This window comes from Zootoca vivipara, chromosome 2 (assembly GCF_963506605.1).
Source record: "Zootoca vivipara chromosome 2, rZooViv1.1, whole genome shotgun sequence".
Classification (NCBI taxonomy): domain Eukaryota; kingdom Metazoa; phylum Chordata; class Lepidosauria; order Squamata; family Lacertidae; genus Zootoca; species Zootoca vivipara.
This window is the reverse complement of record NC_083277.1, coordinates 26,567,401-26,711,579: the sequence shown is the minus strand read 5'-3', so window position 1 is coordinate 26,711,579 and position 144,179 is coordinate 26,567,401. Positions and strand designations below refer to the sequence as shown.

Genomic DNA, 144,179 nt, shown 5'->3' with positions numbered 1-144,179 from the left:
CCCATAGGAATGCATTGGAAACGGGAAAATTGCTAAGTCGAAGCAACCCCATCTAAAAATTAGTAAGTTGAAAAAACCCTATCTAAAACCGCCGCGGTTTCCGTTCAGATGTCGAGAAATTCGTAAGCGTGCGGCCATTTGCCCCATTCGTAAGTGGGGCAAAAATTCGGTTGTGGAGTCGTTCGTAAGTCGAGGTACCACTGTATCCTGCTTTGGAGACAATTGTGATTGATCCTATATAATAAAGTCCCTGTGTCTCTGCATCCAGTCCCTGTGTCCCTGGGTTTGCGCTACTGCGCATGTGCCCCACGGACACAGGGATTGGACGCAGAGACTGGACGCACACACCGCCGCGCACTCTCCCCACCGATGAAGAGAACCAGAAACCAGTAAACGAGCCACTGGCAGCTTCTCCTCACGCCTCCCGTTCGAGAGCGGCTGCTGCTGCTGCAGGACAGCGAGATGCCATCTTCCCGCACCCCATTCTCCCGCCAGCTCAGCGCGCTCGGCCTCTTCAGCTGCTCGGTTGTCCATCGGGGGAGCCTGGGGCCCTCGGCGCACATCCCCGCCGGTGGAGGCAGCGACGGAGGCGACGCCTGCGCGGTCCCAGGGCTTCCCCTCCGTTCTTGCCCGGCTGCCGGTTGTGCCTGCCTCTCCGGGCGGTGTGTTGTGAGGCAGCGGCAGCCGCCGCTCCTCCCCTCAGCCGCCTCCCGACCCCATCCCCCAGCCCTGCGAACATCGTCCTTCCTTCCCGCCAGTCACACGAAGCTGCCTCCGGCAGGGATGTGCACCGAGGGTCCCAGGGCTTCCCTTCCGTTCCCGCCCGGCCACCCGTTGTGCCCGCCTCTCCGGGCAGCGCGGCATGAAGCAGTGGCCGTGGCCCCGGCTTCTCCTATAGCCAAGCGCCAGGGTTGCGATCCGGCCTTGCCGCTGCCGAGACACGCGCTCTAGCACCCATTATTTTAACGGGCTTCAAGATACTAGTTGGTATATAAATTGTCTAAAAATGAATGATAGGTAATGCTTATTGTAACCTGGCCCCAGACCATTTGGGGGAAGGGCAGGCTGTAAGTACAAATAAATAAATATATGGAGCTACATCCACAGTGATGGTTAAAAATGCCACAGGAGGCCTCCGCAGCCCCCAGAACCGAATCATCTGCTTGCTGAAGATGCCGCAGCTCTGCTGTGGTATTTGCTACACAGGGAAAGAAAACATCCCCTGCCTGTCCCATACTGATCATCTTTGATGAAGACACATTCTGAATAACAAATGGTGCTATGTTATATTCATTTGTCTCCCTGCTAGAATTTGATGTGCTCCCCGGATATTAGTTAGGGGATAGGATTGAGACATATCTCAAAGAGAAAGCCAAGGTAATAGAAAACCATATACAAGGCAGTTACTGGAGTGAGAAATTTGCACATATTCCCACTCCTGGCATTTTTAAATTTTATTTATTTTTGACACCTGAAACTACCCTCTGGCAACTCTGGACTTGATCTGCTACTTCTTACTCAGTGGACCACCTGAAATTTCACTCTGGTTTGGGCTGTGCTAGAACAGGCGTGTTTTTACATGGCTGGGCAGTTCTTGAACTCTATCTCCAAAGTTTTGAGTATTGGGAGAGATTTACTGGGGGAGAATGTTTTCTTCCATATAAATCACAGCCCCTGCTTTTTCACTGCCTTTTGCTATAACGTATTTCATTTTTGTGTCCTTTTCTAAGAAATAGGATGTGTGGCATTGGGGTAGAGCAGTGATAGGTAATAATTCTGGCAAACTCAATCACACAATCACACAATGATTAGGTAGACTGGCGTCTGACAGGGAATCCTCCTTTCATTGCTGGCATAAATTAGCTCGGTGGCTGCTTCTCCTAGCACAATGTCATCTTGAAGGTCTAAAGTGGTGTAGGAAGTTGCCAGTGTCTTGTTACATAACAGTGGTTCACAGAAGTATGTTCCGGATCCAACCTAGCTGGAAACAGGAACAGGGATTAAATACCAGCCTAGGGATGAATGAATCTGTTGGTTTTGGTTTCTCTCTGTTTCTGTTCTTCTAGTCCAGGCATCCCCAAACTTCGGCCCTCCAGAAGTTTTGGACTACAATTCCCATCTTTCCCGACCACTGGTCCTGTTAGCTAGGGATCATGGAAGTTGTAGGCAAAAACATCTGGAGGGCCACAGTTTGGGGATGCCTGTTCTAATCTTCAATTCATAATAATAATAATAATAATAATAATAATAATAATAATAATAATAATAATTTATTTATTTATACCCCACCCATCTGGCTGGGCTTCCCCTGCCACTCTGGGCAGCTTCCAACAGAAAAATAAAACACAGTAATCTATTAAACATTAAAAGCCTCCCTAAACAGGGCTGCCTTCAGATGTCTTCTAAAAGTCTGGTAGTTGTTTTTCTCTTTGACATCTGATGGGAGGGCGTTCCACAGGGCGGGCGCCACTACCGAGAAGTCCCTCTGCCTAGTTCCCTGCAACTTGGCTTCTCGCAACGAGGGAACCAACAGAAGGCCCTCGGTGCTGGACCACAGTGTCTGTGCAGAATGATGGACATGGAGACGCTCCTTCAGGTATACTGGACCGAGGCCATTTAGGGCTTTAAAGGTCAGCACCGACACTTTGAATTGTGCTCGGAAGCGTACTGGGAGCCAATGTAGATCTTTCAAGACCGGTGTTATGTGGTCTTGGCGGCCGCTCCCAGTCACCAGTCTAGCTGCCGCATTCTGGATTAATTGTAGTTTCCGGGTCACCTTCAAAGGTAGCCCCACGTAGAGCGCATTGCAGTAGTCCAAGTGAGAGATAACTAGAGCATGTACCACTCTGGTGAGACAGTCTGCAGGCAGGTAGGGTCTCAGCCTGCGTACCAGGTGGAGCTGATAGACAGCTGCCCTGGACACAGAATTAACCTGTGCCCCCATGGACAGCTGTGAGTCCAAAATTACTCCCAGGCTGCGCACCTGGTCCTTCAGGGGCACAGTTACCCCATTCAGGACCAGGGAGTCCTCCACACCTGCCCGCCTCCTGTCCCCCACAGTAGTGTGATTTTTTCTTAATAAACACATTTTGTATGCAGCGATTTCCCTGAATATGTGCCCACACATATGCACATTTTTTGTTGATATTTTCATCTTCGTGCACTGCAAAATCTGGGTGGGTTTCAAAGCATACCTTTGCTTCAGTTTGCATATTGGTTCAGGTAGTGTGAATTTCCCCTTCATGGATTACTGCCTTATCATGGCGAAGGCAGTGGCGGAGCGTCATGCTCTGGCACCAGGGGGCGGACAGCAGATGGGGGTGGGGCTGGCATGAGTCCAGGGGCATGGTGAGACACCCACAGGGACGTGGCACGCGTCCTGGGGGCATGGCGCGCCGCCTGAGGGGGCTTGGTGCCCAGCGTGGGTGGGGGGGCAGCCGTGATGGCACCCCACTGGGATCGTGCTGCCGGGGGCGGTGCACTATTCAGTCATCCGCAGCATCATGCATCCCTCCTTAAGCCAGGCAGAAGCTTACTCTATGGTTTTAACCCCTTCATGCATTAATTAGAGTTAAGCATGTTGGTTATATGAGGCTGGATATCCTACAAATTTTACATCTTGAGTTCACTTATACCTACCTATCAATGAAATTGTATGCATGCCTATCCTGAAGTATGTCTGAACTGTGTTCAGGGGATCTTGCTCCCTACTTTTATCCTCACGGTTTTTAGTTGGTCTTACCTCTAGTACGTGTGTTTAGATTGCAGCCTTAGTCTTGATCCGACCCTCTCTTTTGAATTCATGGATAGACTCCATGAGTGCTAAATAGGATTGCTCAAGGAGTGCTTAAGAAAGATGTCAGAGCAATAAGCTTATTTCTTAGACTTTGTTTTGCTTGCAAGCTCTCGCCTACGGAATAATAGCATTGAGAAAATAGAGAGAAGGTAAGGCCATAGCATGTAAAGGCATTCTACCTTTTGTTTCTATGAGAAATATGTTACTGTAATGTTATTTAATTACATTCAGTGAAGCATGTTTAATATTGACTCAGACCAGAATCACTCATGTTTTAATTTATGATGAGAGCCTTCGCCCAATGTAAGCGCTGCCTCTTTGAAGTATTGCTAGATTCTATAATTTTATTGTACGCTGAGTTGCCTTGTAAAAATTATTATCTTTCTGTCCGTCTAATTAAAATAAAGATGTAATAAAGAATTTACAGTTTTAATTAGAGCATAGATCTTAAAGCTATTACAGTGTGATTAATAATTCTTTAACAAGAGATGAGGAATAAAAGGTTCTACTCTCATGAAAAATCAATAGGCATTACTCAATTATGCTAACAGAGTTATACAAAGCAATCTAGGTCCCAATTAAATGGCTTTTCTTGTTAAGCTGGTTGGTGGAGTTAGCAGTTATTAATGAGTCCTGATTTGTTTGTTTGCTTGTATTTTAACTCAATTTAAAAAGAAAGAAAGACAAAGAAAGAAAGAAGTCCTAGAGGACATGCTAGGATAAACAATGGCAGCCAAGGAACCCCCCCCCCCCTCTCTCTCTCTCTCTCTCTCTCTCTCTGTGTGTGTGTGTGTGTGTGTGTTGTCTGATTCACGCAAGACAAGGCACTGTACACATTTAATGGCATCACTTCCAGACAGGTTCATAAGTCACAAGCTTAAGGCTGGGGATGAAAATTGATTTGGTTCATATTAAAAGTTGAACTTACCTAGTTTGATCTTTCCAAAACAATACGAAAACTGAAACACAGTTCATCCTTCAAAACTGGCACATCTCCAAATGTCAGAGTATAGTACCCCATCCAGGTAAATGTGCGTACCATAGTAAAGTGTGCATGAAAATGCACATCTTAGCAAAAACAACAACAACATAACAATGTGCGTTATTTTGGGGGGAATGCTTTGCAAAAATGAGTATGTATCAGGCAAGATTGTGTGCAAATGTATTTCCTGAGAGAAATTTGCACTGATATGCTGGTGAATTTCCACTGGGATTTTTTTTTTACTTTAAAAAAATAAATAAATTACAAACTGATGTGAAAAACTGAAGACTTGAACTTGAGGTAGGAACATGAGAAACTGAGAGAAACCAAAACTGACAGATCTGCCCATTCTTACCCAAGATAAATATGCACAAATTAACCAAGCTTTGCAACAATCTCCACCCCTTCAGCCAATGCAGCAGCATTATACCCAGTGGTCACAATTCAGGAAAAAAAAGCATTTACCGTGTTTCTCATATTATAAGTCATGTCTTATATTAATTTTTTCTTCAAAAAAACACGACATGGCTTATTTTTGAGGGATGTCTTATTTTTTAATAAAGTGCACGCGGGCGCTGTTTGCCGGGCTTGTCAAGCCCAGCAAGGAGCGCCCGCCGATCTTCGGTGACAGGCGGGGATGGGGGGAGAGCGGAGAACGATCTCCGCTTCTCCCCCACCCCCGCCTGTCACACAGCACAGGGCCGAAGATCGGCGGGCGCTGTTTGCCGGGCTTGTCAAGCCCAGCAAACAGCGCCCGCCGATCTTTGGTGACAGGCGGGGGTGGGGGGAGAGCGGAGCACGATCTCCGCTTCCCCCCCACCCCCCCTGTCACACAGGACAGGTCCGAAGATCGGCGGGCGCTGTTTGCCGGGCTTGTCAAGCCCAGCAAGGAGCGCCCGCCGATCTTTGGTGACAGGCGGGGGTGGGGGGAGAGCGGAGAACGATCTCCGCTTCCCCCCCACCCCCGCCTGTCACACAGGACAGGTCCGAAGATCGGCGGGCGCTGTTTGCCGGGCTTGTCAAGCCCAGCAAACAGCGCCCGCCGATCTTCGGTGACAGGCGGGGGTGGGCGGAGAGCGGAGAACGATCTCCGCTTCCCCCCCACCCCGCCTGCCACACAGCACAGGTCGGCGGGCGCTGTTTGCCGGGCTTGTCAAGCCCAGCTAGGAGCGCCCGCCGATCTTCGGTGACAGGCGGGGGTGGGCGGAGAGCGGAGAACGATCTCCGCTTCTCCCCCACCCCCGCCTGTCACACAGCACAGGGCCGAAGATCGGCGGGCGCTGTTTGCCGGGCTTGTCAAGCCCAGCAAGGAGCGCCCGCCGATCTTTGGTGACAGGTGGGGGTGGGGGGAGAGCGGAGAACGATCTCCGCTTCCCCCCCCACCCCCGCCTGTCACACAGGACAGGTCCGAAGGTCGGCGGGCGCTGTTTGCCGGGCTTGTCAAGCCCAGCAAGGAGCGCCCGCCGATCTTTGGTGACAGGCGGGGGTGGGGGGAGAGCGGAGAACGATCTCCGCTTCCCCCCCACCCCCGCCTGTCACACAGGACAGGTCCGAAGATCGGCAGGCGCTGTTTGCCGGGCTTGTCAAGCCCAGCAAACAGCGCCCGCCGATCTTCGGTGACAGGCGGGGGTGGGCGGAGAGCGGAGAACGATCTCCGCTTCCCCCCCACCCCCGCCTGTCACACAGCACAGGTCGGCGGGCGCTGTTTGCCGGGCTTGTCAAGCCCAGCTAGGAGCGCCCGCCGATCTTTGGTGACAGGCGGGGGTGGGGGGAGAGCGGAGAACGATCTCCGCTTCCCCCCCACCCCCGCCTGTCACACAGGACAGGTCCGAAGATCGGCGGGCGCTGTTTGCCGGGCTTCTCAAGCCCAGCAAGGAGCGCCCGCCGATCTTTGGTGACAGGCGGGGGTGGGGGGAGAGCGGAGAACGATCTCCGCTTCCCCCCCCACCCCCGCCTGTCACACAGGACAGGTCCGAAGATCGGCGGGCGCTGTTTGCCGGGCTTGTCAAGCCCAGCAAGGAGCGCCCGCCGATCTTTGGTGACAGGCGGGGGTGGGGGGAGAGCGGAGAACGATCTCCGCTTCCCCCCCACCCCCGCCTGTCACACAGGACAGGTCCGAAGATCGGCGGGCGCTGTTTGCCGGGCTTGTCAAGCCCAGCAAGGAGCGCCCGCCGATCTTTGGTGACAGGCGGGGGTGGGGGGAGAGCGGAGAACGATCTCCGCTTCCCCCCCACCCCCGCCTGTCACACAGGACAGGTCCGAAGATCGGCGGGCGCTGTTTGCCGGGCTTGTCAAGCCCAGCAAGGAGCGCCCGCCGATCTTTGGTGACAGGCGGGGGTGGGGGGAGAGCGGAGAACGATCTCCGCTTCTCGCCCACCCCCGCCTGTCACACAGCACAGGGCCGAAGATCGGCGGGCGCTGTTTGCCGGGCTTGTCAAGCCCAGCTAGGAGCGCCCGCCGATCTTCGGTGACAGGCGGGGGTGGGCGGAGAGCAGAGAACGATCTCCGCTTCCCCCCCCACCCCCGCCTGTCACACAGCACAGGTCGGCGGGTGCTGTTTGCCGGGCTTGTCAAGCCCAGCAAGGAGCGCCCGCCGATCTTTGGTGACAGGCGGGGGTGGGCGGAGAGCGGAGAACGATCTCCGCTTCTCCCCCACCCCCGCCTGTCACACAGCACAGGTCGGCGGGCGCTGTTTGCCGGGCTTGTCAAGCCCAGCAAGGAGCGCCCGCCGATCTTTGGTGACAGGCGGGGGTGGGGGGAGAGCGGAGAACGATCTCCGCTTCTCGCCCACCCCCGCCTGTCACACAGCACAGGGCCGAAGATCGGCGGGCGCTGTTTGCCGGGCTTGTCAAGCCCAGCTAGGAGCGCCCGCCGATCTTCGGTGACAGGCGGGGGTGGGCGGAGAGCAGAGAACGATCTCCGCTTCCCCCCCCACCCCCACCTGTCACACAGGACAGGTCCGAAGATCGGCGGGCGCTGTTTGCCGGGCTTGTCAAGCCCGGCAAACAGTGCCCGCCGATCTTTGGTGACAGGCGGGGGTGGGGGGAGAGCGGAGAACGATCTCCGCTTCCCCCCCACCCCCGCCTGTCACACAGGACAGGTCCGAAGATCGGCGGGCGCTGTTTGCCGGGCTTGTCAAGCCCAGCAAACAGCGCCCGCCGATCTTTGGTGACAGGCGGGGGTGGGGGGAGAGCGGAGAACGATCTCCGCTTCCCCCCCCACCCCCGCCTGTCACACAGGACAGGTCCGAAGATCGGCGGGCGCTGTTTGCCGGGCTTGTCAAGCCCAGCAAGGAGCGCCCGCCGATCTTTGGTGACAGGCGGGGGTGGGGGGAGAGCGGAGAACGATCTCCGCTTCCCCCCACCCCTGCCTGTCACACAGCACAGGTCCGAAGATCGGCGGGCGCTGTTTTCCGGGCTTGTCAAGCCCAGCAAGGAGCGCCCTCCGATCTTCGGCTCTGTCCCCCGATGCGCGACGGCTCGGGGAAGCAGGCAGGGAGCTCCTGCTGGGTCCCGCGCCTTCGCCTCTCGCTCGGTCGGGGCTACACGACATGGCTTATTTTCGGGGTATGTCTTATTTTTCACCAACCCTTAGAAATCCTGTCATGGCTTATTTTTTGGGGATGCCTTAAAATATGAGAAACACGGTAAACCCACTTGCCTGTGTTGGGTTTTGTCGCAGAATTTATCAGGGTTACACCATCCTAAAGGTAAAGGGACCCCTGACCATTAGGTCCAGTCGTGACCGACTATGGGGTTGTGGCACTCATCTCGTGTTATTGGCCCAGGGAGCCGGTATACAGCTTCCAGGTCATGTGGCCAGCATGACAAAGCCGCTTCTGGCGAACCAGAGCAGCATATGGATATGCCGTTTACCTTCCCGCTGTAGCGGCACCTATTTATCTACTTGCACTTCGACGTGCTTTCGAACTGCTAGGTTGGCAGGAGCTGGGCCTGAGCAATGGGAGCTCACCCCATTGTGGGGATTCGAACCGCTGACCTTCTGACCGGCAAGCCCTAGGCTCTGTGGTTTAACCCACAGCACCACCCGCGTACAGCATCCTACCAGCGCCTTTATGTGCCATCAAATGTGCCCTTCACCACATCTAAGGCCTGATAGCTCAGAGCACCTGCTTTTCATGCAGAAGGTCCCAGCTAGGGCTGGGGGACCTTCCCATCTAAAACCCTGGAGCTAGGTAGACCAGTGGTAAGACTTGTTGTAAGTTAGGTTCTGCCCCACTCCTGTAAAGCAAATTTGGTTGCATTTGGGGCAGCTTTAAACTAGGATTGCCTTGGCTAAATCAGTGAGTGCAAATCTCTGCACCAGCTCCCTGCCGCTTGAAAGTTCAGCTCATGGTGGTTCGAAGCAAACATTTCCATTTTTGACTCTTTGCTTCACCTTGTCGTTTCCTTATATTTTGGCAAGTCACTTGTTGGCAGATGTCTTTGCATTGTAAGTTCCTACTTTCCCTCTGAGCAGTCAGATCTAAGCCAAATGTTAGTGACCTGCAGGGCATATTTCAAGACACACTTATGCTCTTGAAGCCTATGATAGATTGCTTGCAAAATGCCATGGCTAATGCACATGCTAATCTTTTGCAATTCAGCACCCTAGCTGCCAGGTGATTAAGTGCCCTGGAAACTAGCGAAGCCAAGAAACAAACTACGGCCTGGATATACGGCTAATTTTGCAAGCCAAGTAGAGATTTTGCTTGGAATAAACAGCCAGTGTGGCTCTCACTGCTGATATTGTACAGCTTCAGTTTGTGGGCTGTCATCACAAATTCATCCTAAGTTCCTCCTTGATTATGAGTTCTCCTAACTTGTGAAATTACCTTTCACTGTTAACAGTAATGTCAGCTGAAGCTAGGGCTGCACTTACTCCTAGGAGATTGTTCTAGTTAGCCACAGTATAGGACTTTCCCCTGTAGGCTAAGCAAAGAGGGACAGTGCACTGGAAAGCAAGAGATAACAATTGCTTGACACAATGTCATATATAACCTCCCACAAACTTTCTGCAAATAAATCAGGTGTTATAAGTTCCCTGAACAATGTCCTAAGTGTCCCAGTATATACATTCCTTCTTAGGTTCACCTGGTGAAACTCACGACCCTTAAAGAACTAATGGTCTGTCTCTTCATAGGACCCGCCCCCCCAATTCAATATTTTTAATAGCCAGGAGACTGATGGCTCTTTCCTTGAGGGTCCTGAATGAGTTAGATGGCACATTCTGTCCCCTGTGCCAGTTAAGGATGTTATAATGTAGATAGCTGTGTAGTAGAAAGTAGTAGAAAGTAAAATCTATAGAGGCAGAAGGAGAGATGGGGAAAGATGAAGGGAGGGAGGAGAGAGCACAGAGAGAAGTAGCACCAGTGAAACCAGACACCAAAGGCATCTTTCCCATAGAGCTTAGTGGCCCATTGCGCCACAGCGCCACACTCTCAGGGGTGCCCCAGAGAGGGGGAAGCTGCGCAGCTTTGCCAGCAGCCTCCTCTTTCCCTGCATGCCCGGGCATGCAGCTTGCCTCCCCGGGCATGCAGCTTGCCTCCCCAGCCTCCTGTGCATGGCAGGAGCTTGAGAGGGGAGCCCCGAAGAGGCAGGTGGGAACGGTTTCGACGGGGAAGCTGGAGCCTCGCCCAGCAGCTCCCTGTCAAAGCTCTCCACCAGCAAGCGAGGACCCTGCCTCTCCCTTTTCGGTGCAGCAACTTCCCAGCGGGCAGAAGGGAACTCGAAAGCGTTTGCAAAGACTCTCCTCCTCCTCCTCCTCACCCAGGAGCAGAAAGAGCTGCTTTGGCTGCTGCCCCTGTGACTCAATCCATGCCCTTTTCTGGAGACCAAGCTGAACTCTGACTGAAAGAATTATTACATGGGGTCTACCCAAGGTGTTTGGCTCCCCCCTCCCAAGACCTGTCCTTAGCTGTGCCCAAGTGCACTTTTATTTCTCCCTTTAAGTAGTGTTGCATAATGCAGCGGGCTGCACACGCACACCCCATACGCTGTGTGTGTTGTCGTGGGCGAGGACAATCTGCTGATGTCCCACCGCACCCACCCACTCACTCACTTCGAGGGGATCAGGGAAGCCTGCGTGGGCAGCAGGAGGAGTGACACTATTTCTGCCCTGACTCAGCTTCCCAACCACCATTTAACCTTCCGTCGGTAGGTTAAATGCCCTCTCCTTCCTGCTTTCCTCTGTCCCACTTTCTCTCTCTCTCTTTATCCAGTAAAGGAAGGGGTAGGTTCCCCACCCCACCCCCAGCTCTTGCCTCTCCTTCCCTGTAGTGAAATCTTGTGGAATTCCCGAGTTCAGGTCCACAACTCTGGGGAACCTTTCCTTTAAAAAGTCAACAACTTTGGGGTCCCCCCTTTAAAAGGCTAACAATTCTGGGAAACCAGGGAGGAGGGATATTTGCACCACAGCGCCAGATATGCTTAAGACGGCTCTGTGCCAGACACCTTCACCTGCCCTATCTGCAATAAAATATGTCTCTCCCGTATTGAACTCTATAGCGCTGTAACTCTCCAGTGGTTTGAATCCCCCCCCCCCATGGCACACTCGTCCATTTCCTCAAGACAGATGGAATGTTGTTGTTGTTTAGTCATTTAGTTGTGTCCAACTCTTCATGACCCCATGGACCAGAGCACGCCAACAATAATAGTACTTCCAATAATGATTTCTCCTCTTACATTCCCTTTTTGCTCATTCTGCTATCTAGATGAAATTTGCAAAATGACCACACGGCAGCCTTCACTTGACATGACACAACACAAAAAGCCAAGGTATGGTGGGCCAAATAAACTTACCTGCTAGTTATTCACCATTTTGTTTGCATTGACTGAAGTGGCACATCCCAGAATTGAAGTGGACATACCCAGAGGGAACAAATGCTATGCAAAATAATCTAGGTATCTGGCAGATTCCTCAACATAATAGCATCAGACATCACATTTTCAAATCCTGGTATTTTGTGGCTCTGAAACAATGCAGCACTATTTTTTATTATCATTTTAAAGCTCACCTTCCTATACACATAACATCTTCACACACATGATCAGCACATGAACAACCAATTTCTACATGACCACACCCAGCTGAGCATGCCCAAAATAAAAAGAGATCACTGTGAAATGCTTAATAACAATGGCTGATTGCCAAAGATTTGATGCTTTTGAATTATGATGTTGGAGCAGACTCTTGAGAGTCCCATGGACTGCAAGAAGATCAAACCTCTCCATTCTGAAGGAAATCAGCCCTGAGTGCTCACTGGAAGGACAGATCATGAAGCTGAGGCTCCAATACTTTGGCCACTTCATGAGAAGAGAAGACTCCCTGGGAAAGACCCTGATGTTGGGAAAGATTGAGGGCAGAAGGAGAAGGGGACGACAGAGGACGAGATGGTTGGACAGTGTTCTCAAAGCTACCAACATGAGTGTGACCAAACTGTGGGAGGCAGTGGAAGACGGGAGTGCCTGGCATGCTCTGGTCCATGAGGTCACAAAGAATCAGACACGACTAAACAACAACAAGCCAGGGCAGTTCCAAAGCAGGATTCCCCCCCCCCATCCATCACTTTCCCTTTCCCCCTCCCTTTCCTCCCCCATAGGTTTCTCTGTCCCAGAAAGACTAAAGGCTGTTTGTTTGGAGTCCTATGTAATGTCATGCTCCATTTGTAATCTTAATAGCTCTCTGGGGATCATAAGAAATATCTAAATGTGACCATGCCACCTTTCACAAAAACTGCCTACCAGACCTAATTAATAGTGCATCCTAGTTAACACATGCAGACTTGGCATTATTAGTCTAATTAAATGGATTTGAGCAATCCCAGTCGCCCTCCTTCCCTCCCCCGCAAGCAGTCCGACATATGCAACTCAAGGAAATTAATCCCATTAATCACCATTGGTGCAAATGATATACATTCTCAGAGCACAGTCCTGTCCCTGAAACAGAGACACTAACAGCCCTCATTATGTTTAATTTTGTTCCCCAGCCAGGGCTAATAAATACAAATTGTAACATCACAATAAAACATTTAATTATTGAAGAGTAGGTACGGAACGTTATAATTAGCATTCTAGCACACGTCTTCATTTACGCGGTAATGGAAACAAGTTGGGAGTTTCGATGTCCCCTGGTCAGGTAAGAGTTTGCTGGAACTTTGGCCAAGCAGAACAAATTTAAAGGGATGTGACTCTTTTGGGGGTTAGTGTGCTGGAGGGAAAAAGAAATGGGATGCTCTTAAGCTGAATTGCATGTGGTTTTAGTTTTATTTACTTGCATTGCTAAGCTGTCTTTGAATAAGAACCCATGGCAAATGACTATAAAATCAAAACATCAGAACATAAGAGGATTCTGCTGACTGAGGCCAATGGCCCATCTAGCCCAGCATCCTGTTCCCACAGTGACCAACCTGATGCTTGTTTAGATAAGGAAAACAGCAATGATGATGCTGATCAAGATCTTGGTCTTTTCTAAGCAATGAACTGTCCTAAGACCAAAGGCATCATGAGGCACGTGACTCAAGAGATTTTGGTAGAAGGGGAAAGGCTTGGGTTTTTATTTATTTATTTCTAGCTTAATGCTAAAACAGAATTCGTAGAATTGTAGAGTTGGAAGGGACCCAAGGGCCGTCTAGTCCAACCCCCTGCAATGAAGGAATCTCAGCTAAAGCATCCATGACAGGTGGCCATCCAACCTCTGCTTAAATACCTACAAGGAAGGAGAGTCCACAACTGTTCCACTGTCAAACAGCTCTAACTGCCAGAAAGTTTTCCCATTTGTTTAGTTGGAATCTCCTTTCTTGCAGCTTGAAGCCATTGATTTGAGTCCTACCCTCTGGAGCAGGAGAAAACAAGCTTGTTTCCTCTTCCATGCGACAGCCTTTAAGATATTTGAAAATGGCTATCCTATCTCCTCTCAGTCTCCTCTTTTCCAGGCTAAACATACCCAGCTCCTTCAACCATTCCTCATAAGGCTTGGTTTCCAGACCCTCGATCATCTTTGTTGCCCTTCTCTATGCATGTTCCAGCTTGTCAACATCCTTCTTAAATTGTGGTGCCCAGAACTGGACACAATAGTCTAGGTGTGGCCTGGCCAAGGCAGAACAGAGTATGTCAGGACCCCTGACCAGAGCAACAGCCTAGACTCTGACTTGGATGAGAAGGGGCTGGCCAGCTCCCCCAAGCCCAGCAGCACTGGAGGCAGATCTCAGGACTTCCACCCAGAGCAGCAGCCTGGGCTCTCACATGGACAGGGCAGTCTCGAGCAGGTCGGGCGCCCTGGCGCTGAGGGGCAGAAATCGCTCCGGCGCCCCCGCCCTTGCAGGGCGCAGCATGGTTTCCGCGCGGCTTCGCACAGCATGCAGGGGACTTCCCGAGCAGGCAGAAGGTTGCCAACCTCTGGTTTAAAATATGACAGTGCTTTCAACATATGGTGTGAATGTGGCCTTATATTATCCTCACCTGATCACAATCTTAATGCTTCTTTGAGGAAGTGGGGACCCAACTACCAGATACACTATGCTACAAAACATTTGTAGTATAGATTTATATTATTTTATGTTTGTCTACATTTATGGGCATTTATATTCCACTTGCCCACCACAAACAAAATTCTATAGGAGCTTTTATCTGCTCATAGAGACTGGGATTCCAAACTTCTATCCCTGAGACCTGTGGTGAATTTGCTCATAGGCCCATAAGCATAAATGGGATATAAGTATGTTCAGGAGAATAAACCCTGCCTTACACAATTGTTCAAAGCTTCGGAATACTGAAGCCATTTGATAGTTTAAAACAGGGGTCCCCAAACTAAGGCCCGGGGGTCGGATGCGGCCCAATCGTCTTCTAAATCCGGCCTGTGGACAGTCCGGGAATCAACATGTTTTTACATGAATAGAATGTGTCCTTTTATTTAAAATGCATCTCTGGGTTTTTTGTGGGGCCTGCCTGGTGTTTTTACATGAGTAGAATGTGTCCTTTTATTTAAAATGCATCTCTGGGTTATTTTGGGGGCATAGGAATTCGTTCATATTTTTTTGTCAAAATATAGTCCGGCCCCCCACAAGGTTTGAGGGACAGTGGACCGGCCCCCTGCTGAAAAAGTTTGCTGACCCCTGGTTTAAAACAAGGAGCCTTGCCTGTAAGTGTATGGAAAACCAAGAGTAAATTGCATGTAGGCCATTCAACCTTTAGGATATAGTTAAAGGAATTCATTAAGACCAATGGCCTTTGTAAAGGGTTCATTGATGAAATCTATATGTGGGTGGAAGGGAACAAGTCACGATCCTGGCTTTTGGTTATTATGTGTCTTATGGGAACAAAGTCAGCTTAAGAGTGGATTAATGTTCAGAGAGCATCTGGATTTGAAAATTTGTTTCCAATGCACACTCCAGACATCCCACTATTGCGACCTTTGGTAAAAGAGAAACCCTTGGTTGGCTCATGCCAGAGATAAGCAGTGGAATGAAAAAATGTAAATTGTGCAGGTCAAGCAAATTCTGTAAAATAATCAGTACTGAGATGACTGAATAGATTCAGGAGGAGGAGGAGGAGAGGAGGAGGAAGGAGAAGAAGATGACAATTGCAAGGTTAAAGAGGACTCCAATTTGGAATAAAATGGCAATGCCAACAAAGGGGTATGCACAACTCTTGAAAGCACATTTTTCAGTACAGGGCAGATACTTACAGTTTATGGACATGAATGATGATGTCCTTCCTAAACACACAGCTGAATTAGTCGAAGAAAGTATGAATGTGAAAAGGCAATCAACTTAATAAATGTGGTATGGGTGTTATTTCCTCTTCTGCTAAGTCTTCCCGGCAAGATTGACCATCTCTGGGAGTCTTGCAAATAAATTAAATATAACGTGAACTAGATACTTGCTCACAGGGAGCGCCTGGTTTAAGGGCTCATTAATCACTAGTTTAAATCCTGAAGTCCCCAGCCATACTAATTAATGGGACATTGCAGAACTTTGGAATACAGGAAAGGGAAAAACGAGCTTTTGCTGATCTTGGCTTGAGAGGAACCTGATATTTGTTTCTCTGCTTTTTCTTTTAAGGTTACTAAGCTGCTATTTTAATTTAGATTCAAGCAGGAAGGAGAACAACCTGCCTGAACCTGTCAGTCCCTTATAGGGTCATTGACGCCTGCTATCTAAACCACATAGGGAAACGCTTTACCTTCTGTTTGTTTCTGATTATATCTCCTTTGGTTTCTCATTGTGAAGCATGTCTTGCACCACAGCTGTCTGGGCAAAGGTCAGGCAACTATCCAGACCATTTGAGATCAACTGCAGATCCTGAGAAACGATTGGGGAGCAGTGAGGCAACATTTAATTTTCCGAAATTACTGCGTCTCCATTTAGTCACCTGTCCCCAGGGCGGCCAGTTACACCCTTTCGAAGTCTTCTGAGGCAGTAATAGACTGTTTAAAGCAGTACCTACCTACACAAATGATCAAGCTCCAGGTTTATTGAACAGAGTCTGCCCCCTCCACAAACAATGCTCGCAGTCTGGATCACTGAGTGAGTGAGACCTTATCAGCATATAACATCTGTGCTCAGAGATCTGCGCTGGGCCAGGTTCACAGCGTTACCATTAGAACTGTATATAAAACCCTTAACAACCGAGGACCACTTTACCTGCATGACCCTACCTATTGATATCAGGTAGGCACTTTACCTGTATTCTTTTTGGCCCCTGCTGAAAACATTTTTGTTTAGACAAACCTACCCAGGACACAAGGAGAAGGGGACGCTTTTGAATTATGGTGCTGGAGGAGACTCTTGAGAGTCCCATGGACTGCAAGAAGATCAAACCTATCCATTCTTAAGGAAATCAGCCCTGAGTGCTCACTGGAAGGACAGATCCTGAAGCTGAGGCTCCAATACTTTGGCCACCTCACGAGAAGAGAAGACTCCCTGGAAAAGACCCTGATGTTGGGTAAGATTGAGGGCACTAGGAGAAGGGGACGACAGAGGACGAGATGGTTGGACAGTGTTCTCGAAGCTACGAACATGAGTTTGACCAAACTGCGGGAGGCAGTGGAAGACAGGAGAGCCTGGCATGCTCTGGTCCATGGGGTCACGAAGAGTCGGACACGACTAAACGACTAAACAACAACACCCAGATATCAAGAATATTGATGCGTGTTTTGGTGTGTTTTTGTTTATCAATTTTTTTAAGGGTTTTAAATGGTTTTTAACTGTTCTTGCCACCAATAATGGTTATCGTTTCATTATTCTGTAAGCCGCTTTGAGGTTTTTCAAGCGGTGTATACGAATAAATACTAAAGGAGCAAATACTCAGAGATTGCAAACCGGGGTTTCAACTTTCTATTTGTCAACCTGCTAAATTCATACCAGTGTATGTTTCCCTGGCTACGCCTCTGTTTATTCTGAAAGGCCAAATGTTTGAGGTTTATCCCCAACCAATTTCATAAATGAAAGAGGTCTCTATTCATCACTCAGGCACTGTTATGACAGTTTTTAAGATATTGGAAATTTATAACCACAAATGAAATTCCAGGACATTGTGTTCATTTTTTTTTTTTTTTTTTTTTGCAAATGAGCTGCTATTGCCCATGCGAAACAGTTCATATCTGCAGCAGCAAAGGCAGCAAGCTGGTTTCCATTAGAGCACTATTTTTCTTTCTGTTTGTTTGTTAAATATTGGCAGCAGATTCCACTGCCATAATCCAGACTTGGTTGTTGTTTTTGCTTCCCTAAGCACTCATTCATGGCCCAAAAATAAGCAGGAAAGTCAATTGCCAGAGCCTTTGCCCTGGTTTGTCTCCACCATCTGGAAGTTAATTAATTAGCAGGTCTTGAAGGGTTGAACCAAGCTGTCAGGAGGGAGGAACGTCTTCCTGGAAAAAGGTAAGTTGTTACTGCCATGAGAAACCTCTCTAGGGTATCACCTCATTGCGTGGAGATTCTTAAAAGGGCAGCGCAGTGGTGCAAATTCTCCCATTAATTTCAGATTGGGAATTGGTTTCCTATTCATTACAATGGACTTCACTGGAGCTCAGGTTTACTTATACAAGAGCAGGGACGAATGTCGGCACACCCACCCACAAAAAAAACATTATTTGTTTCTTATTAATTTTGTTTATTTTATTTACTGATTTATAAACTGTTGTTTGATGGACTAGCAAAAATGATGTTAAAAATCACTAACTGCTTCTAATGAAGAAGAAGCACGAAGTGTGCATGCTTCTATCTGAAGAAGTGTGCATGCACACGAAAGCTCATACCAAAATAAAAACTTAGTTGGTCTTCACGCCATCTTGCTCAGACGGGGGTCCGCACAGCGGAGCGGACCTCGGCGCTTCAGAGGTGGAGGGAATCGTTCCAGCGAAGCGAAACCTCCTTAAAAGCCCCAAATCGAGCTTTTTGGGGACAGATTTTGCCTGGCGGCGCCAAAAGCGGGCTATCTCCTCCCCGGATCGGCTTTGTTTAAGCCCCCGAGAGCGAGGAGGTGAACCGCGGCGGACAGGCTGACATTGCTGCTCTGAGAGTGCGAAGCTGCGAGTCTGGGAAGTGGAGGTGGCCAATTCTTCAAAGAACATTCAGCAAATGAATAGACTGTGAGTAATTTGGATTCTTTGGAATGTAAATTAAGGCAACAATTTGGACCTGGGAGAGAGGGGAAAAGAGGAAGCCACCCCCCCCCCCCTACGGTAACATAAGAGACAGTAAACAGAAACCCGAAGCCGTAAACAGAAGATTTCAACTTAAAAGGATTCCTCAAAGGCATCAAAGAGAATCTCCCCTAAATGCAGGGTAAAAGGGGAGAGAGACTGTGGCTGTGATTGCCCTGCAGAAAGAAGTTAAGACTAAGAAAGACCTTTCTGTTCCTCGGGAGCCGGCAGCCCAGACAATCCAGTGAGTTGATCAGGATTTATAGTTAAATTCTATTTCTATCTTTATCTCTGGACTTTTTGGAAATTCGCTTTTGGTTTATATACTTTTGAAATGTGAGTTCGAACTTTATTTTTAAGAATGCAGCCAGCTTGTTAAAATGGAGTCGAGAAAATAGACTGCGATTATATTCCACCCCATGTGACAAGTTTTGACCTTGACAGGACTGAACTATGTCAACAAAAAGGTACCCGCCTGAGTTTCAGCGGACTGTTTTGACCTTAATGTGGGAAGCAAGAATAGAACTATGTCAAGAGGAGACACAACGGCAAGTGTTACAGCAACAATTCCAGATGATTATGGCAGAATATGATTTCTTAGAAGATGAAGCTTTTGAAACTGAAGAAGACGAATGTGAGAATGACAATGATGAGGACTGTGATGACTTAACACAAAATGAAGCCCATCACGAAAAAAATGATGATTTTACTCTACAAAAAGTTGGATGGAGTGCCTCCCCTTCGAGGGGGGCACGATTGGACTTACTGGAACTCCAGAATGACCACAGGGAAGAAGGAAAAATTAAGCAGAGAAGAGAAGAAGCTCAGGGGTCTGATATGGAGGCCTGGATGGCAAAAGACTGTAAACAGGGGGTGGGGTGAAGGGAAAGTGAAGTTGTGATTGTAAGGATGGGTTAATAGGACTATAACTGGACTGCTGACTATGGAACTTGCTGGATTGGTGGGGTGGAGCCAGTACTCGGGGGGGTGTAAGGTTAGTTTGGGAATAATTATAGGTTTAAAAAGTGAATTGATTCTGGAAAAAGGTGAAAATATGGAGGCCTATAGAGGGGTAAAAATTAGGCACGGGAAGAAAAAAATGGGAGTTTGATTTCTCAGTGATTGGACAATAGGCGAAAATGATAATAGTTAGTTTAAAAGTGGTACAAGATATAAAGGTGTATGTTATAAAATATGAATTATGAAACTGTTGAAGATGATAAATAAGGGAGGAAAACCGGGGAAGGGGGGAGGGTGGGGAAGCCCACAAAATATGGTTTAACAATTATGAATTTAACAATTATGATGAATTTTTTTTTTGTCTTTTTTCCTTTTTGTCTTTTTTTTTCTTCTCTTTTTTCTCTTTTTCTCTTTTTGTACTTTCTTTTTTTTTGGTATGACAATAGATGGTTGGATGGATGAACTCCTGCGTACTGCCCTGGTTCACTGGAGCTCCCTGGTGGCAGGGGGGGGCTTCGGGGGCAGGGGAGGGGGAGGAGGACAGAAACCCAATCATAAAATGGACCACTTCTGACTGTTCACCTGCGTGGGATACTTCTGTGGCAGGGGAGGACCCATGGAGGGGGGTGGGAAGAAGATGGAAAAGGTGTATATGTATGTACCATCTTTTGTAATTTGTAAAATCAATAAAAATTATGTTTAAAAAAAAAATAAAAACTTAGTTGGTCTTTAAGGTGCTACTGAAGGAATTTTTTTATTTTGCTTTGACTCAGACCAACACGGCTACCTACCTGTAACTGCTTCTAATGAGAGAGCTGATTCTGTGCTGTTTTTATTGCAGGTTTTGTATGAGTTTTGATTTTGTGTGTGTGTATATTTGTGTGTGTTGTGCTTATGGCATCCTTCTGTCTTGAGATACAATGGAGTGTGCCTCCAGGGGTGGCATCAAACCGCTGGAGAATCACAACACCTGCTGTGGCTGCAGAGACCAGTAACTCATGACTGCTACTTCCCGTGTTGTTTTTGCTGCATTAGCAGCACCAAAGTGACCTCTCTGGGGTGCAAATCTGGGCAGTGTGTAACTGTGTATGGAGGTCCAGGGCTGCCCAGATGACAAGACCCTCCTCCCAGTCTTCCTGATGTGGTCCAAAGGAAAGCAGAGCAATATGTTTGTCCCCATCTTGGCTTCAGTAGTTGCTGGAAGGAGGCGTACAAGGCACCATCCAAACATCTTAGGGCAGGCATCCCCAAACTGCGGCCCTCCAGATGTTTTGGCCTACAACTCCCATGATCCCTAGCTAACAGGACCAGTGGTCAGGGATCATGGTAATTGTAGTCCAAAACATCTGGAGGGCCGAAGTTTGGGGATGCCTGTCTTAGGGCATCCACTCCATATTTGTGTAGGGTTTACTCCTTAGCCCTTTCTTCTAGTGAAGATATCCCACAAGGCAGTGGAATAGATAGATGAGAGAGGGGGGGGGAGGGAGAGGGAGAGAGAGAGAGAGAGAGAGATGATAGAGAATGTTTTCCCTGATAGGGAAAGGGCATGGTAATAATAATAATAATAATAATAATAATAATAATAATAATAATAATAGTACAGTGGTACCTCTGGTTACGAACTTAATTCATTCCGGAGGTCCGTTCTTAACCTGAAACCGTTCTTAACCTGAGGTACCACTTCAGCTAATGGGACCTCCCACTGCCGCCGCACAATCTGTTCTCATCCTGAGGTAAAGTTCTTAACCCGAAGTACTACTTCCAGGTTAGCGGAGTCTGTAACCCGAAGTGTTTGTAACCCGAGGTGTTTGTAACCTGAGGTACCACTGTAGTAGTAATAATAATAATAATAATAATAATAATAATAACAAGTGGATCAACATCAACACTCTTGCTGCATCCTTCCTGCCCTCTTTTAGATACAGAATTCCCTTACTCTCCCACATCAGGTGTGGTGCCAGGTAAATACCTGCGGAACTTGGGCAACAGACTAGACCGAGCTCTAGGTATCAAAACCAGCAACCCCTAAAAGCAACAGCAGTATGTCAAAACAGCAATTTGCAAAGCAGCAGTTCTGCTACCACCAGAGATTCAGCTAATCTCTGAAACTCTATGAGAAAAGAACAACCATGAGGCTGCTTTAGAAAGTCATTCCAGGACACCCTGGAATGTGGCCATGTGGCCAGCATGACTAAACGGCTTCTGGTGCAACGGGACACCATGACGAGTGCCAGAGCACACAGAAACGCCACTGACCTTCTGGCCGCAGCAGTATTTATCTACTTGCGCAGGCACACTTTCGAACTGCAAGGTTGGCAGGAGCAGGGACAAAGCAATGGGAGAGCACACCCCACCGTGCGGATTTGAACCGCCAACCTTCCGATCAGCAAGCCCAAGATGCTTGGTGGTTTAGACCAGTGGTCCTCAACCTTGGGCCTCCAGATGTTTTTGGCCTACAACTCCCATGATCCCTAGCTAGCAGGACCAGTGGTCAGGGATGATGGGAATTGTAGTCTCAAAACATCTGGAGGCCCAAGGTTGAGGACCACTGGTTTCGACCACAGAGCCACCTGCTCCCTCCAGGACACCCCAATCTTAAGAGACTACCTTCCCCAATGTGTGCTGCCCAATATGTGCTCAGCTCAACAACAGAGGCTTTGCTCCAGAAGCTTCTACTGAATTGGCAGGGGGGCAGATGTTGGCACAGCAGAACCAGGGCATTTCCATCCGAACATAAGATTAGTCCAGTGGCCCATCACTCTAGCCTCTTGATCATGTTGGTTGCCATTTTCTGAACTTTCCCCAACTCTAGAATATCCTCTTTGAGTGTAGGCAACCAGGACTGTACATAGTATCTGAAACGTGGTTGCACTATAAATTTGTATCATGGTATTATATCAGCAGTTTTATTTTCAATTCCTTTCCCAATGATCCCAAGCCTGGAATCTACCATTTTCACAGCTCATGCACAATGGCTCAGCATCGCCATCCAGCTTTGACCTTAGGGACTTGTTCCTGGGCAGTCACCACCAATTCAGACCCCTTGAGTCGATACGTTATATATGTATAGTGCCTTTTAGGTGATGGCTAAACGTTCTGATTTGTTTTTTTTGTTTTTATGAATCATTTTTATTAAATTTTCCACTTTAAATGTTCTGTTTTGAATTTAATAACTACAAATTAAAGCTTTTCCCAAAGAATTAATTCTAAATTATGATCATTTTATTTATTTAGCATTTCTCATTTGTAGTTCCCCCACCCCATCCAGGATCAAGTGATTTCTACTATATTATGTCTTCATTGTTTTCATTGACTTGAATGTTGGGTGGGGGTCGGGCAGAGAAAGGCTGAACCCCGCCAATGTCTGCTAAGGACATATGGAGCAGGAGGATGCTTGAAGAGTCTTCCCCCTCCCCACCCACCACCCACCGAAATCCTTTTACAGAACCAAAATCCTTAAAATCAGTGAACAGGGCAGTCTCGAGCAGGTCGGGCGCCCTGGCGCTGAGGGGCAGAGATTGCTCCGGCGCTCCTGCCCTTGCAGCGCGCAGCATGGCTTCTGCGCAGCTTTGCCGCGCAGCACCCCACCTATCGGCCCGGCATCCTGGCGCCCCACGCCACCGGGACTCTACCTAGAGCCGGCCCTGTCAGTGAACTACATCCGCATTAACAGAAAAGGAATGCAGGTTTCATGAAAGAAAGAAGTTACAAACACTATCTTAAATCTCAAAACGAAAAGGCAGGAAAACCCACAAGATTGTTTCCAGCACACATTTCTAGTAAAGAGTGTCAGACACCAAGCTTGGTGTTTTTGAAAGTGGAGATTTGTGAACTCCTTGGATCTAGATCAGATAAATCAGCAATTGTCCAGTATCTCACATGTCACAATGCTTGGTTATCATAATACTGATCCGTCCCCATGTATAATACCCAAGGTCTTTGTATCCCAGGCAACAGCTGAGCTATTGATGCAGTAGAATACTCATCACAGAGTTCACAACAACAAAATGTAAAAAAGCTCCTACAGAACCAACATCAAAACGGAAATACACTCAAATAGACAAGCCAAAAAAAGCAGTGCCCAATCATTTAGAAACTCCACACCAAACAGAAAACTGAACCCCATATAAATGGCTAATTGTATGTATGACGAAAGAAAGAAAGAAAGAAAGAAAGAAAGAAAGAAAGAAAGAAAGAAAGAAAGAAAGAAAGAAAGAAAGAAAGACTCAAGTGGGGCAGAAATTCCTAGAAACAGACAAAATACACATCCATTAAGTCAGATCCAAAATGTATGGAAGAAATGAGGTGACTGGTTTTTTTGGGGGGGGGACTTCAGTGGGAAAACTTTGCCTTCCCTCCCCAAGGCTACAAAATAAGTAGCTTATGTTACATTCTGTGGGAGAGAATTCCATAACTGAACTATGCACTGGTTAAATAGGTACTTCCTTTTCTCGGTCCTGCATCATGATAGATTGTGGGGGGGGGGGAGGGTGGTAACCAAAATAATTAGAGGTGGAGCAACTCTCCTATGTGGAAATGATACACAGTTCAGAGCTTTCTCTTCTCTTCTCTTCTCTTCTTCTCTTCTTAAAGATGTGGAAGGTGGAGAAGTAAATGGAATTGTATAAAATTACGCAAGGAGTGGGAAAAGTGGAGAGCTAAACTATGGAACTTGCTACCACAATACAGTGGTGCCTCGCAAGACGAATTTAATTCGTTCTGTGAGTCAATTCGTTTTGCGAAAAATTCGTCTTGCAAATCCCATAGGAATGCATTGATTATTATTATTATTATTATTATTATTATTATTATTATTATTATTATTATTATTTGCCCATAGGGAGGCATTGAATTTCAGTGCATTCCTATGGGAAACCGCGATTCGCTAGACGAATTTTTCACAAAATCTGATCGCAAAACCCATTCGTCTAGCGAAAAGTTCGTCTAGCAGGGCATTCGTCTAGCGAGGTACCACTCTATTTCATTGAGGACAAGACCATCTGTGACTACTACCAGTTGCAACTGGTAGGGTGTGTGTGAGGTTCTGCATTGTACTCCTCTTTCCCCAGCAGTTTCCCCAGTTGCTGTTGGGTAGCCAGAGAGGGAGGGGACAGGAAGTCAGGAGCTGGCCCTTGTGTGGGCCCAGTATCAGGAGTATCCGATTGGCTCCACTGTTGTGCCTGCACCATGCTGAGCTCCGAGCTGCCTTGCCCCTTCCCCTCCCAACCTTGGTAACCAGCAGTGAATTGCAATGTTGGGAAAAGAGGAGAGCAGTGTAGCTCCTCCAGCCACTGTTTACTGCTACTCATGGTGGCTTTATTGCCTCCAGCATCTGCAGCAATTTGCCTCTGAATACAAGCTGACTAGGAGAATGGCGTTGCACTCTGTGCCTGCTTGTGGGCTTCCCACAGGCATCTTGCTTAGCCATTGTGAGAACAGAACACCGCACTGTGAGGGCTTTCGGGCTGATCAGCAGCGTTCCTTTTTATGTCCTTATGCCTCGTTCTGTAAACGAGCAGTCTCCTTAAACTTTATGATATTTATAATATTTATCACGCCCTGGGCTCGCTTCCTTTTGCCTCCTCTTGTCTCCGAATTCTGAGCCTCCCCGAAGAGAAGAAACCTCCTCCTCAAAGAGGACACAGAGAATTTCCAAATGCAGAAAGCTTGGTGGTGGAGAGTGCTTTGACAGTCATTTATAGTTATTATCCAGTTGCCAGACTTGTTAGTCAGAGAGCTGGATTTAACATGCTTGTGCCTTGGCACCACTTGTCCTCTTATTAGCAAGAAGCAACATCAGCACTGCTTTTCAGAGCTCTAGTACCCAGAAATGCAGTGCTAGTATCTTTGAATCTGAAATATTTATTCAGCTGTGTGGAAGACAGGTGCCTAAAAATTTGCTGCCTCTGGCAGTGGGGGGGGGGTAGAGCATAGCCCTTGTGGCTAGAAGCTGTTGATCAGGCCCCTGCTACCACTCCAGGAATGAGCAGGGCGGCAGGGGCAAGTATAATGATGCTTAACTGGTATCTAAGAATTTCTGATGCAACACTTTATCCTGCTGAGCTTCCACTGCCTCCCTTTCTGGACAGCTCCCAAGCTACTTTCATCCCTGATTTACTGGACAGCTCCCTGACGAGATGTGCACACATTACATTTACTCTGGCTCCAGGGCGCTCCCACTAGTGGTGTTGGAAGCCGCACACATGATGTTAACAACAATCCATATGTATCCTTGAGAAATACTGCTGTTTGGTGCGTTTTCACTCCAGCCAGCTTCCATCAGCTTGGAAAAAGCTGAGGTGTGTACATTTGAGACAGTCGTTGCACATGCTCAGACGAGAGAGAGCATGCACAATAGGAGTTCGGCACGGGGAAACAAGTCAGATCATGCAGATCAGATGAACACATCCCCACCTACTCTTTGGTTTGTAAAGCAACATGAAGACTCACTTGAAATGCTGCAGGGGGGAATGACTTTGCTGTGTTTAAAGCTGCAAATGTATACTTAGCCTGAGTAGTGTTAGTAATGGGACTGCTACAAGGCAGTATGTTTGACCCCAAAATTACATGGATGTGATCTTATCTTTCATGTCTTTTGTTCCTGCTCCCTTCGCATCTCTCATGTGCATCCTAAGGCTCATCTAAGGTTCGGTCAGGCCGTAGAGATTAGGAAACACAGCCCCACGCTTAAAGAGATTTAGCACACCAGAGAGGTAGGTGGGTTGTTGTTTTTTGTTTTTGCAATGACAGGAAAAGGAAACACCAATAGGCAGAAACTGAAATCTTAGGCCTGTAATAAATGTGTAACTACTTAGATGAAGCTTGAAAGTTTTGCACACGGGGGACGGGGTGTCCGTCACGCGCATGCGTCACGCGTCATGACGCATGCGCACACAGGAGGGATACAACACTGCGACACAGCAGGCAGCGGCGGGCGGCATCCAGCAGGCCTCCCCCTCTCCCTCTGGCCCTCCCTCTGCCCGTCTTTACCACTCTCGAGACAGTTCTCCTCACAGCCAGTTTGCGCTGGCTCTGCAGGGGCTGGTCCTGCTCTCCCGCTGCCTGGCTTTCTTCAGGGCCATCGTGGAGGCGGGCGAGGGCTGTGCTGCTGGTGGAGGGCAGCTCCTCCAGCAGGGAGGAGACACCGTGGAGGAGCTGGGCTTGGAAGCCGCCAGAGCTCTTTCCGCAGCACACCCCGGCCTCGCCTCCACGTGGGCAGCAAGGGGCACTCGCGGTGGCGGCCGTCGGAGGTGGTCACCCCCGTCCAGCCTGCTGCCCCCCGCCCTGCCCCCTTGCCCCCCCATTACTATGCCACTGTGTGTACCACTGAAATATATCACCAGGCTTCCAAATTGTGTTTCTTTCTCTCTAGGACCAATAGAGCAATAACTGCCTGCCTGCCATCATTTACAGGTCAGAGGAGGTTGGATCATATTGAATAAACTACACCGGTGTAAGTGGTTTGCTTCATCACCTTTTAAATATTCATTATAGGCAAATGTATTGATTTAAACATTGTTCATTCTTCCCCAAGACACAAAAAATAGGAGAGGGGGAGTGCTCTCTCTCTCTCTCATATTTTGAAATGAAAACTGTAACAAAGTGTGTCATTTTTTGAAATGTTTAATCACTGGTTCAGAGCAAAAAAAATGTAGATGTTTCCATTTTGACATGCCTGGTTCAAAGCTCCATTGATGTTTTGGACATTTCACAATTCATTCTGATTTAGAATAGAAAGTAATTAAGAAACATCAATGTTTCCTTTCAAATGAAAACCAATTTCTTGTCAGGATGTGGAATGCCACGTTAAGCTTCATCATGCTCAGAGGTGGGGGCGGGGGAAATGGTCTGGAATAGCGGGCATGGCAGATGCAGGGAGAACTTTCGCATACTTTTGGGAATACAATACACTTTTTTTTTTGCAAGTGACTATAACCCCGGCATAGGCAAACTCCGGCCCTCCAGATGTTTGGGACTACAATTCCCATCATCCCTGACCACTGGTCCTGTTAGCTAGGGGTGATGGGAATTGTAGTCCCAAACATCTGGAGGGCCGGAGTTTGCCTATGCCTGCTATAACCCGTGAGTATCACTTATCTCTGGGGAGCATTATCTGAAAATATGTCGGGTAATCCAAATATTCAGGGCAGGGAGAGGGAACTGTTTCCTCGCAAAGGGCCCCGTTTCCACTTGGGCAACGTTCTGCAGGTCACATGCCCAGTGGTCAAGGCAAAATAGATGAAGCAATGTAATCAGTGTCACCTTTGTGAAGAAGTCTAGTTTCTTTGTTGTTGTTTAGTCATTTAGTCGTGTCCGACTCTTCGTGACCCCATGGACCAGCGCACACCGGGCACTCCTGTCTTGCACTGCCTCCCGCAGTTTGGTCAGACTCATGTTGGTAGCTTCGAGAACACTGTTCAACCATCTCGTCCTCTGTCACCCCCTTCTCCTTGTGCCCTCCATCTTTCCCAACATCAGGGTCTTTTCTAGGGAGTCTTCTCATGAGGTGGCCAAAGTATTGGAGCCTCAGCTTCAGGATCTGTCCTTCCAGCGAGCACTCAGGGCTGATTTCCTTCAGAATAGAGAGCTTTGATCTTCTTGCAATCCATGGGACTCTCAAGAGTCTTCTCCAGCATCATAATTTATAATTCTAGTTTCTAGTTCTAGTTTCTACACACACTCAAATACCTTTCTCTGTCTTCCATCCCAGCAACCAATAGACAATGTCAGAGTTAAAGGACATGTTCAAGCCAGGCAAGCCAGGCAAAAACACTGAAGGAGGGTAGGAACTAGGGCTGATGTGGAGTGTGGCCTGCAGAGAGTGGGTGTGACTGAGGAGTGGGCGTGGCCTGGGGAGAGTTCCAGGGGCCAGCTAGAGAGGCCCAAGGCCTAAGGTATCCCATCTCTGAGTTAGGGATGAGGTATGAGTAGTATTAGGTGTATACCTCCCATCAAACTCTGTTTGACATCTGATGTCATCTGATCTCATAGGAAGTCCCACCCCATGATGTTTGTATTCAGTTACTGATATGATGGGTGGCCAGACAGGCACAGACTTTGCATGTCCTCAAAGAATGCATAAGATTTCAGTACCAAAGGAGTGACATGTAGAAGCATGAATCCAATAACGAGGGAACCTGTAATGGGTGTGTGTGGATCTGAACTTATTTCCATGGTTTATCACTGTAGATCATGGCATTAATAATAAGGTTGGCATAATTCTAATATGGCAGAAGACCCTCCATTATGAACTTTGGTGACCCTGGTACAAGCCTCACGTCCTGAAAGGCATTCAGGCATATCCTGAGTTCAGCTTGTTGTTGTTGTTGCTGTTTAGTTATTTAGCCGTATCCGACTCTTCATGACCCCATGGAGCAGAGCACGCCAGGCACTCCTGTCTTCCACTGCCTCCTGCAGTTTGGTCAGACTACACCTGACCTAAAGATTAACACATGCAAATTTAGTTGCCAAGGAAAGGATACTCGAGCCATCCACACAACTGTAATGTGATTTGAAGGAAGATAGCAGACAAGAGCTGGCCAGGTTCAGTTAATCTCCATAGCTCAGCGGTAGAGCATTTGCTTTACATGCTAAGAGCCCCAAGTTCGATCCCTGGCATCTCCAGGTAGGTCTGGGAATTCCCCTGTCTAAAACCTTGGAGAGCCACTGCCAGTCAGTGCAGGGTCAGTACCGAGCTGGATGGACCTAGGTTTTGACTCAATAGATGGCAAAATCCTATTTCAAGTACAATGTCAAGGGGGCCACATTTGGAGAATAAACGTATTGTGTTTTAATCATATTTTGAGGAAACATAACTTTTTTGGGGGGGGGAAGGGTTTGCAATGCAGCATCTGAGTTGAAGACTGAAAGATAACAGTAATATATATATACCTTCAGGACAAAATCCTCCATTTGAATTGCAAACACCCGCTCAACCCACATATGTTTTCAAAGGGGAGAAAGGGAGGAAATACAAAATAGACTTTAATTTCCAATATGTGTTGGCTATTGAAAAAGTTGAATAAAAGCATACCACGGACCATGGTCAGAGATTATGGGAGTTGTAGTCCAACAATATCTGGAGGGCCACAGGTTCTCTGTCTCTGGTTTAGAGAGTTCTGGTAAATGTTTGGTGAGATCTGCAAGATCTCCCCCCCCCCCGCTTTTCTGTTTCCTCTGTAACTGTTAAAGTTCCCTCTTCTCTTAAATGTAAAAGAGACCAGTTTTCTTTTGCATCTAGTCATCCCATCTATACCATGAACATCAGAAACTGTGTTTATCAGAGCAGTGCTAGCTATGGAAAACCAGTGCAATTTAGCCCAGCATAATTTGGGCCAGATTAAGTTGCCCCTATTCCAAACTCCATTCAGTAGGAATTTGTCTTAAGCCACCCTTTGAGCTGGCTAAGGTCTGCTGAGTTGCTACTGAGCTAAAAGGGAACTGGAATCAGTGTCTATCCTTGCCTTGTTCTCACCCCAAACACTTTTTTTGGATACAGGTAGGTAGCTGTGTTGGTCTGACGTACTCGAAACAAAAAAATAAAAAAATTCCACCCAGTAGCACCTTAGAGACCAACTAAGTTTGTCATAGGTATGAGCTTTCGTGTGCATGCACACTTCTTCTTTGCTCTTTTTGGAGCAAAGCTATGCCTGCAAAAGTTCTGCTGCTGTATATTCTGCTATCTGAGCCAGATGAGTTCCAGCCATAGGAGCCTACTCGTAGGGGCTGATGTCCCTTCATAAAATATTTGAGGGGGCTGCTCCTCCCCCAAGTTGATGGGCATTGCCATTCAAGTGGTGTGTGCACGCCACATTTTATTCAAGATGGCACCCCTGGCTCAAGCTGACTTGAGGGATTTACAACAGCCTAAATCCAGCTCATGGGACACGGGTGGCACTGTGGTCTAATCCACTGAGCCTTGGGCTTGCCAATCAAAAGGTCGGCAGTTCGAATCCCCACGACAGAGTGAGCTCCCGTTGCTCTGTCCCAGCTCCTACCAACCTAGCAGTTCGAAAGCACACCAGTGCCAGTAGATAAATAGGTACCACTGTGGCAGGAAGGTAAATGGCGTTTTTGTGAGCTGCTCTGGTGTCAGTGTTCCATTGCACCAGAAGCGGCTTAGTCATGCTGGCCACATGACCCGGGAAAACTGTCTGCGGAGCGGACAAACGCCGGCTCCCTCGGCCTGTAAAGTGAGATGAGCGCCGCAACCTCAGAGTCGTTCGCAACTGGACTTAACTGTTAGGGGTCCCTTTACCTCTACCTTTAAATCCAGTTCAGCTTGTTCCAGTGTAGTCACGGTGTAGCCCTGGCTCAGCCAAGAAAGTCAAAGATTATCTGAATCTAAATTATCTTAACCTGGCAAATCTTGGGTTTAGATCATACCGTAAGTGTCTGAAACGATCGCCTCTCTTAAGCTCTCCCTTTCATAACATCCCATTTCTAACTACAGTACATGTGTTCAAAACCACAGAGAGGGAAGAGAGAGTTATGAAAGGGATTCTGGAAATAAAAGAGGAATCGAGAGAAGAAAGCTTAGGAGTGAGGGAGGGTGCATTATCTCCTGGCTGTGGATACTACAAAGTGTAAAGTTCTCGTCTCACATGATTAAAAGTGGGTCAGCACAAGATTTAACTCATTTCTTACTTAGCATGCAAGTCTATTTGGGCAGCAATAATTAGTCTGAGCCAGCGGAGGAGCAGAAAGCCGTGTGAGAACTGATTTGGCCCGCAGATGCTTCTCTGTGCATGGCGAACGTGAGCCTGCAGGCATCGGAACTCCTGCACTTTCATCACCCTAGGACTAGAAGGTGAGAAACTGCTTAACAATTTGAATGAGAGGCAAAAGAGTCTAATAAAAAAAGCAGTTTACAAGGTATTTGGGCAGCAATCAATAAAGTCACCTACTGCTTAAAGGGAAATTACATTCAATCACTAATCTAAGCCTTTGAAGTCTCTTAACAAAGGAAATTGCGGGGGAAGAATGCAAAGTAAAGGCCACACTTCTGTAAGCATGAAGGGAAGACTCAGGAGGGGAGGACTCACCGAGGCAGGTGTTCCCTTCTAAGCATCCACACAGGTCTCTCTTGTGTGATAAGAGCCTAGAGAGGCGGGAAGTTCAACTGCAGCGAACCCCCTCTTAACTACTGGCTAATTTTTCTGTGTTTTTTTCTAAAGAGAATTCTGGTACTTGGAGGCTTTGGGAAGATAAACAGGGGGGGAAATAATGTATTTTGAGAACAAAATGGGTAAAACAAAGAATGTGTCAAGAATTATTTCAGGAAACAGTAAACTATGTATCTGCCAAATTCAGTGAATGGTGGGATTGCAATATTTCAAAAAGTGAAAATCCGGACAGAAAAGTTGTCGAGCCCTTTTTTTGCCCAAAGCTGTTGAGCTTTTTTAAGGATTTAAGGAAAATCACCAAAACCGACACTGCCAACATGGGTTGCCATACGTCCGGATTTTCCCGAACATTTTAAGTGATTTCCACCTGAACATTGCTTCCAACTGTAGTATTCTGGCTATGTCCAAGAAATTCCAAACGTATGGCAACCCATGTGTGGTGTTTCACCTCTAGAGGGTCTAGCAAGAGTTAAGTTGCAAGGGAGGTAAACAGCCAATAGGAGCTCTCCAGACAGAAGCAGGGGTATATAAGGAGAAGCAGGCAGACAGGAGGGGGAGATAAAGGAGTTGATGAGAGAGGTGGAGAGGATTTTTAGATAGAGAGAGGGTTAGAGAAGTTAGTGAGGTGAGCTGTGGTGCAGAATCTGTAAGAGTAATAAGAAGGGAACTTCAGTCAGGGAGGAACAGGGGGAGAACTAATACTAAAGGTTAAGTTAAGTAAAGATATTTGAGAAACCGTGAATAATTTTTTATGCTTGTAAGATCTTCACCTAAATAAACTTAATTGTTTTGTTCACTGTTCATCTGACTGGATTCCAATCAATTGTGTACCAGTACACAGATTTACTGGTTGGTGGCAGCAAGGGGAAGAAATAGGTGAGGGAGGTATTGGGTCAATAGACCGTCAAACGTCCGGGGACCCTTTACCGGTGTATCTCGCCACACCATGTTACAGGCTTCTAAACAAGGTGGTGAATGCACAGCTTCTTTGCACATCTGTTTCTGAAACTAATTGTATGAGTGTTACAGATGAGATCTTAATACCCAAGTTCTTAAACAAGGTGGTACTTTCTGTCAATTTCCCAACCTATAAATCACACTCCTCTAGGGGATGTCCAGCTTCCAAGAGACTGCAATCTACTCCCACTATAAAAACACTGGCAGTTTTTATAAGAATTGACCTATAAAAACTGGATTGACCAGAGTTGTTGAGCTTGGATTGACCAGAGTTGTTGAGCTTTTTGGGGGGAGACGGACCCAAAGTTGTTGAGCTTTTTTGGGGGGGAGGAACACGCGATCAACCGGGATCAACCAGGAACGCCCCGTGATCGACCGGTATATCATGATCCACCGATTGGACATCCCTGGTAGGGGATTATCACACACCTACAACTGGTTTGGGATCCTCCTCTTTCTCTTTGGCAGACTCCAAAATGGTGCCCCCCTCCCTGCCAGGGAAGAAGAGGTGAGGGAGGATCTGCTTCAGGAACTAGGGGGGTGGGAGAATCGGGATCTACTGCCCTTGTGGATTCTGCCACTGGAGGCGGTTGGTCAAGATGGACCATTGGCCTGATCCAGCAAGTTCTTCTGGTGTTCTAATAAGTGATAAAATAAATAAACAAGATTTATGGTCATGGAGACCATACTGTTCTCTTGCACTCTCCCAGTTCATCCAACCACATGAAGTTAAATGATCCAGCTTTCTTCAGTGAAGGGTAAGTAAATAAGAAACGTTGGGTTGCATCCCATGCAGTGCAAGCATGAAGGGGTGGGGCTAATCCCCTGTTCTTCCCCAAAAATCTCTCCTGAGGATCAGCGTCAGGCAGCAGAGGAACCAACCCACACTGCAGGTTGCCAGGAACGGATAAGACAAGGAAAAGTCCTTACCATCTGCTTTTTATTCAATATTTACAGAGAGAGGCCCGAGAATGCAGCCCCTTGGAATAATGGCGTTGTCCCAAGTAGATCTCCATCTCCCTTTTCTTCCACTTCCTCATTCGTAAACAACAACAACACCCTTACGATTGCTGCTTAGGGCCACCTGTCTCCAGCAATTTGCTCTCCTAGTTTTAAGGTTCACTATGTTCTTGGAGATGGTGGGTCTGAAATGCTTTCTCGTGATAATGTGTCTGCCAGCTGCTCTGTCTCTGCCTCCTCCTCCTCTCCCATTATTTCCCAACTTCCCCCACCCATCTTCCTCTGAGTTGTGACCTCCTTCAAACCCCTGTTGTACTTCTGAACTGTTTCCTTCTCCTGAGTCAACAGTGTGATGCAGCAGCTAAAAAAGCCAATGCAATTCTGGGCTGCATCAATAGGAGTATAGCATCTAGATCAAGGGAAGTAATAGTACCACTGTATTCTGCTCTGGTCAGATCTCACCTGGAGTACTGTGTCCAGTTCTGGGCACCACAGTTCAAGAAGGATACTGACAAGCTGGAACGTGTCCAGAGGAGGGCAACCAAAATGGTCAAAGGCCTGGAAACGATGCCTTATGAGGAACGGCTTAGGGAGCTGGGTATGTTTAGCCTGGAGAAGAGAAGGTTAAGGGGTGATATGATAGCCATGTTCAAATATATTAAAGGATGCCATATAGAGAAGGGAGAAAGGAGAAGTGAACACAGAGAAATGGATTCAAGCTACAAGAAAGAAGCTTCCACCTAAACATTAGGAAGAACTTCCTGACAGTAAGAGCTGTTCGGCAGTGGAATTTGCTACCAAGGAGTGTGGTGGAGTCTCCTTCTTTGGAGGTCTTTAAGCAGAGGCTTGACAGGCATATGTCAAGAATGCTTTGATGGTGTTTCCTGCTTGGCAGGGGGTTGGACTGGATGGCCCTTGTGGTCTCTTCCAACTCTATGATTCTATGATTCCTCCTCTGGAAGGGTCAGGCTGGAGAGGCAGTCTCCACCATTCCTCCTCTGCCTAGTCCCTGACAATCATCAGCATACTGTCTCTGCTTGATTCTCCCTAATTCCTTCTCCCTCTGCAGCCCCTGACCCCACATATCAGACGTATCCTGGGGCTTGAGGGGGTGCAGTCGGGAGGCAGTGACAGGGGATTTCTGTTGTGTGAGCACTCCATTGGTGCAACCCTGTAAGTTTCATTATATAGCATATCAAAAACGAATGGCAAACATGCCAGCGTCCATTTTTAAAATGTGCTGAGTGCTAAACTAAGGCTTGTTTAGTGAAACTCCAATCTGGACAGGCACCAATGTATCTGAATAAATGTCTAACAACTTTAAGAGTTTGGAGTTGTGCTCAGAGTTAATGTGACCTTTACAATATTCCATGTTTGATTGATCATTTCTTTGCCTATTCACCACCACCCCTCCTGAGGTTGTAAACAGGGGACAAGCAAAATAGCCAAAATAAATGCACCAGCTTGCATAAGCCTAAAGCAGAATATAGAGGAATTTATGGGACATAAGATTCCACCGTCTCATTCTTCTCATAAAACAATTATAAAGAGAACACAGAATATGGCATAAAAATCAATTTGCTCTCATGGAAAAGACCATTCATTAGGACGAGAGAAAAATATATCCTTCACTCCCACTCATTAAAACTTGAAGGTGATCAGTCAATCAATCAATCACCTTTATTACAGTTTACAAAAGCTTCAAGTCAAAGGTGATCCCTGCAGCAAATATATGGAAATGCATGAATGCCAAAACAGAGATAGATTTAACTCATTTTCAGTTAAATGTTTTTGGCTTCTGCCTTCCTTTGTAACACAGATGGGGCTCCATATGAATGCTCTGAGACAAGGCAACGGTTTAAAGAGCAGTAAGGGTGGGGGAAAGTTACAAAGAGTTGCCCTGAACTCACCAGAAAGGAGACAAACCTGGATTTAAACCAAAATGGTGCTCAGAAACTAATACAAGAATTGGTGTTGAAAATGTGGCCATGCTGCTATCGAATTCAGTTTATACGAAAGTTGACAATTGCCAGTCCAACACAGTCAAAGGAGGAAACTCCTCCCTCCAAAAATAAAAAATCAAGAAATGGAATTGGTAAATAAATAAGCAAAAGCTGAAAGAGAAAGTCAAGAGGGTCAAATTTCTCCAGAACACTTGGGGGGGGGTCACTCAAAACCACTAGAATGTATAGCACAGGTGAAGAAAGGTACCACCCCATCAAAGATGTCACCAATTTATAAGAATTAGGGAAGCATTTGGTCTTCAGAAAATGGAAGGATTGCAGCGTCTGCTCAGAAGTAAGCCCTACTGGATTCAACGAGGCATTCTCCAAGATAAACATGTACAGTAGGGATGGGAAACCTCAGGCTCAGGGGCCAAATGTGGCCTCTCTATTTGGCCCTTGAAACTTTCCCCAAGTGATACCTCTCAACGATCTTCCTCTGCACCCTAAGAGTTCTTGCCTGGCTGGAATGTGTCTGTGAACTCTAGATAATGCCTCTTGCTTATTGGAATGAAGGGTAAACAGGGATGTTGGTGTGTGTATGTGTCTGTGTAGAAACTAGCCTACTGTACAAAAGGTAAATTTAACATTTCTTGTTCCATCCGCTTTTGTCTCTGGGCCCCACCCATCATTATCATGTGACCCTCAGAAAGTTGCCCACATGGGAAGGTGGCTGATAAAAGTTCCCCACCACAGGGGTGTAGAATTGCAGCCTTACTTTCTCACCTGCTGTTTGGTTGACACCGTGACTTCAACCTCTACAACTCAAATGCGTAAAGTCCGGCCTCCGTCCCTGATGGCAGCCCACAACAGATTGCTCAGGAAGGGCTTTCAAAATATCCTTTTTTTCAGAGCACACACATATATTGTTCATCAAGTCGAGCTGAACAGATGCAGTTCATTTCGGAGATGACATCTGGTGCTGTCAGAACGTGTAACTGGTGCTGATTTGTAATGTGAGCTGAATATGCGGATCTTATTTATGAGAGATGATAGCCCTTACTTATAGCCTACTTGCCTTGATCATTGTACAGCATATGTAATCCAGGAACTTTACAGCTCTGTGTGTGCTCGGAATAGAAAAGGGATGGAAAGGAAACAAAAAGAGAGATCTGAGTTTTAGATGACGTAAACTGTGAGCACAGACAAGCAGATATGAGCAATCCTATATGGCTTATTCAGGGAACTTTGCTTCGCTTCTGTATTGTTTACATACGGTCTCCATGACTCACTCTTTAGGGACATAGGGATGAATGCATCCTCTTTCATAGAGCAGAATGTATACTCCTGTTCCCTCCCCGCTTTGACTCCTTTCTCAGGGCTGATCCACAGGAGCAAACTAGACATGGCAATAAAGGGGAAATTAAATATATTTAACATGTCTAGTTTTTTTAAAAAAAAGAACTAGCAGCTGCAGAAGGCTCCACTAGGAGCCATGGAGGGGGTTAATCCTTCCTCCCACTACTGTCCCAATGAAAATCATATCCAAAGCCTGTGAGACCTAGGAGGAAATACCCATTGGCACCAATGGAAGCATCCCAACATGCAAAGGTGATAGGACCAGTGCATGGGCGTGATTTCCATTGTGAATACAGCAGATAGGTAAGGTAAAGGGACCCCTGACAATTAAGTCCAGTCGCAAACGACTCTGAGGTTGCGGCATTCATCTCGCTTTAAAGGCCGAGGGAGCCGGAGTTTGTCCGCTTCCACAGACAGTTTTTTCCGGGTCATGTGGCCAGCATAACTAAGCTGCTTCTGGCGAAACCAGAGCAGCACACGGAAATGCCATTTACCTTCCCACCAGAGTGGTACCTATTTATCCGCTTGCACTGTGTGCTTTCAAACTGCTAGGTTGGCAGGAGCTGGGACCGAGCAATGGCAGCTCACCTCATCGCGGGGATTCAAACCACTGACTTTCCGATCGGCAAGCCCAAGCGGCACAGTGGTTTAACGCACAGTGCCACCCACGTCCCCTTTTTAATATAGGGTAATAATATTAAATAATAATAATTTATTATTTATTCCCCTGCCCATCTGGCCGGGTTTCCCCAGCCACTCTGGGCAGCTTCCAACTGAATATTAAAACAGTACAGCATCAAACATTAAAAACTTCCCTAAACAGTTGTCTTCTAAAAGTAAAATAGTTACTTATTGCCTTGACATCTGCTGGGAGGGCGTTCCACAGGGCAGGTGCCACTACCGAGAAGGCCCTCTGTCTGGATCCCTGCAACTTGGCTTCTCGCAATGAGGGAACCACCAGAAGGCCTTCGGTGCTGGATCTCAGTGTCCGGGCTGAATGGTGGGGGTGGAGACACTCCTTCAGGTATACAGGACCGAGGCCGTATGAAGATCAAGCTGGTTCTGGAATTTTAAAATGTAGAATTGTGTGCCAAATATGACAAGCTAGGATGGGGTGGGCACTGAGTCAGGCCAGGGTTTCAGCACCTAGGAGAGTTCCAATGGAACAACGCATTCCAACAAAAGCTGGAGGCTGACAGAGCTTACAACTCCCTCAGTCCAGACTGCTCCTCATGTCCGAGGAGTATGGCTTCTTAAAGAAACAGCCACCCCTGCTTGGCCTCTCATCTGGCTCCCTCTCTAAACCACTGTGCAGCTGCTGTGGAGCAGAATCCCAGGACAAACTGATCTGATCCACACTCCTGGCTTTTGTGCTTGCCAAATATTCTGACACAGTTCTTGGCTTTAAAAAGAAAAAGGAAAAGCAATGTACATTTAAAATGTGCATTTTGAGATAAAATACATTTAAGAGTGCATAATTGGAAAGTAAAAACATTTTAAAATGCATATCAAATATGTATTTAAATGAATAAAAGTGTGTATATTTTTTTAAAAAAAAAATTAAAAAAATCACAGATTGAGGAAGAAATCAAACAGCCTTCACGGTGAATACATGCAAAAGTAACACGGACTAGATATATAGACTGATTCAACCATTGCTAAAACCTGTCACAAAGGGAAGTGGATTCAGAACAGCCTGGGGAGAGTAATTTATGTGTGATGAGCCAATCCCAAGCATGGTTCCTCACGACAGCTGAAGTGTTAGAAAGCACCCTAAAATCAACACGTGACTGAGGCTTTGAGCAACCACACTATCCTGTGGTAAATGCACACTCATGGTTGCGCAAATCCATCTGGGGCAAGCTGCAATTGGATGGTCACTGCTTCTGCTGGCTGTATGAAAGGGACACAAAGCAGAAAATATTAGCGCTACCAATCCTTTGCATATGTGTGTATTGGTATGAGACATGGCTGGATGTCCAGGGTTAACGCTGACTGTGTGAATGCATAAGTCTTTATCAGGATCACCACCTGTAGCACCACCTTGATCATGTCCAATGCTGCGCTGGTAATATTGGAAACAGGAAGCAAAGTGGTAGGTGATGATGATGTTTTCCTGGAAGCCAGAGACACTGGCATTGGGGCAAAGTGCATCATGCACCCGTCCCATGCATACTAATAATTAGTCGCTACATTTACAGCAAGCGATTACTAGTTGATTCCGGCGGAAGCAGTTGCAATAAGTGCATCTAATAGGACAGCGCAGCGCAGCATCTGTTTAAAAGTTATATACTTCTTCCCGTGCCTATAAATCACCTGTAACTAGGCTGATGGCAGTCACACCATTCAGATGCAATAATTGATATGATTATCATTCTAGCAGACTTAACTACATTGGAAAGAACTGGTAAATTAAGTAAATTAGACGTTGAAAGACAAAGGTCATGCTGTGAATTTGAGATAAGAGTTCCTACAGCAAGAAGAAGCACCTTGTGCAGCTCAAGATTGAACTCTAGTGGTTATATTTAAACACTGCACACAGCTTTGGGCACGTTTGCAAAACAAAAGATGTTATTTAGAATCTATTCCAGTTGCTCGGGAAGAAATAAAGCTATCGTCAGTCTTCAGGTAAAATGCACTGAAGTGGTTAGCAGTAGCACATCAAAGAGATACATTAAAAATGTGGCAGAGGGTGTCTGCAAAATAAGAGCTCCAGCATAAAAGGACAATACGTAATAAAGGACAAAAGTGGAAAGGACCTAACAGAAGCAGAAGACATCAAGAAGAGGTGGCAAGAATAGACAAAGGAATTATACCAGAAAGATATGGAGGTCTCGTACACCCCAGGTAGTGTGGTTGCTGACCTTGAGCCAGACATCCTGGAGAGTGAAGTCAAATGGGCCTTAGAGAGCACTGCTAATAACAAGGCCAGTGGAAGTGATGATATTCCAGCTGAACTAATTAAAATTTGAAAAGGTGATGCTGTTAAGATGCTACACTCAATATGCCAGCAAGTTTGGAAAACTCAGCAGTGGCCAGAGGATTGGAGAAGATCAGTCTACATCCCATTCCCAAAGAAGGGCAGTGCCAAAGAATGCTCCAACAACTGCACAATTGCACTCATTTCATACGCTAGCAAGGTTATGCTTAAAATTCTTAAGGCAGGCTTAAGCAGTATGTGGACCAATAACTCCCAGAAGTGCAAGCTGGATTTTGAAGGGACAGAGGAACCAGAGACCAAATTGCAAACATGCACTGGATTATGGAGAAAGCTAAAGAGTTCCAGAGAAACATCTACTTCTGCTTCATTGACGACGCAAAAGCCTTTGACTGTGTCGACCACAGCAAACTATGGCAAGTTCTTAAAGAAATGGGAGTGCCTGATCAGCTCATCTGTCTTCTGAGAAATCTCTATGTGGGACAAGAAGCTACAGTTAGAACTGGATATGGAATAACTGATTGGTTCAAAATTGGGAAAGGAGTACGACAAGGCTGTATATTGTCTCCCTGGTTATTTAACTTATATGCAGAAGTCATCATGCGAAAGGCTGGACTGGATGAATCCCAAGCCAGAATTAAGATATGCTGATGACACAACCTTGATGGCAGAAAGTGAGGCGGAATTAAAGAACCTTTTAATGAGGGTGAAAGAGGAGAGCGCAAAATATGGTCTGAAGCTCAACCTCTAAAAAAAAAGATCATGGCCACTGGTCCTCCTGGCAAATAGAAGGGGAAGAAATGGAGGCAGCAGTCACGAAATTAAAAGACGCCTGCTTCTTGGGAGAAAAGCAATGACAAACCTAGACAGCATCTTAAAAAGCAGAGACATCACCTTGCCGACAAAGGTCCGTATAGTTAAAGCTATGGTTTTCCCAGTAGTGATGTATGGAAGTGAGAGCAGGACCATAAAGAAGGCTGATTGCCGAAGAATTGATGCTTTTGAATTATGGTGCTGGAGGAGACTCTTGAGAGTTCCATGGACTGCAAGAAGATCAAACCTATCCATTCTGAATGAAATCAGCCCTGAGTGCTCACTGGAAGGACAGATCCTGAAGCTGAGGCTCCAATACTTTGGCCACCTCATGAGAAGAAAAGACTCCCTAGAAAAGACCCTGATGCTGGGAAATTGATGGCACAAGGAGAAGGGGACGACAGAGGACAAGATGGTTGGACAGTGTTCTCGAAGCTACGAACATGAGTTTGACCAAACTGCGGGAGGCAGTGCAAGACAGGAGTGCCTGGCGTGCTATGGTCCATGGGGTCACGAAGAGTCGGACACGACTAAACAACTAAACAACAACAACAACAATTCCATTGCTTGTTGGCACCATCCCTCTAAGAGAGCTGAGAAAAGCAACACAGAAGGCTGTGTGTGTGAATCTGTAGTTACAGAAAGCTGCAACTCAAGGGAAAGCAATTTCAGTGTATCAAACATTTCAGTTGTAAAGATTCCCTGGGCTGGTCACCTCTCCTAGTTTTTGGATAATAAGATAAATTTTGAAAAGTGTACCTTCCGCTGAGGGCAATCCCTTCACCCCAATGCAGCTGGAGAGGGGAAGTGGGGGCTCATGCTGGAATTAATTTATCAGGCCCAAGTCATTAAGGGAAAATGTATCATTTTTATTAGCTTCTTGGGTGAGTTGCAAAGGCTCATTCATCTTAAGTGTATCAACTTGCTGGCTCCTTTGTCAGATAGAATAATGACAGACATTATAAAGAACACAACCTGTCAAGAAGGAATATATTTGCTCGTAAGTCAGACTGCATAAATATACACATCCTCACTTTTACTGGGATGGAGAAAGTGCTACGGGAGGGACACAAAGTCTATCCCTGTCGGGAGAGAGAGAAAAAAATCTGTGCCCGTGATCCATGTATAACTAACATTTGGCAATGAGGCATGGAGCCATTGTATTAAAAATAAAAGACCAGCTGACTAATGAAGGAATTGCATCTGTTTGGGGGGATGGGACCCACAAATGTAAATGGCTTAGGTAGAGATGGGTGAGTCTATCAATTTCAGTTTCTCTCAGTTTCTCTCTTTTTTAAAATGAATTTTAAGTTCAGCTCTCTACATTTTCATATCAGTTTGTGACTTTAAAAAAGAAATCCCTCTGAAAATTTATCAGCATTTTTTTCCAAATGATTTTTATTGAATTTTCCAAATAAACAAGAAAACAAAAACATTTTTTTATTAAAAAAAATACATTCCATCTCAGTTCATTTCGCTCTGCTGGGCTGTGACTCCTCCCCCCCCCCCGGTCATTATCTTATCTCGCAGTTCCTTTTTACTAACATGTTTAAATCAAGTTCGTAGGATTTATTTCAGTCCTGCAAGTGTCTTTAAACTTCTACAGTTCCTTTCCATATAGCCAATGAATTTACTCCATTCCCTTTGGAACTTTGTCTCTCCCTGGTTTCGGATCCCACAAGTCAACTTTGCTAACTCTACATAGTCAATCATTTTTGTCTGCCACTCCTCAATCGTCGGTATCTCCTGTAATTTCCATTTTTGGGCTAATAAAGTCCTCGCCGCGGTTATAGCATACATAAATAATCTCTGATCTCCTTTTGCTATTTCCTCTCCCATTAATCCCAATAGAAAAGCTTCAGGTTTTTTTGGGAAAGGTATACTTATCTTTTTCAATTCATTATATATCATTTCCCAAAATCTCTTTACTTTTCCGCATGTCTACCACATATGATAAAGTTCACCAATTTTATCTTTACATTTCCAGAAAATTTGTCAGCATTTTAGTACAAATTTCTCCTAAGAGATACATGTCCGTATGGAATCATCCTGGGTGTAAACCCACAATCTTATACGTTGAAAAGGTGTTTGCAAATAAAATAAATGAATGGGGACAGTTCTGGGGGAAACCTGGAAATGCATGTGTGGGTCACATACATAGACTATAAGACAAAAGAAAAAGAAACTTCTATGAAAAGACCATTGTACACTACAGTGGAACCTCGGTTTATGAACACCTCGGTTTACGAATTTTCGGTTTACGAACGCCGCGGACCCATCTGGAACGGATTAATTCACTTTCCATTACTTTCAATGGGAAAGTTCGCTTCAGTTTATGAACGCTTCAGTTTAAGTACTCCGCGGACCGTCTGGAACAGATTAATCCACTTTCCATTACTTTCAATGGGAAAGTTCACTTCAGTTTATGAACGCTTCAGTTTATGAACAGACTTCTGGAACCAATTGTGTTCATAAACCGAGGTACCACTGTACTTGTATTTGCATGACAGTAGGAGGCACTGAACATGCATCAGATCACGCCTTGGGCTGCATTTTGTTTGTGCTTATTTGCCACTTGTTGTTGTTGTTTAGTCGTTTAGTCGTGTCCGACTCTTCGTGACCCCATGGACCATAGCACGCCAGGCACTCCTGTCTTGCACTGCCTCCCGTAGTTTGGTCAAACTCATGTTCGTAGCTTCGAGAACACTGTCCAACCATCTTGTCCTCTGTCGTCCCCTTCTCCTAGTGCCCTCAATCTTTCCCAACATCAGGGTCTTTTCCAAGGATTCTTCTCTTCTCATGAGGTGGCCAAAGTATTGGAGCCTCAGCTTCACGATCTGTCCTTCCAGGGAGCACTCAGGGCTGATTTCCTTAAGAATTGATAGGTTTGATCTTCTAGCAGTCCATGGGACTCTCAAGAGTCTCCTCCAGCACCATAATTCAAAAGCATCAATTCTTCGGCGATCAGCCTTCTTTATGGTCCAGCTCTCACTTCCATACATCACTACTGGGAAAACCATAGCTTGAACTATACGGACCTTTGTCGGCAAGGTGATGTCTCTGCTTTTTAAGATGCTGTCTAGGTTTGTCATTGCTTTTCTCCCAAGAAGCAGGCGTCTTTTAATTTCGTGACTGCTGTCACCATCTGCAGTGATCAAGGAGCCCAAGAAAGTAAAATCTCTCACTGCCTCCATTTCTTCCCCTTCCATTTGCCAGGAGGTGATGGGACCAGTGGCCATGATCTTGGTTTTTTTGATGTTGAGCTTCAGACCATATTTTGCACTCTCCTCTTTCACCCTCATTAAAAGGTTCTTTAATTCCTCCTCACTTTCTGCCATCAAGGTTGTGTCATCTGCATATCTGAGGTTGTTGATATTTCTTCCGGCAATCTTAATTCCTGCTTGGGATTCATCTAGTCCAGCCTTTCGCATGATCAAATCAAATATGTTTATTCGGCTGTACGCCCATCATAAAACACAACACAACAAAACAAATCAAATAAAAACCACAGACTCATACAAACCACAGATAATATAACACAATTCACAGCTCACGAGGACAAATATTAACAATTCAAAGAACATATCTTGAAGGTTTAAGATTAAGATTAAAAATTTAGCCGCCTAACTAAAATCAATATCTGATGTCATTAAAAAAAAAAATTCTTATAACTATCAATAATCAGCTAACATTCCATTCCGTCTCTTGTACGAGAGGACGGCTGTTAGGAATTTAGCAACCTGTAGAGTGATATAAGGGTCCACATCTTGAAGAACCCAGGCTAGCTGAAGGTCAACTGGATTATCAGCCATAGGCTGGATTATGGAGTTTAATATACTAGCACGAGCCGAACTGTACATAGGGCAGATAAACATAACATGGTGTAAAGATTCAGTTGATTTCATTTCGCAAGCACACATTGAAGAGACTTGGCCCTTAGTAAATCTATGTCTCAGCACATTAGTTGGAAAAACATTGAACCTAGCTTTAAGGAAGGCATATCGATGAGACGCGGCCGTAAGCGTTGTTAAGTAGGATGGAGTACGGTAAATAGGGGTTATGCCGATATTTAACGGTGAGCAGACTCCCCCGCCAGCTAGACAATTTTGGTATAGCTCCGCATCATCCAACCTTTGGTTTATACACCTTTTTGCTGCATTTAAATCCAGTTTGAGCAATTCAGAGGGAGAGATCTCATAGGACAACAATTTGGCATGGATTTTTCCGGTCCACAAATTTGTGAAGTCATCCCGCCACATGCATTGAATAAGATAGTGGTTCGGGAGTTTATGCCATAGGGATATCCAGTAAATCAAAACTCGCCTCCATAAGACTAACTCAACTGAAGGGATCTTCATTTCTAAACGAATAGCAGCATTACTTACGCATGTTGGTAATTTTAAGAGTCGACGTAAGAATTGGCTTTGAAGCGACTCTAAAGGTGAGAGATTTGCAAAAGCAGCCCATAAAGGGGCAGCATAGGCCATTGTAGCCAACACTTTAATGCTATACACTTTCAAGGCCGCAGGGATGAATAGGGCCCCCTCAGAAAAGAAAAAACGGAGGAGGGAGTGCGATAGGGCTTTTGTCTTGTTTTGAAGGTATTCAACATGCGCTTTCCACCCTAAATTATACTGAAAATAAATTCCTAAATATTTAAATTTATGTACTTGTTCGATTTTCGTACCCTCCAGTTTCCATGAATAAAGTTTACGACTCCTTGAAAATATCAGTACTTTGGACTTGGTGTGGTTGATAGACAGATGATTAAGAGAGCAATAAGTTGCAAAAATCTTTAGTGCCCTCCTTAAACCCACTCTGGAGTAAGAGAGTAGCACCGCATCATCTGCATAGAGAAGTAATGGACAACGATAATCAGCTATTCGAGGGGCATGGATAAATTTTTGTGAGTCAGCTAATGGGTTCCTCATATCACTGATAAATAAGTTAAAAAGAAGTGGCGCTAAGATACAGCCCTGGCGTACTCCCTTATTTACTGGCACTGGGTTTGTTAGGTCGCCAGCAGGGGTTAATCTCACCCTGGCCACAGACCCGGCATGAAGTTGGGAGATAAGCCACAGAAGTCTTCTATCTATACCCCAACGGGCAAGTTTATCCCATAGTAATTTCCTTGGGATACTATCAAACGCAGCTTTCAAATCTATGAAAGCTGCGCAAAGTTGGCCCCGTCGAGGTGACGAGTATTTCCGGGCTAAGTGATGAAGAATAATTGCCTGATCTGTAAATTATTAAATGTAACTGTTCAAATGTCATATGATTGGCTGCGTCAACGACCAATTCCTCCTTCTGAAGAGAGACTACACTTTTGCTGTTGGCCACATCGCTTGTTATTTGTGGCATAAATTGCTCTTCGTCTTTAAGTACTGGCGTGTGATCAATCAGGGGGTTGAAGCGGTTCTGAGTTTCTACCGTGTAGGAACATTCCAGTAGATTACTCCCTTCTTTAAAGTGACATGATTCAACCCTTGTTTGCTTTGATCTTGGAAAGGAAGAGGGAACTGTCTCCTCGGAATCTCTAAGACGTTTCCCATATCCCATAATTCAGATTATCAAGAAGAGGGGGGATAAACTCAGGTAATAAATATTTCCTTCGAGGCTACCAGCACTTGCATTGAGGATATGTTTCACTGCCTGTTCGTATGAAAGTCGGCGTCTTCACCTTCACCCCCACAGCCCGGCAATTTAGTTCTTTGGGGGGACTAAGCGTACCTTATCCAAGCCAGAACCAAGTCTCCACAGCAATGTATTAATCCAAGTTTTTAGCCAGTAGAGAAAACAGCAAGTCATTCACAGCAACAGGCTTCATCAGGCATCCGTTGTTGCAGTAGGACAGATTGAGCAGTAAAACAATAAAACAATAAACTAAAACAATAAACTAAAACCAAGGAGAAGCGATGAGGTAGTAAAACAGCCAGTAAAACGTTAAAACTGTGAGTTTAAAATAACGAAGTGGCTAAAAACTACTTAAAAGCTTAATTGAAAGCAGGAGAGTCTGACCAGGCTGCTGTCTCCGTCGCCATCTTGAAAGGAGGTGTATGAATTTCGCATGATGAATTCTGCATATAAGTTAAATAAGCAGGGAGACAATATACAACCTTGTCGTACTCCTTTCCCAATTTTGAACCAATCAGTTGTTCCATATCCAGTTCTAACTGTAGCTTCTTGTCCCACATAGAGATTTCTCAGGAGACAGATGAGGTGATCAGGCACTCCCATTTCTTTAAGAACTTGCCAAAGTTTGCTGTGGTCGACACAGTCAAAGGCTTTTGCATAGTCAATGAAGCAGAAGTAGACGTTTTTCTGGAACTCTCTAGCTTTCTCCATAATCCAGCGCATGTTTGCTATTTGGTCTCTGGTTCCTCTGCCCTTTCGAAATCCAGCTTGCACTTCTGGGAGTTCTCGGTCCACATACTGCCTAAGCCTGCCTTGTAGAATTTTAAGCATAACCTTGCTAGCGTGTGAAATGAGCGCAATTGTGCGGTAGTTGGAGCATTCTTTGGCACTGCCCTTCTTTGGAATTGGGATGTAGACTGATCTTCTCCAATCCTCTGGCCATTGCTGAGTTTTCCAAACTTGCTGGCATATTGGGTGTAGCACCTTAACAGCATCATCTTTTAAAATTTTAAATAGTTCAGCTGGAATATCATCACTTCCACTGGCTTTGTTATTAGCAGTGCTTTCTAAGGCCCATTTGACTTCACTCTCCAAGATGTCTGGCTCAAGGTCAGCAAACACACTACCTGGGGTGTACGAGACCTCCATATCTTTCTGGTATAATTCCTCTGTGTATTCTTGCCACCTCTTCTTGATGTCTTCTGCTTCTGTTAGGTCCTTACCACTTTTGTCCTTGATTATGGTAATCTTTGTACGAAATGTTCCTTTCATATCTCCAATTTTCTTGAACAGATCTCTGCTTTTCCCCATTCTATTGTTTTCCTCTATTTCTTTGCATTGCTCATTTAAGAAGACCCTCTTATCTCTCCTTGCTGTTTTTTGGAAATCTGCATTCAGTTTCCTGTATCTTTCCCTATCTCCCTTGCATTTTGCTTGCCTCCTCTCCTCCGCTATTCGTAAGGCCTCGTTGGACAGCCATTTTGCCTTCTTGCATTTCCTTTTCCTTGGGATGGTTTTCGTTGCTGCCTCCTGTATAATGTTACGAGCCTCCATCCATAGTTCTTCAGGCACTCTGTCCACCAAATCTAAATCCTTAAACCTGTTCCTCACTTCCACTGTGTATTCATAAGGGATTTGATTCAGATTGTATCTTACTGGCCCAGTGGTTTTTCCTACTTTCTTCAGTTTAAGCTGGAATTTTGCTATAAGAAGCTGATGATCTGAGTTACAGTCAGCTCCAGGTCTTGTTTTTGCTGATTGTATAGAGCTTCTCCATCTTTGGCTGCAGAGAATATAATCAATCTGATTTCGATGCTGCCCATTTGGTGATATCCATGTGTAGAGTCGTCTCTTGTGTTGTTGGAAGAGAGTGTTTGTGATGACCAGCTTGTTCTCTTGACAGAACTCTATTAGCCTTTGCCCTGCTTCATTTTGAACTCCAAGGCCAAACTTGCCAGTTGTTCCTTTTATCTCTTGATTCCCTACTTTAGCATTCCAATCCCCTGTAATGAGAAGAACATCCTTCTTTGGTGTCATTTCTAGAAGGTGTTGTAGGTCTTCATAGAATTGGTCAATTTCACTTTCTTCAGCACCGGTAGTTGGTGCATAAACTTGGATTACTGTGATGTTAAAAGGTCTGCCTTGGATTCGTATCGAGATCATTCTGTCATTTTTGAGATTGCATCCCATTACAGCTTTTGCCACTCTTTTGTTGACTATGAGGGCCACTCCATTTCTTCTACAGGATTCTTGCCCACAGTAGTAGATATGATAGTCACCCGAACTGAATTCACCCATTCCCTTCCATTTTAGTTCACTGATGCCCAGGATGTCGATATTTATTCTTGTCATCTCATTTTTGACCACATCCAGCTTACCTCTATTCATGGTTCTTACATTCCAGGTTCCTATGCAATATTTTTCTTTACAGCATCGGACTTTCCTTTCGCTTCCAGGCATATCCGCAACTGAGCGTCCTTTCGGCTTTGGCCCAGCCGCTTCATCAGCTCTGAATCTACTTGTACTTGTCCTCCGCTCTTCCTCAGTAGCATGTTGGACGCCTTCCGACCTGAGGGGCTCATCTTCCAGCGTCATAACTTTTATATGCCTGTTGTCTTTGTCCATGGAGTTTTCTTGGCAGGGATACTGGAGTGGCTTGCCAGTTCCTTCTCCAGGTGGATCACGTTTAGTCAAAACTCTCCACTATGACCTGTCCATCTTGGGTGGCCCTGCATGGCATAGCTCATAGCTTCTCTGAGTTATTCAAGCCCCTTCGCCACGACAAGGCATTGATCCATGAAGGGGATTTGCCACTTAGGAGACATTTTGGCACTTGTTAGAATTGTCCACTTTTTCATTCCTCATGCCCGAGAGGTAAGCATTTAAGAGGCTGTTAGTGTGAAGATGAGTTCAACTTTGTACGCTCTGCTTTTGTGACGCCCTGCATTAATGATGCTGAATTGTGGAGCTGAATATACTTTATACATCATTATTCTTGCAGAGGGCAAGCAGGCCTGAGTAGCCTTTGAGCAAAGCGTATTTTGGGCCCCAGTGCAAACTGTTACCCTGTGGCCTTGGTTCAAAGCCCTCTGCATAGTGCTCTCAGCAGCAGAAGAAGAAGAAGAAGAAAGGCTTAATCCCTTAACAAACCTTAATACATGCTGAAGTACAACCCAGGACAACATTATTGACATTCTAATCTAAGCGTTGTTAAAAATGATGGCACATCCCATTTTGACACTCTGTTACAGAATGGGGGGCAACTTTAAATGCCCATGTTTCTTATTATCTAGAATGAAAATAGTATGAAGAGGAGACTACGCAACCGGGGGAGAGAAGAAGATGGAAGAGGAATGGAAGAAATTTAGAATCTATTACAAAAAGTATTGTAAAATTGATATTTGAGGAGGAATTTAAGCAATTATGTATGTTGTAGGTTAAGAATTAAGAAACGTATTTTTAAAAAAATATAGATTAGGAAATTAAGATGGATAGTTAAAATATAAGAAAAGAATTGTAATTTATATATAGGGAGCGAAATTATGATTAGAATCTGTGAAGTTTGATATACAATGAACCATTAGAGGGGGACCTCGTGGAAGTCTATTATAGAAATGTTGAATTATGATCTATGGTTTGGTTTTTTCTTTCTTTTTTCTTATTTTTTCTTTTTGTTAATTTTTTATTGTTATTGTTATTGTTCTTTTTTAATTTTTTTATTATTACGATTATTCTATATAAGTTGGATGTTGGAATATGATATGGGAATGTGAAACTTATTGTTTTTCTTTTTGTCTAAATCTTGAAAATCTTAATAAAAATTAATTTTTTAAAAAATAGTATGAAGAGGAAGTAACCTGAAAACAGAATGACCGCTCCCCACATCAATGGGGGGCGACTTTTGCGTGGACGCGCGCAGCCCTCTGATCCCAGAGACGACTCCCTGGTAGTATGGGGCTGGCACCGCCTTCCCAGGTAGGATGCCAGGGGTCTCCGCCTACCCAGCGTCCAATCCTGCCTGAGGAGGTGTTGCCAGGGGATGGCCAGGTAAGGGGAGGGACTGTCCGGCTCGCACAAGAGAATTTGAATCTTACCTCCAAGCACCAGTCGGTTCCAGAGCTTCTCCCACCCTCCACACCTTTCATTCATGTTCTTTTGCAGGTTAACCTTTTCTCTACAGGTTCACAGGCGCTGCTACGTCAAGGCCGCTGTTGAAGGGTCGGAAAGGAATTTTCCTGCATTGGCAGGTTTCGCCTTTCCCATTGCAATACGTCACAACTTTGGCGGTGTCAGGCCTTGGGCGGAATTCTTTGGCGATTTTCCTAGAGGGAGGGGTGTGAGGCGGAGATCTCACCCCCTTTGCGGCAACAAAAGCGGGGTTTGGGGGGAAGCCTTGACCATGCCAATAGGCGTCATCACTTCCCCCTTCCAGCGGCGGCGAACAGGGGGCGGGCTCTTTCTGCTTGAACATATGTTCTCCAGAGCCAGCCCCAACCCCCATACATGTAGATAACCCCAAAGCCTCCCAGAACCCCAGCTGGGGACTGGGAAGGATAATGCCCAATGCCTGAGCCAAGGTCTCCCTACATCTGAATCTTAATAAAGTTGTGGCCAATTTGAATCCCATAGCACGTTGTTATGCGTCTTTATTCTGCTCAGCAGGTCGCCGGGGGGGGGTTGGGGGGGACTCCGCCTCTCCATGCAATGTAACTGTCATTTGTTGCATTGACATCTCCAAGCTTGCTTCATTATATATTGTAGTTGGGAAGCAAAAGCTTTCTTGTTTTGAACCAAATCAATTTATCGTGTTGCCCCAAATAAGCTTCTACTTATCTTTGTTCAATTTTTCCTTTTCACTGTATGGTAGGGCTGCCATATGTCCGGACATTACCAGGATTTCCAAGGCGGAATTGATGTCCGGGGGGGGGGGGATTTCCAAAAGGTGGCACTTTGTCCTGGATCTTAGAGAAGTCAATAAAAAGATTGTGGGGTTTTTGGTGTTTTTATAAAAAACAAAAACCTCAACAACAACTTTGGGCAAAATAAAAAAAATTCCTTCAGTAGCACCTTAAAGACCAACTAAGTTTTTATTTTGGTATGAGCTTTCGTGTGCATGCACACTTCTTCAGATACACTTGAAAAAGAAGAGCCAGACCCTTATGTATATACAGAGGGTGTTGGGAGTGGATGGGAATGGGTGATGGGCTGATAGGAGTGGTAAACCTGTTGATGGCTGTTAACAACTGCTGATGACTGCAATTGGTCCTGCAGGGGAAAAGCAAGGGCTGAGGCGCTAAAGAAAGCTTGATCATGCATAATGAGATAAGAATCCTATGTCTTTGTTCATCCCAGACAACTTTGGGGTTTGCTCAACAACTTTCAGGGTGTCCTGGTTTTTACTTCTTGAAATATGGCAACCCTACTATATGGTTTAGAGACTTATAGATGTTCAGCGGAAGTCACACTGTATAAATCAACCGTTGGCTTTGCTTTGGAATGGAAAGAAAGCAGAGGGTAAAGAATGAGCTGTGAGTGGAACGAGGCCCTTTTCCCATGTTTTGGACCCTGTGGGAAACTCAACAAACCTGCTGTACCTGAAACTGGGTATGGAGAGTGCAACTGAATGGGACACAGCTGTGGGCAGCCTGAGGAAGGATCATCCACCATGGACCTACCCATAAAAGCAAGCCTAGATTGAGAGACTAGGGTGATGTCCACTGCTTCCAGGAACTCTTCTCATTGTGAGATTTTTTTGGGGGTGAATGGAAAGTTTGTTTGGGCTCCAAGTGAGAACCCGGAAGCTGAGAGGGAAGGTGTGTCAGAAGGAAAATAAAGTAGCAATTTGGTATGATGGTAACTTTTCTTATATGTTTCTGTGTATTTTTTTATAATATTTTTGTTTAAGCTGTTGGTTGTTGCTTCCGTTTTCTGTACACCACTTAGAGATGTTTCTAATATATTAAGTGGTATAGTAATTAAGTAATCATCAGTCATCATAATCTGTGAAGCCAGTATCTACCACCAAGCCCAGACCCAAATGAACCATGTAAAATGAGCCAGTGTGGCTATGAGATTCCCCATTACAAAGCAGGAAGGGTGCTTTTAAGATTCTGGGCAGTTCTATGACTGTCTTTTGCAGTTTCTTTATCTTCTCTGTCTTTTTATTTCCCAAACTATCCATTTTTTCAACACCATGGTTTTTTATTTTTATTTTAGGCTCCTCTTTCTCCCTGAGCAGACTTCGTTGGTGGTGTCTGTTCCCAACCTATCCTGAATTTGTATTTTTACTATAGTATAAAAAGCCCATACGTATGAACACCGAGGGAACAAGCACACTGGACACCAAGACAAGACTTATCCCGCTGTGGCAGGGATGGGAAACCTCCATGCTGGCTGGGGTGGATGGGAGCTGGAGTCCAGCAACATCTGGGAAGCCACAGCTCCCCCAACCTGCCTGCAAAACCGTTTTCAGTCTTTCAGATAACCTTCTCTGGGCCGCATGCCAATGGTGGGCGGGGCTGGAGAAAAAGTGGGTGGAGCAACAGATGTAAATTTTGTTTTTATACAGGCTGCTTTCTACACACACACACACACTTCTCTATCCTGTGTCCTGACAAGCAAGAAGCACAGAGTTCAACAGCACCTTTCAGAAAAACAAAAATACTCAGGGAGCATGTGCAGCAAGGCTGGTGGAAGGTGTAACCTGGGAAAAGTGGGTGTGGCTGGGGGTGTGGCCTTCAGGGCCAGAGAAAGAAGCCTAACAGACCACATGTGGCCCCTGAGGCTGAGAGATTCTCCACCGTGTTCCAGACCATACCTGCACGTAGAATAGTCAGATAAGAAAAATCCACATTCCTTCCCATATCTGCAATTATTTGCATAAATATGTGTCTATGTTCCCCTGGCTTTCCATTCTGTCGTATACTCTTCTATGGGCAATTGTTCCCGTATCCCTCAATGTTTGGAATCAGACTGTTCGGCAGTCCAGAGGACTGCATTTAGATCGAGAGGGAGCTTGTATGAGGTTCCACCTGCAATCCAGGTCACAAAGTTTTATTACCCCTCCCAATTTGCTTCTAATGCTGAGTTTGGGATGTTCCGGACAAAAGGATCTGGCCTGCCAAAAAGCGGCTTATGTTGAAAGAAGAGTAAGACTGTACTGGTGTGTGCTTTTGTTTGCTTGCTAATCAGTTTTTTTGGTCTCCATCCAGCCACAGGAATGCACCCAGTTGAAAAGAGGAACCTCTGTTGTTTTAAAAACTAGATATGGTGGCTGCCTACATTATCTCAACAGGAAGTCTTTGTTTAAATATCCTGTTCCTCAAGTTATCAGCTCTCCTCCTAAGCGTAGCTAGCATTTCAGCCAAGGTTGCCCTAGGGCTGCAGCACATGGATATAAGGAGGGGGCAGGGAGATGTGTGTATCTGAAGATTCAGGCGCTGCTTCTTCGGCAGCTGCTCAAGAAAAGAGTAGATGCCAGTATGTTTGGGGTCAGTTAAATGCAGCATTTACCCAATAACAGCATGGATTGGTGACTGATATCTGTTGTTCTGGTTAGCTGGAAAATACATCTTGCATAGAATGTGAAATCCCACCGCAATATACAAAATGTGCTAGGAAGGGAGTCCCACTTAACTCAATGGCACTGACTTCCTGGTATGTGATGCCTGCTAAAAACTTTTCTTTCTATGTAAGCATACTCAATGCATGCGCTTCCTTGTGTGCACTTGTTTGTGTCTTGTTTTGTTTTTAATCTGTTGGTTTTTTTAAATATGTTGATAATGTCATGATGTCTCTTTTCAAAGTCTAAGGCTATTTTTAAAGAATATTTTATTCCATTTTATGAAAACCACTTAGGAGGTGATTTAAAAAAAACAAAAAAACGCAAGTGGCATATAAATCTTAATTAATAAATAAAAGGGATCACAGCTTAAAGCTTTCACCAAAGACTAAAATGTACAGTGGTACCTCTTGCTGCGAACGGGATCCATTCCAGAGGCCTGTTCGCAACATGAAAAGGCCGCATCCTGAAGCGCCGCATCTGCACACGCGCATGACGCAATGTGGCGCTTCTGCGCATGCGCAAAGCATGATTTAGCGCTTCTGCACATGCACGCAGGTTACGGACACGCCGAACCTGGAAGTAACTGGGACTTCCGGGTTTGGCGTGTCCGTAACCTGAAAAGACACAACCCGCAGTGGGCGTATCATGAGGTATGACTGTATATCCCAATTAATAAAGGGAGATGACAACAGATTCAGTTTGTCGGCCAGCACTGAGGGGTCTTCAAGAATTGTACTGCATAGGTTACATAAATATATCTGGTCCTTTATTAGCTAATATTGCCAATTGTGGAGCGGGGGGCCTCTTCTGTGGCCATCTTCTGTGCAGTTTTAATCTCTGCTAATTAGCAGAGGGTAGCTGAAGGTTCAGTTGAGAAATCAGTGTCAACATGCCTTTTAATGTGCCTGATTCTCTCACAATACTAATGAAGTTACTTAAAAGTCTTTTTTTTACTCTGATGTTATTGAAATTTGATTAAAATAACCATAGTTTTTGCTAATTAATGTGTATACTATGTCTTCACTTAAAAAAAAGAAAGAAAGCCCCCTTCCCTCAGGAACTTCAGGAAAGAATCTTCAGAGAGGAATACTCCCTGGACAGGGGGGGGGGGAGAGAAACCCTTCACAGTGGAAGCATCTTCTGGGGAAGAAACTCCTGCTGGTTCCTGTGGATTTTGGGATCATCTGGAGTTTGCATTTTGATTTTAACATTTTTCAAAGGATGCCTCTGTGAGTGCACACTGTGTCAAAACAGGTCCATTTTCTTTCTTTAAAATGTTCAGGTAGTTCTGCCAGATAAAGCAGCGCATATTCATCTTGGCAAGTATATCTGGTATCCATTAGCTGCAGGCAAAGTAAATTTTGCCTGAGGTTTAGCGCTCCTGAATTTTAATTCTCTGCAAAGGACCATCCACGTTCTCTACCCCAAAATTCCCTTGACTCAATCCCTAATGTTCCTTGTTTCACTCTTGTGCATTTGAGCCTGACTTAGGGTCTAACTCACATGTTATATGTCAGGGAAGCTAAACTATCAGCTTGCTAGCCTCATCAATCTCCACAAGTGTTTTTTTTTTGGGGGGTGCCCTTTAATTTTGGCTGTGGCAGCAAATAAATGTACACATATTACATTGATGTATAAGTTTCAGTACCCAATTCTGCAAAGTGGTCTCTTTATTTCCCCCTGGGGTTAGGTGAGAAAAAGAAAAAACTCAAGACAATTTTATCAGAAAAATGTCTTCTTGGGGTAGCTTTACTGGAAACCTTTATAATAATAAAATTCAGTGGCAGTAAAATAATACCTTTATTTGAAACAAGCCAAGCTCATGATTTTTGAAATTACTTGGAAGTCTTCCTGAGAATGAATGGCCAGGTTGTTTTAAAAAGAGAGAGGAAGGAGCAGCAATGGAATCTGTGTTTCTGGGGAAATATCTGGTGTGCAGTTTGTGTCAGTCATAAAACGATAACAAAGGAAATTGTTGCTGAAAGATCAGGTTAGGACTGTGTCTTGTGCAAAGGTCTTAGGTCAGGTTTTTGTGGAGGTATTCTGGGACAATGCATGAATTGGGGTTTGTACAGTCCAGCTGGAAGTTATCTAAGTCTAACCAGAATTTACAGACCGGACAACAACAACATGCACACGAAAGCTTATACCTATGACAAACTTAGTTGGTCTCTAAGGTGCTACTGGAAGGATCTTTTTTATTTTTGTTTTAACAAAACTTTGGTAAGCTTTATATTAGCATGTGAATTACTGTTAATGTTAGTAAACATGCCACAGAAACTGAATTGTGTAGTGCAACCTAAGCATTCGAACTGTATGCTGTTCTTATGCACATTCATGTTAAGACCTCATAGCGTGAGAGCCAGAAAACTCTCCTGTTGGAAAAAGTGATGAGCAACCATCACATGACTGGGTCCGAATGTCAAATGGGTGTTTCTCAACAAGAGAAGTCAGTGGCAACAGTTAGCTCTCTTCAAAGTCTCTCTCTCTCTCTCTTCACTTCTTTTGTTCTGTGCATCAGATTGCCACTAGAAGAGGCCTGCTGTGTACACCCCGGCCATACAGCAGGCACTGTGAATTATAAGCTATGAAAGAGTAATGAAAATACGAGCATCCCTTATACCAAGTCAAACCGCGGATCCTTCTAAGAGAGCACTGCCCACTCTGGCTAGCAGTAGCTCTTAGGAGGAGGCCCTTTTAAAAGAGGATTAGACAAATGCATGGAGGACAAGGCTACCCTGGTGGATATTTTCTACCTCCACAGTCAGGGGCAGTATTCTGAATACCAGTTGCTGGAAATGGCAAGAGGGGGCAGCTCTGTTGCCTTTGGGCTTTCCCATATTGCAACTGATGAGGAACTGGCCTGATCCAGCAGGCTCTTCTTATGTTCTTTCTCAGGCCTGATACTCAGTACCTTTTATTTCTAGAGATGTTTGGCATATTCTGCACACAAAGCATGTGCCTTACTGCTGAGCTGTAGCTCTTCTCTGTTAGAGGACACGGAGAATGATGAGCTAACTCTCCAATGTAAAGGATCTACTGTCTGTGAGCAACTTCTCCAATGCCATGCAACTTTTCCTACAAAATGTTCCCTGGTTCTTCCATTTTGGGTGACGGGCACAGGCACGAAGCTCCGACATAGGCAATTATCCGGGACTAAACAAGGAGGAAAGTATTTGCTGCCTAAGGGGCTGGGAACGCTCTAAGCTTATACAGATTTGAAGTAGTGTAGTAACGAGCACGACATAGCATTTGCTGTGTGCTCGTAGGAAACTGGGCTTGTTATTTGCTTCTAGGCTTTTGGAGTTGGCGGGGCGGGAGGGGGGAGCCAATAGTTTGTGAAGGCCAACTATAAATGCTGTACATCTGAAGTCACTTTAAGAAATACAAAAGAGCTATTTCCCATTCAGAAAATCAGGTGATGCAGATTTAGGCTTCGCATGCGATGTTTGCCCCATTCTTTAGTGCTTCCTCTTCACTTCTCAGAGGGACTGCTTCAGGGCCACCGTTCATCTCTTCTACTCCCGTGGTGTTTCCTTCTGCGGTTATTGTCCTCATGGGTCCATCGTCCTTCTTTTGGGCTTCGAGTTTTTTCTTTGCTTTCTCCTCTTTTGCAAGCATTCTGTAGTTGTAGTAATTCATAATGAAGAGGAATATCCCAGCCAGCACCATCACTGCCCCACACTTGATGAACATGTATTTGTAGTCCCCAAACATGTCGATGAGAGTTCCTGCGAAGGGAGAGAGGAAAAGGGCTGCCAATCAACCAAAAGGGACTCTTAACAGGATTAATCATTACTTTCAGCCTATTCAACTGGATAAATAATCAATCAAGCGGGTATTAAGTAGTAACTCCGGCCCCAAAAAGCAAACAGATCAAAGGTTGACTAACTATACAGCTTCACAGAAGGGAACACTAAGCCTTCTACTACACAATGAGGTTTCTATGGCCCGGCAGGGCTCTGAACCCAGATTGCCAAAGTCTCAGAACCAAACCGGCCCCCGCAATCATCCTCTTTGTTATCCTGAGGCCCTTCTTTGTGTGCCTCCTCCATAAAAGGTTCAGAGGGCAGCAACACGAGAACAGGGCTTTTCTGCAGTGGCCCCCATGTGCAAATGTGTGGGTTTCCTCCCTCCCTCCCTCAACTAAGGGTTTAGCTTAAAAGGCCGTGCCAGTGTTTTAGGGGAGGTTAGAGTTTAGTATGACAACAGAGTTACTTAGCAGTGGGTTGGAGAAAGAGTCAAAAAGCAGGATGCTGGTGTCTGTTTTGAATCCAATGCTGTGGCTATAGGAGAAGCCAGAACTACTTGTAATGTAATGCTGGAGATCCCTCCATTAGAGTCAGGTTGTGTATATGTGTAAATATATCATAAAGACATTGCAGCCTCCTCTGTGCTTCATTGTCTAAAAGGAAACACAGACCCTACAACCTACAACCCCTGGAATTTTGCGCCCCTCGAAGGTCAGGGTGGCTGTCCTAAATCTTCTTTCTTTTTTCTGTCCTAAATCTTCCATTCCAGCTTCACTGGATGACCATGGGTTTCAGTATTATGAGAGAGTGAGGAAAATGTCTCTCTATCCACTTTCTCCACAACTTGCATAATTTTATATACTTTTATCATGTCCCCTCTTGTTTTCCGTCCCCCCCCCTTACCCAGCCAGAGGCTAATTGCAGTAATTCTCACTTTCTGCTAATCAGAATGACCTAGAGGTCTGCTAAATACATTTCACCAAGTGCTTTAATGAGGAGAATTCAGCAGGAGAAGAGTCTCGCCCCGTTCCCCCCTTTGAGAGTAAGGCAATGTCATAAAGCACACCGGGAACAATTTACTTAGTTCATTAAAGCAAAACGCAGTAGTAGGTTATTAAATGCCAAAGAACCAATCAATGGGCTGCTTATTAAAATGGAGGAAACAATGCTGCAAAACTCATATTGCAAACTATTACACAGCAGTTTCTGGCCTCATTACCAAGATTTAGCAATTAGCTTAATCTGCTTCATAAAATTGTATATAACTTGGGAAATGGCTGCTTTAAAACAAAATCCAAGTTATCCTGAATGGAATAAAGTTTCCCCTCGAAAGGAAGGTAATGTGCAGGTGTTCTTCCAGGCAAAGGACAAAAAGGGAAGAAGTGAATTGCTCATCGAGGTAATAAAATAAAACAAAACAAAATAGGGGCCTGTATTTTTGTAAATCTTTTGAATTACACTATCTGAGGTCCATTTACCTGGCAATGCTTTTGGGGTAGCATAAGTTACAGTATTACCCACTAAGCAGTTGCATTTTAATGGTTATATCTTCTAACCCACCAACCCTCTAGGTAGGAAATGGTCCAAAGCCATTTCAGTCCCACTGTAATCCATAGGGTTAAAGCAAATTTCAATGCAAGTGGAGCTGTTCTGTTAATGTGTGAATACAAACCATAGAATCCAACACAAACCCTGTGCAGTGAGAGGATAGCATTGATCCTATATATTACTGAGCCTACCCTATTTGGTCATTTATGTCCTTGTTGAAATACTCTCTTTAGTCCAGCACTGAGACACACACACAAAAAGTTCAGAGGCAACTTTTATCCTATAACTATGCAAAGATTTATATCTAGCTAAATTATCCCAAGGTCTGCAAAAGACTGCTGCTCTCATAAGTGTGTAGAATACTGTAGCAGTTCCCAAAAACATTTACAAAGATCAGCCACTTGCAATTTCCCATCCCCCTGGTACATCACATCCATTTCTCTTCCATCTTAGTTCAATTCCATTCTCTTTTCATCTTAGTCACGCAGGCATGTCAAACCTGCGGCCCTCCAGATGTTTTGGACTACAATTCCCATCTTCCCCAACCACTGGTCCTGCTAGCTAGGGATCATGGGAGTTGTAGGCCAAAACATCTGGAGGGCCGCAGGTTTGACATGCCTGTTAGTGCAACTTGCACTGGTGCTGCAGTAAGTACCCAGTGGGAAAGTGCTGGATTAGATCAGCCCCTCCCTTTCACCAGGCCTTAGTAATGCATACCAGACCAGCCCCTTCATTGATTAGAATGGATTTACTATGGGCTGACTTTGCATCTTGCAGCAATGGAACCAAGCAGGAGAGCTGGCTGCATAGCTGCCAAGTTCTCCCTTTTTTAAAGGGTAATTCCCTTATGCTGAATAGGCTTCCTCGCGAGAAAAGGGAAAACTTGGCAGCTATGGCTGGCTGTTGCAACAGCTCAAATTTCATTCATGAAAAGCGGCATCATTTACGTCAGGGTGTAATTAAACAGTAGAGCTGAATGCCACCTAGATGCACTCCTATGAGGCAGATAAATAAATCTTAGCGCTAATCAACGTGCTGCAGTTAAAATGCCAGCAAATACTATGTACTTGGTGTGCACATGCCAAGTTAATATCACAACTCACCACCAAAAGCTTATCCACAAGGCTGTTCCCTAGGGGTACCACCATTTTGGAATTATACCTCTAGCAAGTTATCTGGTAACATGGCCTCATACGGTAGTTGCAGAACACAAGTGTTAACAGGAATGGCACCTACTAACGAAATGATGCTCGCCTTGTAATAAAACTGAAACCCACTGTCACTGCATATTTGAATCTGTGGATGCTTAAAGGAATTTTATTCTGAAAGTTACATGAACATTGCATCTAATTTCCCCCTTTCAAAAGTTTTGTCATATTGACACAACTCCTGCAGAGCTTCCTTGTAGAGAGCAGATTTTGCTATCAGAGGGTTTCTGTTGTTGTTTGAAGTTAATAAGCTTTTGATTGAACAGTTATACCTCTGAAGAACAAAAAGCAGGGATTATACAATAAAAACGTGTGGATTCCAGTACTTGCAACCAGCTCCTCCAACTCTCCCCTCCCCCAAAGCTCTGGAAGGTTTCGTATTTGTTTAGAACTGTTTACTGAAGAGAGGCCTGCGTAACTGACCATATAAACCGCTGTTGCCCAACCTGAATTCTTGGTATGACAGAGGGAGAGAAACGTGGCTAGAATTCACATGTCCATTCAGAAATAAGTGCTACTAAATTTAAAAGGTCTTAATTCCTAAAAGCAAACATATAAAGATAACAACCATGCTGTCACTCTTCAAATTCTAATCCAAGTGTTATCTACTTAGTTTGCCAGCAGAGGAACCTGAGGTCTTGCAAGGTTACATCTCAGCAGCAGAGTTACATCTTAGCTTGCAAATACCTTACATTTAAGCAGCAGCGATTTCATCTGAATTTGTTTGAAAAATAAACTTTGATTTGGCACTTCAGCTCCGCAAAACCCATTTCAATTAGTTTGCAGGGGAACTGAACTTTCTAGCTGTGCTTCGTTTTCAACCAGAGCTCGTGGTGGCCAGCCATCTTATATCAGTTGCCATTTAAGCTGCAATCGTATGTGTACTTACCTGGGAGCAAGTCCCATTGAAACTGCATTGCTGGAAAACTCAAGGAAAGAGGTCCAGCAAAAGGAAGAAATGGTGGGTCAACATTTGAATAATAATAATAATAATAATAATAATAATAATAATAATAATAATAATTTATTATTTATACCCCACCCATCTGACTGGGTTTCCCAGCCACTTTGGGCGGCTTGCAACAGAAAAAATGAAATAAAATAATCTATTAAACATTAAAAGCCTCCCTAAACACGGCTGCCTTCAGATGTCTTCTAAAAATCTGGTAGCTGTTTTTTTCTTTGACATCTGATGGGAGGGCGTTCCACAGGGCGGGCGCCACCACCAAGAAGGCCCTCTGCCTGGTTCCCTGCAACTTGACTTCTCGCAACGAGGGAACCACCAGAAGGCCCTCAGTACTGGGCCTCAGTGTCCGGGCAGAACAATGGGGGTGGAGACGCTCCTTCAGGTATACTGGACCGAGGCCATTTAGGGCTTTAAAGGTCAGCACCAACAGTTTGAACTGTGCTTGGAAACGTACTGGGAGCCAATGTAGATCTTTCAAGACCGGTGTTATGTGGTCTTGGCGGCCGCTCCCAGTCACCAGTCTAGCTGCTGCATTTGAAGTGGTGGAGCACACCTTAAAACCTGATGTCCCCTACTCAAGGTCAAAGAATTCACAGATCTGTTCCCAACTGCAGACAGAACAATGAGCAGGAGTATAGAAATATCCTTACCCCCAATAGGTGGCCCAAGTAAGATGGTGCAGCATTCCACTATAGTGACGAGTCCAACAGCACTTGTGAATCGGCTGGCGCCAACCAGGTCCATGAGAGTTTCAAACAGCATCGCGCAAACCATACCGAAGGCCAGCCCGTAGAAGACGGAATACACTACCAGGCCTGAATAGCCTGTTGCTAAAGGGCACAGCAGATGGCATGTGCCATTAAAAGCAATGGAGAAGCTGAAGAAATACTGAATCTTTGGCCTCACCCACTTGCTGTTGGCAATGAGCCCCGTAGCCGGCCTAGCTATCATATCGACTATTGCCAGAATTGAAAGGAGGAATGCTGCTGAATATTCATCAATCCCAAGGTGCTTTGCGTAAGGAGCCAAAAAAACAATAGGGGCAAAAAAGCCCAGAAACATCAGCACATTCCCTATCAAATAGATCAGGAAGCCCCTGTGCTTGAAAAGAGACAAATCAAGGAATTTGTTGAAGTTTTCGCAACAGTCTTTGTCCTCTTTCTCTTCGTCTCCAGGGCCAGCCATTTCAGCTATGCCCATATCAAGCTGTTCTTTAGCTAAAGTCTCTTTTGCTTGTTTGTTTGTTTGCCTCTTAGTGGGGCCAGCTGCTGCGCCAATGGGCCTGAAGAGGGCTCCAGCCACACAGCAGTTCAGTAGTATCGCCCCAAGAATGAAAAAGCTCCCCCTCCACCCAAAGTTGTCGAAAAGGAACTGGTTCAAGGGAGCGAGTGTACAAAGCATGACAGGGCTTCCTGCCATGGCGAGGCCGTTGGCTATTGGACGCCTCTTCAGGAAGTACTTTCCAATGATGATGACGGAAGGCTGGAGGTTGAGGGCAAGGCCAAGGCCTGTAACAGAGACAGAGATAGAATTAATTCGGAAGGCAAAACGTGCTCTGGCACAGCAGGGACTGACCATGTGCCCCAGAGGGGTAGCCATGTTGTCCTTTCTGCATCAAAGACAACAAAGGAGCCTCATGCCCCCCCCCTTGCGACTAGATTTATTGTAGCATGATGAATGAGGTATTGCTCCCAGTGGGGAAGTATATACCTACACACACAGGCTAGAGAGGAAAGTGATAAACTCTGGGGTCAAATGGCAATGAAATGCAAAAAGAGCGGTCTGTGACAATTCGATTAAAGCTTAAATGTTTGCAGAATAAGCACAAATGATCATTCACACCAGCAGTAATTACTGGTAATACAATCAAGCTAGAGCAGCCATGTTAATTAACATCTGTAATAGGATAGGAAATCGTACTTCTAGATATGTTCTAATCCAGCAGTCCTACGCTGGGATCTTGCTTTTTAATTCCTTGGTTGCAGAAGAAGAGCTTAAGGTGATATGAGCTTTTGCAGACAACCATTTGTTGTTGTTGTTGTTGTTTAGTCGTTTAGTCGTGTCCGACTCTTCGTGACCCCATGGACCATAGCACGCCAGGCACTCCTGTCTTCCACTGCCTCCCGCAGTTTGGTCAAACTCATGTTCGTAGCTTCTAGAACACTGTCCAACCATCTCGTCCTCTGTCGTCCCCTTCTCCTAGTGCCCTCAATCTTTCCCAACATCAGGGTCTCCATGATCACTGCAGATGGTGACAGCAGTCACGAAATTAAAAGACGCCTGCTTCTTGGGAGAAAAGCGAGGACAAACCTAGACAGCATCTTAAAAAGCAGAGACATCACCTTGCCGACAAAGGTCTGTATAGTTTAAGCTATGGTTTTCCCAGTAGTGATGTATGGAAGTGAGAGCTGGACCATTAAGAAGGCTGATCGCCAAAAAATTGATGCTTTTGAATTATGGTGCTGGAGGAGACTCTTGAGAGTCCCATGGACTGCAAAAAGATCAAACCTATCCATTCTGAAGGAAATCAACCCTGAGTGCTCACTGGAAGGACAGATCCTGAAGCTGAGGCTCCAATACTTTGGCCACCTCATGAGAAGAGAAGACTCTCTGGAAAAGACCCTGATGTTGGGAAAGATTGAGGATGACAGATGGTTGGACAGTGTTCCCGAAGCTACTAACATAAGTCTGAACAAACTGTGGGAGGCAGTGGAAGACAGGAGTGCCTGGTGTGCTCTGGTCCATGGGGTCACGAAGAGTCGGAGACGACTAAATGACTAAACAACAACAACGTGCTCGATGTGGGGCTGCCTTTGAAAAGTGCTCAGAAACTTCAACTGGTTCAAAGAGCTACAGCCAGGTTACCAACCAGGGCTGGTTATAGCAAGCATATGACTCCCTTGTTACAGCAGTTCCATTGGCTACCAGTCTATTCCTGGGCACAATTCAAAGTGCTGGTTATGACCTATAAAGCCCTATAAGGCCCAAGGTATCTAAAAGACCATATTCCCTCATACAAACCTGCCCGGGTTCTGAGATCCTCAGGAGAGGTTCTTCCCTCAGTCCCGCCACCCTCACATTTATTTGTTTATTTGGAGCACAATTCCCATCAGCCGATTTCGGCATGGCTGTGCTGGCTGGGGGTGGCAGGAGCTGCAGTCCAAAATGTCCAGCGAGCACCCCATTGGTGAGGACTGATTTAAGTATCCTCATTAGACATCTGCAGTGTCCATTATTCTAAGGAAAGTAAAGAAAGGTTTCGTTATTACCTGTGATAAGCCCAGCGCATAAGTACAGTTGAAGAATGCTTGTGCAGAAGGAGGCAGAAACCATCCCTATGCCACATAGCAAGCCTCCCATTATGACCACCGGTCGGCTACCATAACGGTTCACCAGAATGCTGCTGATTGGACCTAAAAAAATAAACAAAATCAAAGTAGGAAAATGAATCCCCAAAACACACATTTTTTGGGAGAAATATACTTTCAAGGTAAACTGGTTAAAATAGTTTTAAGGTTTCAATAATGCTCAGGTTATTAGAAAGAGCATGGCTGCATGGTGCTTTTTTGCATGGGCATAGTATGATCATTCATGACCTTCAACCCCTGTACATCAGATGCCTCATGGTCTCCTCCCATCCGCAAACCAGAAGGACAAACTATGTGGGTGAAAATATGCTATCAGTGCAAGGTTCTTCCATGTCATGTTGCACTCATATATCCTAGCCCTTTCGTTGTTGCCCCCTCCCCTTATTTTTTTGCCTCCATGAAGAACAAACCACCGGAAAAAACTCTATAGTCATTGCCCAGGTTCTTCCATAGGTTCCTGGCAGAAAGCACGATGTCACCCACAATTTTTGGGTAACACCATATCACCCAGAATTTAATGCAAGGTGTTTTTTTTTAAAAAAAAAAGCATCCTTCAGTGAACATTATCTCGGTGTCGCAACAACTGTAGCAAGGTGACATGAGAGCTACCACAACGAAATAGGAAAACAAAGTTGTTTTGTGGAAATGAAAATGTGATTTCGAACACGGGGGGGTGGGGTGGCTGTGTTAACCTGCCGCAACAAAAAACAGGAACGATCCTTGTGGAACTTACAAGGTCTAACGAAAGGAGTCTGGCATAAGATCAGAACCTACTTCACCAAATGCGCACAGCCTATTATCACAGTTGGCAGATTATCCATATAGCAATGGAGAAAGAGAGAAAAACAGGGAAGCCAAAGGGCCATGGAATGCAGGATGTTCTGTAGGTCTGGGACAATTCCATGCAAGGTTCAAATGTAAGGAAGTACAGTGGCCATGCACAACGGCAACAATTGGCACAGCTAGGAATATCACCAATTGCAGAAGTTGCAAATGCTTACTCAGCTTACACTGTATACATTTCAGCTTTGAACAGAAATGTCATTCCACATAATCTGCCAACCGAAATAGCGCATTTCATTCATTTCATGAAGCATGGCTCGAGTTGCTGGAAGATTATTCCACAAGTGCATCTATTAATCTCAAAAAGTGTCACAAGGCTCTTTGCTGTTTATGACGCCTAACTGCCACTTTAGATAGCAGGGAGAGAGAGAGAGAGATCAATAGAGTGGTCCATAGCATCATAGCTGTGTGCAGGTTTAGGCCCTGATTCCATACTCCTTAATCAAAGTGTTGTTGTTTTTTGGACCTTGAGCTTGTTTGGAGGTTCTAGCAGGGGAGCGCCTAGCTATCGTATACCCTTGACCGAAGAACGGTACACTCCTTCTATCTGGGATGGTCGTCCTCTTCCACCGAGCACACAGCTTCAGGAGGGACACACATGAAGGAGGAAGGGGACACCCGCCTAGCCAGCCAGATCAGCCGAATCAACCCTGGCAATCAATGGGGTGACAGATGTCGCAGCCAGATCCTCCTCACATCCAATCAATAGAGTGGTCCATATCATCATAGCTGTGTGCAGGTTTAGGCCCTGATTCCATACTCCTTAATCAAAGGGGTTGTTTTTTTTGGGGGGGGGGGAGGTCGTCCTTCATGGTAACTTATGCTAAGTGTCTTCTTTTCTTACTGTAAAAAGGAAGGGGGGGATTCATGTATTTCTGTTTCTTAATAAAGAGAGTTAGGTGAAAATGAAGGTAGGAGAAACAGCTGGCAAGGATCTGGCACACTCATAAAGCTGCCATGTGCTTGTCTTGACCTTGCAGCGGAAGTGGCAGAAGCGTTGACAGATTCCCCTGAAAAGTTTTAGAGCTGAGGAAGTAGCCTCTGAGGTCTAGTCAACAGCTGCTGAAGGTTTTATCAATACAGCCTACTGCTTTCAAAAAAGGGGCGGGGGGGGCAGAGGGAGAAATGCCACCTGAGAACAATCATTAGTGGCATCAAGCAGCCTGCTGTCTGGTTCTTTCTAATGGATAAATTTGTGGGGGGGGGGGCAAAGGGAATAGAGTGGTACCTCGGGTTGCAAACACCTCAGTTACAAACACTTCGGGTTACAGACTCCGCTAACCCAGAAGTAGTACTTCGGGTTAAGAACTTTACCACAGGATGAGAACAGAAATCGCACGCCGCCGGCACAGCGGCAGCAAGAGGCCCCATTAGCTAAATTGGTACCTCAGGTTAAGAATGGTTTCAGGTTAAGAACGGACCTCTGGAACGAATTAAGTTCGTAATCAGAGGTACCACTGTATTCTGGCTCCTCACCGTACCCCAAATCCTCTAAGAACACTTGTTTGCATGCCTTCAAGAAATGGGGGGGGGTCTTTAGTGCTGGGTATTTTGCAGGCAGAAATAACCAAATGCACTGGCCTTCTTTTCAGTACCCAGGCCAAGTCAGCGAGACAACCAAGTACTTCACTCCTTCCTCTCAATGACCTCTCAAATTCATAGCTGCCAACCCTCCCTCTTTTTTTTGCTGGAAATTCCCGTATTCCAGCGCCGTTTCCCACTGCTATCCTGGATTGTTAGATATACTGTAGACTGTCCCCGGGACAGGTGAGGCTGCTGATCCCTTATTTTCAAATCCGAAAGTTGACAGCTATGCTCAAATTTTATGTATTCTATTAATCATCTGTCACAGGAGAAAAGGGATGAAAAAGTGAAGGGAAGCAAGCAAACAAAAACCCTGGCATGTGTCCCGCCCCCCCTCATCTTCTAGTGCTGGAATTAAATGCAGGACTCAGTTTGATCCAGGGATTACCTGGAAGAGCCATAGCTCAGTTGCAAAGCAAATGATCTGTATGCAAAAGGTTCCAGATTCAGTCCTTAGCATATCTAAGGAGAGGCCCAGGGAAATACTCCTGTCAGGAGCCTGGAAGGGAGGAGGGAGGACTGCTGCTTGTTGGTGTAAAAAGTACTGTGGTAAAATAACTGATGATGCGATTTGGGAAAAGACAGCTTCATGCGTTCATAGCATGTGAAGCAATAATAATGGGAAGTCATTCTGTGCACAAGAATACATTACCCTCGCCACTGAGTAAACACAATCCATCTTCCAACACTTGAGATTAGCATTTCTTAGCATGGGTGTATGGCTTCCAGGCAAGTACTGTATATGCTTGGCACAGAAACTATTCCTTGCTCAGGTGCAATAATGTCCTGTAATTAGCATGTTTCTGTGTCCCATAGTAGAAGTCTCAAGAAGGAAGCTTTTAATTATAGGTATAATAGATTCCCCCCCCCCAAAGCCTCAGTAGCACTTTGCCTATATACCCTGGACAGGTTGGTGCTGCTATTGCATTTTCACTCACCCGAATCTATGCAGTTTCCCCTGCTGAAAATGGGCTTAGGGCTTGCCGATCAGAAGGTCGGAGCTTCGAATCCCCGCAACGGGGTGAGCTCCCATTGTTCGGTCCCAGCTCCTGCCCGCCTAGCAGTTCGAAAGCATGTCAAAGTGCAAGTAGATAAAAAGGTACCGCTACAGCGGGAAGGTAAACAGCGTTTCCATGCGCTGCTCTGGTTCACCAGAAGCAGCTTAGTCATGCTGGCCACATGACCCAGAAGCTGTCTGTGGACAAACTCTGGCTCCCTTGGCCTATAGAGCGAGATGAACACCGCAACCCCAGAGTCGTCCGTGACTGGACCTAATGGTCAGAGGTACCTTTACCTTTAGGTGCTGAAGAAGGATACAGTTTGTGGATTTTTGCTAGCTTATTAAATGATGGTTTATATAGGATGATTTTTATATAGATAACTATGTACAGATATGATAGAATATTTTGTTCCTGGTGATGGTCATTTCCCTCTTTCTCTCTGTTCCACTTCATGGTGGGAAAGCAATGCCTCTGTACTAAAAGAGCCCTACTATGGATGCAAGCTACAACTCAGTGGAATTAGTGCTGATTTGACCTACTGAGAAAGGTTTACAGCTGTATTCTACAAACAAGGGAGCATGAAGAGCCTGGACTTAAACCAGTATAACCCTGTTTACCAATTGGGCAATTGCAGCTCTAGCCTTCCTGATTCAACCACTGCATCATTGATGGGCATTCATTTAGCACTGGAACCTAGCAAAGTGCTTTTTTAATGCAATATTCCTTTTATTCATCGTTGGAAGAGTCTGGTTAAGACTTCTTTGCAGGATCAGACATATGGGAGTAGCAGCCTCTTAATTCGACATAACCTCTCATTTGTTTACACATTGAAGGGTGAGTTAATGTCTTAGCAGAAAGAGAATCCTTTTCCAGAGCCCTTGAAAATGCTCTTGGCTCAACTCTCCTGGACCCCAGCATGAGTGATTATGTAAATAATACCAGTGCATCATTTCTGGTAGACAAGAGGCAGAAAGAGTGCAGATTTGCCTGCAAAGGCAACTGACCTATGAATAACTCATGAGTGGTTGGAAAGGCTTGTTTCTATTGACAAATGTTGCTGATTCAGAATAGTAGGTTTTGTAAAGAATCTCTAAGGTTCTTATTATTATTCCCATCTAACAGATAATGAGCAGAGGCTAAAAAGTAGGGCATCGCCCTATGCATTGTGCGTTATGCAAAACCCATGATTCTGTGTTCAAGGCAGCCTGCAGATCATCTGCACACCTTTTGCAGTAAGTCACTACAATTATTTTTAGATGAATGAATAGCACCAGCATCAACAAGTTAATGAGATACTGCCATTTCTTTGTCACTGACATGGAGTTAACTAATAACTGGGCCAGGAATAAAAGCTCAAGGGGGGGGGGGTCTTCCAAAAATGTGAAAGGAAATGTTCCATGTTTTGAGTTTAGCAACTAGTTTGGGGTGCAAATTTCTCTGGATTGGTGACTGAGATGACTAAAGGTTCTTTTACTTACTATAATGCCAACTCCAGCCTGCCATTTTTTACCCTTTAATATAGGGGTGGGAATTGAAGCAGGTGAACAACCTGGGTTGTTATCAACTGGAAAATATGAGCTTGTCTTTCAATGTCCAGAATTTGTCCTGGAAGCGGCCTTAGATCATGTCAGACCAACTGTCTGCCTAGCTGACGGCAGCTCTCCAAAATGTCAAGCAGCCTGCTGTCTGCTAACCACCACTTGCTAACTGGGCCCTTTAAACTGCCAAAGATTGGTCTTGACTTCTTCTACATGCAAAATATACAATCCTACTAACATTTGTTTACAAGGGCGTTTATAAACCACCAACTCAAAATGAAAATATTGCGGCAGCGTACACCAGAAATATAATAAAAACATCATAGAATGATAAAACGCAGGAATGAATGGCTTGTACAACTAGTATAAGGTCTGGAAGGTGCAATCTCATTATAACACTTCTATGAGATCACTCGGGTTCCTGCATTTTTACACCACTTGTTTTAAATAGTGCCCATGAGGTTGAAAGCGGTCCACCTCCAGACATGAGTGTAGCCAAGGGGGAGGCAGGGGGCAGCTTCCCCCCCCCCTAAATCAACACATATCAATACAAATCTGAGGTTCTGCCCCCTAACAAAAATCCTGGCTACACCCATGCCTCCAGATTGTTTCTGTCAGTCTCCACCCTTAACAGAACAGATGTGTCTTGCCTTAAAGAAATCAGGGTCTCCGCTAAATCCAGTGACAGCATGCTAGGTAAAAATTAGTGGCAGCGCTGACGAGGGATAGGGATAAAGTTAATTAATAGTGAGAAGTGCAAGCTCTGATGGAGCTTGCACATTTGTGCACAAACTCATCTCCTGCTTCAAATGCAAGAGCTCATGAGCAGTCTTCAATAAATTCTTAACTCCCAAATGGTCACCACTGTTCTCCTTCTCCGAGTTTAACCTCATAAGCTCTGCTAAACTCACTGCCTGAAAGAAACGAAATGATCCCATGGGGAGGTGGGCTGGTTCAGGTGCAGGGGACTGGAGGCGGGGTTTAAATAATAATGTAGAATATCAAATGTTATTTATTTGTGGAGGCGAAATTAACAGCCTTAAAGCAACTGCGTTATCTTACTAGAGAATACAGAATATACAATATCAAAAGAAATTTTTAGAAACACACCATTCTCCTATGTCAGTGTTGTGTGTCCTGGGGCCAGATGATTTCCAGTGGAGTCAAAATAAGTCACAGTATTTTTGAGCTGAACCTCAACAGGCTAAAGCTCAACAGCAGTCAAGTTCATGGTCTATAGATATACCAAGCCCATACTACTAAAGCAGACCAGGTATTAGCACAAACCAAACCAGCATGATGAGAACCACGAGCACTAAACAAGCAGAGACACAGCAGTGAACACCATCCCTAGTGCCAATCCTACTTAGAAGACAGTTGTTTGATCTGGTCTATGAGCGGCTCAGGTGTGGGGAGCAAGAAGCCTAAGAGGAAGGAAAGGTTTAGAGGAAGAAGATGCAGAACTGTGGGAAGAAGGAAAAACGTACATGAACAGAGTCAGACTCCACTTGCTTGGGTAAGTTCCTGTTTTTTGCTGTGCTCCTTAATAATCAAGAGATACAATTTGGAGCTTTTCCCACTGTGCTTCTTAAAGAGAGACTGGGAAACACCCCCTAGCTACGGCCCTGCATGACCTTCCTCTCCATTGCTAGTTCATATTATATTTTAAGCCCCGGGTGCCACTCTGGGAGGGGTGACAAGATGGCCCCTGCCTCCCCCCAGCTGTAGAGCGGCTGAGGGCACACGCAGTCTGTATGGGCGCCGCTCACGCAGCGTCCGTACGAGCTGCCTCTTGCACGGCATTCATACAGGCTGCTGCACATGCGCACTCCATACGGGATGTCGCTTGTGCGGCAGCCCGTACAGCCACTGTGTCAGTCTGTAAGGACTGCGCATGTGCGGCATTCCGTACGGATTGCGCACGTGCAGTATGCCGCACATGTGCAGTCAGTACGGGATGGTGCACATGGCAGTCTGTATGGGCTGCGTCGCCCCGGGTGCCGGAGAGGGTTCCTCTGCCACTGGCTGTTATATTCCTGTCCAGTGACCTTGACAGCCACAGTGAAAGGCAAAATTATGGTTGTAGTGCAGCGTCAAAACACAGGAACATTTCGCCTGAATTGATAGTGCTATTGTTATTGTTAATCATAACTGTGTTAGGTAAGAAACTTACCTAAATCTGTGTGACTTAATTTTTTTTAAAAAAAGATTCCAGATTCCAGACACTACTGTTGCAAACCAAAACTTTGATTTGCATACAAAAGCAAAGGAAATGCAGTATTATAATAAAGCAAATCTATTTGAAATCGGCTTTCAAATAGGAATAAATGTACATATCAATTATAAGGGAATTAGGAATGCCCATATGATTTTTTTTTAGTGCAGCAACAGAAATGTATACCTGGAGTAGCAAAATTCCAAATATGCATTAAATAAAACAAATGTGTCATTTTGATCTGCAAATATTCACTGTTTTACCTTTAATGTCAGTGGAACTTGAAGCAGATCTCTGAATGCTAAGCTGAATCCTCAGACACGTCTTTCAATGGGCTAAAGAATGAGGTGCATTATTTTAATGCTTTATTTATGCCCCAGTTAGAATGGGCTTTCTGTACCTGCCACTGTAATTTATAGTAGCAGCTGAATAATAAAGCATAGTTATGAAGTTTTGGATGAAAATGCTCAAGGTCAACTGTCAGCTTCCAGCTTCCTAGGTGCAGTAGAGTGACCTACAGCCCAATGCCTGAGAATATGTTCCTTGCTTGAGAATGAAAACTCCAAAATTAAGTTTGCTTGGTTCACAGTGCAATCCTGAAAATGTCTGCTCAAAAGTAAACCTGATTTAGTTCATACAATCACATAGAATTGTAAAGTTGGAAGAGACCAAAAGGTTCATCTGGTCCAAGTAAGTATGCACAGGATTGCGGCTAGTAAGTATGTACAGGATTGTAGAAGCTAGTTGTTTTTCCTTTATAGAACATTGTTCACAAAGACGTTCCTTTGTTAGGGCAGAACTACATGTTAGAAGAAACACAGCAGCCCTGTGACTGAGCTTTATTAAGCCTGTAGGAGAATCTTTGTGAATCTGGAAGAAGAATTCCTTTTTTACCATAGAGATTGGGTACAGACTTAAGGAAAACCTGCTGGATCAGGCCAGAGGCCCATCTAGTCCAGCATCCTGTTCTCACTGTGGCCTGCCACATGCAGGGGCCAAGCACAAGAGCACTCTACCTCTCTATGGTTTCCAGAAATTAGTATTCAGAAGGTTACTGACTACAACAATGGAGACAAAGTATAGCCATCAGTAGGCACTGATAGCCTTATCCTCCCTGAATGTCTCCAATGCTCTTCTATATCCATCCAAGTTCATGGTCATCCTGTGAGAGCAAATTACATAGCTTATGCACAGCATGAAGAAGTATTTTTGTACGTTTCTTGAACCTTTCAACATTTAGCTTCATTGGATGTCCACGAATTCTAGTGTTATGTGATACGGAGAAAAACCTTTCTCTATACACTTTCTCTGCACCATTCATAATTTTATAAACTTCTATCATGCCACCTTTTACCTTTTAACTATACTAAAAAGTCGCAAACTTTCTCAAAGGGGGATTGCCCCATTCCCTTGATCATTCTTGTCACTCTTTTCTGAACTTTTCCCAACTCCACCATATCCCTTTTAAGGTGAAATGACCCAGACGGGAGACACTATTCCAAATGTGGTTACACCATAGAGTTCTAAAAATTATATTGTTGTTGTTGTTTAGTCGTTTAGTCATGTCTGACTCTTCGTGACCCCATGGACTAGAGCACGCCAGGCACTCCTGTCTTCCACTGCCTCCCGCAGTTTGGTCAGACTCATGTTTATAGCTTCGAGAACACTGTCCAACCATCTCATCCTCTGTCGTCCCCTTCTCCTTGTGCCCTCAATCTTTCCCAACATCAGGGTCTTTTCCAGGGAGTCTTCTCTTCTCATGAGGTGGCCAAAGTATTGGAGCTTCAGCTTCAGGATCTGTCCTTCCAGTGAGCACTCAGGGCTGATTTCCTTCAGAATGGATAGGTTTGATCTTCTTGCAGTCCATGGGATGTCCAACCATCTCGTCCTCTGTCATCCCCTTCTCCTTCATGGATCACTGCCTTGTCGTGGCGAAGGAGCTTGAATAACTCAGAGAAGCTATGAGCTATGCCATGCAGGGCCACCCAAGATGGACAGGTCATAGTGGAGAGTTTTGACTAAATGTGATCCACCTGGAGCAGGAACTGGCAACCCACTCCAGTATCTCTGCCAAGAAAACTCCATGGACAAAAACAACAGGCATATAAAAATTATATTAGTATTTTTTAATTTTCAATTGCTTTCCTAATGATCCCTAGTACAGGATCTGCCTTTTTCACGGCAGCCACATGCTGGGTCAACATCTTCCTCATCAAACCATCCACTATGACCCCAAGGTCTTGTTCCTCATCAGTCCCTGGCAGTTCAGACCCCATGAACTGGGATAGATTGGTACGAAAAGAAACTGAAAACCACTAGTTCAGTAAATTTCACTTTCTGACGGTTACCGTGTTTCTCATATTTTAAGGCATCCCTAAAAAATAAGGCATGGCAGGATTTTCATGACCTGGCGAAATATAAGGCATACCCCGAAAATAAGACGTAGCAGTACCGGGTTGTGGTGGGAGCAGGTCTGTGCAAAATACGGTACCGTAAGAAGAAAAGGAAGATGCCTCCTCGGAACTGGATGCCGCTGCCACGTGGAGCTCCGTCCGAGTGGGAGCCAGCAAGAGCTGCAGCACGCACAGCAAGAGCTGCAGCAGGAGCCTCAGTGCGAAGCCCAGCTACGGTAGAGCCTCAGCGCGCGGCGCCGGGACCCTGCTAGACCCGCAGCTCAAGCCGCGCAAAGCCCGGCAGCCGGCAGGAGCCGCGGCGGGCAAAGAACAAAGGATCGGGACCCTGCTAAGCAAAGCCCCGGCAGCCGGCAGGAGCCTTAGCGGGCAGCGCCCGAAGCCCGGGAGCTGGCTGGAGCCGCAGCTCAAAGCGCGCTCCTGATAAGCCCCGGCAGCCGGCAGGAGCCTTAGCGCGCAGCGCGCAAAGCCCGGGAGCTGGCTGGAGCCGCAGCTCAAAGCGCACTATCGGTAAGCCCCAGCAGCCAGCAGGAGCCTTAGCAGGCAGCGCGCGAAGCCCGGGAGCTGGCTGGAGCCGCAGCTCAAAGCGCGCTCCTGATAAGCCCCGGCAGCCGGCAGGAGCCTTAGCGCGCAGCGCGCGAAGCCCGGGAGCTGGCTGGAGCCGCAGCTCAAAGCGCACTATCGGTAAGCCCCAGCAGCCAGCAGGAGCCTTAGCGGGCAGCGCGCGAAGCCCGGGAGCTGGCTGGAGCCGCAGCTCAAAGCGCACTATCGGCAAGCCCCAGCAGCCAGCAGGAGCCTTAGTGGGCAGCGCGTGAAGCCCGGGAGCTGGCTGGAGCCGCAGCTCAAAGCGCGCTCCTGATAAGCCCCGGCAGCCGGCAGGAGCCTTAGCAGGCAGCGCGCGAAGCCTGGGAGCTGGCTGGAGCCGCAGCTCAATAAGACATCCCTTGAAAATAAGCCATGTTGTGTTTTTTTGAGAAAAAAATAAATATAAGACATGACTTATAATATGAGAAACACGGTAGAAGGTAACTCTGGTCCCCTTTAACATGCCATCGTTTTAGCCAACAATGTCGCATGTTTGCAAATTGTTCTCTGAGACCATGAAGGCTAGGAACATAGCATTTAAAAGGGGGAAGAGACAAGCTGAAGAAAAACCCCTAGAGTGAGACACTTTCCCTGAAAAAGTTGTTTGTTTTAATGCTCAACTTGGGATTAGTCCCATGATTTTAATAGAATTGCTCATGTGATGAAAGTTAAATGAATCTGAGAACTTTCTGAAACTTTCAGAGGTTCAACACAGACTTGACATTGTTTAACAATTTTAATTATGCTAGTGAATGGCTTCGATATACAGTGGTACTTCGGTTTAAGTTCAACAATTGGTTCCGGAAGTCCGTACTTAACCTGAAGCGTACTTAACCTGAAGCGAACTTTCCCACTGAAAGTAATGGAAAGTGGATTAATCCGTTCCAGACGGGTCCGCGGAGTGCTTAAACTGAAAGTACTCAAACCGAAGCGTACTTAAACCGATGTATGAGTGTACAGTGCCCCACGTGCGAATGGAAAGCACTGCTGCTTGCACATGGGGAGGTTGCCGACTGTGACGGATTGGGCTGGCTTGAGTAAAACTCCAGGGTGTTAAGTGTTAAACCCAGCCTCTTAGTTGATTGACGCATTCCATTCCATGAGGGGCGGGACAGCCACTGGTTTAAAGGGGATGGGTAGCCGTTAATTCTGTTGAGAGGGTTTTGGGAGCGGGAGCGGGTGGTGGTTGTGGAGAGTAGAGTGTTAGAGAGGTATGCAGGAGCTGTATTAACGAGTCTGTCTTATATGAAAAGAAGATGATGAACTAAGAATTTATATAAATGAAACCATAAAGAAATATACATGTTCTCCAGTTAAATAAAGCTTTCATCTATGTTGTGTTAAATCGGATGTTCCTCCTTATTCCAGCAACGTATCTAAACTCAAAAGGGTGGTGACTGAAGAGGGGAGATAAAACTAAGCCTGAGGAGCAGGTGGATAGTTTGTATCTCAGGGGAGGCAAGTGGAGGGAAAGAGTGCCTTGAAGTAGCTTAAGTGCTGAGGCAACAGCTGCTGAGGTGAACCTGAGTTGAGAGGGAAACCTTACTGAGGGCACAAGACTGTTCCTGTAACATTTGCCTGGAGTTTTTGAGGATACAGAGCCACGTTATTTGGAAAGCTGGAACTGTACGCTACTAGCAAACCCATATAAAAACAGGGAGTTTATTTGGGAGAAAGAAGGAATAGTGGGTTGTTTGAACAATAACTGAATTCCTTCTGCACACTGCTAGTAATAGAGAAGGGAGGTACGTCGCACCGACTCCTCTCCTCTTCAGTTCCCTGCAGCACCACAACCATTGTGTGGAGTCCCACCAGACTTGAAAATGGCTTTTCATCAGAGTGAAGATCCCATTCGGCAAACACAACACCATGCTTTTTTAAAGCTCCAGTGCCCTTAAATTCCTCCCTGATCTTACAGGTGAGCCCAATGAAGATGATAACATTGCAAACTGTGGCTTGCAAACTGGGTGCCGGCCTTCCTCCTCCCCAAACGGATACAAATTTCTCAGCTTTCATCAAATGTAGCCACGACTTGGGATTATATATCCTCAACAAAGCTCGCAATGGTTAACATTAGGTCCCCTAATGATTTGCACATCGCTTCAAATGCTGCTTGTGAAAATAGCTTCAGGCAAATAGATTTGTTCTGCCTTGTTCGCAAAACAAAGGAGGAGTAGATAGCACGCCATGCATACAGTGACGTCCAACGGCAGAGTGCCTCTGTAATGAGGATCATGAGGAAGAAATGAAGGCAAGCACATCTATGCTATCTGCAAATGAAAGCTATTATTATCAGACTGAACATCAGCTTCTCCTCCACCCAGCACAGCACTCAAAGACAAGCCAGCATCAGCTGGCATAAATCAGCGCAAAATTGCATCACTCGCGTTTTGGCAATTGATATACAGCACTTATTCATCATAATTGTTTTTCCTCCTATATTATCTTACAGCGGTGCATACAAATTCTTTTTTAAAAAAAACCTGAGCAGCCTTGCTGAGAAAATATACCATAGCTGTGCATATTCAACTATATACAAGTAAAGTAGAAATTTACTAGCCAATATCCAGGCATCCCCTTCTGCTCTCTTGTTGTATGAAATTAGGAAATGCCACATTATATGATGTTGAGGGAGGGAAAGAGAATGGCCAAAAGCCAGAAGTCAGGCAGAAACTGTTGTAACATTTCATGTGTATTTCAGGGAGCCAAGGAGAGGCAAACAGCAATTATCCAGGGGAGCCAGCGTGGTGTAGTGCTTAAGAGCAGTGGACTCGTAATCTGGTGAACCGGGTTCACTTCCTTGCTCCTCCACATGCAGCTGCTGGGTGACTTTAGGCCTGTCACACTTCTCTGACGTCTCTCAGCCTCACTCACCTCACAGAGCGGGGGAAGGGAAAGGAGATTGTTAGCCCAGTAGCGATGTATGGAAGTGAGAGCCGGACCATAAAGAAGGCTGATCGCCGAAGGATTGATGCTTTTGAATTATGGTGCTGGAGGAGACTCTTGAGAGTCCCATGGACTGCAAGAAGATCAAACCTATCCATTCTGAAGGAAATCAGCCCTGAGTGTTCACTGGAAGGACAGATCCTGAAGCTGAGGCTCCAATACTTTGGCCACCTCATGAGAAGAGAAGACTCCCTGATGTTGGGAAAGATGGAGGGCAGAAGGAGAAGGGGATGACAGAGAACAAGATGGTTGGACAGTGTTCTTGAAGCTACCAACATGAGTTTGACCAAACTGTGGGAGGCAGTGGAAGACAGGAGTGCCTGGCATGCTCTGGTCCATGGAGTCACAAAGAGTCGGACACGACTAAACGACGACAACAAAGGGGAATGAAAGGTGGAATATCAAGTCCAAACTCTTCTTCTCCTCCTCCTCCTCCTCCTTCTTTTCCATTTGCTCTGAATGAAGTATCAGATCAAATGTTTAATTTTCAAAAATAGTCATCAGACTCTTGGTTGTTTTGGGGCCTGTATTTGGTTATCATACCTAGATTAGTGCATTAGGCCTTGATTTCTGTATTTTAGAATTTCTGTTTTTTTGGAAGCCGCCCAGAGTGGCTGGGGGAACCCGGCCAGATGGGCGGGGTATAAATAATAAATTATTATTATTATTATTATTATTATTATTATTATTATTATTATTATTATGAAACATACCCCTGCACTGTGACTGATTATTACTCAGCGGCTTCAATATACAATATGCTTGTATTTCCACACTATAAGTAGGGACAGACTTTTGTAATATTTCATAATATGGCGCACTGTGCAACGCCAAAATTTGGTGCCCCAAAATGGATCTTCTCAATTATGGATCTTCTCAATTTTGGGCCACTCAGCTCAGCAAACTGTGGAGGGGAACCGCCCGCACCGCCCAAAATACAGTGTTGGTATAAGAAGTGTCTAGCATTTGTGAAAGTTCTTTCTCTACAGTGAAATGCTATGTTGAAATTTGTTGTGAAGGTTGTCATTTCAGGCATCTCAACAATGGTCATATGCCTACTTGCAGCCATTGCTTCACTGTTTTGCTGTCACTGCTTCAGGAAATGTATCCTGAGTGGGGACACATTGCATTACTTCAATGGGCTGAGCATTCAGAAGTGCATCCCAAAGAAAAGGAGAATGGGCCCAGTTGTTTTGATAAAGGGTATAGAAATATAAAGGTAAAGGGACCCCTGACCATTAGGTCCAGTCGCGGACGACTCTGGAGTTGCAGCACTCATCTTGCTTTACTGGCCAAGGGAGCCGGCGTACAGCTTCTGGGTCATGTGGGCAGCATGACTAAGCCACTTCTGGCAAACCAGAGCAGTGCACGGAAACACCGTTTACCTTCCCACCGGAGCGGTACCTATTTATCTACTTGCACTTTGATGTGCTTTCGAACTGTTATGTTGGCAGGAGCTGGGACCGAACAATGGGAGCTCACCTCGTCACAGGGATTCAAACCGCCGACCTTCTTATCGGCAAGCTCTAGGTTCTGTGGTTTAACCCACAGCGCCACCTGCGTCCCTATTACCCAATCATCTGTTCACTTTTTCTCTTCGAGAAAAACAAACAAACAGAGTGTGGGATGATGACAATCTTCCTGCTTCTTTGTTTGTTTGTGTTCTCTCCCCCCACCATCTTTTTCTTGTCCCCTCCCCAGGTGTTTCACCTCATTGGCCCAAATGGCAAACAGGCTTAGAAAATGTCAGCAACAGCTTTTGTCCCCTAATCCTAATTGTCATGCAGGGGCAGAGCAATTTCTGTTGGAGTCACAGCTACCACCCCAACAACCCCCCCCCCAACATGACAAGTGGCTTTTTAAAAAGTTTCATCATGGTCATTTGCGGGGCGGGGGGAGTCACTGATTAAATGTTGTGCAAAATTTTGGGTTCTCCTTCTTACTTTCTTTGTGACGCTGCTTCTTGCACTTCAGAGTTAATGCTAAATTAGCATCGCAGCAGTGCAGGCCTCTCTCTGTTTTTTTTCTGAACAGTCCAAGTGTCATGGATTATTTGCTTATTTGTTTGATTTCTATATCACCTTTCTTCCAAGGATCACAGGGCTGTTTACAATATAAAAACTCAAAAATACCCAACAGGAACAAACAAAAACAATATCCCACACATACTTAAGTTTAAAAGACCATGGAATAGCCAAAGGTCTGGCATGAGAGGAATGTTTTTGCCTGGAGCCTAAAGAGACGTAAGGAAGGGCCCACGTGATCTTGATTCCATAGCACACTAGCATAAACACTGACAACTAGGAAACACTGGCCTGCGAGCGCTCCAGTTGGAGAACAGCCTTTACCAAAGGTGTCATGGGCTTTGAAGACACTCGAATTCAGGACGCAAGGGAGAAACGTGTTAAGATGCTTGGCAAATCCACACCGTGATGAACTCCGTCCCGGAAACCAATGTCCCCACTGTGGAAGGTCATGTGGGTCCAGAATTGGCCTCCACAGACACTTACGGACTTATTGTTAAAACCATGTTTATGGAAGACAATCTTACTCGGCTACAAGTGATCGCCAAAGAAGAAGAAGAAGCATGATGCTCTGGAGGAAGCGAGTTGTGACTCCAGCTACTGTATTCAACATCATCAATCAAATTCAGGAAACTTTTGCACACACCAAGAAGCCTCTACCAGTGCACTCACTGATTCCCCCTGCCTGCCCTGCCCTTTCCTGCTTAAAATGTGATCAGACCTAGACAACAGGGGCAGGATTGTGGGTGGGGGAAGGACTGACAAAGAGAGGCATGCGCCTAGAAATGGCCCCTGGCCCAGCTGCTCTTTGCACTCTTGCTACAGCAGCATATCTGCACAGGGAAGCCTATTTTCAAGTGCAGATTCTGGTCACGGGTTCAGGGTCAATGTATCCAGGGTAAGAGGAAACACAAATAATTCATCCCCACTTTATATGTTCTACACACGCAATAACCCTCTGTGGATATAACTGCATCACCCTGGATTTCTGGCTTCAACACAGATTGCAGCATAGAATTGGAACAATCTCTTTAATCAAACATTAACTCCACCGTGCCCTGTTGCATTACCAAGGTCTCTTAAATCTATATATATAGAGAGATTTTAAAAAATGCTTAAACCAGCTGTTTTTAGGTTCCCTGTGCTTCATATCATATTGTCCTTAAACAGAACTATAACAATTTGTATTTATCTTGCAGTTTATTGTTGTATACTAGGTAGCAACTTTAAGAGGCCCAAAAGGGTGGCAGAAATAAGGAATGTGGCAATAAAAATATTAAAAGGGGGGAAAGTCACATGAAAGTGAATTGAATTTGTTGCAACCCTGAAGAAAACACACTTTGAACAAGATGAAATGGGCTTTGTAGATGCAGTCTTGAAATGACATACCAGCACATACAGCGCTATAGAAAAACATAACACAGGGATTTGGAGAAAACTCATTCTTGCTAGTGCAAGCAATTAAATACAATCATAAACACACCCTGCTATCATTTTGTGGTAAGAGCCACATGGCAAATGAACAATTCCATTTTCTTTAGGTTTTCTAAAAGCCTAAAGAAATCTGGATTTTTCTGAACATGCTGAAAATCACCTTGCACAACAGAGAAAATGGCTGCAGGGATCGCAATTCTTGAAATAAATTCAGAGCTTTATTAGCTGACAATAATACTTTTGAAGAGAATACCTAACCCTTCCAAAATTGTCAAAGGTAGGCAAGATGACATTGTAGTTAATTCGTGTAAGGTTTTGGTGGTACAAAATGTTTTTTACAAAGCCTTCTCATCGTGTTTCTATGAAGTGGCATAGCATTTGTCCCATTTTTCAGATGAAAAATAGAGGCTGAAATGTAACTTGGGTACACTGTTCTATGAGACCACACCCTGGCCCTTGACACATATCAATGACATCAACTAATTATTTACATTGAAAATTGAAAATTTTGCAGTTTTGCACAACTGCAAAATCTATGCAAAATCTACAGTGACTCTTTTGAGAGCACTATTGAAAAGGAACTCAGTTAGTCCTGGACATCCTTGGTTATTGATCAGAACAAAGAATGTGGATTCAGCCTGGGCTGGATGGGTAACACTCCCCCTGTATACACAGGTTTGCAGTTTGGGCATACTCCTGAACTCAGCCCTGAGCATGGATGGATGGCCAGGTCTCTGCAATGGCCAGGAGTGCATTTGCACAGTTAAAGCTAGTGTGCTAGCTGCATTCCTTGAGATGTCTGATTTGGCCACAGTGACGCGCACATTCATTCCACCACCACCCCCTTTTGATTCATGTCATGGGCTCTACACTTTGAAAAGCGTTCAGAAACTTCAGCTGGCTCAAAGAGCAGCAGCCAGATTGCTGACCAGGGCTGGTTATAGGGAGCACATGATGCCCTCATTAGAACAGCTCCACAGGTTACCGGTCTGTTTCCAGGCACAATTCAAAGTGCCTGGAACTTTGACCTATAAAGCCCTACACAGCTAAGGTCCATGCTATCTGAAAGACTGTACTCTCTTATTTGAACCTGCCCGGGTTTTGAGGTCTTCAGGGGACGCCCTTCTCTTGGTCCCGCCACCCTCACAGTCAAGCTTGGTGGGATGTCAGAAAGGGCCTTCGGACTTTGCAACTCCCTCCCTAGAGAAGCTAGACTGGCTCCCTCCTTGTTCTCCATCTGCCAGCAAGTGAAGGCTTTCTTGTTCCAGCAGGGGAATTGACTGCTTTTAGTTAAAGGGTTGGTGCCATGCTGTTTTTATTGTAATTATTTGTATGTTTTAAACAGATTTTATATACGTAGATAGTTTTAATTCTATCAATGTTTACTTGTTTTTAAATTATTTATTTGTATGAGCTCCCATTGTTCGGTCCCAGCTCCTGCCCACCAAGCAGTTCAAAAGCACGTCAAAGTACAAGTAGATAAATAGGTACCACTCCAACGAGAAGGTAAACGGCATTTCGGTGCGCTGCTCTGGTTCGCCAGAAGCGGTTTAATCATGCTGGCCACATGACCCGGAAGCTGTCTGTGGACAAACGCTGGCTCCCTCGGCCAATAGAGCGAGATGAGCGCGCAACCCCAGAGTCATCCACAACTGGACCTAAAGGTCAGGGGTATCTTACTAGTATATTCACACACCAATTATGAGCATTCTCCCCCCCCCTCAAGTAATCCCAACAGCCCCTTGTTCTCAAGTGAATGTGGACTTGCTTCACCTTCCCAAGTCAAATCAAAGCATTTTGTTCTGGTTTTACTCACCTCCTCCGTAGGTAGCTGCCAACATAATTGAAGACACCCATGCAATCTCACTGTATGACGTGCCAAAGAAATCTTGGATTTCTTTGAAGAAGATTGCTATGCCTTTGGGGAAAGCATATGAAAATCCAATGGATATGAATGCTCCAAAGACCACCGCCCATCCCCATCCTCCGTCTGGAGGGGTATAGGCTTGGCTTGTGTCTGCTGGAAGTGGCATGTCAAGGTTAAGTTAATTCCCTGCAATTCCCTTTTTTTCTGGAAGCCCTGAAAAACAAAGTGCAAACACTCACAGCCTTTTATCAAATTCCCACACATTATCAACTCTCACATACATAATATTACCCATTCTCCCTTTCTCATTCATTTTGGTCTCCCTATTATTATTATTATTATTATTATTATTATTATTATTATTAAATAAATCATGTAGCTCCTTCAAGAGCCACAACAGGTATTTCTGGAAATCTTATCTTAGAAAACATTTACTTGCCTATGCTTGTCAAGCTTCTTTCACTGGAGTTTGTTGTCAAATATGGATGGGATGGGATCTCACCGTTACACGATATAGCCAACACCCACATAATCAAAACGATGATTTTGATTTCTAAGAAAATGATTTATTTATATGTGGGTTGATGTATTACAAACTCGGTAATGTTATTGCTTTTTTAATGTTATTTACTCCCAAAGGAGCCCAGGGTGGCAAACACAAACAATAAATAAATTAAAAATTAAAAACATCTGCAATACAGTTATAGACTGGGAAAGAAGCTTCTGCAGTCATACCCTGGATCGCAAACGCCTTGGCTCCCAAACAGATCAGCTCCCGAATGATCGAAACCCGGAAGTGAGTGTTCCGGTTTTTGAACAATTTCCGAAAGCCAAACGTCCGGCGTGGCTTCCGATTGGCTACGGGATGCTCCTGCAGCCAATTGGAAGCCGCGCTTTTGGTTCTGGGAGTCGCATTCTGTTAGAGAACCAAGGTATGGCTGTATTTTAAAAACTTGTTGGAAGAAGGTCTTCAGTACATGCTGAAAAAACATCTTAGATGGCGCCTGTCTAATGCCGGTATTTAAGAGTAGATGCCACAACACTAAAGGCCTAATTTAGTGTTCTTATTATGTATTTGGTGTTCTATTTTGTACTTTTATGCTGTGAACCACCCTGAGCCACAAATGGGCTGAGTATCTTAAGGACTGCCTACCCTACTTTGAGGCTGTCCAACCATTAAGGACCTCAATTGGGCTCTGGGTGCTTCCAACTGGGTAGCTAATGGAGCGGCACCTTTTCTATGATGGCACCTCATCTGTGGAAATCTATCTTTGTAAAATCTACTTGGACTCTATTAAGGCACCAGGTGTTGTGGTTTTTGTTTTTTTAAAAGTTATATACCTGGGGCTTTAATTGTGTTTTTTAAAATGAAGTTTCCTCTTCTTTTTTATCTGCTGAAAGACTATTGTATTGGATGATTTAGTACTGGTTTTTGTATACTGTTATTGATTTTAAAAGAAACAGTAGCAAGCTACCTCAAAAGCTCCGGTTGGTAGGCAAGATATACGGTAAATATTTAAAGCAAATTTTAAGCTCTACTTTGAACTTAAGCTAATGGCAAGATCGTAGTTGATTTGAGTGCCTTCAGATTACTTTTTTATTTTATTTTTTATTTTTTGCATCCATAAAGCCCATAGAAGTTAATTCTAGATTCCTGCAGGCAACTTACTAGCTGGCTGGCCTTTTCTATATGAGCATCAAGGTTTGTTTGGTTTTTTAAAAAAATCCCTTTAATTAACTTCAGAGGCGGTTATTACTTAAGACCAGAAACCATGTTAAAACCAGTTCTTTGTCTCTAGGCAACTCTTCTTGAACAAAGGTCAAGCTACTAAAGATGTAAACTGAGGCAGGAATCTGATACAATCTATTCAGCTTTTCCCAAGCGCTGCTTCCACTGTTTTTTGTTTTCTCACACACTCATGGCATATGTCACCAGAGGAAGCCCTCCTATGATTTTATTCTACTAAATACATTAAGCCAAACCCGGGGGGGGGGGGGATCCTGTAATAAATGAAATCGGCATTATGTGCTCTGACGTGACAGGAATATGCTTGTTATTTCTGGCTCCTGCCATTGTTTGGGAAGGAGACCAATACACAATTACATACGCAAACTTCTCCGCAAGGAATGCAGATACATACAGAAAATACATTGCACAGCACACTTACATAGGACATGGTGCCCTTCACATGTACATTAATATGTACAAAATGCATGTGTGCGTTTTCTCTGTATTTTAGATTTGTATGAAGCAGTGTGTAGATTGCACGGTTAAAGTGCACACATATTACCGTGCTGCATCTCACAGAATAGACAAGCTGCACATCAGACTGTGCTTTCATACCCTCAGAAAAACTGCCCCAAATGGCCTAATATGTCCTTTTGTGGCGTTGATGTAAAATAGGAGGGAGAGAGGATATACAAAATCCAGGCAGGGGAACACGTGACTGCCCTTAACATGATGTGTGCATACTGTCAATTTAAGCTCGAAAGAATTTATATCTTGCAGGAATGCTGGGCAGTAAATGAGTAATGCAGATGGCCATCAAAGCTGAAGGGGCAACTGAATTTTCAAACTCAGGCTGCAAGAGGGGGGCTGGAGGGCCTTGTAAGTTTCTGCGCAGGGTTCCTGCTTCTATACGCACCGGGCCAGCAACAGCTGGTACGTATAAATGCAAAAATAATCATTTCTCAAGCTTCCCCGATATCCGAGGAGAAATAGCGCGCGCGCGCGACGGCCTCCCCATCAGGCACACGAAAGCAGACACGCTGGCATACGGCGCGCACGCAGCACCGTCCACGATGCACACTCGGAGTTTCCCTCTTTGCTACCCAAACTTCCGTAGAAGTTTGGCGCGCCTTCGCCGTCCGGGGCTCGGCGCCTTCGCCTGTGGGCGCGCGTAGCCCCCGGAGCCTGGGTCGTCGCTGCTCTTCTTACCTTGCGCTCCCTCCGGGTCGCACGGTCTCAGCGCCCGAGTGCACGCGGCGCCTCGGAGCAGCTTCGGGGGAGGGAAGCGAGGAGGAGCCAGTGCGGGAAGCCACGGGGGAGGCGTGGTGCCCCTGTGTGGGGAAGTGGGTCTTCCCCCTCCGCCGGGCCAGTGACGCGCGCGGAAAGGCGCCTCGAGCGAAAGCCTGGCTCCGGGGTCGCGCGCAGCCTCGCCCCCTTTCCCTATCAGGGCGCGCGCCCCTCTGGCGCCCTGCCTGAGCGCCGGGGATCCCGCTCCACGAACCTGTCTGTGAAAGTGGCTCCCAGTGACTTCCAGCGCTGCCCTTTCGCCTCGATAGGAAAAATACAGAAAGGGAGGCGCTTCGTGGTAGCTTCACCCACAGCTTTCAAACCGTGGCATCTTCTCCCGCACAGGCATTCCCTAGAAATGATCCCTGATATTTTGTGAGGCTTTGGCAGGTTCTAACTAAAGGCGCAGGAGCCCTGGCCTCCCTATTTTGGGGGGGGGGGGGCTATTGGGTTGTTGTTTATATTTTTATTAGGTATTTTGTGGTTTTATATCTCGATTTCATTCTGTGAACCGCCCTGAGACCCCCGGGTACAGGGCGGTATATAAGTTCAATAAATAATAATAATAATAATAATAATAATAATAATGTAAGCTTAGTGAAAAGGGACGCAGGTGGCGCTGTGGTCTAAACCACAGAGCCTAGGGCTTGCCGATCAGAAGGTCGGCAGTTCAAATCCCTGCAACAGGGTGAGCTGCCGTTGTTCGGTCCCAGCTCCTGCCAACCTAGCAGTTCGAAAGCACATCAAAGTGCAAGTAGATAAATAGGTACCGCTCCGGCGGGAAGATAAATGGCGTTTCCATGCGCTGCTCTGGTTCGCCGGAAGCGGCTTAGTCGTGCTGGCCACATGACCCGGAAGCTGTCTGCGGACAAACGCTGGCTCCCTCGGCCTGTAGAGCAAGATGAGCACCGCAACCACAAAGTTGCCCACGACTGGACCTAACGGTCAGAGGTACCTTTACCTTTACCTTTTAAGCTTAGTGAAATGCCACCTGCTCTACCCGTCATAATCACATTTCTATCTAATTTTATTTATTACATTTATATGCCGCCTGTTCTTCCAGGGAGCTCAAGGTGGTTCTCCTCCCCATTTCATCCTAATAACAACCCTGTGAGGTAGGTTGGGTCTGAGAAGTGGTGACTGGCCCAAGCTCACCCGACCAGCTTCATGGCTGAGTTGGGGATTTGAACCCTGGTCTCACAGGTCATAGACCAATACCCCGTCCATTACGCTACCCTGACTCTCTGTCCCAAAGGAGCATTCTTGTGCCATGCAGAAGGTCCCAGGATCCATCCTTGACATCTCTACCTGTGGCTGAGAAAGTCTTCTGCCTGAGATCCTGGAGAGTTGCTGCCAGTCAGTGTAAACCAGGGGTAGTCAATGTGGTGTGTCGTCCCCCCGCCCAGATGTGATTGGGCTATAACTCCCATCACCCTTGACCATTTGACCTGCTGGTTAGAAATGATGGGAGTTGGCATCCAGCAATCTCTGGAGGGCACCATGTTGGCTACCCCTGCTCAATGCCCTAACTCAGTGTGAGGCAGTGCCCCATGATTTCTCTCTCTCTCTCAAGCTACAACCCAGACCCCATGTGAAATGATAATACTGACTTATTTTACAGGGGTGTTTATTTATTAAATTTCTGTCTCACCCTTGCTCCCAGACCATCTTAAGGGCAGCCCCACATGGAGCACATTGCAGTAGTCCAGGTGGGAGGTCACTAGGGCTTGTGCTGCAGAGGTCAGGCTACCCAGGCCAAGGGAATTGCCATAGCTTCTGAACCTATCTAAGCCAGGCACAAGTACAGCAGTCATACCCTGGGTTGCGAACGCTGCAGGTTACGTGTTTTCGGGTTGCGCTCCACACCGAACCCGGAAGTACCAGAACGGGTTACTTTCAGGTTTCGGCGCTCGCACATGCGCAAAAACACAAAATGTCGTCATGCCCAGAAGTGTTGAAGTGCATCCTGCACGGATCACGTTCGCAACCCAAGGTATGACTGTACCTCTTGCCACAGAGGCCACTCGGGACTCCATGGAAATCCAGAAGTACCTGTTCCTTCAGAGGACTGTAAGGCGTCCAAGAACAAGTTGTCAGACTACTATTTCTTCACAAGAATTTTGTAAAGATTATAGCTAGATCATGCAAAGTGCTTTGAACACTTGAAACCATCATAAAAACGTTAGGTATTATTATTTATAGGAATAGTTTTCAGAACTAATAACAATGGTTAACATTTAAATAGCACATTTCAAAAGTGCAAAGTGTTTTTTTTAACATGCATTAACTGAGTAATTTCAACAATGACTGCACAATCAGATTGCTTTTGATTGCAGGGGTAGAGTAGGGCTGCTTTTTATACCACCACCCCTTACCTGTTTTAGTCTCTGTTGAGTAACTCACTAAAATGCATGTTGAAGTGTTATTGTTCCTGCTCTACTATGGCTTGATGCTTTATTGTAATACTGTATATGCTTTCAGCTGATTTTTTATCAGATATTGCATGCCTCGTATTTATTTAACATATTTCATTTTTTTAAAGCACACACACAGCCGAATAATTTATTAAATTAAAAGAAGGTAAGTACAGTTGTCCCCAAATTGCAGGTGGGGTGGGGACTAAGGCCAAGAGAGAGGGGCTTGCCTATAGCTAATATATTAAAGAATAACTCTCAAAAAATGTCGAAATCTCTAAACTTCACATCAGAGCAGAGTAAAATGGCAATTTTGCTTCCTTGCCTTTTTGTGGCATCCCTTAAGATTGTGTATATTCACCCCTGAACTGCACTGCCCATATTGATAATGTCCCAGTAAGGTGATTGCTACAGGAAATTCATTATAATTACCATGTCATGTAATTAAGGTGGTATGTCCTCATTTTCTTGGTGGTGGTGATGAGCTCATTGTTTTAAGTTATAATGAAGCCAGAGATGAAGGGGTCCAAAAGGTCTAATCCGTGCTGATACTCGCCATGAAGTTGTTACAGTGTCACATTTTTAACCCGTGCTTTTCTTCTAGAAATTCTTCTGTATTCAAGTTACAAGAAGAAATATTCTGCCTAAACATCAGGAAGAACTTTCTGGTGGTAAGAGATCTTCAACCATGGAACAGACTCCCTTGGAAGGTGGTGGACTCTCCTTCCTTGGAGGTTTTTAGACAGAGGTTGCATGGCCAGATTCCTGTATTGCAAAAAGTTGGAACGGATGACCCTCTGGGTTCCATCCAACTCTACAATCCTAAGATTCTAGGATTGTCTTCTTCACTGATAAGCAGTGACTGTCAAAGCACTCACCCGAAATCAGCCTTCATCAGTCTGCTCCATCCCCATTCATAATGTTTCCACTCCCATCACCCCAGCCAAGCCAAGCGCTGTCTGCGCTAACTGTAGTTTCTGAACCATATTCAAAGACGGCCTCGTATAACATGCATTGCGTTCTAACCTGGAGGTTATCAGAGCACAGACAGTGGGTGCCAGGCTATCCCATGTAAGATCAGACATGGGCTACCAGCTGAAGCTGGTAGAAGACACGACATTGGATTCAAAAGTACCCTCAAGACACACAGCTGTTTCTTCAAGCAGAGTATAACCCCTCCCAGAACAAGTACATTCCACTCATACAGACAGGGGAACCACTCGGAAACAGTGTCTCAATCTTATCCAACTTGACCATTAGTTCCAGTCCATTACTGAGCATAGACACTGATCCAATAGGGAAAAAAATTACATGCTGAGACTGATATACGGTAATAATTAACACTTTAAGAACAAGCTTAGTTTAAGTCCAAGTGCATGTTTTTGGAGGCTACAGCCCCACTAACTCTTGCTTATTTAGTGTCACTACATTGTTGCATTTACACTTGACATGTAACCCTTAGGTTTTGTTTCTAATTCTGGTATCTTGCTTGGAACTGAGCATTCCTTTCCTCTCGGTGCTGTTGCACCAATCCACACCTGAGCCCTCCATGGCTACATTGAACTAACCAGCACATCTATTTTGACCCAAGGCTCTCTTTTTATTAGGGACCTTCTTATCTGAAATTGTCCTTTCCATCATTTTCGGGCCAAAGTCCACAGCTTGACTTTGTGTTTCATTTTTCCTCTCCTGCAATCATTGCCGACGCAAAATCAATCAATAAATAAATGTAATAAATAACCATTTGTTGATGGAATTTAAGTAAGAATTTGAAATAGTAGTCAGATCAGCCAACCTTTATGGGCCAGTGGCAGCGACAAAATAACCAATGTCCTCTGTTAGGCCATCACACGAGGCTTGGTTCAGCAATATATGTTGAACCAAAGCGTCTAGCCCAACATCAAGAGGTAATTGGGGATGTATGGTGAAGGAACTGTTTGACAAGGTTTCATTTCTGGTTTTATCTTTCATTAACAAAAGTAAGGAGAAGCATCACCCACCAACACCACTTTCATCTATGTGAAGGGCCTATATCAGGCATCCCCAAACTTCGGCCCTCCAGATGTTTTGGACTACAATTCCCATCATCCCTCACCACTGGTCCTGTTAGCTAGGGATCATGGGAGTTGTAGGCCAAAACATCTGGAGGGCCGCAGTTTGGGGATGCCTGGCCTATATTGATGTGGGATAATAGAGTGAGACCAAAAGAGTTGAATTAATAATAATAATAATAATAATAATAATAATAATAATAATAATAATTTATTATTTATACCCCGCCCATCTGGCCGGGTTCCCCCAGCCACTCTGGGCGGCTTCCAACAAAACAGAAATTCTAAAATACAGAAATCCATCAAACATTAAAATACAGAGATCCATCAAACATTAAAAGCTTCCCTAAACAGGGCTGCCTTGAGATGCCTTCTAAAGGTCTGGTAATTGTTGTTCTCTTTGACCTCTAGTGGGAGGGCATTCCACAGGGTGGGAGCCACTACCGAAAAGGCCCTCTGCCTGGTTTCCTGTAACTTGGCTTCTCGTAGTGAGGGAACCGCCAGAAGGCCCTCGGAGCTGGACCTCAGTGTCCGGGCAGAACGATGGGGGTGGAGACACTCCTTCAGGTATACCGGACCGAGGCCGTTTAGGGCTTTAAAGGTCAACACCAACACTTTGAATTGTGCTCGGAAACGTACTGGGAGCCAATGTAGGTCTTTCAGGACCGGTGTTATGTGGTCTCGGCGGCCGCTCCCAGTCACCAGTCTAGCTGCCGCATTCTGGATTAGTTGTAGTTTCCGGGTCACCTTCAAAGGTAGCCCCACGTAGAGCGCATTGCAGTAGTCCAAGCGGGAGATAACTAGAGCATGCACCACTCTGGAGAGACAGTCAGTGGGCAGGTAGGGACTCAGCCTGCGTACCAGGTGGAGCTGATAAACAGCTGCCTTGGACACAGAGTTGACCTGTGCCTCCATGGACAGCTGTGAGTCTAAAATGACTCCCAGGCTGCGCACCTGGTCTTTCAGGGGCACAGTTACCCCATTCAGGACCAGGGAGTCCTCCACACCCGCCCGCCTCCTGTCCCCCACAAACAGTACTTCTGTCTTGTCAGGATTCAATCTCAATCTGTTAGCCGCCATCCATCCTCCAACCGCCTCCAAGCACTCACACAGGACCTTCACCGCCTTCACTGGTTCTGATTTAAAAGAGAGGTAGAGCTGGGTATCATCAGCATACTGATGGACACCCAGCCCAAACCCCCTGATGATCTCTCCCAGCGGCTGCATATAGATGTTAAAAAGCATGGGGGAGAGGACAGAACCCTGAGGCACCCCACAAGTGAGAGCCCAGGGGTCTGAACACTCATCCCCCACCACCACTTTCTGAACACGGCCCAGGAGGAAGGAGCGGAACCACTGCATAACAGTGCCCCCAGCTCCCAAGCCCTCTAGACGGTCCAGAAGGATGTTATGGTCGATGGTGTCAAAAGCCGCTGAGAGATCCAGCAGAACAAGGAAACAGCTCTTACCTTTGTCCCTAGCCCGCCGGAGATCATCGACCAGTGCGACCAAGGCAGTTTCAGTCCCATGATGAGGCCTGAATCCTGACTGGAAGGGATCCAAATGGTCCGCTTCTTCCAGGCGTGCCTGGAGTTGTTCAGCAACCACTCGCTCAATCACCTTGCCCAAGAATGGAAGATTTGAGACTGGGCGATAGTTGGCCATATTGGCCGGATCTAAAGATGGTTTTTTAAGAAGCGGTTTAATAACCGCCTCTTTCAGCGGGTCTGGGAAGGCTCCCTCATGGAGAGAAGCATTTACCAACCCGCGAAGCCCATCGCCCAGCCCTTCCCGGCTAGCTTTTATAAGCCAGGATGGGCAAGGATCAAGGAGACAGGTGGTTGGTTTCACTCGTCCAAGCAGCCTGTCCACATCCTCGGAGGTAACAGATTGAAATTGATCCCACAAAGCTTGACTAGACAGGACTCTAGCACTCCCCCGCCCCGGCCCTGCTCCCACGGTGGAGTCTACCTCTTCCCGAATCTGAGCGACTTTATCTGCAAAAAACTTTGCAAAATCATTGCAGGAGATCATGTGGCCCATACTGGGCCCGGATGGAGCAGGTGGTTCCGCTAAATTGCGAACCACCTGGAAGAGTCTCCTGCTGCTGTTTTCTGCAGATGTGATGGAGACGGTGAAGAAGGTCCTCTTCGCCGTCGCCATTGCCACTTGGTAGGCTCGAAGTTGAGCTCTAGCCCGTGTCCGGTCTGATTCAAAATGAGTTTTCCGCCACCGGCGGTCTAGCCGTCTCAATGACTGTTTCATCACCCTCAGCGCCGGGGAAAACCATGGGGCTGTCCGGGCTCCATGCAATCTGAGAGGGCGCTTCGGAGCCAGACAGTCAATAGCGCTGGTTAACTCCGCATTCCAGCGGGCCACCAGGGAATCAGCTGAAAGGCCATCGACATGGGATAAAACATCCCCTACCACTCTCTGGAAGCCAATTGGATCCATTAAGTAGCGGGGGCGGACCATCCGAATTGGTCCCACCTCCCTGCAGAGGGGAAGGGTTGCGGAGAAGTCCAGTTGCACCAGAAAGTGATCTGACCATGGCACTTCTTTTGTTTAAATTAAATGTCGCACTAATGCAAATGTTTCATCTGCTCAAGCATATGAGCTTGCCAGACAGATGGATTCCCCCCTCTCCCCACATACTCTTCTGGGGGTTCTCCTGAGCCAAAATTTGGGGAGGACGCAGGGGGAGAAGAAAGAGAAAGTTCCATTGCACATGCAGAAGCCCTTGCAAGCCCCGCCCCCCATGAATCCTACGCAAAGCAATTTAAAGCCGTGTCTTATTGATAGGTTGCACAGAAATAAAAAAATCTTTTCAAAATGATCTATAAATACTGAAAAATAAAATTAATAGAATTCATTTAAAAAACCAACCAACTCAGTTCCTCAACAGAATGTTTTCAGTCCACAAAATGGCGGCAGTTCCACCATTTTTAACAACAGTTGAAACCATAGGAGCCAACTCCTAGGGGCCAAGGTCCCTTCAGTCCCCCCAGTAAAATATTTGAGGGAGCTGCCCCACCAGGTTAATGGGCATTGCCATTCAAATGGTGTGCATGTGCCACGTCTTGTGATTATCTGCCCGTCCCCCATACATTTTATTCAAGTTGGCCTCATTGGTTGAAACTTCAGTGAGAGATTGCATAAAATATAAAATTCTGCAAAGAGAATGTTTTATTTTCATGAAAGCCTGTCAAATTTGCTGGATTCTATTTAGCTGGATGATATGTACCGTACAGCTTAATATGCTCAAGAACCTTCTAGAAGAAGTGAGGTTTTGAGGTATGGAGGATTCTTCTTTCCGCTTTATGGGGGGAAAGAAACATTTTCAGTTCACTTACCTCCTCCATAGGTTGTGGCACACATAATTGAAGACACCCATGCAATCTGGCCATAGGAGATACTATAAACAGCCTGGAGTTCTTTGTAGTAGATTGTGAAAGCCTTAGGGAAGGAGTATGCAAATCCAACAGATATAGATGCTCCAAAGACAACTACCCATCCCCATCCCCCATCAGGAGGGGTGTAGCCAAAGTTTGTGTTAAGTGGGGGAGACATGGCTGAATTTCACAATCAGATGCAACAAGGATGACCTAAACAGGAATAAATAAAAATAAATTGAAAACCGATGTAGGTGCAGCACTCTCAGGGTGCATATAGAACTTTTCTACAGTATATGTTATATAAAATTGGTATTTTGCATACAGCAGGAAGATCTTCAGTGAGCACCGAAAAGCCATTAAAGATAGTACCTGTCTGATATTTAATGGGGAGGGAATTCCACCCAGCTAAAGACTGACTCTCTAATAATTAGAGGCAAAATATAGACTATAGAAACATAGAATTCTGGGAATCTCAACTAAAGCACCCATGACAGATGGTCACATATATAGGACAGCACAGAAATGAAATTTCAACAACAAAAGTAAATTTTGACTACAATGAGTGTCTTTCGCACAAAGACATCTCTCAGAGAGCTGCAACCACTTGGAAGACCAGAATGCATTAAAACAGCATTCATATATTTAGTGTATATATTTTTGTGTGTGCATTTGGTTACATTTAGATTCCTGCATTTCAAGGGGTTGGACTAGATGACCCTCGAGGGTACCTTCCAACTCTACAGTTCTATGGTTCCATGAGTTCCTGTTTTCATAGGATAGGTACTGTCATTGGCAGGGGACTGTAATTAGGAGGATTTGTGGATAAAGCAAAGCAACATGCTGCCCTTTCATGACACTTCAAACTAGCTGCTTTAGGTGGCCACCTGACTCTGGCCAATGAAAAGGCCAGTACTGTCGGACACTGGTGATCTCTGCAATTCATAGTTGCTGTGCATGAACTAACAGAACAGCAGTGTTCAACTTCCTCTGACCTAGAACCCAATTTCAACCCAAAGCTGCAACATCAATCCCTCTGTTTGTTGTTAAATACACCAGATATAGATATATCTATTACCAGATATTACCAGATAAAGGGTTGTATCCAATGTTAGTCCTACTCAGAGTAGACCTGTTGAAATTTATGAACCCGTGTTAGCCATGTCCATTAACTTCAATGGGCCTACTCTAGGGAGAACTATCATGGGCTACAACCCATAGACACAAAGGAGGGAATTTTGGCAGCTACAATTTGTCATGCAGGGGTGAACTGGATAACATTTCTTTTTCTGCACAGTGATTCAGAGTAAACAACTACTGCCCTCCTCTTTCTCTCTCTGGGTTTTTCATCTTCCCATTTTTGTCTCATTAATTAACCACTACCAGGGTAGTCTACCTATGGGCCCTAACCAATAAGAATGCAATTGTTATTAGTGATAGTGGTGGTACTAGCATTCACATTCATATCTCAAATTTCCTTCATTGAGGTTGGTGGCACAAGCAGGTGAGGGTTATCCCACTTTACCCTCAAGTCAACATTGGCAGGTTAGGCTTAGAGAGAACAACTGGCTGAAGATTACCCAATGATAGGCTTGCCAGACTCACTAGAGGACAGGAGTTCTGTGCCTTTAATTGCCCTGCTCTCTTTTGAGTCTGGAGACCTTAAAGAGAAACCAGCAGACCCTTTGCTTGGAAATTAAACAAAGGGTCTACTGGTTTCTCATTAAGGTTTCCAGACTCAAAAGAGAGCAGGGAAATTAAAGGCACAAAAGTCCTGTCCTCTATTGAGTCTGGCAACCCTACCCAATGATCTCTATGGCTGAGTGAACTCCCAAGACAGAGAACAGTAGTCTACTGCCATACTGCACTGGCTTCCTGGACCAATGCCCTAAAACACATGGAGAGAGAGAGAGAGAGAGAGAGAGAGAGAGAGAGAGAGAGAGAGAGAGAGACTTATTGACTCAGACAAACTCACTATAGAACTTTAAGAATTCTAAACTACTTCTGTGCTACATATTAAAAAGAAATAGTACCTACTTTTTTGCAGCAGCAGCAGCAGCATGCCCCCCTCCCTTTTCAGGCTAGAAAAGAGGGGGATTTAATGGTTTGAAGGTTATGGAGCTCAGAGCCCAAGTGATAAGCATATGGAATCGCATCTCGTTGTTCTTACAGGAACCTCAACTCTCTTACCTTCGAATCCTGTTCCAAACAGTTGTCCTGGTGATTGCTGTTTCTTCGTCCTTAAGAGAGATTAAACTTGACCCCCTTTTTAGGACTAATGCTTCATCATCATACTACTATTTTCTGAAAGGCTGGTTAAAAACTGAACAAAACTCTGGTCCCATATGATCCCTGCTTACAAGCATAAGCCCATTGCATAACCAGCAGGTGACTTGTTGTTCAGCGTCTTGATCGCAGAAGTGTGGGCTAATAAAATTTATGCCAATGGAAAGCGGAGGATTCCAGAAACAGCCAGCTCAAAGCTCCTGAAACATTTTGAGAAACTAATTCAAGAGTTCCTCTAAGGTTTGGAAGCAGTCTGTGTATCCTTGTACCAGGACCTCGTATTTGATCCAGAAGCAGCAGGGGCTATTGCATCACTAGCATTCTTACAATTTTCTTGAAACGTTAAGGCAAGAACATGGGCCAATAAACATTTACCTTCTTAGGAGCAAGGCCAAGTCCCTCCTCTCTCAAGATGAAAAATCAAGTTCATGGCAAAGTTTCCAAAGGAGGGGGTTGGGGGGGGGAGAGAAGCAAGCCAAGAATGACTAGCAATTTGCACACTGTAAAAGAACACTGTGATGTTTCTCTACACCAAGATTCCATGACATGGGCAAAGGATGTTCAAACACCTGTGCAAAACCCTTCAAGCAAGCTCTTGCCACATGGCGGGAAGGGGAAAGATGGTGCAGTGGAGAAGGTAGGGAAGGAACAGGTAAGAGCCAAGATTTTGGCTCATACCTTTGGCTGTGTGCACATGATACTGTTAAAGCACATACCTGCCTCTCCCCCCACCCCACCCCAAGAATCCTTAGAACTGTAGTTTACCCATTATGGAGTTACAATTCCCAGCTCCCTTAGCAAACTACAGCTGCAATGATTCTTTGTGAGAAGTCATATGCTTTAACTGTATGGTATATACATAGCATTTGTTGGCCTTTTCACTAGTCCAGTTCTGTGTTTTCAGCAGCAACCTGACACAGGTAAACTGTTCCCCAGAATACAGGTGTGCAGAAGGAGGAGTTCTGCTGTTTAATTTATGAACCTGCCTTTGAAACTATTATACCTGGCATATCTAAGTACAAAATGTGGTGGTAGGGGAGGTGTTTATGTGTTTCTGGGATTGATTTGTCCCCACCATTTGATACACCAGCCCCCACCTCCACCCCACAAGGCAACTTACTAAAATACGACATGGGGGCTGCTTCTATCCCCTCCCGCACATGGCATTGTTTCGGGAAGCTTCGCTTCCAGTGTTAAGGGGTGTTAATCTGTTTTCATCTCCTTTCTGCTCAGGACTTCAAGTTTCTCCCTTTATCCATGATCCAACAGCCTTCTGAGATGAGAAATGGCCCCAGTTGTGGTTTGTAAATTGTCTTCAAATTCAGACAAAAGAGAAAACCACAATTTGTAGCTTCAGATCCTGGTTTGTCAGGCCCTTAAATACCACAGGTTGTACACAGTCCAGATGCTAAAACAAACCATGGTTTTATGGGTTGTGTTGACAATAACAGAAGGGGAAATTCCCAAGGGGAAATTGGGTGGTAGGTAGGTTGAGGGATTATTTTGTTGAGAACCAGTGGTGTGCTTAAATAGTTCTGTTTATGAAGTAGTTCCAGCCAATCTCTCTTCCCGACGGACAGCCTGAGACCTTCCCAAATCTGCTCCAGAGGGTTGGGGGGGGACCCAGAATAGATTGGGAATGTGGGGGATACAAGAGAGGCAGGGGAAGTTCTATTGCTCAGCCTGAAGGCCTTGCAGAACTGCTTCATTGGATACCTCCCAAATTTTTTAGCTCTATTTACTAAACACAAGTAAAGTAAGCATGATAAATTAGACCACTCTTTTTGGGCATCAGAAAACTTTCCGATCGAAACTAGCCTACACAAATTGTTCAAAATCCCCAGAAAACCCACATTACTGGAGAGAAAGGGAATGATTAGATAGCGGAGAAGAGATATATTAGCAGGAGGAGAGGTGGCATCCAGAATCTGGAAGGTACAGGATCAAGGGGAAATATTTAGACAAGGATAACAGAGCAGTCAACTCATCAAGTTATAGCTGAAATGTGGAAAGGGAGAATTTAGGCAAAGGGAGAGACTGAAAAGCTTGTGTGAAGTGAGACATTATGGGTGGGTTTGCATTCCATACTGTAGTAGTATATAAACATTTAGGTCTAAGGCCAACTGAACACCACAATGGGTGTAAACTGACTTGTAAAACAGGTCAATATACCAGCATAAAACAATGACTTAAAATATGTTATAAAAGACTGTAAAGTGTCTCTCTCAGCCGCAAGAGTATATTTATATATGCTTTCTAACACCCAGGAATGAACTATTTACATGAACTTTGACTTGCTAAGTTTAAATCGTTGACGTTGGTAATCAAGAGTTTGCAAAGGAGAATAGTGAGGTAAAGGAGCTCACATAGCAATTCCTTGTATAGCAATCCTTACTTCATTCATCTGCCTCTCATGTGCTGGAAAAGCACTAACTACGTTACTCTCAGGAATGAAAGTGAACAGGAATAATCTGAATCGTTGTTCCTGCATAAAATTGGTTTTAGATCACAGGTCTACTATAACAAAATGTGTGAAAAGCTGGCTATCCAATAATTCACCATGCCACCTGTCTGTAGCAAAGGCAGAAATAAAAAGAGAGGCCCACTCCATTTGGCTCCTCCTTTCCTTGAATTGTTTCCATGCAACAAGCTTTGTGAGTCCACATCTAAAGTACTGGGTCCAGTTTTGGATACTGCATTTTAAGAATGGCACTGGCAAATTCACTGGAGTGTGTCCAGAGGAACACATACAAGATGATGAGTTTCTGGAAGCCAAAGTTCTAGGATGAACAATGGTAAATCACAGAGATAATTTTAGTTATTGGGCAGTCAAGAAAGGAAGCAATAAATAAATAAATAAATAAATAACCCCTAGAGAACTCTACTGCTGATCAATACTGAGCTAGTTGGGCCTAGGGCCCGATTCAGTACAAGGCAAGTTCCTATGTTCCTGATTCATAATCCTGAAATTGGACCAGACTTGGCTTAGACGCTGAACCCTTAAAAAATCCTATTGGAGCGCCATCGTGGTACACTAATTAAAGCGGAGCTTTCCAAACTGTGGGTCACGACACGCTAATGTGTTGGCTGCAGTGTGCAGGTTTGTTGCATGAGCATTCCCAGTGCTCCTTCCGGGGCTGGAAAGGGGTTAGTTTAACCTCTGGTTTGATAGTAAAACTGAATTACTGTGTTACAGAAATGATGCATGTCGAAAAAGTGTGTCACCAACATGAAAGGTTGGGAAAGCTCTGGGTTAGAGTTTCACACTAGGGCTAATGAGACCTTGATTTAAATCTGCACTCTGTCACAGAAGCATATATTAAACAGTTTCATATATAAGAACAGTTAAAACAATAGCATATATAAAAACATTTATTTAAAAAACAGTACCGGTTTAGAAAAACAGCATAGTAGGTACAGTCACACCTCGGGTTTTGTACGCTGCAGGTTGCGTATTTTCGGGATGCGTACTCCGCGGACCCCGGAAGTGTTTACTTCCGGGTTCTACCATGCGTGCATGCACAGAAGCATTTTGCTTCTATTGGCGCTTCGCGCACGCACTCTATCGGCGCTCTGGATACGTGCTTTTTGGGGTGTGAATGGCACCCCGGAACGGATCAGGTACGTTTCCAGAGGTACCACTGTAAAATCAAATCCATTGAGTTTGTAGTGCTGCAAAATCTTGGGTTTTGTACTTTTAACTTACCTTCTATTTTTTATATATATAAAAATGTAAAACAAGTGAATAGGAGTCTTCCCACAGTAATTATATTCACACTCTTTCTGTCTGACTCTCTCATAAAAATGCACAGTTACTTTAGACCTAACTGCACTGTTAAACCGAAATTAGATTTTACTGCTGCTAGTTCAGTCACCTAGCAGAATTATACAGCTATAAAACATATGCAAGCCTAACAACCATATCATTGTTTTCCAAACATTCAGCCCAACTAAAGTTGTAATGCTATCAACTCTTAGTGGGAGTAAGTCCCATTAAACTCAGTGGGTTTACTTCTGAGTAGACATAAATAAAAATGTCATTGCGGTGCATTTTGAGAAGTTAAAAGGGTGGCTGGGCAGAGGCTGCACAACATTGCTTGAAACACGGCACCCACAGACGCACGTCTTTGCCCTGGCTTTTGACCCTTGAGTTGTCAATAGTATGGCCAGCTTGACTAAGCCACTTCCGGTGAAACCAGAGCAGTGCACGGAAACGTCATTTACCTTCCCACCGGAGCGGTACCTATTTAACTACTTGCACTTTGACGTGCTTTCAAACTGCTAGGTTGGCAGGAGCTGGGACTGAGCAACGGGAACTCACCCCATTGCAGGGATTCGAACCACCAGCCTTCTGATCGGCAAGCCCTAGGCTCAGTGGTTTAGACCACAGCATCACCCACGTCCCATGTAGTTATACAGTGGAACCTCGGTTTATGGACACCTCGGTTTACGAATTTTCAGTTTACGAACACCACGGACCCATCTGGAACAGATTAATTCACTTTCCAATACTTTCAATGGGAAAGTTCGCTTCAGTTTATGAACGCTTCAGTTTATGAACAGACTTCCGGAACCAATTACACCCATGCTTCAGGTTACGTAAGCTTCAGGTTGAGTACTCCGCGGACCCGTCTGGAACGGATTAATTCACTTTCCATTACTTTGAATGGGAAAGTTCGCTTCAGTTTATGAACGCTTCAGTTTAAGTACTCTGCGGACCGTCTGAAACAGATTAATCCACTTTCCACTACTTTCAATGGGAAAGTTTGCTTCAGTTTATGAACGCTTCAGTTTATGAACAGACTTCCGGAACCAATTGTGTTCATAAACCGAGGTACCACTGTATACGATCCTATCAATATGCGATCCCATATTTCAATGCGTTGAATTGTTAAACAAAAACTGAGGTTCATAAACTTTAAACAAGGCATTGTAGTGTTTAAAAGGAACCCCTTTTAAACACATTGCCCTTGTCTTGTTTAAACTGATTATGAAGGGTTGACGTTATCACTTGTCTCAAAGACCAACGTATGAAGAACTTTCACTTTTGCACTGCTGAACTTGTGCACTTGCTGGAAGTCTTGAGCCGTTTGCAACCACGGTCATTTGACTGCGTAATCTGTTTTGTTGTAAACTGCGTTGGGATCGTACCATGACAGGTAAGTTAGAAATTATGAATAAAAAGGAAATGTTAAGCTTAGAGCAAGCAATAAGGGGGATTTTTTCTTGATGCGCAGGAGTCTATTCTCCAATCTGCACATTTATGATTTCATCACACATCTGCTGTAGTAAATTGTGCTGTAGTAAATTGTGCTACTGCTGTTGTCATGTTACATCCAACACCTACTCTTCTCATAAACATTATTCAGTGTTCCAGTTGACCAGTATCACATTCGAAAAGACGCATGGCACTTATTGAATGTGTAGCTGAAAGCACTGCCTCTGATCCATTTTGCTACAGGTTTGCATGGAAAGATGGATAGAAACAGAAATTAAACTAAACCTATAGTCAAAATCAATTCTAAGGGCCCCATCACCCCAGACAGACAAGCTCATTTGAACTAGCTATCAAGTACCCTAGTGTTATTTTAATACTATTCATAGGCTGGGACATGCAGAGCTCTTTTCAACAAGAACATGCAGATACCAACCCTTATCCTTTCTTCCATCACTCTAGTGCTAAAATAATCTCCCAATGCTGCTTAGGCTATTATTATTATTATTACTTATTGGACCCAGACTTTTCCCAAACAGGGGCTCAGGGCACTAAGGCTTGTAAAGATATATGAGGATATAGAACATTGCTGCTTGAGAGTGAGAAGAAAAGATTCCCTTCCTAGGAGCAATGCAGAATGTTCCTATTTGGGCAGGAATTTAGAATCAAACTGCATATGATCCAAAGGCAGATGGGTATGTTCTTTATTTATTTTTAAGAAAGCAGTTTTGGGAAGCTATAACGTGGAGCTCAGGACTGTTTTTTCCAGGGGTGAATTCTGTATGGTAAATTTTACCTATTGAAGCTGGTCTCAGCAGCCTGGAGCAAATACAGCTCTCCGAATCTAGGAGGATGGAGTGGGTAGGGCTGGGGGAGAGATTACAGAAAACCAAACTATGGGATGCCACAAAGTAGTTACATTGGAGCTAGGATACCTGGCTGCAAAATAAATTACCTCTCCTTGCCCTCCACCCTTGGCTCCAGAGGGTTGGGGAAACCCCAGAACAAATTTAGGGCGCACAGGGAATCTGTGTTGTACAGCCATTGTGCTAACACAGTGGTACCCCAACTTTTTTCCAAAGAGGGCCAGATTTGATGAAGTGAGCATGTGTGAGGGCTGACCAAACTGAGCTTTTTTAAAGGATTTTACCCCAGGACATATACTGCCACGGGGGCCAGATTAAATCAACCAGCGGGCCAGATTAGGCCCCTGAAACGGACTTTGGACATACCTCTGCTAACAGAACTACTTTGTTGGGTACTGCCATGTGAATGTTCAGTTTTAATACCAGACCACAGCCTTCCAGAAATGTGCTATGAACTTAAGACATGCAAAACACTAAAAACAAAGCAAAACACCGGGACCGATCATATTTGAACAGGTTTATTATAAGAAAAAATGAACATGACATTAAGTAAAAATGCAAAAAATTGTGCAATTATGGCAAAATGTTTAAAAAATCCACACATTTGCCCTCAGAGGACTACAGTACTTCTTACTAACATACCTGAGCACTGAACTTCTGATGCCAATTCTAAACAAGTTTTGGAACGCAAGGAGTTTTGATATTATGCAAACTACATGCACCGCACACACAACAAAGCCAGCTGTAGTTGGGTTGGGCAGGCAGCCCATCAGGCAGCACCACCTCACAGCACCGCTTTTATTTCTGTGAGGCCAAGCAATGGAGTATGCACTTGGTGGAGTGTTTCTTCAAATCAAAAAGTTTTGGAATAAAACTTGGATCGTTTTTCCCCAGTCTGTTTCAAAAAACACATACACACAAAAAAAACATTTAAATGGAAAAGTAATGTCTCAAGAAGCTAAGCTAGAAGAACAATAAAAAGGGCAGATAGATCAAACATAGCCCTGCAGAGTTTAGCACAAGTACAGTTTTGCCGTCTGTTCTCATGCTGTGCAGGGTTCGTTTTTAAAAATCGGATTTTTTAAAAAGCAAGTTTTATACGTACTGACAATTTTCACTAGATAATTTAGAAGCATGTAAACAACTAAAACGTCTTGGTTAATATTAACTGCTTAAATTATTCATGCATAAGACTCAGTGTATTTCACCCCCATGGCAAAAAAATTCAAGAGTTAGCTTTCAAGCACGCTACGACCAACCCCCAACCCCCAGTGTGAATGGTTAAACAAAAAAGATCTTTGTATTTAGTGCAGATAAAAATGAAAATTAAGAACAAACCTACTGTAGAATTAACCACAGCATATTCTATACATCACATGACAGGGTCATTTGCTAACTTAAACTTTTTTTAAAAAAAAAAATTCAAGTCAGATTGACATTTCTACTAAATAAATACAGGAGATTGTCAAAAAGCAGCAACAAGTCTTGTAAAGATTTTCAACAGAACTTTTTTTTTGAAAGACACATAACACCTTTGTAAAAAATAAAATACTAACAACTTTTATGGGAGGGTGCTTCAGAAAGTTTGCAGCTAAGAGGCTTACAACAGCGCAAATATAGCCAACTAAGGATTTAGAATAGTTAAATATGTGAAAGCAACTGGATATGTGTGAACAGTATCCCCACCATTAACTTATTTCAGAATTTAGTCACAGAAACTATGCTTAAGACATCGAAGTCTTAGCCTTTTAGAGAAGCACTTGAACTCGCATCTAAGGCGTTAGACTGTCTGCACCTTACCATTTGAAGTATTGGGTTCATCTTAAACTATCAAGGGAACATTTCACTGTCCTTCATTCTTTTTCCATCGCTATTTCTTAACAGCATGAGCAAACAAGACAACCTTGTCATGCTGAATGGAAACTGCTGAGCCATTCAGACACACTGCAGCACCAATTCACATCTCCAGTTGGCTACACAGAGAATAAGGTGCAGATTAGATGCTGTAGGCATACAGACTATTTTGCACACAATTCTGCAGCACTGCTACTCCACAGATTAAGCATCATTGTGGCAATGTAGAGTTATGGACTTTCGCGAAGTGAAGAAAAGCATTAGTTTTTTAGTTACCCAGCCTGTATCGTTTACTAGCCTGACCTCTCAATGCTGTTAAGAGAGACAACAATGGGGGGGGGAAATATAAAGACATCATGACAGATGCACACATTTTGTCTCTTATGTTCAGGTCACTGTACCTCGAGCACGGTACATAAAGAAACCCAAAGACAAAAGGCTTCTTGCTGAATCTCTGGAAGATGAGGTATGCAACAGAACGAGGCTTTATTGTCCTTTCAGTTTCACAGTTGTGTTCAATATATTGTGCAAGATTTAAAACGTACAAACTCAAGTGGGATCATGTTAGCACAAACGTGTTGGGGATTACAAGTTGAAATTTACTCAATATTCTAAATGTAATCTCTTTAAACCACAGTTTCACTGACATGAGTATCTATTAAGTCAGAAGTAGTTATCATCCTTGGGTATAAGGCCGATCACCATCTTTCAAAGTGGAACTTAAATTGGATCAAGATGAAAGCAGGGCATGTTTCATTCTTGAGCAACCATGCTCCTCAACCTCCCTCGGAAGTTATCACCAGTAAGAGGCCTACTATTAACGCTTAGATGCTAAAGAGATGTTAACAAATCCTTAGTCACTCCAGATGAAAAGCTAGAAAGTCTTCTTAGACCTGGTCTGTACTTGACATTAAGTAAAAGAAAAATATCAACTATGGCTTAACATAAATGAGCAGCATGCTTGCTAATGCAGTGCTTGGTTTATTCTTCCCCCATTTCCACGGTGCTGCTGGTAAGCAACCTAGAGTTATTATAACAACTGAACACAGGCTCCTTGTTTTCTTTCCTCCAGAATAAAGCAGGAGTAGCAAGCCAGTAACAAAACGTTGGCTTCCAATTATTGTTTGTTTAGAGAGAAACAGACCACCAGCCCAGGTTTAGACATCATGACAAACTTGCCTCCCAGCAGTACCGCAGGAACTCACCAAGTGAAAGGGCACAGTGCTCATTCGCATTAAGCCAGAGTTTATTTTTAACCATGGTTTAAAACACCAGGGCTTTGTCACAATGTACTGGATTCTTACTCTGTTCCAAAAGCTTTTATGTCTGGACTTCCTAAAGTGGCTACCCTTGGAGCACAAAGAAAGCTCAGTAGTGCAAACTTTCACATTATTCCACAAATAACTGGAGTGCTTAAAATCAGGTGACAGTTAGAAGGATCCAACGGTACTGGCAAAAGCCAGAACTGCTTCTACATTAAGCTGACTGGGGGAAACCATTGTTTCATGAGAATTTGTCAGCTGCAAAGACAAGCACATGCCAAAACGGCAACAGAAGGAAACATAAGGTGATGAGTTAATACGCCATATTTTTGAAGGATGGCTCAGCATTATTTTCCCAACAGCCAGCTCTCACACAATACAATCTTATGCATGCTTATGTGGAATTAAGTTATTCCATATTCAATGGAGTTAACTCCAAGGTAAGTGGGAAAATAAGTGCAGCCTAACTCAACTTATTATTGTTGACAAGGAGTGTCACAAACTACACTGTTAAGTCTTATTGGAGGATGGACAAAAAAGTGCATTCAGCGCTTAACCTTCTAAAAGCTGGAACAACTCTCCCCAAACTAACAGACATTAATACTTTGCCTATCCTTATTCTACGCAAGAACAAATTTCACAAGAAAAAGTCAAAATAAAATAGAGGCTCATATACAAAGCACTAAGATACATGCTTAAGACTAGAGACATTAATACTAATGGAGTGCTTTAAATTAGCAGTCCCGTTTGACCCATTTCAAACTTGCAAGTATTAAAAATGTGCTAGCACCATTGGGTTTAAGCCCTTTATGGAGTGACCGTGTTCAACTGCTTTTGAAGCTATACATTTAATTGGCAGAAAATGGTTCTTCTGATGCCACTGGAAGTTCAAGAGTAGACAATCAAACACACTAAAACTCACAGAAAAGGAGTGATGCAGCCACCTAAAGGAGGTGTTTTTCAAGGTGGTAGCTCATGTTCTGCTGCAAATTTTGATATTTCTGCAGTAGCTACCATAATTTATAAACATAAATATTTCAGTACCTTTATACATATGGAAGAGGTAAAAGGACCAGGAACTTGTCTATTTAGTGTCACTGAATCTAAAACAGCAAACTAGTGATATTGCCTCAGATTTTACCCGTATTTTAAATAAGTCACTTCAAACTTGCTCTCTTCACTTCAGCTATTCATGTCAGATTTTGCTCTCTGCGTTACCCCAATCCACCTACTCTTGCTTTTAGTCAAACTGTCACTCTGAAACAACATGATCAAATGACTCTAGCAAAGAAAATGCTGATAATTGCACTTTGTAACCCACACCTTTCACCGCAGGAAAACACCCATTAGGAAACTAAACTACTAATTCCCTTCTCCACACTGCAACCTTTAAAGAGCACCCATCCCCATGTAAAAAACCAAAAAACAAACCACCAACCATTTCAGCTCACATTAAATACTGACAGAATTGAATTGGTTTTTTCCTTTAAAAACAGATTTTTCTGCTACCATTAAATACCAAAGTACTAAGGCCTTTTACCAATGAAAGGAGGGGGGGGACACAGAAGAAGTCAAATAACTTTCTGAAGACACTGTGGATACAATTTAGCAACAGCACATTCAAAATGACGTCCAAGATCCCAGAGCTTATCTGGGGTCTCATACACCTTCTGCCACTGGTCAGTAACTTCATCGTACTGATAAAGAGAATTCTTCCTGCTGGTTCTGAAGACGTGTTCTTCAACAGTGACTTGAGTAGCTCGGACAAACAAATGAAGTTTATTTTTGAGGACGACGAGTTTAATGTATGGATTGATGGACTGGTCACACGGGAAATCCCTCTTTCGAGTCCACTTGTTCAACTCAATGTCATAGGCCTCTATGGTAAACACACGCTGATGGTTTCCACAGGTTCCAGCAATATAGTATATGGAGTTGTTGTAGACAGCTGCCAAACCCTGGATCCTAGGCACAGTCATAGGAGTTAAGAAACCCCAGTAATCTTTTCGGGGATCATAGCAGAGAAAAAATTCTCCTAGGGAGAGAAAGGAAGAGAGACCAAAGCGTAAGACTTACAGTGTGCTCTAAGATGACAGTGGGCGAAGTCAAAATAAGAGATTTCCCTTTCTGGCTTTCCAAAGGACATCTCATCACAATGTTGCCCTAGTTAAGAGTCTCAAACTTTTAATCGATTTTTAAAATACAATTATTATAGGACTTGTGTATGGTTACTCAGCAAGAAATGCTGCTTTTATGTTAGATATCCAAATATATACCTAATGCAACCCAACAACAGAGGGCCACAACCTTCAGCATCCCCAACTATCAGCCATGCTGCCAAGGCCTGATGAGAGTTTGGACTCTAACCACATTTGGAGGGCTACTGGTTCCATCAGGAAAAGACCCTGATGTTGGGAAAGATTGAGGGCACAAGGAGAAGTGGACGACAGAGGACGAGATGGTTGGACAGTGTTCTCGAAGTTACCAACATGAGTTTGACCAAACTGCGGGAGGCAGTGGAAGACAGGAGTGCCTGGTGTGCTCTGGTCCATGGGGTCACGAAGAGTCGGACATGACTAAATGACAAAAGAATAATAACAACAACAACAACAACAACAACAGGTTCTACAGTATTGCTTCATACAGTGATAAAAAAAACCACATCCAATTTCTTAGATAGGCTTTTCTGACTATCTAGAACAGGCTTCCTCAACCTCGGCCCTCTAGATGTTTTGAGACTACAATTCCCATCATCCCTGATTACTGGTCCTGCTAGCTAGGGATCATGGGAATTGTAGGCCAAAAACATCTGGAGGGCCGAGGTTGAGGAAGCCTCATCTAGGAAGTTGGACGAAACTGAATTTAAATCACTAAAATAGTAATTGTTGTGCTTTCCTTATATATTAAACATGCTGGTGAAAACTCATTTATCCCAATTTAAGAGGTGAGTTGCATTAACTTAGGTGACAACCGTACATGGGCTACCTAAATACCACTGAATTCTATGAACACTGCTGTTCATTAAAACCAGTTATCAGCTTTGTCCACTATAGAGAGCTGTCCATAGCATACCTATCTGAGTGGTGTGCACTTCACCATGTAGAACCTAATTAGGTAGAAAACAGTTAAGATTTCCCACATTATGGTAATTCATTTTCAGACATGTGACTCCTGGAACAGCATACATTTTGCTGAAACTCACAGGAATATCATCATCATCCTCATCATTTGGGATAGCTTAGTCGGTAGAGCATAAGACTCTTAATCTCAGGGTCATGGGTTTGAGCAAAAGCCATGGGTCATGGGTCTTGGGCAAAAGATTCCTGCATGGCAGGGGGTTGGACTAGATGACCCTCGTGGTCCCTTCCAACTCTACAGTTCTATGATTCTATGATCCTCATAATCATGCCTTTTACCTTAAAGTCCCAGGACAGATTGCAACGAGTACAGTATTAAAAACAGTTTAAAACAATTTCAATCAATAATACCAGTGCAATAAGAGTTTGGGTAAAGCTAATACATTGACAAAAAACCAAGATCATGGCCACTGGTCCCATCACCTCCTGGCAAATAGAAGGGGAAGAAATGGAGGCAGTGAGAGATTTTACTTTCTTGGGCTCCTTGATCACTGCAGATGGTGACAGCAGTCACGAAATTAAAAGACGCCTGCTTCTTGGGAGAAAAGCAATGACAAACCTAGACAGCATCTTAAAAAGCAGAGACATCACCTTGCCGACAAAGGTCCGTATAGTTAAAGCTATGGTTTTCCCAGTAGTGATGTATGGAAGTGAGAGCTGGACCATAAAGAAGGCTGATCGCCGAAGAATTGATGCTTTTGAATTATGGTGCTGGAGGAGACTCTTGAGAGTCCCATGGACTGCAAGAAGATCAAACCTATCCATTCTTAAGGAAATCAGCCCTGAGTGCTCCCTGGAAGGACAGATCGTGAAGCTCAGGCTCCAATACTTTGGCCACCTCATGAGAAGAGAAGAATCCTTGGAAAAGACCCTGATGTTGGGAAAGATTGAGGGCACTAGGAGAAGGGGACGACAGAGGACAAGATGGTTGGACAGTGTTCTCGAAGCTACGAACATGAGTTTGACCAAATTGCGGGAGGCAGTGCAAGACAGGAGTGCCTGGCGTGCTATGGTCCATGGGGTCACGAAGAGTCGGACACGACTAAACGACTAAACAACAACAATACATTGACAAGATAAACCATGGTTTCTAAAGACATTTACACAAACCTTTGCACTCACATCAACCTTTTTACTTTTTATTCTGTTCTACATCTACTTTTGAACATCAGTGTTGAAATAAGTCTCTTTGTGCTGTTTTACTACAGATTTAATGGAGACTGATAATAGCTACTTTCCCACTTGCCTGGGAAAGTTCAAAATATTCCAGGTTAACAGGTGCTGACCCAGAGTCTCTATTTTGGAGCACCTCTCCAGCAAGGTCTAACCTCTTTATATCAAAAGTAGACAAATTAGCTTTCAGTACACATGTAGATTATCTAGCTCAGGCATTAACTCCGGCCCTCCAGATGTTTGGGACTACAATTCCCATCATCCCTAACAGGACCAGTGGGGGGCTGGAGTTTGCCTATGCCTGATCTAGCTGTACTTTGTCAGAAACTTTCCAATTTGTTTTGCAAACCACATTTCCAAGTGTTCCCTACCATTGGTAGATGTCCTTTGAATGTTTCCCTATTGAAGTGAGCCCTTTATCTCATTAAATTTCTTGACTCCTGCTAACCTGAGGTTCTCCCATTGGCAAAGCCCAGCTACTAATGGGGATAGGTTGCATGGCACAGGCAGTAGAGCACAGGCAGAGAGAAGAGACTGAATAGTATTATTATTTCACCTGTAGGTTTTCAAGAGTGTGATTAGAGGTTTTCTTTTCTGCACCTTTTTTTGCATGAGTGTAAATATTCAGCAGGAAAGGCACTTTTCTTAGGCTCAGAGGCCCTCTAGAGTCTAAACCATTACTTGACATGTTCTCAGGAAGAGCTGCAGCAATAAAACATTTAGTATTTTGAACAGAAAGGACATTTAAATGCAACACCCTCCTCTAAACAGTTTCTTTCTTGAAAATAGTTCTCATCAAGTTTTAAAATGGTTTAAGTTTAAAAACAGTTTGAGGGTCCTAGCAATGCTAGTCCTCTGGTATGAACTTTTTTGACTCCCTCTTTTGCAGTGGGGAGGGGAAGTTTGAAGTGAAATTTCCTCAAGATAGGGGGGGGGAATGCCAAAGTATTATTTCTTTCTGATTATGAAGCCTCTTTACCTTCTGTTATGCACCAACTTGCTATATATGGCAAGATATCTGGATTCACTGTTAACTTCACCAAATCTGAGTTTATGTATATGTACACCCCGCCAAGCCTACAAATGCACTAGCACAAACAACTGGCCTGAATCTCTGTAATATCTACTTTAAATACCTGGAAGTGAATATATCTAAGAATCTATCAAAACTAGAAAAAATGAACTTTACTGCCTTGAGAAAAGAATTAACAATGCTCAAAAAATCGACTAAGTTTACATTCTCGTGGCCGGGTAGTTTCTTTAGCAAAAATGATGCTCTTACTGCACAATCTTTCCTTATTCAGAGCTTAGCAATTCATTTCTCATGTTAATTAATTGGCCAAAATATACTAAATTTTATTCATGCAAACCAGAAACCTCAACTACCTCATAAAACCCTTTATAGAGTCAAGAAAGGAGGAAAAGCAATACCTAACCTAAAAAAAATAGAAGGACTCTGCTCCCTTACTTACACAATATTCTTTTGATTATACAAGGCTCAGACCAGGTCCCATGGTTAAAAAAGGAGGATGATACATGTCAAGACTTTATGCATTCACTCCCTTATCAGAAAATGAACAAGACATCAGAAGACATTATTAACCCATTTCTAAAATCGGATTTGACCACATGGAAGGGAGACCGAAACATTTACCTTTTGATTTCCTTTAGTCCTAAGAACTCAACATTCTTCCTTGTGCACAGCAGCCAAATCAGGCTCATTTGGAAAATGGGAAACAGTGGGATTAGATAAATTCAGAATCTTCTACATTTATCAAAAGCCCTTTACAGCTCCAGAAATAAATTTTAAATTGGGAGATATACCAGGTGGCTGGTTGGAGATACACATTATAAATTTTCTAAATCAGCATTACACAGCTTAAATAGTTTTGAGCAACTACTCAACTCAACCAACCCTCTGGGAAAGGGAATCAACTTCCAACTATATAAAAACCTCACACAATTGACTATCCTTCTTCTCACTTCATGAAGACTAAAATGCGGAAGAGATTTTTGAGACTTAAAGTAACAACTCGTGTGCATGCACACGCAATCTCATACGAATGACAAACTAAAGTCCTACTGGAAGGATTTTTTTTAATTTTTTGTTTCAACTCTGGGAACAATTTTGGGATAAGCTACCACTTGGATCCATCTCAATTAGAACTCGAGAAAAGCACATCGCTAGTACATGTGCCCAGACAGATTATATAGACTTAATCTTAACTCCAATATTTTGGCCAACTCTCTGATGTTTTGGGAAAGATTGAGGGCACAAGGAGAAGGGGACGACAGAGGACGAGATGGTTGGACAGTGTTCTTGAAGCTACTAATGTGAGTTTGACCAAACTATGGGAGGCAGTGCAAGACAGGAGTGCCTGGCGTGCTATGGTCCATGGGGTCACGAAGAGTCGGACACGACTAAACAACAACAGAAACTTAAAACATCCAACATTTGCTGGCAAGAATGCAATTTGCCTTGCTCTCTAGTACATGTGGTGGCTTTGCCCCAAAATTATTCCCTTTTGGGGAAAAGTTCTACAAACATTAATCAGATGTTGGGACAAACACTGCAACCGGACTCAAAATTAGCCCTACTTTCTTTTCTTTCACGGAGCAATGGATTCAAACTACAAGAAAGAAGATTCCACCTAAACATTAGGAAGAACTTCCTGACAGTAAGAGCTGTTCGGCAGTGGAATTTGCTACCAAGGAGTGTGGTGGAGTCTCCTTCTTTGGAGATCTTTAAGCGGAGGCTTGACAGACATATGTAAGGAATGCTTTGATGGTGTTTCCTGCTTGGCAGGGGGTTGGACTGGATGGCCCTTGTGGTCTCTTCCAACTCTATGATTCTATTTTACCCCCTGGATTAAGAACATAACCAATAAAGACCTCATCCTCTATTTATTAACTGCAGCTATTTGCATTATTTAAATGTAAATCTTTTTGAAGCCTCGATTTTGCAAGTATGGGGCATCATGCTTATGGATAAATTAACCATTTCACAAAAGGAATATTGATCTCGGACTCACACCTTCCACAGAACATGGTAGCCTTTTATTAACTTTCTTAAGACAATTGAACTTGGTTTTCACCCTCCGTCTATTCATAGAACCTTATACAGTGGTACCTCTACTTACGAATTTAATGTGTTCCGAACACACATTTGTAAGTCGAAAAAAATTGTAAGTCGAATCCCATAGGAATGCATTGGGAGAAAAAATTCGTAAGTCGAAGCAACCCTATCTAAAAATTCGTAAGTGGAATAAATCTATCTAAACCGCATCCAAGATGGCGGACGGAGCTCCATTCGTAAGTAGAAAAAGTTGTAAGTAGAGTTATTTGTAAGTAGAGGTACCACTGTATAGAGACACTTTCATATTATTGCCTTTCTTGGAATGTCTAAAACTACAACAACCATCAGCTGCTATTTTTCTTTCTTTTCTGTACAACCGCTAAGCTCTAAGTTTTCCTTGTACGGGTATGTTTTATTATTTGAAATTAAAAACCAGTTTAAAAAATGAAAGATGGGAAATCTTCAGCCTTCTGGAGGTTGTTTGCACTCCTAACTTACATCATGGCCCATGGACAGATATGATGGGAGTGCTAATCCAACATCCAGAGGGCCATAGTGCCCCACCCCTGACCAAGTATGAAGGCAGCCCTGTTTGGGGAAATTTTTAATATTTGATTTTTTATTCTGTTTTTAATCTGTTGGGAGCTGCCCAGAGTGGCTGGGGAAACCCAGCCGGATGGGTGGGGTATAATTTTTATTATTATTATTATTATTATTATTATTATTATTATTATTATTATTATTATACAGGGCAGGGAAGAATGAGAAGTATTCGTCTAAATGTCTTTTGCCTTGTCCCAGGCAGCAGGCCCATTGTAATAGGAAAACAAAATTTCCCAGGAATTCTGCTTCTTTTTTAACCCTTTCCACCTCACTACAGGAACCACCTCACTACAGACACTTTGCATAATGTTAAGAGTACGGAAGAGGTGGGACTGAACCAGATTTTATCAGCAATAGGGACTTCAAATGTTATGTGCTACGAATCCTCCAAGACAGAAAAGAAGCTACATCTTCTTGTTGTTTAGTCGTTTAGTCGTGTCCGACTCTTTGTGACCCCATGGACCAGAGCACGCCAGGCACTCCTGTCTTCCAATACATCTACCTGACCTTTTTTTGCCTGTCTTGCTATTGTCTCTCTTTGAAGCAGCACAATAAAGCTAGGGAAAAAAGGGAGAAACTGCTGATGCTTTAGAAAGGAGCATCAAATCCCATAAAAATGTCAGATGCATCTTATCCTACTATTAATTTAAGCCATTTTCACCTTCCCATTTCCACACACACTCTTATCTTGTTATGTTATAGATCTCCATGTATCTCCAGGACACTCCTACCAAATCCAGGGATTTCCTGGATTAACTAGGTTTGCTTCAATATCAATCACAAGGCTCCTCTAAAAGCCATTTCTATAGAAGCAGCCTCCAGCGTGATTTGAAACAGCAATTCCACTTAAGCCAAGGGTTTGGTGACATGAGGATGGCTGCTCTGTTGGTAGGGGCAACACTGGGGTATATATGCATAAGAAGGATCGGATGGATGGATGGAAAATAGGCAAGCAAAGAGGATGACTAGTTTATTCCTTCCCATCCATAACTAATTATTTCTGGCTCCCCTTATTTATGAATAGAAAAAAGAATACTTGGGGGGAGTGGGAGCAGAAATCACAGAATCATATGCAGAGGCAAGTGCTGCATAGAAGATCCAGAATTTCCTTATATCCAGTGATGCAAGGTTTCTGGAAAAAAAATCTCAATGCAAATTAGGCAAAATTGCGTAAGATAATATGCACTGATAATTTTCTCAGGCCCTAGAGAGTGACCTAATTTAGTGTGTTTTACTTGCATTTAACAAAGAAAATCAACAACTTTGTACTCCCACACTTGTATAATACACTTGTACCTCGGAAGTCGAACAGAATCTGTTCCTGAAGACTATTCAACTTTCAAAGTGCGGCTTCCAATTGACTTCTGCAGCCAATTGGAAGCCCCATTGGATGTTTGGCTTCTGAAAGAACATTAAAAAACCGGAACACTCACTTCCGGTTTTCGATAATTCGGGAGCTGAGGTACGACTGTATTGTATTTGCAACTGGCATCCGATCACTGTTACTAATGAACTTATGAAATGGAATATTTTCCAAGGAAAAGATAAGCACTAGATAATTCTGACAAATTGTCCATTTTGGATAATGTTCCACCCCACATCACTGCTTATACCTAACCAGACTAGTCTTTTCTGAATGACAGTAACTTCCCAGGTCCTCACACAGTGACAGGTCTTTCCCAGCATTGCTACCCAAAGTCCTTTTCACTAGTATTGTCAGGGACTAAATCTAGGACCCTCCACATGCAAGCCATGTACTCGGCCACCGAGCAAATGCTGCTGCTCGTGTTTCCTGAAATCATTCACTTTGTGGTGTGGACAGCAGTCCCAGCACATTCTACCATAACTTTTAAGTAGTGGAATATGTTGTAACATCAACTACACACAGTGCCATTTTTCTCCTCCATCAAGTAATAACTACTGACGGTATGTGTCAAACAAATGCTAAGCAATGGATACAAACTAGTATTACCAAGATAAAAAAGCAGGCAATACATAGGTCACAAAGTAATTAACTTCCCTTTGACTACAGTTTAGGTGGACATAAGCAGAAACCTTCCTTTATACAAGCTATAACCCTCAATAAAGTTATTCAGAAGTAAAGGCCTGAATGAGAATTTTTCTGTGAAACGTTCCACTTGTAGATGCTCCCACACATATACCATAGGGACACAAAGCATCTTACCCTGTAAAACATAGATATTGTCTTTATATTCCACAGCATTATGAAACTCCATTGCTACAGGCATTGGACAGACAGCTGTCCAGCAGTTCTCTCGGCCATCGTAACACTCCACAGATTTCAGGGAGTTGCGCCCATCTCCTTCATACACCCGGCCACCTATTGCATACAATTTACCACAGCAATGAACCAGTTTGCAGCCTATTCTGGCACGAAGCAGTGGAGTCTTAGGGATCCATCTATTGCCTGAATGATCATACATCCAGAAGTCACTTTCTGCTCTGTGGTCTATGGAGACCTCACTGCTGCTTGGTCTGTACCCTCCAGCAATGTAAATGTCATTGTCGGGAGACACAAGAATCCCCACTTCCCGCAAATCATTGGGTGGTTTGCATAGTTTGAACACTCTCCCTGTGACGGAATCTAAACAAGGCACTGTTTGCTTCTTTCCTGAGTGTTTGTGGGCAGCATCAAAGCAGATGATCATTTCTGAAGCAGTCATTCCAAGCCGTTGGGTATAGCCATTGGCACTACTTTCTCCTTTCTGTACACAGTTTTGGGCTATAGCCTGTGCAAACATGGGAGGAATTTTCTCTACGAATGCTTCATCCAACAGGGGCATGCGGATGCATTTGGCAAAAATTTCCGGCAAGTGGACTTCTCTTTTGTTGGGTTCATGTTCAAACCATCTTATAATGCTTTCATAGACATGCTCTTCCTTGTCAACGTTTAAATCATTGCTGTCCAGTATGCTTATGAGTTGGTCTTTCCTCAGTTGGAGAAACTCTTGTTCTTTGGTGACACTCAGGAACTTTTTACGAATGTAATCTTGTGAGCTGACTTTCAGTTCCTGATGCCCATAATGATCAGCAAAGATAAACACTCCAATGGAGTTCTGAGGATCCAAATGACTGATCATGTATTTAGCACACTGGTCCTGGATAGAAGGGATCTGGAAGATACTAGCTGCAGTGAACAAAGCTTGGACATTGGCCTCTGTCAGTGTTACTCTGGAGGTATATGCATAGTTCAGTACTAAATGCATGGACTCTGCTTCAACACCAACAATCCGAACTTCTTTCTGGGTACTCTCAGTAAGGCCACTAGTGAACATTGATCTACAAAACGAAAATGTGCAGAGTTATTTATAAGGAACTACTGTTAACATGCCAACAGTAAGCTAACCTTTGTATTAACAATTACCTAATCAGTTTGGGTTTTTTGTAGAACACAAGACACATTTCTAATCTTAGATTGCTGGCTCAAACAATATACTCAGACATATGAACAGAGTTCTGACTTTTATTGAGCCACCATCCACTGATGGTATACATATATGCATGCTATTGCTCAGGGCATGGATTGCAACACAAGGAAAGCAATGTTTCTTTTGCAACCACTGCAGTGAATAGCTATATATTATATGCCACCTACGTGGCTGTTCCCAGCAGTTCATGCTAAATAGTCTAACTCCTGTGGTAATGAATCAAATGTTCTGCTATAGTTGCATATTGCAGCAATGCAACTTTCTGAAGCAGCATTAGCAGACTGCAACTACATATATGACCAGAGTAACTGCCTATCATAAACAGGCAGCCATACCCACACTGCCAAGCCTAGGTTCAGCACAGTGAATGACCCAACAGAAAAAGAGCCTCCCACCCCTGATTTAAACGATTAAATTAATAAAGTTCTTAAGCGTACAAGCAGTTTCTACTGTTCCAAGTTGGATTAGTTTTGATGCAATATAAAATACTCATGGGGCTTGAAAGCAACCAGTTTTGCCATTTTTTCTTCCACTGAAGATATGCATAACTTCCTTGAGCTAGGAAGTGTAAGGAGGTAAAAATGGAATGAACTGATTTTCTGTGTAACAAACATTATTGTAGAAGGAGCTAGCAGGCATAATTCAGCTTTGTTGAAATTGCCTAAAGTCATCTTATTTTGAAACTGTTCACTTCAGTCTGTTTCAACATAATGGGCAAAAGGGGGAAGAAACAGAAGAGAGGCTTCCAGCTACATACCTCTTTATTAGGGATCAAAAAGAAGAAGTCAAAATTGGTATAGTAAACTTAAGGGTAGACACACTTTCCCAGGCACAAAGAGCCAATGGTGCAAATACCAAGTAGGAACTAGGTTGCAGTGTGAGAGTTCTATAGTTTGCACTTTACTTACATGGTCCCCATTTACTCAGTTGCCTCATTTCATCTCCTTTCCTTCACCAGCAATTTCAGACTGGATGCATTCCTGTTTGTCTGCAGTTTCACACAGTGGCAAACCCATGAAGGGATAGAGAGAAATGTGGTAGCACTGGTGCAGAACCTGAAACTGGCTAGAGATCTTACGGTAGGTCTAGGGTTTTTTACACAGATATGCCTTCTCCAGACTTTTAGTGGTAGAACAGCTTGGTGGACAAAGGAGGAGATCCTATTTTCCCTAGTGGAAAGCAGTCCTTGGCATATTTTTCTTGGTTTATGTTTGTTCAATCAGAAGCCTTGTCTTTTCATGTGCTATGACCTAACAACTTAGCACCATAAACAAAGCCTAGGCATGATTTCTGTCAACCAGGCAACTGTCTTGGTGAAAATGAATAAATCACATTTCATATTGATATGGAAACATGATTAATCAATCCAGAAGTTTGTAATGCACAAATTTCCACTGCCGTTGTTCCTAAATCTTAAACGAATCCCTGCACATTAATATTGAATGCAACAGCTAAAAGAAAATGCATAGAACATGCATGGAACATTAACTATTACACATAATGCATTGCTCTCAAAATATTAGTCAATATGTACCTGAAGTAAGGACTGATTGCAGCAAGAACATTCCGATGACAAGAAAAAGTTTTCCCATGATCTACTTCCACCACAATATCTGTCAGCTGTCTTTCATCATACATTGCTTTGAGCTGCTGGAGAATGCTACAAGCATGGGAGGGATCCATCCCAACGCTGGCTGTGTTTGAAACAGGAGTGCCATTCAATATTTGTGAGAACTTGCTCGGTTCTGGTAAAACATTGAAACAAATAAAACTTAGCACAGAGTAAAAAGAGAAGACTCACAATCTTCTTGCATGTTTTCATGGACCAAGAAACGAGTCATATTTTATATGTTGTGAACACTAGTTCTTATACCTTGAAGGAGACAGGAGCAGATTATTAAGATGCCTTCCCAAGACTTCACACAAGCTACAACACATACTAGGCTTATATATTTCCTTTTTCATCAGTCACCTTGTGGTAGAATTCTATACATCTCTCAGGCAAGAGATTCAGTACACATTAAACCATGGTTTAACATCACATGGATGAGCATGAACAAGCCCAAGCAAAGCATCAGCATTGCACACTCCCACCCACTCACATCCCTGTTACAACAAGAACTGCAACTTTTGGAAGAGTTTCACTTTTTGTGATCCCAGCTTGCTTAGTGCCACATTCGAACCACAGATCTTGTTTTAAAGCAAACTTTGGTAAATTTAATAACATGCCAGCTTCTTAACCCATCAGCACTTCAATGATTTAGCAGCAATTCCAAGGTTGGCATAGGGTTTCTTCAAAGTACTATTCTGTGAATTTTCTAAAATTAAATTCTTGTACTGAAAGAACTAAAACCATCGTGGACTTTCATTCTTCTTAAATTTGGGAACCCACTTTCTTAATTTTTTAAAATCATATTTGCATGGTAGCAGTGCTACTTTTGCAACCCACCTCAGGTCCAGCAGCAACCCAACAGTTGGTCCTGATAAACTTACAGGGCTCAATTGTTTTTGTACTTATCCCAGTGTATCTAAAACTGAAACACTCACAGACTTCCAATAACCACACCAACTGGAATTGAAATCTGTTTTATATATTGGACATAGTGACACTTTCTCAACAGAGAAGAATGGGGTAGATGATTTTTTTTACGACTTTTTAAGGACATTCCAGAGTTGCCTCACATCAGCATATAATAGGATTAATTGAGAGCTGGACCATAAAGAAGGCTGATCGCCGAAGAATTGATGCTTTTGAATTATGGTGCTGGAGGAGACTCTTGAGTCCCATGGACTGCAAGAAGATCAAACCTATCCATTCTTAAGGAAATCAGCCCTGAGTGCTCCCTGGAAGGACAGATCGTGAAGCTGAGGCTCCAATACTTTGGCCACCTCATGAGAAGAGAAGAATCCTTGGAAAAGACCCTGATGTTGGGAAAGATTGAGGGCACTAGAAGAAGGGGACGTCAGAGGACAAGATGGTTGGACAGTGTTCTCGAAGCTACCAACATGAGTTTGACCAAACTGCGGGAGGCAGTGCAAGACAGGAGTGCCTGGCGTGCTATGGTCCATGGGGTCACGAAGAGTCGGACACGACTAAACGACTAAACAACAACAAAAGCTTCCATTATTACAGAACGACCACAAAACAGGCATTAAGAACATACTATGCCATACAAAAAATAAAAATAAAAAGGTGCTCTATAATAATGAAATCTCATTTTTGTTTTGAAAGCTACAATTTTAACCATCCACAAAAAATTCAGAGAGGAACGCTTCAAACATCTTCTTGATCCTGTCCCCACAGAACACCAGAGTTCTTAGGGTTCAGATTTAGATTGAATGAAACCAGGGTCCATTCTTCCCATATATTCAGATACTATGAACCAGTAATCTTCAGCTGGTGAACAGGGCTATGCAATAAATCACAAAATGTTGAATTGTATTGAAATAACATTGTTTTAAGTGTTTCAACAAGGCAATATACCATTGAACAAAAGCTGAAGAGTTAACAGCTTCCCAGGGGGTAGCTCAACTGAATCATACTTTGCAGATAATTTGCAGGCATTGTCTCCAGCATTTTTTGTTCTCCCCCTCCTCCCTCCTAACCAATAAAAAATGACAATAAGCCCTCACACCAACCAGCAAACTCTTTCAGCTTCACCGGTATCTTTCTACTTAGAGCTCAACTAATCATACAGAGCTTGCTAACAATTCCACAGCTAGACAATCAAAGAGGCAAAGTAACCAAGGAACTGGAAAGCACTTCTTTCTTCTCTCACCAGTGAAAAAAAGAGGAAGTTTTTATTTTTATTTTCTGGAGGTGTTTATGTTGTTGGTTCCCCCTAAACAGCTTTCCTCCATATTAATAAGGAAGGGTGCTTTTTTGAATGTGAAGGAGACTATCTTTTTGCTTGCTTGCTTGCTTGCAAAAAGGGAGAATTAGTGGGATGGGGGCTTTGGGGGGGGTGGAGGGAAGAAGATGTCTGAGAATGATGAGGGTATTTTTCAGTAAGCAGTGAAAGCAAGCCCTACTGAATTCAATGGGGTTTACTCCCAGGAACATAAAAGTAAGTTTAGTTGAACTCAGTGAGAAATGCATGCATATTCCACTTAGACCTCTTGAGTGAGGAAACAGATGCAACTTGACTAGTAAATCACTTAAACTACTCACAAATTAGTTGAAAATACATTAAATATAATATATAGAAGTTTATTTAATATTTTTATTAAATCTACTACTTCCTTACACTTTAAGGCCCTCCACCGTCCCAGGGAGCCTCATGAAGGCCCTTGGCTGCTGCAAGGAGGTACAGAGGGACCCTCTGCTGCCGCAGGGAGGCACAGCAAAGCCCGCTGCTGCTGCGGTTAAGCAGGGCACACCCTCCGCTGCTGCAGGGAGGTAAGGCAAGACCCTCTGCCGCCACGGGGAGGCATGGCAAGACCCTCCACCACTGCATATATCGTGATATAGGTAAAAAGGTAAAGGACCCCTGGACGGTTAAGTCCAGTCAAAGGCAACTATGGGGTGCGGCGCTCATCTCACTTTCAGGCCAAAGGAGCCGGTGTTTGTCCACAGACAGCTTTCCAGGTCATGTGGCCAGCATGACTAAACCACTACTGGCCCACGGAACACAGTGAAGGAAGCCAGAGCGCACAAAAACACCATTTACCTTCCTGCCACAGCGGTACCTATTTATCTACTTGCACTGGCATGCTTTCAAACTGCTAGGTTGGCAGGAGATATCATGAAATTTAGCTGGTGATATACTGTGATGTTGAAAACAAGATATCACCCAGCCCTACTGGTGAAACAGGATCCAGTAGCAGTCACCTGACCACAGTACAAATTCAATATAGAAAAGGTCCCCAATTGTGTGTTTGGGCTAAAGCTGGGTCCCAGGTCTGAAAAGGTTGAGAACTACAGCTCTAAACAATTTTAAAAATTGTTTAATTATTCTCAATCACTTTACACAAAGCAGTCAAACAAGAATCTCAACCCCTCTCATGCTTTCAGCTAAAATGAAGCTTGTACAATATATACTTGGGAATGAGAACATTATGAGACTCCACAACAATGTAGATCTGCTGGATGTATTCACTTCACTATGATTGCATTATCTGTGCCCTACCATTCATTCATTTGCTGTTAACAATGCCAAAGTCATTAATATGTTTTCCTATTTTTGTAAATAAAAAAGAACTCTTTTTCTAATAAGCTGAAGAACCTAGAAATTGTAACGAACAAAACTCCAGTAGATCAGCAGAATTAAACTCCTGACTCTGATAAACACAGGAAGATGCCTTATACAAAGTCAAAACAATGGTCTACCTCAGCTTAGTATTGTCTACTGATTGGCAGCAGCTGGAACTCAACTGATGCTTAAGGGCCTATTCTCGAAAATAATCAATTTTGATGTGGGATGCGGCCAGTTGCTTAATCTCCAAAAATCTTGCACTCTGTTGTACTCATACCCTGTCCCTGGACTTCCCAGTAGTATCTGAACAGCCACTGTTAAAAGTAGAATGCTGAAACAAGAAACTTGGCCTTGACTTATCTTACACTTAAAAGAACTACTAATTCCTTCATCCTGGCAAACTATGGTAAGCATTTCTGTCAAAGCCAAAGACCACCACCCAGTTGCCCCACCTGCAAATGCTAACAAATTTCAAATTACACACCCACCATGTTCCTTGCTCCTGCACTGCTAATTTTTTAAAAAGTGGGGTTGGGGACAGGGATAAGATGTTATTACTGAGGGAACTAATAATAGGGCAAGGGGATTAATGTAATGGTATCACAGTTTGTAATCCCCAAAATCAGGAATAATACATTTTTTAAACCCAAACAGGCCATAATAAGACCTCCCCAGGCATTATGTTTGCTCGTCTTCCTCATACATTTATTGAAAACAGATAGCCTGATTATAAGGTTGAAAGCAAGAGTTGGGTTTTCTTACCTTACTCCTCTTTCATCTTTAGCTCCAAGTCAGAGCTCTCTCAGTGTATTGGCAGAGTTTCCAAATGCTTAGATACAAGTATACAACCCATTAAGATTACAGTGGTACCTCAGGTTACAAACACTTCCGGCTACAAACTCCACTAACCCGGATGCAGTACCTCGGGTTGCAAACTTTGCCCCAGGATGAGAATGAAAATTGCACAATGGCGGCAGCGGGAGCCCCCATTAGCGAAAGCGCACCGCAGGTTAAGAACAGTTTGGACCTCCGGAACAAATTAAGTTTGTAACCCGAGGTACCACTGTAATAAGTCATTTGCAGTTTTGGTTCATAATTAAAGCTTTAATCATATGCCACTTCTGTACTATGAGAAACAATTCTGTATTGGGGAAGTAAACCTGCTTATGATTTATCACCACTCAATGCTGGCTAGAGCAAAACTTCATATGGATTGGAAAATATTTTGTACTTAATATTTGAAGCTATTGCTCCTAGCAATAGGCTAATATTTGTAACCAACTGACAAAAATAAAATAAAAGCCCTGAAAGACCTACTATGCATTTTACCTCTATGGTAAGATCTTAAGAAGCTGACATAAATTGCATTTAATTTAATTATCTTTAAAATCTATGCCTCAACCATTAGTACATAACAAATAAAGACGACAAAGCATAAAAATCTTGCAAGGAGTGCCAAGAAAAGTAACAATTAAGCAACCTTTTGTTAAAGCAACAAAGCAAGCAAAATTCCCAGAGGGGAAGATTGGGTATTTAAACATATTACAAATCCCATTCTACTATCAAAACATTCTTAATCTGGATACTTTTGCTTCCACTATACGGTCTTACATGATACTTCACCTTTCTCCTGCACAGTAACTGACTTATCCTGCCCAAGTTTTATGTCTGCTGAGACAACCACTCATACAAACTTTCAGTCTTTGAAGTTTTGCCCTATCCACCCCTACAAGGTGCTCTGATCTCTTCCAGCATTTGTGGGTCAGGGCTGGTTTTTTGAAAGATTTCTCCGCCCTGCAGATTTTTCATTCAATATTTTACAGAGATGGCTGGTGTAAATTTGTATGCTATACTGTATTGCGTGAATACCGCATGTGGCTGAGGAAACTCAGCTACATGGGCAGAGTACAAATAATAACACTGTTGTTGTTGTTAACCTTTTGGGAGCCTTTTTCTTCAAAAAGTGGGAAAGAACTTTAACATGAGTCCACAATTGCTTGTTCTTGGAAAGCCATCCTACAATGGAGACAGTTTGGAAGGTGTTCTACGTGCCCAGAAAGTGCAGCTTGAAATCACAGCCAATCTGCATGATATAGTTGGGGATTGGGGTTGATAATGCTTGCCAAGCAACTATGGCAACTGCATTTGTGGATTTTTGACAATACCTGACCAATGCATTTTTTACACATAGATATGGCTAAGATGTGCCTTTAAGAACTAACTCACAAAGGTTTCTCATGTTTAGCAGCAATTTTTTATTTTATTTTTTAAGAAATGTATCTGGGAATTCTGCATTTGATTGTGAATTCATCTACTGCCTCAGAGAAGTGTCTAGTCATTTAATGATATCTAGTGCACTCACCAATTGCCTCATCCAGGTCCTCCTCGTTTCCACATACCCCAGGACCCTACAGGGGAAACGTATATTCAAGCCACTTAACTCAATTTACATGCACATTCATGACACAGACACACTGCACATTGACAAAGCCCTATACATTTCAGCTATACAACCTCCAGATCCAAACCCTGTTGCTTACAGACACTGCCATGTGTGTGAGAGAGATAAGAGATGTTTGGAGAGGCTCCTTCTAATTATTATCATTTTACCTCACATCAGCACCCCCAGTCCTCCTTCCTACACAATGGGAAGCTATGCCTCTTCCAAGATGGCACCTGTGGCGAGTCAGACCCCACCCACACTCACACCCACCCCTTACCCCAAAACACAAGGGCCACTTATCCAATTCAAAACCTGCCTAACTAACTGGGGATGCTAACCTACACACACTTACCTGCCAGAAAGCCCTAGTGAGCACAGTGGGGCCTATTTCTGAGTAGGGCTGACGTGCCTAAGGCTTCTTGGCTGACACCTCCCACACTTGTCTATACCCAGCTAATAACACACACAGCACAAGGAAGTGCCATGGGCCTTTATTAAGTTGACAACCCTTCCCTGCACATTTGGACTTCGCAAGTAATAGTAATAATAATATTAACAATAACAACACAGTACCCCACAACACCAATCCCACAGAGACGCCCCCCACCCCAACATATAATCAGCAACGCCGCTCCCCTCCAGCATTCACTTTGATACATCCACCCTACCCCCCGCAAGACCCTTGCAATGGAACTGCTTCCCGGCCCCTCCCAGCAGCCAGGCCTCGAAAGCCCCTCGCGGACTACCTCGCGCGCCCACCTACCCTCCCTCGCGCACCTCACCGGAGCCCCGCCCCCGCTGTTCACACACACACACACACCCGCGACGCCAACCGCCTTCAGGCCCCGGCCCAGCTGCGCCCACCTCCCACGGCAGCCATACTGCGGGGCGGGCGAGGGGAAGGGTGAGTGGGTGGGCCCACCACGAGGCTGAGGGGAGGAGGAGGAAGTGGGGGGGGCGAAGCTTCCCTCTCTCCCCCACACACACCCTTTATTGCCTTCCTCGGCTACCCTCTCGTCCAGAGCGGATCACGCCGCCGCCAGCGCGGCTTCCAGTCGGCTCCGCCAAAGGACGGGCTCCCCCCCGCCCTACTTCACATACACGCCGCACGCTCGCGAGCTCGGATTGGCCGGCGAGCCCTCGGTCGCTGCTGGGAGTTGTAGTTTTAATATGTGTGCGCGCGCGTGCGTGTCGTCTGTGTTCTGCGGTGTGTGTTTTCCCTTCCCACCCGCTTTCCGCCCCAGTCGCAGCCGCGGGACTCCCGCGAAGTGCACCTCGGGAATCGTAGTTCTGAAGTGAGCGCGCAGCTCTTCGTCAAGTGGGTGGCTCGCTGTTCTGAGGAGATAATCCGCAGAGGTCGCGGTGGATGACTCGAGTGTGGTCCGATATATAGGCTTCGGCCAGGGCTGGTGCTTTGGATCAAAGGGCGCGGTGGTCGTTTATTATTGCTGTCGTTCGTATTTATTTATTTTATTGGTTAAATTTGTACACACCGCCCTTCATCCCAGGATCTCAGGGCAGTTCATAGCATTGTGTGTGAATACACACACACGATATATTTGTCAAGTCCACAAGTTTACATAGTTTTAATAAGATAATACATTTTTCTGAGTGTGGAAACGAAAGTAAAATGTAAGTCGGAGGCTTTTGCTATTCCTAATGAAGGTTTTCTCCACCCCCCATCGTTCTGCCCGGACTGCAAGAAGCAAAGTTTCAGGGAAACAGGCAGAGGGCCTTCTTGGTAGTGGCGCCCGCCCTGTGGAACACTCTCCCACCAGAGGTCAAAGGAAAAAACAACTACCGGTACCATACTTTTAGAAGACATCTGAAGGCAGCCCTGTTTAGGGAATCTTTTAATGTGTGATGTTTTATTCTGTGTTTAATATTTTGTTGGAAGCAGCCCAGAGTTGCTGGGGAAACCCAGCCAGATGGGCAGGGTATAATTTATTTATTTATTTATTTATTTAGCTAGTGAGTTGAGTGCATCAAGAGTCCTAGAAGAAAATAGGGATGGTTTTCAATAGGTTTCAAATAGGGATGGTTTTCCTTTAGGATAATAGTAGTGATTGTTGTCACTACGCAGGTGGCGCTGTGGGTTAAACCACAGAGGCTAGGGCTTGCCAATCAGAAGGTTGGTGGTTTGAATCCCTGCGACGGGGTGAGCTCCTGTTGCTCGGTCCCAGCTCCTGCCAACCTAGCAATTCGAAAGCACATAAAAGTGCAAGTAGATAAATAGGTACCGCTCTGGCAGGAAGGTAAACGGCATTTCCGTGTGCTGCTCTTGGTTTGCCAGAAGCGGCTTTGTCATCCGCTAAGGAGTGTGTTGTTACACACTCCTTAGTAGATTCCGACTTTCCAGCTTTCCAGTACCCCAGTCAGTTAGACTGAGCCTAGTGCTGGTAACACCAAGATTGCAGGTTCGATCCCCCCTGGGACAGTGGCACATTCCTGCATTGCAGTGAGTTGGACTGGATGATCCTCAGGGTACCTTCCAACTCTACAATTCTATAATCTTAAAAACACTTTGGTTTAGGCAAGCCAATGCAGACATATGTGATGTTGACCTTTGTTTTAAACTGTTTTTTAGCTTATCCGTTGATTTTAATTAATTTTGTGTGTGTTTAAATAGCTGGTTAAAAAAATGTTCTGTTCTTTTTGTAAACGGCTTTAAGGCATTCTTTTTTAAAAAAAAAAACCCAGTCAAGTTAAATATACATTTTGTGTAAAATAAATACATAAAAATAAAGCTGGGCTCAAAAGGCTCCCTTTTCTACATCTCTGCTCACACATGAAAATTATCAGGACTGACCTGCATGCTTACCTGAGAATAAGCCCTGTTCAACACAGTAGAATTTTCTTCCAGGTAAACATGCATAGGATTCAGCTGCATGTGGCCTTGAGTTAGAGTATTTCAGTTTAACCAGATCAGGGATGCTGTGAGGATCGACTGTGCTTTGAAAATTTCAGATATAAATAATATATAATTTTATTTCAGTAATTAACAGTGTGTCTCAGGGCCCCTTCAGGCATCCTTTTTACTGTGCATCCATGATTATTTGTGCTCATGAGGGTATCATAGCTGCCAAGTTATCCCTTTTTTAAAGGGATTTTCCCTTATGCTGAATAGGCTTCCTCGCGAGAAAAGGGAAAACTTGGCAGCTATGGAGGGTATGAGGGTCGTTATTTGCGATCCTGCTTTTAATACTGTTTGGGTCTGCAAAAGCTTCGGAATGGCTTCATTTCCAATTGGTGCATGTCCTGTAACTTCCTGCTGAAATCCTATAGCTTTTCATACCACTATTGTTCCAGGGCTTCTTTGTTTCTTTTCATCCTGCTTTTGTTGTGCTGTAGTATAGCAGCTGTAAATAAGTTTAGTTATTTTAAAGCATTTATAAACTGCTTAATGTTTCCAAAATCTCTTAAGTGGAGTACAGTCTAAAAAACAAACAATATATCATCACAGTATTAAAAGAACAAAAACACATAAAAGCAAATAATTACAAATAAAACACAGAATTAGAAGATTTAAACACATAAAGCAGGGTCCAATCTTATGGGTTAGGGAAAGTCTGGGCAAAAAGGTATGTCTTCACAAGACATCTGAAGTGACTGGTGGTTGCTACTTCACACATGGCAGAGGTAGGTACAGAGACAACAATAGAAAATGCCTCTCTTTGAGGCAGCACCCTACTGTGTTAACATTGGGTGGACATCTTTGTTAGGGATCTTAGGAAAAGACCTGCCAAGGAAAACAAAGAACTTATTAATGTATGCTACAACAGTGGCAAAAGTCTTGTTAGCACAAAGATGGAAGACTGACGAAATCCCAAGGAAAGAACAATGGCAAGAAAGACTGATGAGTTATGCGGAACTGGCAAAAGTTAACAACCGTGACTTTAAAGAAGAATGGGAACTTTTTACAGATTACTTTAAAAGACAACAGAAAGATTTGGACTCCTTGGCAGGTTTTGAATAAACATCCACAATTTTATTAGCAAAATAGATGTACAAATTTATAACATGCAGAGAACAATATGTATAAACAAACCAGAGAGGAGAGCTGAGGGAAGTCCATGGAGGGTGGGAGAAGGAGGGCTGGGAGGGAATAAAAGGGGGGGGGGAAATGTGATTGGATATATTGATTGTTAAGTTGTTATGGTTGTTGTTGTTTATGTTGGGCAAAATACGCACCAACCGAGTGGCAACAGCGGCAGGGTCGATGAAATATCAAAGTCGTCTTCAGTATCTTTGCTTGCTTTTATTTACAATTATATACACACCACACTCCTCTACTCCATTCCTCTCATTTCACAATACATCACCGCCACACCCACGAACCATTTGCATAGCTTAAATACAGAATTCAAAATAGTCAATTACCCAATCACATGACAGTAAGCAAACTCTACCTTCAATTATTCAAATTAGCAAAAGCTCACAGGTGTGCTATCATTCAGATCAAGGTTACAAACACACATCTCTGTGTAGCACCATTGACCACATCAGTCTTAAAGGAAAAACCTAACAGTTTAGTCGTTTAGTTGTGTCCGACTCTTCGTGACCCCATGGACCATAGCACGCCAGGCACTCCTGTATTCCACTGCCTCCCGCAGTTTGGTCAAACTCATGGTAAATTTGTTTAAATAATAAAAAAATTAAAAAAACATTGGGTCGACATCTTAGAACAGGGATCAGCAAACTTTTTCAGCAGGGGTCCAGTCCACTGTCCCTCAGACCTTGTAGGGGGCTGGACTATATTTTGGAGAGTAAAATGAACAAATTCCTATGCCCCACAAATAACCCAGAGATGCATTTTAAATAAAAGCACAAATTCTACTCATGTAAAAACACCAGGCAGGCCCCACAAATAACCCAGAGATGCATTTTAAATGAAAGGACACATTCTACCGTACTCATGTAAAAACCCGCTGATTCCCAGACCGTTTGCGGGCCGGATTTAGAAGGCAATTGGGCCAGAAGGGTAGGCCTTAGTTTGCCTACCCATGTTTTAGAACCATAGCTGCCAAGTTCTCCCCTTTTTTTAAGGGAAATTCCCTTATGCTGAATAGGCTTCCTCGCGAGAAAAGGGAAAACTTGGCAGCTATGTTTAGAACAACTGATGAAGTATGGATAATATACAGGTGAAACTTGGAAAATTAGAATATCATCGAAAAGTGCATTTATTTCAGTAACGCAACTTACTATTTTTCTTTTCTTTTAACTTTTACAAATGTTTTCTTTTGGAAATTCCACAGTAACCAATAGTTACAATAATACAAAAATAAACATCGCTATTACATTTCATTAATTACATTCCATTTATAATTGACCCACCTAACGACAAATAATTACAATTACAACAAATAAAGGCTTTACATATCTTGCTTTGCATGTCATGCATCTATCTCATATATTGGTTTCACCTTTTATTACTGTGGAATTTCCAAAAGCATTTGTAAAAATAAAAATAAAAAATAAAAAGTTGCGTTACTGAAATAAATGCACTTTTCGGCGATATTCTAATTTTCCGAGTTTCATCTGTAGTATAAATAAGAACATGAAAAGAGCCTGCTGAATCAGGCCAGTGGCCCATCTAGTCCTGCATCCTGTTCTTGGAGTTGCCAACCAGATGCCTATGAGAAACATTTACAAACAGGGTATGAGTGCAACAGCACTCTCCCCACCTGCATCTGGTTTTATTTCATTAAGGACATACTACAGAATACATCCTCAATAAAACAGCAGTCTTTGGTGGTGGAGAGGGGCGGTGCTAGAATAACTCATCTGGTATTCTGTACTTTGACAGGGGCAGGTGGGGGGAGATTTCCTGACCCCGCAAGGAGGATTGGTTGCTACCCGGCAATATGGGGGTGGGAGATGTCTGGCGCATTCATGCTCTTGATGATGGGCTTCCCAGAAGCATTTGGTGAGAAAGCAGCATGCTGTGCCTTTCTATGCTCATTTAGCTATATTTTTGTTTCTCTTTTGTTTTATCCATTCAAAACTATTTTTTTAAACTTGCTGTTAATTGTACATTGCCTTCAGTTCCTGTCCAGCAGAAATCCCACTAACACATTTTAAAAATAAATACTTAAATCTAGCACATGAAGGAATGCCAAAGATGGGATGCCCTTGCACATCTGTAGAGTGCCTTGCCCTAGATCTTGGGTGACTCCATTATTAGCACACCTCCATTTTTAGCAGGAGAGGCTTCCTGGTGCGTGCCAGTATCAGGCAGGCTCCTGATGTGAGAACCTTAAGCACTGACCCTTCCAATGTATTATTGACAACCTAAAGAAACATTCAGAGCCAGCACCTTTGGGGAGTGTGGCAATGTGGTTCCATTTCTACTTAAAGAGGACGGCTTCAGCCTCTCTTAGCAATTATCAGCAATGCCCAGGCTTCTTTTCGATAATAATACCACATAACACGGGAATGATAGCAACTCTGATGAGAGAGCTGTAAAAGAAAATAGAGCCTCACTTCTGCAAATCGATTCTGCTGGTTTCCAATTTCCCCATTCAGCATTGCTATGGGCTGTGAAATTGACCAGCGCTGTATAAAAATGAAAGTGGAGGAAGAATACCTACGACTCCTACCTTGTAGCAAATGACATTCTTGGATATTTGTCCTTCTCAGCCGGCGGGTCCTGCTTCCCCGAAGCCCTCACTGTTTCCTATCTCCTGCTGCAGAGGCTGGCTGGATTAGTGTGCAAAATGAAGCAATGAAATGGTGAGTGTTGTCTAATACAGATATGGATAATTTAATCTTGTCTTTCAGAAAGGAAACTTTTCTTCTCACGGTAGATTTCCTTTGTAACGCTTCTGACTTGGATGCGAGGGGATGGGGGAAGGGGATTATAACCACCAACTAGATTTTTATCTCCACCTCACCTCTGTAGGGCCATCTATCATCAATGGCTAGGGTGGCCTCTTTACACGGCTGCAAAATAAAAGTGGACAAAGAAGGGCAGAGACTTGCATTGAAAATGCATGTACTAATTTAGATGAAGGATGCAAATTAAGAAATAAATACTATAAAATGCAGCTTATCATAGTGGGGAAGACTGGCCAGGTGACCCGTGTGCTTGTTGAGGCTGCTGTTCTGATGCAAAATGTTGATAAGCAGCTTCAAAGGCCTGACACTCCTTGCTTAACTTCCTTATTCTTAAACTGGGCTTGGACCAGAATGTCCTTAAAATAGAGGCAGTAGAGGGCAGTGGGGCAGTGCAAGTGGAGCTCTGTTGGCCTCTCGGCTTCCCAACACTGTGGTTGCTGCTGCCTTCTGGGATGGGGAGGGGAAGCTCAGGGTAGCCAATGGCAGCAGAAGTGCAAGATTGCCTCTGCTACCATGCTGTACCGAGCTTCCTATGACATCATGGGGTTTTTTTCTAAATGAATTGGCATTTTACTAATACTTTGTATAAATCAACAAGATAAGTATATAATTTAGGACCGACCTTGTTCTCTTAATTGTAATCTATTTTTAATATTGTGTTTTAAAATTACTGTAACCTGCCCTGGGACCTCATGATGGAGGGCGGGTAAGGAATCTAGTAATAAACAAACATGTACAAAATTTTGGCGGGATGGCAGCTAGCTTATAAGTCTGGGAGGCACCCCAGCCTAATATTCCTTACACAATTTAAATAATGGCATCCGTTTGGTTCACTTTGCAATTAACAGTTCCCTAGACAAGGGATGCGGGTGGCACTGTGGGTTAAACCACAGAGCCTAGGGCTTGCCGATGAGAAGGTCAGCGGTTCGAATCCCCATGACAGGGTGAGCTCCCGTTGCTCGGTCCCAGCTCCTGTCAACCTAGCAGTTCGAAAGCACGTCAAAGTTCAAGTAGATAAATAGGTATCGCTACAGCGGGAAGGTAAACAGCGTTTCCGTGTGCTGCTCTGGTTCGCCAGAAGTGGCTTTGTCATGCTGGCCACATGACCTGGAAGCTGTACGCCCGTTCCCTCAGCCAGTAAAGCGAGATGAGCGCTGCAACCCCAGAGTCATTCAAGACTGGACCTAATGCTCAGGGGTCCCTTTGCCTTTACCTTTAGACAAGTGTCTCTTTATTTCATCTCTATCCTAGGAGGAGGTGGGATCTTTATTAGATGGTCAAACAAAACTAACCATTGCACTGCTTTGATACCCAAGACTTACTGTTACAGTGTCAAGCCAACAATCATAATGATATGGTCAAATGCTTTGTTTGTTGGTTTGCTGAGACTTGGGATATCTTTACTGCTGGCAGAAGCAGAGAACTATTTCTGCCACAGAGGTTCTTTCAGTGGTCCTCAGCTGCTGCCTCAGGAAACAGCCATGATGTGCTAAATGCTAATATTTACTAGCACCTTACCTTTCTGGCACTGTAAGGATCGAGGACAAGCTAAAATTGAATTAGAATCTTTCCAAGATCATGCCCTGAGGCCAGTCAAGGGAAGTCAGCACAAAGCACATAATTCACTCCCTCATTCATTGAGCCCCTCAGATATCAACAGGTGGAAAAACATGGTTTCAATAAGTTTATTTCATTACATTGTAAAGAAACTAGAAGGGAAATAAATGATTATTCCTGTTGTTATTTAGGCTTGTTGGTTGCTTGTTCCATATAGGTCTCCAAGTGACTTGCAGCATATTTAAAAACATAAGCATAAATAAAATACATTATAAGTGACGGTATGCATTTTACAGAGAACAGCTCCAATCCTGCTCTGGCGCACAGAATGGTGGCCTCAACAGAAGTGTACATCAAATATTGTTTGTTTTCAAGATCCACGTTTATTTGTGGATCTTTAAGGCAGACTGTTGTAACTGGCTCACCAGCTCTGCAGGGTCTAATCATCACAGTGACAGCTGCTTTCACCAGGAGGTGTTCTGTGACATGGGAGTCCTCACAACATCACCTCCATGCAGAACACCACCCTTCCAGCCAGTGCAGGACACCACATCACTGCTCATTCTAATAGTGAATGTGGCTGAACTGCAACCTCAATGGCAATATTTGACAGATCTCAGCCAGCCCCGAAGCCTGATATGCCTCACCCTTTACGCTGTTGAGAAGAACAGCAGAAGCCTTGAATAATTTGCCATCTTTCAAAAGCAGATGAAGTGTGTCATTTGCAGCAACGCTATCTTTAGAAGACGTGTCCATTAAGTAGCACTACAGTAATTAAATACACTGATACATAGATTTAATTAGCCAGCTTCATATTTAAGGACTTGCTCTGTACAACACTTTGGTGAGGGTGGTGTGTGTGTGTGTGTGTTTCTCGAAGAATCCTTGAGCTGATGCTGTTCATTATTGGCAATTAACTTGATCAGGGGAAAGCAAAGAAGAGAGGTCACTGGGGGGCAGTTGCCCTTGAAAGCAGATTAATCTTTTCACACTGAGTGCAAAGCATGTCACATCAGAATCAACCAAAGAATGGCAGGGAGTAATTAATGGGGCAGATAGCCAGGTTGCCATTTCTGATTACCACATGCTGCCCACTGGATTTGATCTCACTGAGGCAAGCTGTTGGAAACAAGAACCCCTGATGGGCACCAGCGCTGCTAATGTCAAGAAACAGGAGGGACATTTTTATTGGAACCATTTGTTGTTTTGGGAAGACAGCCCACCCCCAACCCCACGTTCCAGCTCACACACATGCACATGACCTCAAGATGTTTAAAATTTGTTCTCTAAGACCACACCACCACATCTGCATAACTGATACCATCTACGGTCAAGAGAGCTGGGTATGTTTAGCCTGGAAAAGAGGAAACTGAGAGGAGATATGATAGCCATCTTCAAATATCCAAAGGGCTGTCACATGGAAGATGGGACAAGCTTGTTTTCTCCTGCTCCGGTGGGTAGGATTCAAACCGATTGCTTCAGTTACAAGAAAGGAGGCTCTGACTAAACATCAGGAAGAACTTTCAGAGAGTAAAGAGCTGTTCAACAGTGGAATCGACTCCCTCAGGAGGCAGTAGACTCTCCATTGGAGGTTTGATCAGAGTTTCCATGGCCATTTGTCATGGATGCTTTCGATTCCTGCATTGCAGGGGGTTTGACTAGATGACCCTTGGGATCCCTCCCAACTCTACAATTCTATGATTCTACTGTGAAAGAATAATTTGGTGATTCTTTGCAAATATTCCTGCAGAGCAGGGTTGTTTTTCTTTTTCTTTTTTTTTTAAAACATAATTTTTATTGATTTTACAAATTACAAGGAATGGTACATACATGAACACCTTTTCCACCTTCTTCCCATCCCCCTCCATGGGTCCTCCCCTGCCACAGAAGTATCCCACGCAGGTGAACAGTCAGAAGTGGTCCATTTTATGATTGGATTTCTGTCCTCCTCCCCCTCCCCTGCCCCCGAAGCCCCCCCCTGCCACCAGGGAGCTCCAGTGAACCAGGGCAGTACGCAGGAGTTCATCCATCCAACCATCTATTGTCATACCCAAAAAAAAAGAAAATACAAAAAGAGAAAAAGAGAAAAAAGAGAAGAAGAAAAAAGACAAAAAGGAAAAAAGACAAAAACAAACAAAAAAAATTCATCATAATTGTTAAATTCATAATTGTTAAACCATATTTTGTGGGCTTCCCCACCCTCCCCCCTTCCCCGGTTTTCCTCCCTTATTTATCATCTTCAACAGTTTCATAGTTCATATTTTATAACATACACCTTTATATCTTATACCACTTTTAAACTAACTATTATCATTTTCGCCTAATGTCCAATCACTGAAAAATCAAACTCCCATTTTTTCTTCCCGTGCCTAATTTTTACCCCCTCTATAGGCCTCCATATTTTCACCTTTTTCCAGAATCAATTCACTTTTTAAACCTATAACTATTCCCAAACTAACCTTACACCCCCCGAGTACCGGCTCCACCCCACCAATCCAGCAAGTTCCATAGTCAGCAGTCCAGTTATAATCCTATTAACCCATCCTTACAGTCACAACTTCACTTTCCCTTCACCCCACCCCCTGTTTACAGTCTTTTGCCATCCATGCCTCCATATCAGACCCCTGAGCTTCTTCTCTTCTCTGCTTAATTTTTCCTTCTTCCCTGTGGTCATTCTGGAGTTCCAGTAAATCCAATCGTGCCCCCCTCGAAGGGGAGGCACTCCATCCAACTTTTTGTAGAGTAAAATCATCATTTTTTTCGTGGTGGGCTTCATTTTGTGTTAAATCATCACAGTCCTCATCTTCATCTTTTCCTTCCAAATCACAATCACCATCATTGTCATTCTCACATTCGTCTTCTTCAGTTTCAAAAGCTTCATCTTCTAAGAAAAAATATTCTGCCATCACCATCTGGAATTGTTGCTGTAACTCTTGCCGTTGTGTCTCCTCTTGACATAGTTCTATTCTTGCTTCCCACATTAAGGTCAAAACAGTCCGCTGAAACTCAGGCGGGTACCTTTTTGTTGACATAGTTCAATCCTGTCAAGGTCAAAACTTGTCACATGGGGTGGAATATGATCGCAGTCTATTTTCTCGACTCCATTTTAACAGGCTGGCTGCATTCTTAAAAATAAAGTTCGAACTCACATTTCAAAAGCATATAGACCAAAAAAGAATTTCCAAAAAGTCCAGAGATAAAGATAGAAATAAAATTTAACTATAAATCCTGATCAGCTCACTGGGTTGTCTGGGCTGCCGGCTCCCGAGGAAAAGAAAGGTATTTCTTAGTCTTAACCTCTTTCTGCAGGGCATTCACAACCACAGTCTCTCTCCCCTTTTACCCTGCATTTAGGGGAGATTCTCTTTGATGCCTTTGAGGAATCCTTTTAAGTTAAAATCTTCTGTTTACGGCTTCGGGTTTCTGTTTACTGTCTCTTATGTTACCGTAGGGGGGGGTGGCTTCCTCTTTTCCCCTCTCTCCCAGGTCCAAATTGTTGCCTTAATTTACATTCCAAAGAATCCAAATTACTCACAGTCTATTCATTTGCTGAATGTTCTTGGAAGAATTGGCCGCCTCCACTTCCCAGACTCGCAGCTTCGCGCTCTCAGAGCAGCAGTGTCAGCCTGTCCGCCGCGGTTCACCTCCTCGCTCTCGGGGGCTTAAACAAAGCCGATCCTGGGAGGAGAGAGCCTGCTTTTGGCGCCGCCAGGCAAAATCCGTCCCCAAAAAGCTCGATTTGGGGCTTTTAAGGAGGTTTCGCTTCGCTGGAACGATTCCCTCCACCTCTGAAGCGCCGAGGTCTGCTCTGCTGAGCGGACCCCCGTCTGAGCAAGATGGCGTGGTCAACCGGAAGCCCAGGGTTGTTTTTCGACCCTTCAGTGCCATTCCACCCCCACCAAAATAAAAATAAAAAGCAGCACTTTGTGAACCCAGACACATCATGTTTCAAATACTATGCCTTTATCCAGGGCTGCAGTCCTCCACATACGGTAGATGAATGGATGGTAATTAGCAATTTGAAAAATCAGCTCACTTCGCATGATTCCCCTCTTATCAAAATCCTGGCACATCCCTTTACCTTAAACCTTGTGAGTAGTTCTTTATACCAAGGCTCTTGAACTCCTCTTTGGGCAGAATTCTTTCAAATCCTTTTGGGTGGAATCCTTTCATATCCTCTAAGCTCAGGCGTTTTATGGAAATGAGCAGTGGGATTTAGCCCTACTTGCTTTTGTTCCTAGTCAAATAAAGTTTTCCAAATCTAAAATGGCAGGATAAAATGGCCATAAGCCAGTGACATCTGGATCATATTTTGCATGTCCTTTTTAAATATTAAGAGGCCAGTGTCATGTTTTTTAAAGAAAAGAAGAAAAGAAAAACATGATCCAAATTTTATATACACACTCCTGTTTTCAGCACAGATGCAGGGAGGAAACATTCAGAAAATACCATCAAATAGAAGGACAAGCTTCTTAATGATAATAAACCTTGGTGGCCTTAATCTTTGTTGCTGGAATCTCCTGCTTCAGCAAGTTCACATTCTCACTGAATTCCAAACAGGTTAAAATATGCCATTTGGCATTCCGTTATATCCTCCTTGCAGACTTCCCATGAGCACCCATAAGAACAGGGTTCAGAAATCCTTGGAGCCTTTGGTCTGATACAGCAGGAATTCTCTTACGTTCTTATAATCTGATTCTAGACTCATGGTTGGATCCTTGTATTGAATTAGGTGAGACATACTCTTTGTCTAAAGGGACGCGGGTGGCGCTGTGGGTTAAACCACAGAGCCTAGGGCTTGCCGATCAGAAGGTCACCGGTTCGAATCCCTGCAATGGGGTGAGCTCCCGTTGCTCGGTCCCAGCTCCTGTCAACCTAGCAGTTTGAACAGGGCCGTCTTAAGCATAGCTGGCGCCCTGGCGCGTACTATCCCTCCGGCACCCCCCCCCCCCGTTTCAGAGCGTGGCTGCCGTGTGGGTGGAGCAGTGTGGCGCCCCCCTGGCGGCCTGGCACCTTGCGCCACCCAGCCTTGCCTTGGGGCCAGCCCTGAGTTCGATAGCACGTCAAAGTGCAAGTAGATAAATAGGTACCGCTACAGCAGGAAGGTAAACGGCATTTCCGTGTGCTGCTCTGGTTCGCCAGAAGTGGCTTTGTCATGCTGGCCACATGACCTGGAAACTGTACGCCAGTTCCCTCGGCTAATAACGCGAGATGAGCGCCGCAACCCCAGAGTCGGTCACAACTGGACCTAATCGTCAGGGGTCCCTTTACCTTTACCTTTATTCTTTGTCTAAATGTAATGTAATGTACTGCAATGTGTAATGTAATGCACAGACTTGATTTGGCCACATCCCTGCCGCATAAATGATGGGCCACACCCACACCATACATTTAAGGCAGTAGACAGTCATGGCTTCCCCCAAAGGATCCTGGGAAGTATAGTTTCTTAGGGGTGCTGAGAGGTGTTTAGAGTCCCCTGTTCTTCTCACGGAGCTACAGTTCCCAGAGTTCCTTAGGAAGAGGGAGTGGTTGTTAAACCTCATGGGTGGGCTAGCCCTGTGTAGTTCTGTGCAAGGAATAGGAATCACCTAACAAATCTCAGCAAATCTCAGCTCCCAGATTTCTTTGGAGGAAGCCGTGACTGTTTAAAGTGGTTTAGTTCTGCTGGCGTGGATGTGGCCGTGGTTTGCTTTTTACAGCTCTCCTCATTTCCCATAGAAGCAGCCTGACTTGGAAATATATTTGGATTTGGCTGGGTATATGACAACTTTTCTGTCCCCTTGTCTTCAAAGCTGCTTGCAGCCACAAAAAATAACTTAATAAAAGCCGTAAGTGCATCAAATAGATGGACTTTAAAAAAAATGATGTAACATTCATAATAAGCTGGCTACATCTAAGAACCATCAACCAGCCCACACAGAGAATCAATTAAACATCAAACGCTTGTTTAAAAAGAACAGTTTCCAAAAGGTTAGCCATATTAGTCTGTTGCAGCAAAAACAAATATTCTTGTGGCACCCTCAAGACAAGCAGATTTATTATGGCATAAGCTTTCATGAACCACAGTCCATTTCATCCAACGCATGAACTAATCCAGAATGTGCAAGACATGCATGTGGTGTTCTGGTGGGTGGGAACACAGAGGAGCAAGTTCACAAAGAAATGAAGTGCAAAAAGAACAGGCAGTGATGCTAAATAATTACAGTGATCAGTTAGCAAGGGCCACAGCATTGGTGATGACAAATCCTGGCACTGATAAGCTAATTAACATGTGCTATTTTTATTTTGTTAAAAATGTAATCTCGATTTGGATGTGAGGATGATCTGGCTGCGACATCTGTCACCCCATTGATCGTCAGGGTTGATCCGGCTGATCTGGCTGGCTAGGCGGGTGTCCCCTTCCTCCCTCACCGCTCCATGTGCGTCCCTCCCGAAGCTGCGCACTCGGTGGAAGAGGACGACCATCCCAGATAGAAGGCGTGTACCGTTCTTCGGTCAAGGGTATACGATAGCTGCGCTCCCTTGCTAGAACCTTCAAACAAGCTCAAAAATGTAATCTCGATTCAACCTGCAGGTGACATTACTAAATTGCCCTATAAATGGTAATTTGTCCACTTTCTGCTGGAGTTTCTCCTTGAGTTTCAATTTATTGGACAATTGTGGCTTAAATTAAAATTATCACTTTTAATCATATTCACATTACATGTGTCAGTTTGCCAATGCTTGTGCTACCTACCACCAACCCTGCCTTGTTCAGTTGATCACTCTAACTACAGTCATACCTCGGGTTGTGTTCGCTGCGGGTTGTGTATTTTCGGGTTAAGTACTCGGCGGACCCAGAAGTGTTTACTTCCAGGTTTCGCTGTGTGTGCATGCGCAGAAGTGCTCCATCGGCGCTTCGTGCATGTGCTAAAGCGCCGCTCGGGTTGAGTACTTTTCAGGGTGCGAACGGCACCCCGGAACGGATTGTGTACTCAACCCGAGGTACCACTGTATTTTGGTTTCAGGTAATCATCATTGTCTGGTTGACATTGATTGAAAGGCAGGGAAGGAATCACAGAGGGAAGGGGACAAGACTGTGCAGCGCAGATCCATCCCTTCAAGCACTGCCCACTAGTGGATGGGAAGCGGTGAAATGGATTTTGGAGGTGTGGAATGAAAAGTACTTTTACATGGACAAAAGCACACACAGAAAAAATTTGAATCTGTGGGACCCACATGTGCATTAATGCTGCATTACGGACACATCCTAGCTAGGTATGACTGATAAGAAAGTGAAGGGCACAACAGCACTCCTGCCTTGCTAGCTTCACATGACAAGGTCTGCCCAAGAGATCAGAGACTCACCATCTCCACTGATATTAATTTTTTAAAAAGAGGGCAAATGGACAAGTCTGACATATAAGCTCACAGCCAATGACCCAGCAAGGTGGATCTGACAAGTGTGAAGAACTGCAAATCTCATGTTTGGCAATCTTCCTTTCAAGAAGAATCTCCAAGGAATGCATTGATGAATTTTTAAAGTGGCACATTGGTGCTAAGAGGTCAGATGCTGAATGAAGGAATTTCATTTCCATTTGCTGATGCACTTTGCTGTCAGAGTGGGTGGTGGCTGATCAAGCATGGTTAGAAATTCTCAGTAGTTGTGTTGTGCCGAAATCAAAAATTCATTTCTTATTTGGCAGATATCCATCCTACCACATGCCTCTACCAAGACTGATCCTACATTCCACTACCACAACCCCTCATCACCCATCATAGGTTGCTATAGTAATTGTAGCCTTTAGTTGAGTGGCCTGCCCTGCCCTGCTCTCTTCTCTGCCATTTCCCCGACACACAAACCCCACTGTTCCCTTGGATCAAAGGAGAAGATAAACAGCTTTCATTGTATCACCACCTCTTTCTGATGCTTCACACAACTGAGCATCTTCACAAATCTGCCACTTGAGACTTAAATGCAAAATGAAGTTGCTGATTCAAAAGCAGAAGCTTTTGAGACACATGAGTGGGAGAGCATTCAGAAGACAGAGGAAAGGAAGGAAATGAACAGTGCATACTTAACATTGAACAACAGTGGGCCTTACTTCCAAGTGAATGTGCCCAGGATCGCATTGTAATTCTCACTGATTTATCTGCAGGAGTTGTTAGAATTAAGCAAAATAGTTTTTGCCATTATTTTCTCTCACACATTTGTTTTTGTTTGGTTTTTTGGTGTGTGTGTTTTTTTGCAGACCTGTGAAAATGACAATAACCAACCCATGCCAACACATCCTAGGGAAAATTGAAGCATCTGGAAATAAGCCAGCTTTACAGAGAGATGTTCCTAGGTTTTGTTGAATTGCATCAGAGGTGGATATTCTCTGATGCAGATCTGTGGTCCACACTGAACCTGCGAAAAAATGACTTTCCAATTCTAGAAAATTAGGCGTGTTTCCAGACTGCCACTATTTTCAAGGGCATGCTGGAAACTTAGCATTGCACATTTAAAGTGGATTAAAGCTCTCTGTCATCCTAACAAATCCACTTTTTAAAAGGACTTTTCGCAGTAAGGAAAGGCACTGAAGAGTGTGGGATGAATGAATATTTTATGGGAAGATGCATAAACACCCTGCAAACAGATCAAGATCAATGCTCATGGCTATATAACTGTCCCACAAACAAATCAGAATGAACGCTCAATAAAAAAAACCTGGATATAATCTAACATCCGCGTAAGCTTTGTGCAAGCAAATCAGGATGAATGCTCAATAAACAGGTCATTTGGACAAGCCCTAGGATCCAGTGATCTGCTGGGGCACGCTGATCTGAAAGAGCCACCAGTCACTACCAGCCATAAGTGAATCCAAGCAACATTTTCTAAAAAATAGCAGCACCATAGACTGCAGTACGGACTGACAAGATATTTGTTCTGCATTTGCAGTGGGGAATCCACAGAGGGAAGAAATGAGTGCCTTGGTTGTGGCTTAAATACAGTTCTCCTGAGCTGGAAAGCCAAAGCAATTAAATTACTTTATTTCCTCATTCCATTTTATTCCAGTGCCTCTAGCCAAATCCATGTCTGGCTCAACTCCTAGGGTTTCCCACAGGGGTTGAATTTGGATCAGTAGGGCATCAAAAAGCCAGCTGATGAAGTTATTGAAATAGCTTTTGCCAAGACATTTTATGTGATTATTGATTATGTCATAGGGATTGCATTCAGCAGGCAATTTTTTTAACACGGTGCCCTAGCCTTCAGATGATGCTGTGGTGATGAAGAAGAGGCATTGTTTATTTTATAGGGTCTACATTTCCTTTATGTGCACAGTCGACTTTCATTGGTTTTATGCATTTCCACCACTAGTTTAAAGAAGGAGCCATCCAAATGAGCAAATGCGACCCCTGAAATCGTGCTATTTCAGCACTAAGAATAAAGCCCAGGTTTTGTACAATCTGGAAAGGATTATCTTCCAAATGGATTTCAGACTTGATTTGAAAGGAGACTAAATATGGGTGTGCTTTCTTCTGTAGAAACCCTCCTTGACTTGTGTGTGCGGTCAGACTGGTTCTGCTGCTTCAAAGGCACTGCAAATTGTAAAATGAGAAAACAATTGTATATTTATCTTTAATTAGGGGGGAACGGGCCGGGAGGCCACAAGCACAGGTTCTCTAAAAGCTGCATATATTTTAAGGTTTAAGGTGGGTTTTTCCCTCCCACTGAAGCTATGGGGAATAGAAACTCAGGGCGTTATCAAAATAATGCATCCTGTCAGTGCAAGGATTTATGTTTGCACAATGGAACTTTCCACAGGTCACTCCTGGACAGGGGGGAAGTAACAGAGCTCTCAGGTGTCCTCCAAAGACACCAGCACCTTGATGTTTGAAGAACTTTTTCTTGATGAATTCCAACTGATCTGATCCACACCACCCAGATTAATGCATAATTTTCCTTGACTGTCACGCTTCCCAGATGTTCAGGTGGATTTCTCAGCCCCCCACAAAAAAATGCTATGTGTAAAACAGCAGCAGCAGCAGCAACAACAACAACAGAAGAGTGAAAACACTTAGAAAAGCATGTTTTAAATTTGTATTAAATATGGAGTATTGTGTGCAATTTGCATGCAGATTAATGGGGAAACAGGAAAAAAAAGGATTTACGGGTAGCAAATCCTTTTATGGAAGCAAAATAAAATAGACTTCCCAAAGGTGTTTTAAAATGGAAAGCCAACACAGAACTATCTCCTCCCCATGACTTGCAAACACACTTTAATGTTACTACTTAGAGCCAGGAGAAGAGCAAAAGTTGAGAAAGAGATATGGATTGGGAATAGATGGGAGGGACCCCTGGACTGATTCGCTGTAAGGCGGCTTCCTGTGCTCCTTCTGATGTGACCTGCTTTGGGCAGAGTTCGCTGTGCAAAAGTGGCATATAAATAAACTGACCTTGTATATCCATGTGCGGATTCATCCCCCAGAACAAGCACACTCTCTTCAAGGTGTGAGGAAGGCAACACGTGAGTAGGAGTGAGAGAGCGGGGCTTCCATTGCCTTCCAACCTAGGGCAGGTGAGTGGGTGAAGCAGGCAGTCTTTCTTAGCAGGGCTCCAAACCACACGGGGAGCCCCTAACTAACAGAAATACCCCTGCCCAATCACTGAGGTCTTCAAGGCAGTCATGGTTGGGATTGATGGTTTGGATCCATCAGGAGCCATGTGTTTAGACTTGGGAGCCCAATTTAAGGAAACTCCCCTTCCAGGGAGTTCGATTTTAAAGTTTTAACTTATTTTTATTTTTTGTATCATATCTTAATAAACTGCTCAGAGGCTGTTGTAGTTAAGTGGCATATAAATCATTTCAGTAATTAGCAATAATAAAAAAGGCAGGAGGTAGAGTTAACACAGTCATCCTTGCTGCCCCCCACATGTGTTTCTTTCTATGTATTACCTGGAGAGGGTTTCCATCTCCTCATCTTTTTAGGCAACTCTGTTGTGTTATTAAATCAGGGAGTCCCCAGCTCTGCCTGGGCATTTGCAGAAACCATAAAATATTACGATTTTTTAAAAAATATAGTGTGGTGTACTCGTTTGGGCCTGTCACACCAAAAGCCAGACAATGTCATGTTTTGGTCCACCATATTGATTCCAAAGGGCACCCGGCATCCAAACATGAACACTTGGGAAGTGTTTTGCCAAGCTAGATGACAATATCTCAAGAGGTGGACAAGCCAACGGAGAACAGACTGACAAACAGACAAACCTATTTCCAAAATATATAGTAGCTACAGAGGGAAAGGTTCCTAACATTTGGAAGAGGCACCGAAATGAACATAGGACAGTTGTGGCACACTCCCAATCACCGACCCCGTTAGCTAAGCTGCTTGCAGATAGGTAAAGTGTGTGTGGTTAGAACTGTGCT

The 144,179-nt window shown here is 44.3% G+C and overlaps 2 protein-coding genes across 10 annotated transcripts; both read right to left on the bottom strand.

Annotated features, from left to right (window-relative positions):
- Positions 1-55,453: 55,453 nt before the first annotated feature.
- Positions 55,454-86,286, bottom strand: LOC118080058 (monocarboxylate transporter 2-like). Of its 2 annotated transcripts, none has more exons than XM_060271327.1 (5): positions 86,194-86,286; positions 82,913-83,176; positions 64,417-64,560; positions 61,798-62,655; positions 55,454-57,403 (listed from the first exon to the last, which is right to left on the bottom strand). In XM_060271327.1, exons 2-5 carry the CDS (start codon positions 83,127-83,129, stop codon positions 57,102-57,104), a joined length of 1,521 nt encoding a protein of 506 aa, XP_060127310.1. In that variant the 5' UTR covers positions 83,130-83,176; positions 86,194-86,286; the 3' UTR covers positions 55,454-57,101. The 2 variants fall into 2 exon arrangements, with proteins under 2 accessions (XP_060127310.1, XP_060127309.1); XM_060271326.1 differs by lacking the exon at positions 86,194-86,286 and adding an exon at positions 85,902-86,059.
- Positions 86,287-102,705: 16,419 nt separating this feature from the next.
- KBTBD8 (kelch repeat and BTB domain containing 8) lies at positions 102,706-125,498 on the bottom strand. 8 transcript variants are annotated; one of them, XM_035106697.2, is made up of 5 exons: positions 125,383-125,498; positions 124,315-124,360; positions 118,292-118,502; positions 115,494-116,608; positions 102,706-107,354 (listed from the first exon to the last, which is right to left on the bottom strand). In XM_035106697.2, the coding sequence occupies exons 3-5, from the start codon at positions 118,438-118,440 to the stop codon at positions 106,891-106,893; spliced, it is 1,728 nt and encodes a 575-aa protein (XP_034962588.1). In that variant the 5' UTR covers positions 118,441-118,502; positions 124,315-124,360; positions 125,383-125,498; the 3' UTR covers positions 102,706-106,890. The 8 variants fall into 8 exon arrangements, 7 of the variants coding, with proteins under 7 accessions (XP_034962588.1, XP_034962592.1, XP_034962591.1 ...); XM_035106701.2 differs by having other exon boundaries at positions 125,406-125,466; XM_035106700.2 differs by lacking the exon at positions 125,383-125,498 and adding an exon at positions 125,216-125,247.
- Between the last annotated feature and the right edge of the window lie 18,681 nt (positions 125,499-144,179).

Bases quoted from the DNA above. Each gene is read 5' to 3' on its own strand.
- KBTBD8 (XM_035106697.2), bottom strand. From the start codon at position 118,440: ATGGATCCCTCCCATGCTTGTAGCATTCTCCAGCAGCTCAAAGCAATG. The intron at 116,609-118,291 runs GTACATATTGAC...TTCGTTTTGTAG, and splicing joins GCAATCAGTCCTTACTTCAG to ATCAATGTTCACTAGTGGCC. The intron at 107,355-115,493 runs GTAAGATGCTTT...TTCTCTCCCTAG, and splicing joins CAATATCTATGTTTTACAGG to GAGAATTTTTTCTCTGCTAT.
- LOC118080058 (XM_060271327.1), bottom strand. From the start codon at position 83,129: ATGCCACTTCCAGCAGACACAAGCCAAGCCTATACCCCTCCAGACGGA. The intron at 64,561-82,912 runs GTGAGTAAAACC...TTATTTTTTTAG, and splicing joins GGCAGCTACCTACGGAGGAG to GTCCAATCAGCAGCATTCTG. The intron at 57,404-61,797 runs GTAAGGATATTT...CTCCCTTCGCAG, and splicing joins ACTTGGGCCACCTATTGGGG to GAACTCTCATCGACATGTTT.